The 109,198-nt window shown below is 40.2% G+C and overlaps 1 pseudogene; it reads right to left on the bottom strand.

Moving 5' to 3' along the window:
• Window positions 1-61,553: 61,553 nt before the first annotated feature.
• LOC119045955 (serine/threonine-protein phosphatase with EF-hands 1-like) lies at window positions 61,554-106,577 on the bottom strand (annotated as a pseudogene).
• Window positions 106,578-109,198: the final 2,621 nt, after the last annotated feature.

The following is a 109,198-nucleotide window of genomic DNA, read 5'->3' as shown; positions in this document are numbered from 1 at the left end:
TATGTTCTGCAAAGCCAAAAATACTTAGTATCTGGCCCTTTAAGACAAAATTTGGGACATCTGGTCTAGAGAGTTGTAAACTTTTCTGAAGCTTTACTATCTGGTTAACATTCAGCTGACTTCTCATGAAGAGTAGTGATTTGACCTTTCTGGGAAAAGACCTGTCTTTCCAAGAAGCAAAGAGAGGATGTGAGATGATACAAATATTTTGGAAATTGTGGCCACATAAGTCAGAATTATATTTATTAGTTCATTTCAGGAATTAGTTGTTTAAGTGTGTTATAGCTCTTCCTTTTTAAAGTGGAAAATATGGGCATGCGTGATGTAAATTACTTGTAGTTTCCTAGCATGCTTTCCCACAGCGGGACTATAATGTCATTGTTACACTAATTATTTCATTTGTCAAGATACCAACCAAAAGTTCAGTAGCCATTTACCTTTCATTCAAGAAAATTTTTTGGCAGGGTTGTTTTGGATTATTTATGAGTTGGTAAGTACTCGGACATTGCCAAGTCAGACTGATGTTAAATTAATTTTGTAAGTTTTAAGCCGTAAAATACATTTTCTTTTCTTTTTTTAAAATTTAAATTATTTTATTGTTGTTCAATTATGTAAAATACATTTTCTACAGATCACCTTCCTGAAAAAACATTTTGGGTAAAAAGCAGTGAATATTCCTTACAGTTGCTCAGTGTTCTTATAAAAACAGACAAATCAGAAGTGAGCCAATCACTTTAGAGATGAGAGATTGGCTGGCCCCTGCTGGATCCCGTTAGTGTGGTCAGTTGATTGCTGTGGCCAGTGGCCAGGTTCATTTTGGGGAAGGAGGGAAGAAAGGAGGAGCCTGAGGGGGAAATTCTTAGCTGGTCACTATTGGTGGAGAGCAAAGCAGATGGGCTGTCCACCCTCCTCTGAACTGTACCTTTTTTGCAGAAAGTTTTTCAGGCAGGTGGTTCCTTATGTTCCAAGGTAATTGTGGACAGGGATTTCGCCATCTCCCTAAGAAGGGACATGGGGGTGGGGTCTCTGAGGGTCATGCACATGCATCACATCTTTTTAGAATCCTTTCCAGGTTATTGTACGTAAACTTGTCTCTAAAATATTATTTCTTCTTTTCCAAACATTCTATTCCCCTATTTACAGCCTCTAGCTGTAATGATTCATATGACTTCTATTTAAAGAATTTCAGTGTTTAACTTTAGTTTTGTTATTCTAGAGTTTTTAGTGTTGCTTTATGCTTCAGTATATATATATTTATATTGCAAAATGAATTTTGGAGAAGTCGAGCCAAACTACTAAATAAACCACATACACACAAAACCCATTTGTTTATAGTATGAGAGCTACAACAAAAAGCCAGGATGTTGCCTTGTTCACTTGAGCTGAGACCATGAGGCAGCTCAGAATTTTCCCCGCTTTTCACATGTCAGCAGATGACTGTGAGAGAGTCTTGAGTATTAATCTTGAGGCTATGAATAAATTTTAGCAAATGGACAACTTTGCAGACATAGAATCTAAGATGAATGAAGATCAACTGCATGTGTATATGAAAACAAAAAATATGTAAATAAATTTTACATTATATATACTTATATGTACACATACATACAAATAATATATAAAATATATAATAACACACTGGTTACTAATTGTGCATAAGTAGTGTTGTACTACTTGGCAATATGTTTATGCATGTCAATCAACATACTTTCACAAAATATATTTCAAACAGTGTTTCCCGGACAAATGTTAAATGTATCCTGGGTATAAGGATTCTATGGGAAGTCAGTTTGGAAAGTGCTAATGTCGAGAAACCCTCTATGTCTATGACATGTGACAAAACCCAGAGCCTCAGATTGTCATAGTCATGCTCTGACAGGAGCAGGGTCACTTGTGACAAAATAGAAGCTAGAGTCAGCATTCCTATGAATCAGATCTTTTGCTCACCTTTTTTCACTTGGCTTTTCCAAGCTCTCATAGCTCATTTTACTGTATCTCGTTGGGTGGGGCACGATTTGATTTTTTTGATATGCTGTATATCTACTACTAATTATAAACACAGTTAAGCAAAATTTGGGTTGCTAATTTATCCCAAATACTGCACAAATTCTTTACATGTAGCTTAAATCTGAAAAGGTGCAATGTGAAAGTTTAACAAAGCCCTGGCCTGGTAGCTGAGTTGGTTGGAGGATTGTCCTGATACACCAAGGTTGTGGGTTTGATCCCCAGTCAGGGCACATACAAGAATCAACCAATGAATATGCATAAATAGTGGAACAACAAACTGATGTTTTTCTCTCTCTTTCCCTTCCTCTCTCCCTCTAAAATCAGCCAATAATTTTTTTTTAAGTTTAGTAAACATGGTGGTTCAATCAGTGCCTCAGCATCGGTTCATTATATCTTGTATCTCTATAGGTCTTGTTCTGGGCTCCCTCATGATCCATCTCTCTAGGCGCTTAATAGGAGCTTATTTTGACAGGAAGCCATGGGCTGCCCTCAATTCAAATAATTTCAAAATCTCTGATCAGATGGCTCTTTTGGAAATGTCAACAATTTCTAAACTGTCAACACTACAATATAAACAATGCTGCATACATGGTTAGTCGTGAAGTAATTTCTCGTCCCAGGGAAACGGACCCCAGGCGGTTTGTAGTGGTGACATGCTTTTCACATGAGCTCACTAAAGACTCAGCTACAGCTGGTGCCTGTCCACAGCCTGGCACTGGAATCCCCTCATTTTGTGAGACCTCAGCATCATAGGTTTCATCTGGTAAGTGAAAACATTATTCCACAACGGGTACAATATTGTCTCAACTGCATGTAACTTCCGACAGTGAGTGTGTGTCATTTTTGCCTTTTAGAATTGATATCCTCTCGCTAGTGCCATATTTTTTCTCTAACCTTCACATTGGGAAAAACCCTGACTGCTCTAGCTGAGAATATCGTCATGGTTTGGTTTTTATGTGCTTTGTTTCATGTTCTATAATTATTTAAGAATCTAAACCTAATGCGATGTGAGTTGGTAATTGTGCAGTCCTGATTTTTTATTTATTTTACAATTATGTACTAAATCCAGATACTATGAAAAACAAATTGCAGATAGAAAAATTAAAATAATGAGAAAACTCCCTGGAGGGACCCGTAGGCTATGACGAAAACTGCCACCAGAGGCAAACGCATTGACTTACTACTCTCAGTATTAAATGGTGGTGAATGTAAATACACCCAAGCAGCACGAAAAGGTAAAAAACTCTACAAATCAGAGGTCTTTTAAATCAATGTGAAAAAATACAAGTGTCCCAGGAGAAAAATGGATGAAGGAAAGCCCCAACAATGGATGTCCTGAAAGGGAAGACTCGCTACAACATTGTCACGTGGTACTGTTGGAGAAGGGAAGGGAGTGGCCGTGACCTCCCGTTGACCTGGGAGCCAAATCCAGGCTCTGGGAGGCTGCTCCCCTGTCTTTGGAATGACGCTTCCGCCCCTCGTTCCCCGGGGGAGCCGTTTTCAAGAACGCAGCCCGGAGAGGCGGGTGTTGCTCCCGAGGTGCCCAACTTACGGCCTGCGGACCTCACGCAGCCCAGGATGGCTATGAATGCGGCTCAACATGAAACTGTAAATTTACTTAAAGCATCATGAGATTGTTCTTGTGATTACATGTCACAGCGTATTTAATATGTGGCCCAAGAGCTCTTCATCTTCTGGTGTGGCTCAGAGACACCGAAAGTTTGGACACGCCTGGTAGACCGTCTGGACCGGATAGGTGACTGAACCCCGATGAGGCCTCTATATACGTTTTTAAGGTTCTGGTGAGCAGCTGCGGCTGCAGAAGACGAGCCTTGTGTGTAAGTTCCCTCGCTTTTTAAACCCGCCCCCGACCAGCCTGGAGAGGTCTGCCTCTTTCTCCGTCTCCCCTTGCCCTCTACGCCAGGGGGGCTTGACCAGCAGGACTTTGCGATCTGCATCAGTTTTCCCTCTCTCTTCTGCTCTGGCAAAAGATCTGAAAAGATATAAAAGGTACGAAAAGTTTATGAAAGGATGCCAAGAGATCTAATACATTTATCATTTAGCGTTTATTAATGTGAAATAATAAATAAAAAGCAAAATAAATGTAATAGTGATCTGCCAGTCTGTCCTACCAAATTAACAAAGAAGAAAGAAAGAAAGAAAGAATGAAAGAAAAAGGAAGGAAGGAAGGAAAGAAGGGGAAAAGATAATACCCAGGTGGACAGGGTTAGAAGAAAATGAGAACTTGAATGCTATTTGTGGAGGTGTAAGTGGATTCAGTTTTCCTGAAAGAAAACTGGGCCCTGTGCCTCATGAGTCTCCTTGATCCATCAATTTCACTTCCAGGATTTTATCCTGAGGAAATTAGAGATATGTGTAAAGGGAGATAAGCAAGGATTTTCTTTTTTATCTACCTTTCTAATTTCTTAAGATGGGTTCTAAGATAAGTAATAGTTTTTCTCATTTTTCCGATTTGCACATTTAAGGCCATAAATGTTCTTAAGTGCAGTTTAGATCTTCATTTAAAAAAATCGATATGTAGGGGTTTTTTTTTGGAAGGTCATTCGTTTCAAGTATTTCTCACTTTCATTATCTTCTTTCATCCATGAGCTATTTAGAAGGGTATGGATTGCTTTCCAAACAGAAGAGGGTTTGTACTTATCTTTTTGGTATTAATTACTAGCTTAATTCCATTGTAGTTAGTCAGGCCATAGCATGTATTATTTAAACTTCTGAAATTTCTCGGAACTTGACTTTTTCCTCAGATTTTGGATGATTTGATAGATATTTGGTGGTGTTTGAAAAGAATGTGTATTTGACGCTAGCTGGGCACACTGTCCGTTATATCTGCCCATTGAGTCCTTTGTTAATCTTGTTCAAATCTGTCCTTACCGATGGGCTATTCGCTTTTTCTATCAGTTACAGAGAAGGACATGTTAAAGTCTCTAACTAATTATGATGTGGACTTTTCTGTTTCTTATTTTATTTCTGCCACATTTTTGCTTTACATATTTTGAGATAATGTTCTTAGATTCATACAGGTTTAGACTTACTGCTATTTTCTTTTTAGGGCCACTCTTTTATTATAAAATGTCCCTCTTTATGTCTGTCTCATAGTGCTTCTTGCCTTAAGTCTGCTTTGTCTTATGGCAGTAAATATACACCAGCTTTTCTTCAGTTAGTGTTTGCATGGCATATACAATTTTACCATTCTTTATTCTCAATCTCATTTATTTATGATGTACTCTATTTTATGCGATTGAGTTTCTTATGTTTAATCTGGCAGTCTGATAACCTTTTCTTTTAATTATGTATTTGATCGATTCACACAGAATGTATTATTGATATATTTGGGTGTAAATTAATCATCTTACTACTCATTTGTCCTACTAATTTATGCTCTTTTTTCTCCCTTCTCGCCTTCTTTTGATTAACCAATACTTGTGACATATACATATATATGTATATAGTTTTACCAGTTCCAGATAATGCAAAAATGGTAGAGCAGCCCCCCTTTGCCTTATGTGCTACCAATGGCAGGCTATGCATGCTATATTTTAAGCTCCACACAACATTATTACTATGATTTTGTAGTCAACATTTACTGAGATGTGCTGACATACTTAACCATTTCCATTGTTCAGCATCGTGCCCTGCATCTGGGTGCTTTTCCTGGGATTCTTTTCATTTCTGTTGAAGAACTGTGTTTTGCATTTCTGTTAGTGTATTTGTGCTGACCACAAATCCTCTCAGTTTCTGTATTAGATGTATATTGCCTTAAATGTTGAAGAATACTTCTGGCGGATATGGAAGTCTTTGTTGGGAGGTATTTTCTCTGATCACTGTGACGATATTCCACTGTCTTCTTGCCTTTTTTCCCCTTTCCTCTCGGTTTTAGTGTTGTTCTTTTAAAGATGATGTATCTTTTCCTCTGGTTGATTTGAAGATTTTCTCTTGGTCATTGTTTTTCAGCAGTGTGATTATGAGGCACTTAGGGTATGGTTTTCTTTGTATTTGTTCTTCCTGGAGTTTCTAGCACCTTTTGATGTTTTTGTCATTTGTGGAACACTTCTGCCATTATTTTTGCAATTATTGTGACTGCTTTATTCTCTCTTATTTTGGACCCTTTCACCACATTCCATGTGTCTCTCATGTTCATATCTGTGTTTTTGTGTGTCCAGCTTGCATATTTCCTTTTGACGTCCTCGTTTACTGTCTTTTCAGTTGTGTGTAATCTCTTGTTGACAGTTTGCAATGTTTTATTTTTCAGCTCTAGCCTTTCTGTTTGATTTATGTCCTTCTTCCCAGTTCTCTATTGAAATTCTCCATCTTCTCATTTTGTGGATTTAACTTAATAATATCTGTGTTGATACTTCAATATTGGTATCACATGTCAGTTTACCTCCTTTCCTTTCTTGATTTTTCAAATAAATCTTACCTTCTCCTATGCCTGCATTTTCTTTTTGAATGAGAGCCAGGTGTTGATTGTTTTTGAAAAATTTGAGATAAGTTGAGGCTCTGGGTGATGTTTTTTCCTCCAGGGAAGATTTCCTTTGGCTCTTGGAGACAGTTCATCTGGTCAGAGCAACTTAATTCCATCAGAAACTGAGACCAGATTCAACTCTGAGCTTCAGCTCTGGAGAGGGCTAGTCTGTTTGTATTTCCTTCGCCCTCATACTCTTTCAGAATCTCACCAGAAGTGCAGAGCCCCTTCTCCTGGCACGCCTGGAACTCAAATTTTTATTCCCTTCAGCCGTGAGGCTGAAGAGAATTGTGCTCACCTCTCAGCTTCTCATTTGTTGTTTTTATTTTCGGGACTGGCACTTGGCCTTGAGGAGAAAGGTGGCCTAAATTCTGGAATTACCTCTCTTGGTTTTGCCCTCTTCTCTAAAGTCTTGGTTTCACAACTTCTCACTGCCCTGCTAGTTATTTGGGGGTGGTATATATTTCAAATATAGATTTAAAAACTGCGTGCCCGTCTTTTAGTTGTCCTCAGTAGGAGGACTATTCTGAAATTATGCATCATCCATTCCTGGAAGTGGGACTCCATTTTTATTTTATCCTTTTAAAAAAATCATTACTTTTTATTTTATAGTCATAGTGATGAAACTGCATTATTTTCCCTCTATTCATATAACTGTGTAAAGACAAAAGACTTACTTTAGAGTTTTTGTAGGATTGTGGATGCTTTCATTTTCCATTTTACTGTCTTGTGTGCTTTGTTTTTAAAGATTTTATTTATTTATTATTGAAGAGAGGGGAAGGGAAGGAGGAAGAGAGGGAGAAAAACATCACTGTGTGGTTGTCTCTCATACGCCCTGCACTGGAGACCTGGCCCACAACCCAGGCATGTGCCCTGACTGGGAATTGAACCTGGGACCTTTTGGACCTCAGGCTGGCACTTAATCCACTGAGCCACGCCAGCCAGAGCCCTCGTGCTCTTGATGTACATGTTTACTGAAAAAAGAGCATGATCACTTAGATTTATTAAAATTAAGGTGTATAAATGGAACATTAACAATATCTATATATTAGTAGCAACATTTATATGTAATTGTTTAAAGTTATTATTATAACAAATAAAAGATGTATCAACAAAAACAGCACCAAAAATCACCTGATCTAACTTACCGTTTATGTTTTTCAGTCAGTGCCTATATTTCATATGCAGATGTAACAGTACACATACTAAATGAGTGTTCCTGGCATTGAATTTTAATGATGTACATTGGAAAAAATAGCCTGCTTATATTTTTGCTAATATCCTGTTCCTCATTCTGTCCCAACATCCTTTTTTGCCCAGTATTAAAAAGATGGGCATGTTTATAGATATCTTGTTTTGCCCAATAGGCATAGAGTTAATGCTGAATAAAATGGTTAGAAATATTCACGTCACTCAGAGATGTTTATGGTCTCTTCCTACAGATGCGTCTCCTTCCACATCGGGAGGGGTGTAGGAGAATTCAGCTTCAGAATATTGTATTTGACTTTGCCGGCCTTTAAAAGAGCTTTCTTTCAGCCTGAATAGATTATTTCCAGTATTTGAAATCCATTTGTCAAATTCTAGATGTATTTTCCTTCTCAGAACAATGTCCAAGTATTATTAATGATGATGGTATTGATCTTTAATAATACTAGACTCTGATGACTTGAAATCTCTTAACAATATTTCTTATCAGTTATAAACTTTTGGAAAAGACAAATTAGTAGTTAGATTCACATTTATATCATTATACTTCTAGGCGTCTTAATGACATTCATGGGCATATAAGAGGAAGCTAAATTTTAATTAAAGATTGCCCTTAAAAATGGAAGAATTCCAAGATTTTTGGTAGTTAGATAACATGAAATGGGTGAAAATAGGAAATAAAGATGGGTTTGTTTTCTGAAATTAAAAAAATTCAAACATTAGTGAATTAGAAGAAAGTCCCCTTTGAAAATTGCACTAATAATTCTTGGTACATTTAAAACGCTAGCATATTATTTAGAAAACATGGGGATTAATCTAGGCCAGCTATCCACTCCCTTAAAAAAGCAGTCACTATAAATTATAGTCAGTATAAATTATAGTCACTATAAATTGTATTATGAATCTCTCTCTCTCTCTCTCTAATTTTTTCTCTTAATGTAAAAGGCTCCCATAAAGAACTCATGTGGAATGTGACTGTGAAAGCTTACAGATTATCGAACCCAAGCCCCTCATTTTGTAGATGAGATCAAGAGGTTATTTCAGACATCCAGTTGGTGGGCAATTTCATGAAAACTCCTAGAACAGGAGTTGGCCTTGAGCAAATTTTCTGTAAATGTTCATTTCTTTCCCCCTTTTCCTAGAACACAGATATCTTGTTTCCCCAATCTTGGGATGAGTGCACTGTAATTTGTTTGTTGGATTAGCAATCTAATTTGTGATAAAAAGCAACCCCCAACTATCAGTGGCAATTAACGGCAGAGATTGATTTCTCCATCTCCTTGCCTGCCCTCTGCGGATGGGCTGACGCTCGCCCCTGCTGGGGCAGGTGCCTGTGGTCGCAGCTGTGGCCAGGGCTCTGGCGCTTTTCCATGAGTCTTCCTTTTGGAATCCAGGTTAATGGAGCAGCCCATCTAGGGTGTGCTGCTTGTCGTTCAGGCAGAGGTTAAAAAGCAAGAGCAGGCCTCTTAAGCCTCTGATTGGAAGGAGCACACTGCCATTTCTGCTGACAGGCATTGGCCAGTCAAGTCCGTGGCCCGGCTTGACCACAGGCATGGAGATGTGCTCCAGTTTGCAGGAATTAGGGCAAACAAGGCAGATGCATGATTCTCTCTCAAGGTAGGGAGCAAATAGTGGTCAGCTATAATATCAGCAAAATGACAAATATTTCAGTGCGATGCCTTTATTTAATCTACTGTCTTTTCCTCAGTTCCAGCTCTGCAGAAATGAAAGCTATTGGCTCTTGCTACATTTTCTATGGCTGGGCTGAGTTCTCATTTTTTCACATTTGACTAGCAATTTCTGGTTGCTTGGGAAGAACGTTTCCAAATCTGCAACAGAAGTTGAGGGCCATCTGTAACAATCAATTCTCCTTTGAATCAAATTGTTTTTTTTCTAAACTTGAGGATGTTAATTTTCTTTAGAACAATGCTTGATGGAAGGGAACATTATGTGAAGGAGACTGTTGTCTTTTATCAAAAGACTTGCAAGGCCTTCAATTTAATTTTCAGAGAACATTTAAACTTTAGGTGGTTAGTTATTCCTGGTGGCACTCAAATAAAGATGGAGAGCGCCAGGAGCATGGGGCGTGTTTCCACAAAGTCTTTAAAAATGTTTGAAAGCTCAATTTAACAATCCACACGGTATTAAACGTCTCTCAAGAGCTTTCTTCAAAACTCACTTTTAAGAAGAGGAAGGCTCCGTGTAAAGTGAGGGCAGAGGGGAGGAGAGAGATGGGGAAGAGCAGGGAAGTAGGCATTTAGAGTCTACTGCATTTTTTCTTATACTTCAAGAAGGCATTTCAGCTTCACGGCAGCCCTTCAAAGGAGGGATGGGTGAAGACAGGCGTGACGGGGAGGAAGGGAGAGCATCATCTTTTTCATGCCAGAGAATTGCATGATCTCTTCAGATTCTTACCATTAAAACATGTCCATCATATATTTATTCACATCTATGGAGAGGTGAGTATGTTCACATGTGAAGAGGCCATGAGGGGAAAGAATATAACTGGAAAAGATATAAAAAGGATAGAGAGAAGTTTTCTTGCCAAGAGACCCCTCCAGCCATGCGGGTCCCTTCTCTTTGTAGTGTTTCACTCTAGGGGTAGCTTAGACATTTATAAATAAATACGTTTAACTGTATTTTCTCCTTAAAAAAAACACAAAATGCATCTGTTCTATACTTAGTTTTCACTTAGTAAATGTACAAGTCCTCTCTCCATTCCTTCATCTTCTTTTTTTAAGGCAGCTTGGTCTTCCTTTAAACAGTTATACCACAAGCTACTAATTGGTGGAGTATTCTTTCTGGAAACACATATTGAATCTTCTCTTATCTCCAGAACTGTGCTTCCCACAGGACAATTACTGGGGGACCTGAGTAGTCTTATCAGTTCATAACTTATGTGTATCTGTTATGGTGGTTAACACCTGTTTGTTTCCCCATTGTGATAAACAGCAATACCCTCAAGTTTGCTCTGGTGCTTACTTTGGGGGATTGTGCTTAGGGGAACCGAGTCTTGTACCTGCAGCAAAAAGGGGGAGAGTCACTGTGAAATGGCTCAGGTGGCAGTAGCTCTGAAGTGGAAAGGAAAGCAGGCAATGGCCCTGGGAAGGGGTGAAATGGGCTCATACAGGCGAAGAGGGCCGAGGGGGGTGGCGTGAAAATATGACGGGCAGTTAAGTACACAGGTCTGCATACGGTTTCCTGGTATACTCACCTCCACATTCCTCATCCTTTAGCTGAGCAATACTGCTGAAAGGAGAAATTGCTGTCATTTCGAATGTCAATGGGAAACGTGCATCTGTCTAGTGTGCTTTTAAAAGGAGAGTCACCTGAAATTACAGGGTATGAAATGGTAAGTCATTTGACTGAAGTACCTATTAAATGTAGGCTATGACCCAACCACACGGTTTCCTTTTCATGCGAGGGCAGCACCACTCCTGTGCTGTCAGGAGGGCTATTTCCTCCTCTGTCTGGCTTTGTCCTCCTTGCCACCAGCTGGGGTGGTGGAAATCACGAAGAACAGTGACGCTGAAGAGCCTTCCTAGGAACTGACCCCTGGCCACAGCTTCATTAACGAGAGCCCTGTCGGGTGTTCTCCAGAGATTAATCAGCCTCGGGCAAGAATCTGAACGTTTAATAATTACACAGTGTTTGTATCCATAATGTGGGAGAGTGTGGGTTATTTTGAAAAAAACGTATACAGTTTTTTCTTTTTATTGCTCCAGGTAGAATTTTTATAGACGGCAAACAGTGGTATAAAGTTAAAAGATTTTCAAGGCTGTATAATGTATTCCATTGAGATGTAAGAATTTTACCATATTTCATTTAGTCTGACTTTTTGCAAATACCTTTTCTTTAGAAGAGGTAGCATCTGCCAGTAAGTGGGCACAAGCATCCTTGATGTTCTCGGTACTGATCACCTCCCTATCTTATGACTTAAAGTACTGTTTAGAAGCTCATTCCCCACTTTACCCTGAGCTCCTCATGTTTTCAGCTCAACTAATCTCCTTTTGAACTTGTTTTCTGTTTAAAATTCAGAAAACATAAATGTTGCAGAACTGTGTCCTCCAGACCCTTTCAGCAGTGTTTTCAAATATGACAGCATGTTATGAAAATCCTGATTTCTTCATCTCAATAAAATGTGTGTGCTGGGTGGGGGGCTTCCACCTATCAGTCAGCTTTGGTATGACCACACTTCTTGGCTTTCACATCTGTCTCTCCTACAGAATCTCCACTTTATTTTCTCCCTCCAACTCCCTGCAGCTGGACTCCTGAAAACCCAGGACCCTTCTGATGCGGGTGTGGGAAGCAGCGGCCTCGGTCAGCCTGTTTTGTGAGACTTGAAATTAAACCTTGCTTCAGACCAGACCTGGGCTGTGGTGTCCCTGAGGCTGGCTTCTGCACAGGTTATTTACTCTCAGCCCATGTTTTACACCCAAATGAATGAGGACCCTCTGGGTCCCAGCCCAGTCCCTCTCCTGTTGGCCTTATGTCGTTGCCTTTGCTTCGCGCCTGAGGCTGAGTACTTTGAAATTTACATGTGATAAGATAGCCTCCAATATAGGATGACATGAGTTTAAATACTGGCTCTACAATTTACTAGGAGTGATGGTGGAAAAGTTCTCAAACTCTCTATAAGCCTCTGCTTTTCTCATCTGTAAAATGGGGATAATAACTGTACCTCGCTTAAAGTGTTGTTGAAGGATTACTATAATGCATATCAAATACTTGGCACCCAATGACTGCTTAGTAATGGTTGGCTGTTAATGTGGTGAGTAGGATGTTGACTACCTGACCCAAACAGTACAGGTAGGTCCAACTCTAAAGCTCCCAATGGGTAGAGACTATGAATAGGTCTACCTGGCCTATGAATATTCATTAAGGTATAAATGATGAGAACACCTTTGTTAGGCAGTTAGCTTTCAAATGACAGGCTCCAGTAAACATGACTCACAATCTAAAAGTACAAAACACACATGAAAACAGTTCATCTTGAGTGAGAGTCACCAGGAACAAGCAGCAGAATTAGAACTTCAAGAATTTTGAATGAAAGAGTATTGGGTACAACATTTAAAAAGTATGTAAAAATGCTTTTTTATTAAAAAGGGTGGAAAAGAGAACATGAGAAGGAAATAGGTACTATCCTACAATGGTAATTTTCTACAACCTTTTGTTTTTCCCCTAAAGACTTTTTGAGAACCATTATGTCATCCTCAGAGAGCACATGGCTGGACATGGGTCACCTTTTCACTTTAGCATCATGTAGCGAAGAGAAACAAGAGAGGAAGCATGCTCATATGCTGACCCTTTTTTTAAAAAAAACTTTTTTCTTTTTTTAATCTTTACCTGAGGATGTGTTTTTTTTTTTAGGAAATTGATTTTAGAGAGAGAGGAAGGGAGAGAGAGAAACATTGATTGGTTGCCTCCTGTACACACACAGACCCAGGATGGAACCACAACCTGAGGATGCGCCCTGACTGGGAATCGAACCTGCAACCTTTTGGTATATGGGATGGGGCTCCAACCAACCGAACCACCCGGCCAGATGTGTGCTGACCCTTTTATGCATGGTGACTCCACCCATTGGCAAATGGGGTGTGAACTGTGCGCTGGAATGTGACTTTAGAACTTCCCCTTTGGGCAGAGAATGGGGTGGGGGTAGGGTTCAGAGCAGGGGTGTGAGGAGAGCAGAGGCGATAAGAGAGAAAGCTGAGGAAGCATGTCTTCTCATGAAGGACTGCAACATCAGACAATCTGTTCAGGAAGAAAAAAGTGACTCCATTGAGTTAATTAATTTTAATGAATTTACTCTTGCTGTTTATATTGTAATTATGTTAATTAAAAACAATTTCAAAGTACATTTGAGTGATGAAAACCCTCACCTGTTTCAGTGATGATTAAGAATAATTATCTATAAGGTCCCATGTACAGAAGTCCATAGGATTGCTCAGTCTGAGAACCAGTAATGAGCACTGGCCATCTTGTGGCAACACAATAAAACCCCACGTGTGAACACTATACAGCATTGGCCGCCGTGTGTTCCTTTCAGGCCTAGGACTTCCGTTCCCCTGCCCCATGTTGGTCTTTGCTTCCTCAGAAGAGAGGAGGCACTGTTCTGCTGACAAGGTCCTTTCTATTCTGAAGTGAGGCTCAGGAAAGCTCCCTCACCCTCGGGAGCTCAGAAGTATCCTGCTTATTCCTGTCAAGGTCTTTCTGTGCCTCTGGGTGCCTTTCTTGGACTTGACCTAAGAAGACATGCTAGCTCTCTTGTGTGTGGTCCCCATTTGGTCCACAGGACACAGTCACATCTCCCCTTTGTGTCACACACTCTGGGAATGCACACTGCCCGAGGCAGCTGCCTCTCATTTGCTTTTCTATCAAAGCCTCTTGCTGGCTGGTTTCTTGCCCTTTAGGTTTTTCAGATGAGGGTGAGTTTATATGTTCCCATCTCTGGAGGCCAAGTATCAAACTCCCCAAGTGGTCTTCTTAAAGCCCCTCTGTTTTGATTTGTACGGATGGAGGAAACATTCCCTTAGTTTATTGCCTTGGGGGGTATATTGGGCCTCTTGGTACACTGATAACTAATAGCTTTCTCCAAAATTTTCTAACCTCTGCCTTCTGACCTTTTACGTCCTGATAGAACTGTTCCTGGTTTTTTTTTTTAAATTTTGATGTAGTTATACACTTACACAGTTGTGAGAAATAATTTAGAGGAGTCCTGTGTGCCCTTTACTTAGTTTCCTCCAATGATAACGTCACAGTTGGGACACTGGCATCGGCACAGTCACGAAACAGAACAGTCCCGTCCTCACCAGGTCATTTGGACGGAGAGTTTGGGCTCTGGGGGGCGGTTTATTTAAACAACACTCTCTGCTGTTTTGAGTTGCTGGCTTCTTCAGCTTCCACTCTACTCTGGGATTTACGAGGCAGAGTTAAAGTCATGGAAACTCACCAGTGTTATTCGCTAGCTGGCCTCTGTCTTCTCTCCACCTGTCTTCTGTTCGTTGTGTTTATAATGTCCAAGTTTTTAGATGTGCTTAGTGGGATGGGGGGGAAGGACACCATCCCCCCAGAAGTGGGAGTCTGTGCCCCATTTTTTCATCAGCTCTTCTGCAAGTTGTCAGCACAGCTGTGCACCTCACTCAGAATGTGCGGCGTTGCCTTGGTGCCTCGGCCAAAGTGTCCTGTTGGCCTCTAGTTACACACGCGTGAAGAGGAAGAAAGGGTTATAAGATACATTCTCAACATCGGTTTTCATTGTTTAAGTGACAGTGTATGAACATGTTCCTAGATTATACATTTTTCTGGCTTGAGGGAGATCATTGTAGAAAGGTAGGTCTTGGGAAGGTTAGTAAAGAAATGACCAGATCCTGTTGTTGAAAAACATGAATGTTGTTCTTATGCATTCCCTCTCACTTGTTATAACTAGAGGGCTACTTACCACTTCCAGTAATGGGGTAGCAAGAGCATAGTGGAGACAGTGGTGGGCTGGAGTCAGCTGTGGAGAGGGTTGTCTTCAGGAATTCTGCACGTCCTACTGTCTGTGTGGTGGAAATGCTGTTTAATGGCACCGTACTGTGCATCCTTCTCCAGCTCTGTGTTCCACGATGTCACATTGGTCGCCCGACATCAGCCGCGGTAGAGATATTCACACCACAGACATGGGAAAATGTTCCAAATAAGGGCTTTCTCCATGGAGACCGTGCTGTGAAACATTTTCCAAAATAACACTGAGTATAAGCTGTCTTCCCAGGTTCTCTCCCTCCCTAAGGCAATTTTTCTCATTCTTCAAAAACTTGCCCTATCTCAGGAGCGTTTGAATTTCCAGGCCTAAATTACTTGCGTTTTATATAATGCAATAGTAAGATAAGAGCAAGTATTTCTTCAGCCCTCACAATCCGCAGTGGGAAGCAGATATATGTTTCCTATTATTCTGCCGTTTGAAGAAGTGTTGACGATTGGAGCCGATGCTGTGTTCAGATTAACTACTTGAGCAGAAGAGGTGGGGGAAGGGGAAGACAAACGACTTGTTTTTTCAATACGGCTGCTCTGGCTATTGTCTTTAATTACACTCCTGCTGGACTGATAAGAACACTGGCTTCTGACAGCTGTGGGAAGCTGCCACACCACGAAGCCCTAATATTTCTTTCTGGGTATAAGCGATGCCTTGTGCCTAAGCAAGATAGACAAATTATTTTTGATAGTTGTGATCAGCGGTTTCTACTATGTTCAGGGCCTTAATATTCTTAAAGCTACATGGCCTCTGTTTGGAACGTACCTATTGCATTTAGTGAGGTAGGAGATTTTAGCAGTTAAAATGCAGATAGATTTTTTTTGAGTTTTTCAATGTACTCCTATTCATATGCCTTTTTATTCAGCATTTAAAAGCTATGCTGATGATAACTGTTTGGAAACATGACTGATGACTATCTTGGTGCCTTTTCCTTTTCCAATTTGGCTGGAATTCTCCCAGGCTCTTTGCATATCCCCGTAATGTGAACTCCAAGCAAAGACATATGATGTGGAAATCATGTGCCTTTTAAATTTGTTGGGGGGGGGATAGGAAAAAAGTAGTGGAACTACATATTTCCATCTTTTATCCCTGTTAGCCTCACATCCTTTGTGGTAAATGGCCAAATGCCAAAGCAAGATGCATTATAGAAAGACACGTGTACCGCTCGCTGTACGGCTCATGCCAAAGACCGACGCTCCTGCTGTGGGTGCTGCAGGGTGGGAATGCCGAACATATGAACGTACCTGGCGATGGCGCTTATTAAAGTGTTTTCAACTGGGAATCGACCCGTGTGATGAAAAAGCTCTGTTCCCTGCCAGTGTAGTCCAGAATAACCTACCCCAAACCGGGCATGAAGTAATTAAGCGTTTTTTTTACGTGGGGTTGTTCAGTGGTGTTTCACAGGGAATGTTACTGCTTCCATGTTGCTGCCCCGTGTTAAAGGGAGCCATTTTAACTTGCCACTTCCAGCAGATGTGTTGCTTTTATGTCAGAGGCACTGCAATATGCAAATCCCGCTGCCAGGGCTCCGCCACAGAGCAGGGAACATCAGGGCCAAGGGAGCCAGCTGCAGAGCACCCAGACGGGACAGATGGGGAGCTCCGGCACCAGGCCGCCATGCACATGGAGTATGTGGGAGGGGAGCCAAGCCAGATGTTTAGGGATTTAGGATATGATAAAATCAGTCTTTGAGTAAGCACTTAACCAGAGACCCAAGTCTTTGTAACAAGAGACCCGAAATAAACATAAGACATCCAGACAGCCCAGCAGAGGACAGGCTGGATGGGATGGGAGCCACATTTTGGAAGCCATTTGGAAGAGGGTCCAGTGAAAACCATCTGAGGAAGGCCAGCCAGTCCCGGGCTCTGCTCGTTAATTCAGGGCAGTGCGTGGGCGGGCTCCGGAGTCGGAGCACCCGGTTTATGTCCCGGATCTGCTATGTGTTCCCTACTTGACCTTGTGTTTCTCAAACTCAGTTACATTGTCTGTAAAATAAGAGTAATGATAGCAGGCTCCATGTGAAGCTCCGAACAAAATTTCTGGAGCCTACTAAATTTTCAGTAAGTGTTAGCTGTACAAATGATAATGTAACGATACTATTATTAGTTCCATGGTGAAATGAGACTGATAGAATCTACTCAACATTGTCAGGGCTTTTAGTATAGTGAGTGAGCTATATCTATTCTCATTACAAAAATGAGGGTTTAGGAACTCCCCACAAGTCCTTTTGTATTCTTCAGAGTGTGCCTACCAGAGAATCCTTAGGGTGTTAGTCTACACTGATACGTCATTCAGGTAGATCTTACCTGACTAGTGCACCCACCGAGTTGAAAACTAGAGCCATATCAGCAGCCCCCTTACAGAACGCAGGCTCAGTTTAGTTTACTTTTGTGTGAATTTTCTAACACACAAATTATTAATTTAGCTTGCATCTTTATGTGCCTCTCATATGTGGTGAGAAACATGAGGATACATGTGGCAGAGCAGGGAACTGTCCTCTTTTTCTCATTAGTTCATTCATTGATTCATTCACTAATTCATTCAAATACGGTGGTTGACTGCCTTGAATATATCAGTCACCACATCAGTTTCATGATTCTCATTTTCAAGTACTTCCCATCCAGTAGAGAAGACAGAGGAAGAAACAAGGAAATCACATAGAGTGCTACTTGGAAAGAATAATGGTGGTGAAGATATCTTGTAACAATGAGTAGATGAGGGCAGCTCATAATTGTCAAGACAGGTCTCAGGAAAAAGGTTTACTCATACAACAAATATTTGTTGATCACCTACTATGTGCCACATAATTTTCAAAGATCAGAGCACACACCAGTGAAAAAGAGAAGGCCATGGCTGTCATGACTTCTATACTCTCCTGGGTGGAGACAGAGTAAGCTAATAGGAAAAATATTAGATAGAGGTGTATGTTATGCAAAGAATTAAAATAGGTATTTTGGGAATAACAGGCTATTATATACAGGGTAGTCAGGAAAGACACACTGAGAAGGTGACCTAAAGGTTGAGAAAGAAAATTAGGGAAGAACATTTGGAGCAGAGAGAAAAGCTAGTGGAAGTGTCCTAATGCAACGTGGAGACTGGCATGTTCTAAAGGAGGCAGTGTGGCTGGCAGATGGCAGTTCAGGTCTGAAGAAAGGTGCAGAGTTGGGAACAGGCAGGGACGTCTCTGAAAGCCTGTGCAGAGGAGGTGGATTGTCACTGTAAGTGCATTGAGATGTCATAGGTGGTATTAAGAAGGGGAGTGATGTTGTCTAACTTCCATGAGAAAATGTACCACTTCTGGCTGCTGCGTGGGTGGGGACGAGGTCACTGAGGTGGTCGCAACATTCCATGGGATAGAGGTGGAGCCCTGGATGCAGAGGGAGCAATGTACATGGACTTGGGGTGTGTTTTGAAGACAGTGGGCAGGATTTGCCTATAGGCTGAAAGTGCGTGGTGAGGAAAAGAGGAATGAATGGGAGGTACGCGGTTAGGTTTTTGGAGTAAGCAACTGAGGGGATGATGGTGCAGTTGAATGAGATGTGGAAGCCTAGGAAGGGAGCAGACGCTGTGTCTTTTTTTTTTGAGGGAGTTCAGGGGGAGGGAAAGATGCTGGTGTAGGATGAGGTAGAAAAACCAGGGGTTCCAAAACGGCCGCATGGAGTTTGAAACACTTTAGGCACTTAAGACAGAACGTGCCCTATCCACTTTGGGGGGCTGCCATGGCAACGGACACATGTTAGATTGGCCCAGTAACCATGTCTGGGTGGAAGAATGAATGCGTGAGGGAGCTGGTGGCCTGCTCTGGCACTGCATCCTCACTCCCCTCAGATGCTGCCTTTGCACATGGGGAGCCCAGAAGGAGACAGACTGGTTCAACGGGTAACCACACATTCAGACAAAAATAAACCCAGGTACAGTCTGTATTTTGTAAAGCGGCTGCCACTTTTTTCCCCCATGAGGAGTAATTTGGATATGTGAATCTAGAATCCTGGGGAGAGGTCCGATTTGCCGGTCTTGGGATATAGATGGGTCTTAAAGCCACAGGATGCCTTGAGGTCCCCGAGGAAGAGCGCGTCGATAGATGAAGGCCTGGAGCCTGCAGTAATGTCCTATTGCAGCCGCAACAAGTTATTACAAATTTAGTAGCTTAAAACAACACAAATTATTCTTTTTATAGTTCTGGGGGTCAGGAGTCAAAAATGTATCTCTCACCGGGATGGAATCAAGGTGTTGGCATGACTGAGCTTTCTTCACAGAGTCCAGGGCAGAATCTCTTTACTCATCTTTTCTGGTTTCTGGAGGCTACCTGCTTTCATTAGCTTGTGGCTCCTTCCTCCATGTTTAAGGCACACGATTCCAACCTGTTTTCATTGTTACCACTTTTTCTGATTCTGACTCTCCTGCCTTTCCCTTTCCCTTATAAAAAATCCTTGGGATTCCACTGGGCCCATGTGGATAATCCAGAATAACTCCCCCATGTCAACATCCTTAACCTGCAAAGTCCCTTTGCTGTGTTAGCTAAAATATTCATACGTTCTGGGGATTAGGATGTGAACAACTTCAGGGTTTTGCCTATCAAAGGGCCTAGGAATAACCCCTGGAGTGCCCCTAGGGGGCTGAACAGAGAATACCCAGCTAAGGAGAAGAAGGGCAAAGGGACAATGAGAGAAGAGGAAAACCAGGAAAGTGTGTCACAGAAGCCAAAAGTAGTTTTAAGAAAGAGGGAATGTGATGGTCTCAGTTAGCTTTGGGTGTAGCTACAGACCACGGAGAACCCTGTTACAGTGGAAGAGGCCACCCCTGGCTGGAGTGCTAGTGCAAGAGGCCTCTGCTTTCCTCTCGTATGTTCAACGCACGGCTCCCTTTATCACGCTTCTGAGATGGTGGCTGCCTTTCTAGGCTCTAAGTTTGCCTTTCAGTGGGAAGCAAGGGACAAGGTAAACAGCAAAGGGCAAAGGACAAAGGAGCATGCCAGCTGACTCCGATTTCTGATTTCTTTTTGAAGCACTTCCTCAGAAGCCCCTCCCAATCACTTCTGCTTACATCTCATTGGCCACGTTATGTGCCCATCTCTAGTGGCCTGAGGATTTTCTCTTGGCCAGGAAGAGGAAAGAACGAATGTTTGAGTGGGCATTTAGCAGTGTCTGCTGCTCTAATCATAGGTGTGGGTTTTTAAAAAAATTTTTTTGTGAAGGACAAGGCATCAAGAAGTCTTTCATTCAAGATCACATCTTCCAAAGAGATTGGGGCTTTAAAAATGAACTTCTTTGTAAAAAACTTTGATGATTGCTGTTCTAAAACCGTCAGAGAAACTCTTGTAATATTTGATTTATATGCTCAAGAAGCTTTTCCCTTCTGCCTCAGGATTTCCCCTTAGCGGTGATTTAATTCCATTTCTTTGTGTTCGGTCTTCTGGAGAGATGGAGTAATAACAGTCAGCATCAATCAATTATCTGGACCCTGGAAGTAGTCTGAACTAGCAATCCTCCAGTGAGTTAGTGGGAAATGGCACTGGGAGATGAAATATCACTGTAATTCTGTTAGAGGCTATTGAGGGACTTCCGGACGTACACAGTGAGGGGCAGTGTATTCCGTTTGCGGGGGATGAACTGCTTGAGTGAATTTTTATACGAGTTGGAGGGGGGATGTCATAAATATGGTCTTTAATGATTAAGACAAAAATGTGAACATTTATAAAAGATGGAAATGTAATGAGTTCCTTAAAAGACTGCAGGAAGATGATTACAAGGCAATGGCTTGGCTCTGCGGAGGTGTCACCTGCAGGAGGAGGGGCGGAGAGAGCGTGGCGCTCCTGTGAAGGCATGTCTGTGCCGGAGTTAACTCGGGGTGCCATGTGTCAGTCTCTTCTGACAGTTGGTGTTTTTCTGGGTTGGTGGTTTTATCTCCCGTGTGTGCTCATTGGCAGGGTGAAGGCTAGTGTTGGGCAACTATTGTAAAAGAGAAACATTTTAAAATGTCATTTTTTTGATGAGTTTTTCCAAGTATGCCTTAAAAGGTAGAAACAAATGTCCTTTGAAATTTATTTATTTTTTTCCTTCACATGCTATTCTTGGCCCATCCGCCAGGCTAGAAAATGACTACTCTTTTTCTCTTTCCTCACCCTCCATGATGCACACTTCAGTTTTGGAACTTCTGAAAAAGTGATCTGCCCTGGCTGGCGTGGCTCAGCAAATTGAGTGCCGGCCTGCAAATGGAAAGGTCGCAGGTTTGATTCCCAGTTGGGGTGCGTGCCTGGGTTGTGGGCCAGGTCCCCAGCTGAGGGTGTGAGAGGCAGCCGAGCGATGTGTCTCTCGAATAGTGATGTTTATCTCCTCCTCTCTCCTTGCCTTCCCCTCTGTCTAAAAATAAATAAATGAAATTTTAAAAAAGGTATCCAGTGCTTCCATAATCCTGGAAATTTTTCCTATGTGCTATTCTCCATCACCCAAAGTGCATATTTAACACATGCTGCTGAGTGCTGGTTACATGAACCCTCAATTTAAACCTCTGTCACACACACACACACACACACACACAGTCCCGTCGGGATGGAGTTGAGTGAACCTCTGCCAGGTGAAGTGGCTGTTTATCATGAATAAAGCTCACTCACAGTAGATCCTAGTTAGAAGGACAATGAGAAATTGATGCTTTGATTTTTGATTGATTTGATGGCAAAAACTAAAATGCATGAGTATTTGGAAATGTAAAAGGGGTTTAATGTTAAGTAAGCATTCCACAGTGTATTTGAGTTGATGTTGAAAGATTTTGACAAGAGGGAAGGGAAAAGAGCAGTTCAAGTGAAGGGCACAGTGTGAGCCCTGAACAGGCAGGAAGGTGAGGCATTGTATTGTAGACACAGCAAATGGAAAATAATGTGGGCTGGTGTGTAGGGCTTGGGTGATGTGATGGAACCTGAAATTGGAGATGCACTTTTAAACCAGGTTTTGGAAGGCCTTGAATGCCAACTAATAAGCTGAATTTTATTCATTAGGCAAGAAAAACTTTGAAGATGTAAAATATCTGATCCATGAATTAGGAAGAGAAGTTATGAAATAATAAAAGTAATTTTAGTGGATAGAATTCTCATATGTGTACAGAGTTGTAGAGTTTACATAGCTTTTCCATCTACTCTAAAAATGCTTAATCCTGTGGAATGAAGTAGATAAAACCTCACGTGAGGTTGGGAATTGGTGTCATACAAAGTCTGTTTGAAATCCCTGCAGCTGATCTCCACTATTTGAATGGTTCTATATAAAAAAGGCATAGCTTTATTCAAGACTTCCGCCAAGATGGAGGCATAGGTGGAAACACTTTGCTTCCTCACACAACCAAATTTAAAAACAATAAAGTTTTAACAATAATAAATGCAACCAAACCACAGAAAATCAAACAATATGGAGTCCAAAAATAACAAAACGCTCTACTAAACCGATGAGAGGGGCAAAGCCATCAGTGGAGCGGGTTGGGCAAAAAAGATCCCCCAACCTGGGAGGTACTCAGGCAGCCGAGGGCGTGGATCCCAGGTGTGGGTAGCTACGGGCAGACCCAGGGAAGGTGTGGTGTGGCTGTCTGTCTGCAGTTGTGCATTTGCGTGCAGATAAACCAGTGAAGAGACAAGCATTGAGACAGACAGCACAGGCCCTGGTGCAGGGTGGTGGGCCCGCACATTTGCGCTCAGATAAACAGGCAGGGTGAACAGTGAGGACTGCCATTGCTCCCTCTCTGACCCCGCTCCCACATACAGCGTCACAAACCAGCAACCTGGGCATCCCCGCCCTGGTGGACACCTAAGGTGCCTCTCCTCATGCGTAACAGGCACAAACAGATAAAAACATGGCTCAAGAACAACTCAGAGCCCCAGAGCCAATAAATCTAAGCGATGAAGAAATAGCTAAACTTTCAGATGCATAGTTCAAAACACTGGTGATCAGGATGCTCACAGAACTGGTTGATTTTGTCACAAATTAGAGGAACATATGAAGGCTAAACTAATTAAAATGAATGTAAATGTACAGGAAACCAATAGTAATGGAAAGGAAACTGGGACTCAAATCAAGGGAGCAGACCAGAAGGAAGGAAAAAATGACCAAACAGAAAAATATGAAGAAACAAGAATTCAAAAAAAATGAGGAGAGGCTTAGGAACCTCCAGGACAGCTTTAAATGCTCCAACATCCGAATTATAGGGGTATCAGAAGGGGGAAAGGAACAGCCACCAGTGGAAAACTTATTTGAACAAATAATAAAGGAGAATTTCCCCAATCTGGCAAAGGAAATAGACTTCCAGGAAATCCAGGAAGCTCAGAGAGTCCCAAAGAAGTTGGACCCAAGAAGAAACACACCAAGGCACATCATAATTAAATTAGCCAAGATTAAAATGAAGAAGAGAATCCTAGAAGCAGCAAGAGAAGTAGTCACCTACAAAGGAGTTCCCATCAGACTGTCAGCAGATATCTCAAAAGAGACCTTACAGGCAAGAAGGAGCTGGAAAGAAGTATTCCAAGTCATGAAAACCAAAGACCTAAAACCAAGATTGCTCTATCCAGCTAAGTTTTCATTTAGAATGGAAGGGCAGATAAAGTGCTTCTCAGATAAGATCAAATTCAAGGAGTTCATCATCACCAAACCCTTATTATATGAAATGTTAAAGGGACTTACCTAAGAAAAAGAAGATAAAAAAGATGAACAGTGAAAGGACAGCAAACTCACAGTTATTAACAACTACACCTAAAACAAAAGCAAATTAAGAGGACAGCTAGATCAGGAGTGAACCATAGAAATGAAGATCACATGGAGGGTTAGCAACAGGGGAGTGGGAGAAGGAGAAGGGGGGAGAAGGTACAGAAAATAAGTAGCATAGACAGTAGGTAGAAAATAGATGGGGGGGGGAGGGTAAGAATAGTAGGGGAAATATAGAATCTAAAGAACCTGAGACACGTGTTCATGAACTAAAGGGGGGGAATGGTGGGGGAGGGGTGTTCAGGGTGGAGGGGAATGAAGGGGGGAATAGAACAAATGTAATGGCATAATCAATAAAATAAAAAATATATTAAAAAAAGGCATACCTTTATTCTGTATGGATTCCTAGGGAAGGTATGGATCTAAGAAGATAAATTCAACTCCTCCAAAACAGCCTTTAAAAGTTAATGAGGTAGAAAATACAATTAAGTAAAGAACAATTTACAAAACACTGAAGACAATCATTTTTAAAAATTTAGTGTATTACTTTAAATTTTTTTGGTACATATATTCATCTGTCCATTCATTCACTCACCTATACAACAGATATTTACAGATATTATATGCTATGTGGATACCGGATAGATAAGACAAACATGATTCCTCTTCTTATGAGGCTTGTGCTTTCGTTTATTCTTTTTACAAAGTTATCACATACTCCCATCCTGTTTTTTAAGGTAGTATTTTAAATTACTATTATCTCACTTGTACTTGCTGTACTATTATAGAGTATCATTTGCATAATATTTTATTTGGTATATTACCTATTTTTCTACTATTAGACATTTAGATGGCTCCCCCGATTTTTGTGATTATAAGCAACTTTGCAATAAATTATATACCCAGTTTTCTACCATTTAGATTATTTTCTTATAAAAGATTCCAGCAAGAATTTAGAGCCAAAGAGAGTAAACATTGACAAGACTTTATATAGTGGTTATTGCTTAACAAAGAGTGCACAGTGGATTCTTTATTCCGCAGTTTAAGTCCATCTTATAGCAACCCAGCCACATTGGTCGTTACTATGAAAAATTAATTTTACACGACAAGAGGAAGCTAATATTCTTAGTCTTTATTAGAAAGGACCAGTAGGTGATTCCAGGTGTCAGAAAATGCAAGGGGATGTCTTAGGCTGTTGTGAACTCCTTGTGACTGGAGTTGTGGAAGTCCAGAACATACAGTCCTGTGGTTATCCTTCCAGAATCACTCCGAAGTCTCAGTTACTCCGACAGCATTCTGAGTCTCTTCTAAGGCAGTGGTCCATTCATGAAAATGTGCTGTTTTGTTGATGATAGATAGAGGGTCATTTCATGGGGAAACATGAAATCTGTGTGAAATGCAGAACCTTTAAATAACCCAAATAGGATATAATTAGAAAGTCAATAACCCAAATAGGCTATGATTAGAACAGGATTGGAAGAGTCAGTGAAGAAATGGACCACAGAGAGGAACAGAAGCGCCTATAAAAGCAGAAAAGAAGGAAACCGAACACTCAGCACTTCTAAGAGACAGAACAGGCCACCAGGGCTTCTGATACAGATACACCACAAGTATGAACTGCTTTGTTAGAGAGAAACCGCCTAAAAATATGTATATGAAGCTAGGCCCCGAGAGGTACTAATGGCAGTGGAAACGGTTGCCATAGCAATGGCAAGGAAAAGTCAACCAAAGGAATTACTAATACATTTGAGTGTAAATGTGTCTGACATTGAATAATGTGAGCCAATTCCTTGGCAGATTCCAACACTATTTTTGAACCTGAAAAAAAAAGTTTCAGCATTTATTACATGCGGGTTTTATTCCAGCATTTATTACATGCTGGTTGTATTTTATGCATTTTATGGTAAGGAGTAACTAACTTTTTTGGTAAGAGGTGAGCTTTGGTTTTAAAATCACTTTCATAATAACAATATATAGGAAGATTAAAGGGGATTTTTAAAAAGGAAAAAATTTGCTTGTCTTCCTATCTGTGAATGCAACAGCTTGCCTTATCCTGATTTTCTACATCCGGTTGTGTTTTTATGGATCTGTAATCTTAGAATTTTGACAGTTTTGCATTCTGTTTTTATCATTTAACTGTGTCTGAACCATTTTCTGTATTTTAAAATCATCTTCGTAATTAACAATGAAAATTTCTTTGCAGTCGTGTATCAATTACATTGTATCATTTACTAAACTCTTCACCTGCTGGAAGGAATTTATGTATTACCCACAAGTTGTGATATAGCAACACAGAGGGAACAGGTAGAGCTCAGGCTAATATCACCGAGACACTGGCTGTCACATTGCGTGGGGTTGAGCCTGTGTTTGGGCCACAGCACATCACAGTGCACAAATGTCTGCTGGCTGGAGCGTGAGAGGGTCAGTAATTCTTGATTACCAGGTAGAGCCAACAATTAATAGGATAGGGAAGAATGCTTTTCTCATTATGCCACATATTGCTTTATAACGCACATCTGCTCCCACAGCCTGAGCTCTGCTGTAATCCCCCAGTGTTTTTCTGAAAGGCCATTTCTTACCCCAAATGAATCTGTCAATAGTCATTATTGTGGTAAAAGTAAAAACACCAGATAACATGATTGAAACATTTCCTCATAGTCTGCAGTAAAGGAAAGTGACTATATATCACAGGACAACGATTGTCTCTTGCATTTGCCGGATATCAGGTGTTTTATTTTTAAATCCTGTACTGGAAAGGGTTTCAGTTGGCCTCATAAACTGTGCCATTCATCTTGTTTTGTGTATGTAATGATACTACTGGCTTGGAATAACTGTACCAGGGTTGCAGGTTGTTAATAGAGTTGTTTGCTTCCTTGAGGAGGCCTTCTGAATGCAGGGCAGTCCTACTATAAGCCTGCATCATTAGCAGATCAAAGGGCAGCTTCGTAAGTCATTGTGTAGAGGTGCTGTTTGAATTTGGAAGTGAAGGCAAACTTAATGTACCCGATGATGCATTAATGGCAGGTTGAAAGTGGCAACAATTGTTATTGATACTACTATTCTGATCTGTTCTTTTTTCTTTTTTTTATTGTTGTTCAAGTGAAGTTGTCTCCATTTTCTCCCCACCACGACCCCCACCCTGCCTCCCACCCTCAGACTTACCCCCAGATCTATTCTGATGACCCACTTACTGAAGGGTTGTAGTAATTCAAATGGACTAAAGGATGTTGATTTCTGTGTACTTGTCATTAAGAATGTATGCTGAAAAGTTATAAATTAGCATTTTGCATTCAAGTAAGTTATTTGTCCAGAAGGAAGAATAGATAGAAGTATTTAAGGAGGTAAAAGAATAAGCAAGAGAGGTCGGGGGAACAGGATAAACACAGCAAAGCCAGAAGAATTGGGATGAGGTACTGGATCCCAATCACCACACACTCACCTGGGAAATTTTTTGGATACTTTGCATTTTTAGCAAGCCGCTTGGCGGGAGAACTGTGCTGGGCTTTCTTCTAAGCACAGAGATAATGTTGACAGCATTTGAGAATCAGACATATTTTCGCCACTTAGCCGAGGACACTGTGAAAACATTCTTGGTTTCTTTGCCCCAGATTAGAAAAGGCCTGTGAATAAGAGTTGCTTTTCTTGTGATGAATACCTGTATATTTCTAACACGGGATTCCAGGAAGCTCAGGAATCCCCCAAGGAAAAGGGGATTCCGCTTCTCAGGGCAAGAGAAACACAAAGAGGGTGGAAAGAGAACCCTGAGATCTCAGGGAAATAGGGTGGGAGGGAGGAGGGGTCAGAGCAGTGGCTTTGGAGCTTTGGCCCCACCTCGAACACCTTTTCCTTGGGGACACAGCAGCTGCGCTCCAGCACTCGCGCCAGACATTCTATGAAACGGTGCTAACACTTGCTCTATGAGGCCGACACCTGCGACCAAACGCATTGCCACCAGTTTCCTGACAGACAACATACATGCATTTTCCTGTTTCCTTCTAATAACCCTAGGCAGGCACTGTGTTGCTGTTTTCTAGATGAGGTACCGGAGCTCCACGGGGTGAGACCACTGGCCGGAGTTTGCAGGGCTGGAGGCGGAGCTCAGTTATGGGCCTGCATCTGATTGATCAGAGCCAAGCCACCCTCCACTGTGCTAACGGGCTGTTCCCCAGGAAGCGCTGAAAATTGGTCCTGACTTCCTTAGCGACTACAGAAAGGAGAGAGAGTTGGTGAGTGAAAAGACGGAAAAAGAACTGTGATAGGCCAGGAACGGCTCAGAAACGCAGGCTTCAGATTCAAGATGGTGGCGCAGAGCCCTGTGATTGAGAGCATGGGCACATCAGTCCTTCTGCCTGGTCTGCCCCACACCGACCAGCTCTCACAGCTTGGGGACGTTAGAACACTCTAAACATTACTTTCCTCATGTATTAAGTGCTGATGTGAATAGTAGCCTCCTTGTAGGTTTATTGTAGAGATTAAAAGAGAGGGTCCACAGAAGTATTTAACATGGTATTCAGGACAGATTTGGCATTCCAAAAATGTTAGTCGTTACCATGGACATAGAGAAAATGCATAAGCCTCTTAGAAACGCTTTATTTCGAAGCTAGGCTCCCTTAGCTATAACTCAGTAACTTTTTGTTTGTTTTGTTTATGGCAACCCAAATCCGGCTGAGAAGGTAAATGTGGTATCTGAGCCAATTAGGGCTAGAGGGAAATTCATGATAAACATTTGCTAATCATGCAAAGACCCGAAGCAGTTACTGAGGTGATGGGGACAAAATTGCCTCTAGGTCATTACTTTCATTCTAAGACCTAAAATACGACTAAAAACAATCGTGAGTTCCCTTGTTAATAGCTTCACTTATGTGAATTAGCGGCTTTGGTTCAGTTTAATTCATTTTCTATTACCTAGGTCTCCCAATCACAAGATTATAGATTCTAAAATTTGAAACTTGCATTCTAAAATGAATGGAGTAAACTTAGAAAGCTTGGGAGAAACACTGTGACTAATTGCTACTAGAACTTATTCCTAAGATGCACAGTTAGAATAGCAGAGGGGTGATGTTCTTTGATTTTGATTGTTTCGTTAACACCTAATCACACTAGGCACCTAGGCACCGAGGCCAAGCATTAGAGGAACTTGGACAGAATGTAGGAGGGAGAACAAAATCTTTCTTGTTGAAGTACCTCCCAGTTTTGCCTGCTTCCGATAGCTTAGCCTACAAAATGTGGGAGTTATGATAAAAGACTGATGAGTAGCCCTGGCTGGGTAGCTCAGTTGATTAGAGTGTCTTCCCAATATGCCAAGGCAGTGGGTTCGATCCCCCGTCAGGGCACATACAGGAAGGAACCAACGAATACGTACATGAGTGGAGCAACACATCAATGCCACTCTCTCTCTTTCTCCCCTTCCCCCATTTTCTCTGTCTTGAAAATCAATAAGTGAAAGTAAAAAACTGATGAGTAATACGGATTGATCAAAAGGAAATCAAGCTATTGAGATAATTCTATGTATGAAGTTTCATTTGTGAATTAGATATTGTTAGGTAATATTCCCACTTTTGTCTCCATCTCCACAGTTGGATTCTTGGATAAGTTGTATAAAGTTTGGAGGAAAGCTCTGCCCATGATCTTTTCAAATTCTTGGAACAAATTATTTGAGGCTTGGTTAACTTCACCAAGGAGGACCTCAAGTGGACCTTCTGTTTAGAATGAATTGAGGACAAGCGCAAAGACTTAATTGATTAAGCAGTTTGAAGCACTTACGTTTTCCTGATTTCCAGAACATGTTTTGTCCCATATATATACTTCCTTCCAAACAGTATTTTGTGGCATTGATTGGCTGTTAAAATATCAAGAATTGCAGTACTGGTGATAATAATGCTTACATTTTTTAAGTGCTTACTAGGTACCAAGCTATGCTAAGTAATCTACTTTAAAAAAATCTCATTTTCTACCCAAGGTAGGTAGAAAATGTAATTCTGTAAGGTAGGTACAATTACTATCTCCACTGTACAAATGAGAAAACTGAAGCACAGAGAGGTTACTCATTACCCAAGGTCTTACAACCAGCAGTATTGCGCTGATAAGCCATTAATCCTGCTTTACCTCCTGTTTCTCAGCCTCGGTTGCCTTTTAATAAATCTCCTGAAAAATAACCACTCAGTGCAGTGGTTCCTAAGTCACTCAAGAGCTCTTCCAAAATATATCTTACCTTTGCTTTCTTACTGTCACGTGAAGATCACTAACAGTTGCCTGTGGATGCCAGCCACAGCCTGAACAGAGCCATTGGTGCCAGGCCTCCTGTGGCACAAGCTGGAGTGTATTGTCCATGTGAGCTTATTGGTTAGGGAGGGTCTTGCATGCTGTTCTAGGAAGTCAGGATAGGACAAGAGGGCTTTAAGCAGGGGGATTTACATTAAGCATATTTGCATTTAGGCGGGTCATTATGGGAAGATACAGTAGTTCTGCCTTAACCGTGAGGGATATGTTCCAAGATCCTCAGTGGATGACTGAAGTCACAGATATTATGGAACCCTATATATACTATGTTTTTTTCCTATAAATGCATACCTATGAGAAAGTTTACTTTATGAGGCACAGTAAGAGATTAAGTAATGATAAACTAGAACAATTATAGCAACACACTGTAATAAATGTTATATGAGTGTGGCTCTCTCACTGTGTCTCTCTTTCTGATAACTGAGATGGCTACTAAGTGACCAACAGGCAGGAAGTGTACACAGTGTGGAGACACTGGACAAAGGGACAATTCCCTACCCAGGAGGGACGGAGCAGGAAGGTGCAAGAGGTCACCATACTACTGAATAAAATACCCCAGTTTATTAAGGGTAATGCAACCTGCAGGTAGGGGAGCACTGTGCTGTGATAGGAAAGGAGGCAAGACAAGAGGCAGGGAGGTAAGTTCAGATGCTATTGCAATTGAAGTGCAATAGTAGTTCTCAAACCAGTAGGGATCAGAACCTCCCAGAGAGGTCGTTAAAGCGCAGTCTGCTGGAGCCCACCCCAGAGTACCTGATGCAGTGAGTCCAAGGTGGGACTGAGAGTTCACATTTCCAAAAAGTTCTCAGGTGATGCTGATGTTGCTGGTATGAGAGCCCCACAAGACCTGTTGAACCACAAGACCTGTTGTAGAGAAATAAGGATTTGAATCAAGGCTGTGACAGTGAGGTTAGGGCTGAGGGGACACATTTAAGAAATATTTCAGAGGTGGAAGTTGACCGCGTTGGTGGTGAGGGGGAGGGAAGGGGCACTTTGAGCTGGATGGCTGCGTGGGAAAAGGTGGCCACCAGCGCGCTGGAGACCCAGGAGGAGCAGAGTCCTCAAAAGTACAATATTCTCAGAGTGAATGCCTTTGCTGTACCTCTCAGCGAGGGTTTCCTTGTAAAGATGACTCCATTTTTCTACTTTAGGGACTTCTACTTCTCCAGGTATTATGAAAGTATTTTATGAGGGCCTTTCAGTAAGTTAAGTGGATTCTGTGGGTGGTTTTGTGTAATAGGTAGGGATGTGTAAGGGAGAGGAATTCCAGGAGAGACGAACGTTGGCTACATTGTGTTTTTTTCTTCTTGCTTGTCCCCCACAGCACTGTGGTTACAGCTGCAAAGGCAAATACCCACAAACACATTCTCCTGGTGGGTGTCAGTTATGAGCATTATCGCTCAGCAAACATGGAAGTTGTTCCCCATTAAAAAAAGATCAGCAATAATTTATTGTTCGACTCTGACACAACAGATATAGTGCTTGAAAGGGGGATTGTAAAAGGGAGAAGTCAGCAGCAGCAGAATCTCTCTCTGCAACCAAGCAGCAGGGAAACAAAACCCCGTTCATCTTGGCTTTAAGGAAAAAACAACATAAATCAACTGCCTGGTAAACTCTCAGGCAGGGGATGGGTTAGCCGTTGCAGATGCTGCGAGTGTTTTCCGACGCTGAGCCCTTTTCACCCGGTCAATTCCACTGCAGGCAGTACCGCGACCACAAACGAGAAAGGATGTGCTCGCGGAAAGATGCTTGTCGGCTGAGGGCCGTAATTCATGCTCTAGCGGTGCTGTGCCTGGAGGAGGGAGAATGAAACATTTATGAAAATGCTCTTTCCCAGCTGCACATCATGTTTGTCAAAGAGAAGCAGGCAAAAAAACCAGGAATCGTCTCTCCAACAGACCATGCTGTTTTTGATTTTGCTTATGTGTTTAGGACCAGACTTCACGTGGGAGGATTTTGAATGTGAACCCACCAAGTGGTTCATATCCTTGACTTGGCTTGTTTCACTGCATCGCAAAACATCTTACTGAAGTATCCATGAGGAGAGCAGAGAGTGAACTTGATCTCTAGGGACTGGAGGTGTAGCCTGAAGCATCCCTCTCATACATGAAAAATTTCTTTGCCATGTCACTTTAACCCTTAAAATACAAGTGTGCACATTTTGCATTGTCTCACATGATCTCCCCACATTAGAAGGGTAACCGTCATCTGTGGGCCCTCCTACCAGAGGCACACAATGGCAGAGATTCTCCCCACATGACACCAAGGCAATTTAACATTCTGGGACTCCTTCTGCCGCTCATTAAGCAATTAGAGGCATTTTTCAAAACTGACAATAATTTTATCTAAGGAGAGGGGCACAATAGCTCACCAGAAGGGGTAGTATCCAACCATGGTCCAAAAATAGCAGTCTATTTTGAGTAAGGACAGTGATTTCATCAGCATTGGCCTTGTGCTCATACAAGTTTTGCTGAATTTCTTTTCTCTAAATCATTTTAATAACACCTAAGGTATTACCTGAGACCGTGTGGGAAGAGTGTTGGGTTGGCAAATGAAGTACTGTCCGGAATGCGCCTTGTGCCCTCCAAAAGCCACTTCACCTTGATTTCCTCACCCATAAGATGAGAAGCTCAAACTCAGTGATCTCTGAAGTCCGTTCCAAAGTCCTCTTTTCGGGACAGGAATGCTAGCTGTCCTTGTGCACCGACTGCAGAGATACTTGGTGAAAACCGTTGGGCGGTGGGGGCAGGGGCAGAAAGCAGACTAAAGAGTTCAGATCAGAGCTGTATTTTCTTCTCTTTTGAGTAATGCAGCACAGGACTAGGGTTTGAATAATATTAATTTTTTAAGAAATACTTGAAAACAAGCATTTATGTAGTGCCAGGGTACTTTTCTAAGCTCCAGGCAAAAACTGCCTTATGAATTCTCATGGTCTCACTCACTGTGAGTGGGTGCCAGTGTCATCCCCATTTTACAGATGAGAAAACTGAAGGGTGGGGAGGTTAATTAACTTGTCCAACATTATAGCTAGGAAGAGCCGAGCCAAGTTTTGAGCCCAGGCAGCTTGGCTCTGAGTTCGTGCTCCTAACTGCCACGTGATGCTGTCTTTCCATGTGATAACAGAGACTGTGTATTTCCCCTTATAGCCAGGTTGTGCTGCCATGGCATTTACGCTCAGAGTGGCATAAAAGTGAGTAAGACTTGGCTTCTCCTTCCTGGAGCTCACAGTTTAGTGGAGGACAGAGAGACATAAACAGCACATTACAGAGGTGCCTTTAGAGGCAAGAGGCATAAGTGTAGATCTACAGGAGGTGGAGGATGGGTGGTTCTGCCTGGTTAGGGGGAGATGGGGACCAGCGTGGAGAACGCAAGGAAGGCTTTGAGAGAGATTTGGACTAAGAATTGTAAAAGGCTCTAAATTTACCAGAGAGAGAAGGAAGCATGGATGAGTCTGAGTTGAGCATTGGCAGCAAGTGGGAGTGAACATCTGTTGGATTATTTGAACCTTTTACATTGAACATATATTTATTTAACAAAACCAAAAATAAAGCTATTTTATCTTAAGGCACAAATGTTCACTTTTTAAGACATCAACTTTTAGAGAAAGCAAAGTCATATTATATACGTGGCTCCCTTAAAAAATATGAGCTTTGAAATCAAGTGTGGGCCTTGCTACTCCTTGGCCAGATGTCCCTGGTTTTTCTGGGCTTCAGTTCACTTTTCCACACATTGGGGATGGTCCTAACTACCCTGCTGGCTTGATGGAAGAAATAAATGAGACAATGAATATAAAATAACTACCACAATTTGACACAGAGGAGGTTAATAAATATTATTTCCTATTCCCTCACCCTTATAAAATATTTTACCTATGCCTATTGAGTGAAATCATGGATAGTTAGCATGCATGGTTGAAGAATGCTAAGAGCAGGGCTTCATGGCCACAGCTGAACTTGTCCTTGTAGATGCTCAGCTCTTGTGATTTGAGGAAAGACAGTAAACAGGTGCTTGAGGTGAACATATCTTAGGTGGACTTTAATTAGCCTTCTCAGCCTGGTACAGCACAGGGAGAAATCTTGACACACCACCAGGAACACTTCTCAACTTCTCCAACACACAGAGCAACCTCCTGAACCCCATGCAAGGCAGTGACAGAAGGCAAGCATCAGGGCGCAGTCAGAAAATCTTACCTGCTCTGTTTGACGCATGTGCACATCTCAGCTTTCTCACAAGCAATCCAGGAATGCTCCAGGTTTTTTGTGCTTATTGACTCAACTTCTATTGTTTTTTTTCCTAAGGCTGCATTGCAAAAAGATACATTTGATTGCCTATTTGTAATGGTCCACCAATTTTTTTACAGCTATTTTCCAATCTGATCTTGGGTAAGATTGCTATGGTCCAAGCCAGCCTCATGGGGCCTGCTCTCTAGCCTCCTCCTGCAATTATCCTCTGTCCCCACAAACTATTCTCAACCTTGCATCCTGAGTGATCTTTTCTTTTTTTCACTGATCTTTAAGAAAGCCCCACCCACTCCAGTGGCTTCCCATGCACTAAAAGAAAAGTTGAATGCTCTAGCTTGCCTTACAAAGCTCCCACTGAATTCTTTTAGCATTATCATTGGAGAACTTGGAACAGGACAGGGGTCAGTTTTCTACTTTGCACAATAATAAACTACAAAGTTTTGTTTTGCTCCTAGAATAAGGATGGTTTTAAGCAGTGATGGCACCTTTTGAAGAGTCTGCTGTTACACTGAACAAGTGGAAGGAAGCTCTAGACATAGAAAGAGAAACACATGCACACATTTCTTTGATGTGCATTTTACTTGTCAGGTCTTGTTAGGAAGGTCTATATAGAAGATCAGTTAGAATATATCACCAAAATGTGACTGTGGTTGTAGGAAAGTGTGTGTGTATGAAGTGCCAGGGGCAAAGGCTCTGCCGGATCGGAGGGCTGAATAGATTGCCCAGAGAACCAAGAACGAAAAACTGCTTTGAGCTTTGGCTGATACCTCGTGGAGTATGATCTCTGAACAGTGAAGCATTCATTGAGTTCTTACTGTGTGCAGTGTAGGGAAATCAATCCTATGGGGCAGTGAAAGGGAGTGTGTGTCTAAAAGACAGAACAGGTACTTTCCTGAAGGGCATCCATAATTAAGGAGAGACAGAATAGCTGTGTACCATAAGTAGTTTGAAAGCAGCTATAAAGAAGCGAGACTAGAAGTACGAGGGTAATCAGCTGAGACATAGTGTGGATGTGCTGGGTTGTGAAGTTGGGGGGACGGCAGGCTTCCGGGGAAAGATTCTCACAAGAGGTGAATTTTGAGCTGGGACTTAAATGGTTCGGATTGTTGTAAATGATAAGGAGATCATTGGAGGAGGAGGTAGTAGCTTGATCAAAGATACTGAGAAGGGTCCGAGGGAGACACAAACAGAAGAAAGCTCAGATAGACAGAGCCAAGAGCTATGTTGGCAACGAAAGTAGTTTATTTCTATAAACTACTGTTGTATACCTAGATAAGGATGTTGTATACCTAGAAATAAATGGAAATGCATAAGAAATGCACTGGTACTTAAACATAAAAAAGCCAATTTCTTTGGGTTTTTAGTATTTTACAATATAATTTCTAGGAATGAGATTCTGAGTGGCTTTGCTGAATCATTCATTCTCCGGCATCTGCTGAGTACTAAGTTCCAGGCATCAGGTCAGGTGCTCCATCCTAAAATACGACATAAACACAATCTTTTTTTTTTGCAACAAGGAATGGTGTAAAAGATAAACAAATACATACCCATCCTATAGTTGGGAGTAGTGCAATTCATTCCTAGAATAATATGGTGCCTGTGTGAATAAGGAAGGAAGATATTTTTAGAGAGCTTCTGCCTCTACTCTGGAATATGAGGACAACACCTGCCAAATTTGGCACAAAATAATCACTGCTCTGCAGCAGACATGCATGTGAACAACTGACTCAGCGATGATGGGTGATTGCAAAACCAACAGCAGTTTCTGGGCGTAGGATTTCAGCCCTGAGTGTCCATTGTAACCCCGTGCTAATTCCTGCAGTATTTTTAGTAACTCGCAGTTGCAAGTACAAAATTGTTAATAGCAGGAGCTTAAAGGACAGATTTTTATGACCCCTGGAAGCTAAATAGTGTGATTCTGTTATTGAAGAATCAAGTCAAAATATTTTTAGAGCATGTTCTTTCTCAGGCTATGATTAATTAAGCTCTAATATTTCACCAAATGACTTGGAAGAAGGAAAAGGCATTTTTTTGGTCCATTGTATTTAGCTCATTAGTGAGTGATCCTCATCGTTGAATAATATGAACTGTTAATTTATAACCAAGTCGTATTCTGCTCTCTCAGCATTCTCTATTGAATTAATGTTTTCTCTAGGAAAAATATCTGGGGAACATAGTCACACATGAAAAGAATGCTGAGCATGAATGCTAGTTATTTTTTTTCTTCAAATTCCTTAATTCCTTGATTCAAGTAGAAAATTATAAAAAGGCCATATAAAGAATGTTCTGAAAAAAAACTGAGTGACCCAAGCGCTTCTCTGTCACCTTGAATGACATGCTCTGAATGATCATTCCCTCAGGTCAGAGGAGGTGTTTGGCCTTATGACAAAACTCATTCTCCTAATTAACCTCAAACTAATGCACGGTGTATTTTTAAACTTGGGGAAATGCAATAGCAGAATTGCAACAGCTAACAGTTTTTGAGAGTCAACTATGTGCTTCACATGTGTTAACTCATTGTATTCAGCTCTGCGACATAGTGCCTACTATAATCTATATTTAATAGATGAGAAAACTACGGTACAGAGGGGGGCAGAAATTCACCTAATGTCACTGAGTTGGTTAGGAGACGCACCCAGATTTTGAACCCAGGTGGTCCATAGGGGGTGCTCTGAAGTAGTGTGCCCTTTGGCCTTGGAGGCAGTATGAGCAGAAGTGACAGTACTGAAAACCAGAACAGTTATGATGAGACAAACCTAGGACTACTCAGGGAATATAGAGAAAAAGGGGAAGGAGTGAAAGAAACCATAGGTAAATGAAAGATGTGGAAAACAGAGGTAGATGAGCAAACCTAGGAATTAAAGGTATTCCTGATAGGAAATGTAAGCATATAGAACAGAAACAATTATCAAAGTTATAATTGATGAAAATATTCTTGGGTTAAAAACATGTCTTCTTTTTCCTCACCCGAGGACATGCTCATTGACCACAGAGAGAGGGAAGGGAGGGAGAAAGAGGGAGAGAAATATCCATGCAAGAGAGAAACAGCTACTGGTTGCTTGGTTGCCTGTCCCACACGCCCTGACCCTGACCCTGACCCGGGGACCAAATCTGCAACCCAGGGATGTGTCCGACCAGCAATCAAACCTGTGACCTTTTGGGTTATGGGACAACACTCCAGTCAACGGAGTCACAGTGGCCAGGGCAAAACATGTCTTTTTATACAGATAAAATGGGGGCTCTAGTATTTCAGACATGATCTAAGAAATAAAAAGAAAGCCACACAAATATAGATCAACAGATTGTTACATGAAAGAAAAATAAGTTGTATCAACTGGTATCAATTATTTTCAAAGTATTGAGAAACACTTGGTAGAAAAGGTATAATTTAGAAGGATGTTTTCCCATAAAATATTAAAGTGTGTAGTCGTGGCTAAGTGGCTCAGTTGCACAGAGCATTGGCCCATATACCAAAAGTTTGCAGATTTGATCCCCATCAGGGCATATATCTAGGTTGTGGGTTCAATCCCCAGTCAAGGTGTGTATGGGAGGTGGCTGATGGATGTTTCTCTCTCACATTGATGCTTCTCTCTCTCTAAAAACAAAATCAATAAACAAATCCTCAGGTGAGGATAAAAAATATATTAAAATGTGTTAAAAATCAAAATGCAGATAAAAAAGAGTGCTGAGAGATGTATTGATAGACTACAAGGAAAAGTCCTGAAACAGACTCAAGTGATCAAGGCTACATTTAAAATCAGTGTGAAAGGGTAAATGTGTCAGAAATCACGCTAGGCAGCAGATTAAGCAATTTGGAAAAAAGTTGCTTACACCACATTAAAGCAAATCCCACCCAAATTAGAGGTATCAATGTTTAAAAAGAACTGAAGTAAGTAGGATATGGAGTAAGTAAATAAATGTAGGAAAGCTGTAGTAAACATAGGTGACTATATATATCATATGAACGTGCCAGAAAGTATCACCAACGCAGACACCATAAAATATAGGGTGGAAAGATTTGATACATAAAAAGGAGAACGTTCTCTATGTCAGAAACACAATAAATAAAAATAAAGATAGATGCAAGAATATGTACTGCTTTGTAACAAGTATATGTACTGCTTTGTAACCTGTGTTTTCTGAATTATCTGCCCCAGGAATGGTACTGGTGTTCTGTAAGGGTGGCACTGGATTAGGGATGATGTCAGAGAGGCAAGGCATGAAGGTGAAGGGGACTTTGGTGCCAGACGAACTCCCTTCCAATGTTGGAATCCCTCTCATGTGGCATTAGGCAGTTTCGCCTCATGTCTTTGTGCCTCAGATCCCTGATCTTTGTCATGAGGATAGATGCTACCTCAGAACTGTAAGAATTAAATGTATTAATACAGTCGCATGGCTCTTAGAAAGGTGCCTATTCCAAGTGCACCCTCGTAAGTGATAGCTGCTATTATCTGAGGCTTTTTCTAGCTCCAGCATGCTCTGGTGCTGTGGAGGACTAAAGAGTAACTGGGAGCTAGGAGCAAATCACTCCTTTCCCTGTAGAGTAACTGACTTCAGAAGAGGGAAACGTCCTAACGAATTGTGCTCTCAGCTTGAGTTTTAAGGGAAGCCCGTGGTTCCAGGCACTGGTCAAGTGGGGCCAGTTGACAGGGCTAAAATTGTGTTGCTGACATGGAAGGAAACAGAACCCGAAACAGCACACCCCTTTTATTATCTGTCTGAGCAGCGGGGGTGCGAGATGGTAGTACAAACTGCATGGAGTGGGGAGGGAGTAGATAAGGAGGCAAGTTCTCTTTGCTCTAGCACATGGACAGTGAATGCAATTCCCGTTGTCCCTTCATTTTCTTCTCCACACAAAAGCTCAAATTCTCTATATACCTGCTACAAATGATCTTTTTTCTCCACTTAGTCTTTTATTCCCTGTTGGACTCTGTGGCAGTGTGGATGAGTGGTTCATTGTTCTTCCATGGCTTCCCGCACGACACACGCCTACCAGAGCTGTGATGAAAACCGTAGGTGTGCTGAGTGGAGGGGCATCATTGTAAGCCCACCGTGTATCTGCACCATGTCTGCACAGGGCGAGGGAAGCGAAGTAGTGACTCCCCGAAATACAGCTGTTTCAAAGTTGATTGGGAAAAAAATTATGAACAAAACACATACTGGATTTGGAGGCTCCACCTTTTTCTTTTTAAAGTTATTATGTTCAAAAGCAACATATTCTAATTGTAGAGGGAAAAAGGAAATGTAGAGAAAATAATAATATTATCTATAACCCCAAACCCAAATTTTGTAGAGGATTAAAGAATGAATGGGTGTAAAGAGTAAATTGCTCTTTTAAGAGTAGAAAGTTTGGGTGTGTATCTCTCTGATTTTTTATATCATCTTTTTACAAAAGTGTGTTCAGATGATATCCAGTGTTTTATACTTTTTTTCACTTACTATATTATAAGTATATAGCAATAGAACTGTAAAGCATTTATGAACCCAATTTTATAGTTGCATAAAATTCTATTGTAAAATTTATTATAAATATCATAATTTATTTTACCTACCTCCTGATTTTAGACATTTGGATTACTTCTATCCTGTGACTATTATTACACAAATCTTTGGGTGCATGAGTTATTCCCTTAACATAAATTTTTAGACATTAAATTGCCAGTTCAACTTTTTGAATCATTAATTTCTAGTTCAAAATTTACATATATTTTAAGGATTTCATACACTGCCAAACTGCTCTTAAGAAAGGTACCACCGATTTATGACTTACCAGCTTGTAAAAATGCCCAATTCTTATCTTTGACAGTTCCAGGCATTGCAATTATTTTTTATCTTTCCATTCTGAATGGACTAGTCTTGCCTTCATGAAGATTTCAGTCTGGTGGTGCTGGAACAACTGATTAAAGATTCAGAAATAAGTGAAGTTCAAAGCCTATTTCATACTTGTAAATGAAACTTTATTGAAATAAGTTAAGAACCTATATTGAAATGGTAAAATCATAGGGTTCCTAGAAGGAAATGTAGGAGAATATCTTTGTGAACCCACAGAGTGCAGATTTCTCATGAAAATAACTACAAAAAAAATTAATGAGTTAGACTTTATTTAAATATGCCAATGTTAGAAGACATTATTAGGAAAATGAAAGGCCACATGCATAGATCTGACACAAGGGCCAGAACGTATAAAGAACAAAAGGAAAACAACCCAATTTAAATGGCACTAAGGGGATGAAAGGGGCTTTGTGTCAGTTACCAGGGAATTGCAGATTTAAATCACAAGGAGAGGCCACTTCAAACCTGTTTACCTGGCTAAGACTAAGAAAGCTGCAGCGAATAGTGAGGATGTAAAGCATCAGGGCCTCTCATTTTTGCCGTAGGCATATCACGTGGTGCAGTCATTCTGGAAAAAGATTTGCAGTTTATTAAAAAGTTTAAATCTTCATCTACCCTAAGACATATCAATTTGACTCCTAGCTACTCCCCTGGGGAGAAATGGAAACATCTCTTCAGTCCCTCCATAAAAAGATGTGTGTCTGTGAATGTTCATGGAGGCCTTATTCAGAAGAGCCCACACTGGAAACAACCCAAACGTCCATCAGCAGAAGAACAGGTAGACAAGCTTCTGTGTATTCATTCACACAATGGAATACAGCTTAGCAGGCTTCGAATAACATGGAAAAATCTCAAAAACATTATACTAAGTGAAAGAAGACACAGAAGAGTTCCCACTGTATGATTCAATTGAGATGACGTTCAGTAATATGCAAAACTAATGTATGTGATAGAAATGAGAACAGTGGCTGTCAATGAGGCCTGCGAACCAATGGCAAAAAGCCACACGGAAACTCTTTGGAGTGATGGAAATGTTCCGGATCTCAATGGTTTTTTGTTTATTTGGGTGTACACATTTGCCAAAAATCATTGAATCATCCCCTTAAGATTTGTGCCTTTCTCTGTAAGCAAATTTTACCTCAACAAAAAAACACGTGATTGATATGTACCAGATTTCAATGTAGAAATGTAAAATAATGAAATTTAGGGCATATTTTCATAACCTTGGGTAGGAAGAACTTCCCAAGTGAGACTAGAAAACCTAGTTGCAATAAGAGGCTGAGATATTAAACTTCAAAAAGCTTAAAAATATGTACATTTAAACATAACAAGTGAAGGCAAAAGAAGACAAAAAGGAAAAAATATTTTGACATCTATGATGGATAAATTTAATAACCCTAATAAATAATAATAAGAACAAGGGAAATGATCTAATTTTAAAAAGTGGGCAAAATATACCCAGAAAATTCACAAAAGAATGCATATAGCCAGTCGATACATAATAAGGTGCTCTATTTCACTAGTACTTAGGAAAATAAAAATTAAATCATTAGTATGTGTTAAAAATGGGAAACTTTGAAAACACCATGTGTTGGTGAAATTAAAAATGAGTAGTCATACATTATTGGTTGGAATTCAAATAGGGAAAACTTTTTGGGAAAACATCTGGCAACATCTGCCAAGATGTGTTTAAAATACATCATACCATTTGATCTTGTAATCCCTTTTGGTAACCTACACTGTGGAACAAAAGTACAAATACTAACAGATATATGAATAAGGATGTTTATTTAATGTTGTTTGTGGTGGCAAAAAAAGCCAAGTTGGCAATAATCTGAATAAACATTAATGAAAGAATGGTAGGATAAATGATAATAATCTTTACTACAAGCTGTCATGCCACAAAAAGAGCGAATTAGATTTACATACATTAATTTAGAGGGATTCCAGTGGTACATTATTATGTGAGAAAAGCAAGTTGGAGACTAATGTATAATATATTATCCCATTTTAGATTAAAAAGAAGAAATGAAAGCACAAATATGCCCCTTATTGGAACATAAGTGTATAATTTACACATTTCTTCAACAAATAAGCCCCTTCTTCAACAATTGTCACTTTTATATCTTTCAAATTCCCCCACCCTCTCTGAGAAACAGGATGCTTAGCGATTCAGCCCAATTCCATAACTTTTCAGTGTTTAGACTCATTTTCATTCTTGAGACTCAGCCAAAGATATGCATGAGCTATGCGTTTTACCCCAATTTCAACAACCAGACAAGTTGCTACTCCTCTCTTGCAGAAGAGTAAGAGGGTAGGACTGTTGTTGAGAGGGTGAATGTGTTAGTAAAGTTGCTATTTGATGAATCTAGTCAGAACTTGAAGGGGAGAAGGAAATGAGCTCACTCTACACTGATTCACTTCCATTATTGCTAAAAGATGAATTGCTAGACTGTGGCTAGTGATCATTCCACTTGCTTTTTTCACTATATCAATTTAATTAATTCCTCATGAAACTGAGATTATTTAGAGTAGTAAAAAAATCTGCCTGAAAAACTAGTCCCCATGGGTGTATGACATGAAAAAGACTAGTCAGCAGAAAGAATATGTAGTGAAGTAAGTTAATAAACTGTTTTCCTTAAAAGTCCACGTAGAAATTATGGCTCCTCATGTCCAAAGTCTGTTGTCTAGCCACAAGGACACCTGTGTTTACAGTGTTCTCCCAAAGAATCAGACTGGATTTTATTACTTTACTGTAAACTTACTGGTTTTCCTAAGGGAATTTGGAATGTTTACAGATGAGTTAGGCTTGAAATATAGATGCAGAAAGCCAATTATATATGCCTGCTTCCCTTCCCCCTCATTTACGAGTATTTTTCTCTGGTTCACAGGAATGTCCCTGTTGCCTCCCCAACTGCACGCAGCAGCTGTCCTTTCCACTTGACCTAAATTCTCATATCCGTGCTGGGATATCTCTGTTGACTTCTCTTGGGCCCCTTCACTTCTTCCTTCATCTAAGGGTAAAACCTCCTCTCTCCTAGGACTAAGTGTTGGCTCTTTTTGGCCATGGTTAACATTGTTCACTCTCATCTTCCTTTCATGGCCAAATATCACTATCCGAAGTGGCTGAGAACTTGGCACAGTAGCAGAAGTCTCCTCCTGATGTTGGTCCTGGCCATGATTCTGATTTCTGAGGGTGGTCCACAAAGCTGGCAAACTACTTGGTGCTGAAGGATTTGCTACCGCATAAACAAAAATCATGTCCAGAACATCACTGGATAAACAGTTGGCCTGACTGTATTGACAAAAATACCCATGGCTGCTGCAGACAGAAAAATCTTGAAATGTTTCTAATAAGTCGTGATTTATAAAATGCAGATAAAAAAAGCAAAGACATTTGGAGCTGGAGGGGACAGAAGTGAAACCCTTTTGTTTTACAGTCAAGGAAGCACAAGCTCAGGTGACTTATCCAAGGTCACACAGCTGGTTAAACAGCAAGGTCAGAAGTAGGAGTCAGGTCTTGGTACCAGCTGTTGCTGAGTTGTTGGCTTGTGAAACCAAAAACAGAAACAGTATAGGAGAGCAAATCCTGATAGTCTGTCTTTCTTCCTGCTCACTTAAAACCCCTCCTCAAACAACCTGAAGGTTTTAAAGTTGTGCTTTGTTCTATCAAGTTGAGAGCCATAAGAAAAAATCCCTTGGAAAATACTTATCTTTGGTGTGTTAAGGTGATATAGGTCTCTCAGAAATCATTATAAATTGGTTTGTTAACATTCCTGTTTTTCTAACTCCTTGCCATTGTTATTTAGGGAATGTTGGTGATTTTGTTATGTGCAGATACCTGGTTGCATATTAGAAACACATGGGGAACTTTAAAAAAAATCGATGCCACCAGGGGCCACTCTTAGAGATTGTGATTTGATTGGTCTGGAGTGAGGCCTGGGCACGAGCCATTTTAAGAGGACTGCTAGATCACTGCAGCGTACAGTCAGAATTGAAAACCGTAACTCCAGAGTAGTGGCTCTCAAAGTGGCCTCTGCTCCCGCAGCACCGGTACCACTAGGCAACTTGTTGAAATGTAAATTCCCAGATGCTTTCCTAAACCTACTGAATCAGAAACTCTGAGGATGGTGCCCAGCAAGCTGTGTTTTATCTGGTTCTCCAAGGGATGCTAATGAATGCTAATGTTTGAGAAACCACTGGTCTAGCCAAGGATGGGTAAACTTTGTGGCCTGTTTTTATAAATGAAGTTTCACAGGAACACATCCACATGCACTCATTTTCATATAATATTGAATAAAATGACAGTTCAGTGGTAGTGATTGAGACTGTATGAACTACAAAGCCTGAAATATTTACTATTTGACCCTCTAAAGAAAAGGTTTGTGGGTCCCTGAACTGTGTGTTTCAAGTTTAATGTACAGATGAATCACCTGCGGATCTTGCTAAACTGCAAACTCTATGTAATTAAGTGGGCCTGCGATTCTGCTTTCTAACAGTTTCCAAGTGATGCTCGAGTTGCTGCTTGGTGGATGACACTCTGGATAGTAAGGGTCAGGGGTGTCTGACCTTTCAGCATCTCTGGGCCACACTGGAAGAAGAAGAGTTGTCTTGGGCCACACATTAAATACACAAACACTAACAAAAACTCATGAGCAAAAAAAAGGTTTTAAGTAAATTTACAGTTTTATGTGGGGCTGAATTCATAGTCATCTTGAGCCGCATGCGGACACCCCTGGGAGTTTTATTGCACCCCTGGGAGCAATGCTGCCCAATAGAAACACAGTGTAAGCCACAAATGTGAGCCAACTATACCATTTTAGATTTTCTAGTGACCACATTAAAAACTTTAAAAAGTGAAGTTAATTTTAATAATGTATTTTATTTAACCCAACGTACCCAAATATTGTCACTTAAACATCTACCTAACGTACAAAGTATTAATGATGTTTTACATTTTTTTTTTGTATTAAGTCTGTGAAATTCAAGTGCTTTGTTGCCACATGTGACTAGTGGCTACTAGATTAGATGGTGTAGTCTACAGTTCAGCTGGTCGTTGGGGGTGGTGGGAGATTTTAGATTGAATTAAGTATGAGGGAAATAGAAAGTAGACTGAGTAAAAAAAACCAAATAGGGCTGAGTTCACTCACTTTAGAATTTTACCCATGGCTGGCCTGGAGCTCAGCAAACCTCTTCCTCTTTACTCTGTGACCTAGGATGCAGAGGACTCTATAGCTTTGTTATATTGCAGTGTAGGTAAATCACGTGTTTAATGGACTGAGCTGTACACTGTATTTATAATGTTACCATTATAGGAAAATGTGATATGAATTTGAATTCTCAAATACTGCTGTTAACAGAGAGAATATATATCAACAGTGCAGTTTGTTTTCAGTGCACTTCGTTCTCATGATTTTTAAGTACTTGAATTCTTTTATAGCTGAGCTGAGAAGGGCTTCGAGCAGTGGAACAGGACCAGCTTCCGTGGAAAGTGGAGAGGTTTTGGGGCTGAGTTACCCATCCATGGATGCACTATGGCAGGAATGAGCATGGTAGACGGAGTTCAGAAAGCTAACTCAGAAGATCAGCAGCCAAGAGACCAGATTGGAGAATTAGTTGAGCTGAAAGGCAAAGTAGGAGGGGAGATGGAGAATAGAAATTGGGCTGGCAAAAGGAAAGAGATGGAAATGGGGTAGCCACAGGCCGAATAATGCTGACAGATTGAAGGGAAGCTCGGGTTTATTTTAATAATCTCTTCTGGGTAACCCGCCATTAGTCAGTCTGTCTGTTTCAGTTATTGGTCCTCTGCTCAGCATGATGGACTTGGGTCTGATTCTCCCGGAGAGGACCTGCCCACGGGAGTCAGGCAGGTATCCTCTGCTTCATGAGAAATGGAGTATGAAACAGGAGGAAGTGGGGAGGACTGTGCATGAACTGGAGACTGTGTGCTCCTCTAAGGGGTAGACGACACTGCCTCAACTCCAGCCAACTCCTGGTTACTAGGTGGGCATATAGGTGTAGTATTACCAGATTTGACTTTACAAGAGAAACCTGGAAATGAAGATATCAGACAATGGCATGCTGGTAACCACAGAAAGTATATATATATATATATATATATATATATATATATAAAATTATATATTATTATAAATTTTACTTATGCAAAGGATAAGTAGCACACAATTTGCAAATACTCATAAAATTTAACAAACTATGGATGACTATTATTTTTTTACCAAATCCACTCTCAGTTTTAATAATTCTGTCACTAACAATAAGGTCACAAAATCAGACTATGAATAAAAGTTTGATTACAAGTGTAATTCTGACATGTCTTTGTTTCACTTTCACAGGACTTGTTATGGTAAATGAAAATACCAACCATCACTCATAAGTTCACGTATTCGCCATGACATGAATGACTTCTGAACTGGCTGGTAGTTTTCAAATACTGAAAAAACAGTTCATTCTGGAGCTATTCACAATGTAAACACAACAGGCACAACACACTGTTAAGTTTAATTGGCATTATTACCATTTTCTCCATTACCTTAAGTCTAGACAATCAACAAATAATGATCCAAGCCTAGTTCCATGGTGTGAATAATCTCGTATCATGACTTATCTCAAGACTTGAAGAGATTTTACAGAATGTGCAGTTGGGAAGAGATGTGCAATAGTTTTCTAGTAGATGGAATTGCCACTGCACAGATGCAATAGACCCCAAATAACCCCAAGTATAATATCAATTTTAGTAAATAATAATAATTAATGAGTGATGACTATTGAGTATGTATTACTTTAAAATTTTTAACAGCTTTTTGAGATATAATTTACATACCATAAAACTTACTCTTCAGACATTTTAAGTGTACAGTTCAATAAATTTTAGTATGTTTTCTGAACTGTTCAACCATTACCACAGTGTAAGTATTCTATTTGTTTTAATAGAATTTATTTAGGTGTCTGTCTGTATAATTTAAATTTTAATAATAGCTCACAAAATTTTTGAAAATTTAACATTTGTTTGGCTTTCATGAGCGGTTCTTTAGCACATCACAGATTTTCTATGAAATCTGATTTTAAAATGTTGGCTCAACATGAAAAACAAAACACGTGGTGGATCTAAGGAAACTTGCCTATGACTTAGGTTGGTTGATAGCCCCTAATTTTGTGGTCTTTTTATAAAGAGCACTGTGCTGTGATAATAGATATAATGCAAGAAAGACCTCTGGGTGTCGTTAGCAGCCTGAGTTCACATTGCTTCCCAGGCCTTGTGCCGGAGTGTGGCACCGGCCGGTGTGTGGGGGTCGCCCCTTCATTCTGCTGAGCTGGGGCTAGTTGGGTTGCTGCTGGGCAGCCTCAGTGGTGAGGGGTCTTCACGTAGCTTCTCATTGGAGACCCTGGGGGAGGCAGAGCAGGTGAGGGGGAAATATGGATGCCTCAATGTGAAGGCTGAGACACTTAGGAGAGACATCCCAACTGAGAATCCCAAAATAGCTGGGTAGAGTTGTATAGGTAAATTTCTGGAAGTCCTGAATTTTTTGGTGAGGGTGTGTTAAAAGTCACATCGACTGTGTAGGGGATTTTATACAGGGCGTTTATATAATTTACATTCCCAAACTGGGACACTTTTGAGAATAAAAGGAGATATTATTAATAAAAATTGCCAGGTGTAAATTGTCCTGGACAAATTGGGTGTATGGTCATTCTGCTTCTAAAGGATCTAATCTAGTAGGGTTCCCCCCCCCCCCACCCCGAGAGTGGGGCCGGGGGGTGGGGTGGGGCGGAGAGAAAAAGAGGGAGACATTGATGTGTGAGAGAAACATCAATTGGTTGCCTCTCACACACCCTCAGCAGGGGACTGAACCTGCAACCCAGGCATGTGCCTTAACTGGGAATGGAGTCAGTAACTTTTTGCTTTGTCTGACGACACCTAACCCACTGAGCCACACCAGCCAGGGCTAATCTAGCAGTTCTTGAAGGGGATGGGCTATATACCTCTTGAAACTTTTCCCAATATAAATATGCAGTTGGGGATGGGAAGGTGAAGAGAGTTGGGCACAGAGGGCAGTTGTTGAGCAAACTTCAGTATCAGGAGGAGTCTGTATTTACAACAGCTTTCAGGGTGACTGCCTTGTTCCCCCCCATCTTAAAACCCAGACTTAAGGTCACAAAAGTATTGGGGCGAAAAGTTGGCAGAGATAGAACACAGCCTAGCACTGCGCCTGGCATACTGAAGGAATTGATATATTGCCCGATTGATTGCCTAACGGAACTCAGATGTTTTGACCAGCAGCCTGTTTTGCTTTCCACACAGTTCTGCCAGTTTCTGGGGCGGAGCTGTGTGAAGCTCCCCACGTGCGCCTGCAAGCCTGTGCGCATGCGCAAACTGCAGGGCCGGCGCTGTGCTCTCACCTACATCAAAGCTCGGCCAGGCGGTCCCCAGGCTGTGACCTGGCTTCCTGCGACTCGATTGTGTAAGTTTTAGAAAGGGGGACACAACCCACTGCCCACAGGACCAGGCAGCGTTTGATAGAAACTGCTTTGCTGGGGAGCTGCTGGGCAAAATCCTGTTCATAAACTTGCCCAGGGAGCCCGTGACTGGGAAGTGCTGGGGAGAAACTGGGTGGTTGGAGTGAAGGAGCGTGACCGGTGCCCTCCGGTGCCTTCCGGTCCCAGCTAACGGCCACGGCCACGTGACGCAGCGCGGCCTGCAGAGCCGGCGCCATGTTTTCTGGGTCTAGGCTCAGTAACTAATCGGGCGCAGATGTTGCTGAATATTTTATGATGAACGTGCCCCAGGGTGCCTAAATGTTTTATAATTTCTGGGTAAAGAAAGAACGCATCCGGGCTGTGTGCTTCTTGTAGTGAGTTCTGCATCATTAAGATGCCCGAGGTAGGAGATGTTCGTCCTTCTCGCAGCCATACTTTTAAGGGAAGTCGATAGCCGTACAGGTTAGTAATCTGGGTTCATGTGAACCCTACGAACACAGGAAAATAACATCTAACTGTGGGGTGGAGACTAATTTCAGGGCCAATATAATCTGTGGCTTGTGGCTTGAATTTGGAAAACATCTTGAAACCGAGATTCATGTCTTTTTTTTTTTTTTTTTGGCGGGGTGGTGGGGGTGGGTGAATCCTTGTTTGGTAGAACAGGAGTATTTTCTTTATAAGGTACAAATCCATCTCAAGATTAGGTCTCCTCACTAGAAGATGGCCCCCTCTGAATCTTTCAGGCCCTCAGTCCTTAACCCATATTTAATCTTAAACAGCAGAGGGCACCCTGCTGACAGCAATCAGAGGGGTCACCCCAGAGTGAGGACCGGGTGACCTGGGGCTGCGTGTGTGTTTGTGGGTGTGTCAGCTCTTAATTCAACTTTTCATCTGCCTTCTGTGAATTCCAAGTGGAATCCTGCTTCACAGGTCGGGATGAAGGTGCGGGTGTGGGCTTGTGGGTGGGAGACAAGATATACAATTAGAGTGGGGAGGAAGGGCAGTTCAGTGTTGGGTGATTGAGAAGCGCATGGATTTCGGAGACATGAACTTGGATTCTTATTGTGGCACTGCTGTTTACTAGGTCAGTGTCCTCCAGCGATTTATTTTTCCTCTCTGTAGATTCCTGTTGATAAATGGTGGTGAATACTAACTTATTTGTAAAGTCTTCAGCAGGATGCCTGGCTCACAGGAAGTGCTCAATAAATAATTCGTTTTGAAAACAACTGAACAGACAGGCTCCTCAGGTGCCGACCAGGGGAAGAGAGAGGCAGCAAATGAGTAGGGTGTCTGCTCACTTACCATGCCGGGATTTGGGGAAATATTTTTACAGACTAAGGTTTTTTTCTATATATGCTCCTTAACTGATTGATTAAAAACAATCACAGGGGTGTCCAACCTGCGGCCCAGGATGGTTGTGAATGCAGTCCAACACGAAATCATAAATTTACTTAAAATATCATATTTTTAATGATTATGTGGTGCACTGTATTTAATGTGTAGCCCAAAACAGCTCTTTTTCTCCCAGTGTGGCCCAGAGATGCTAAAAGGTTGGACACCACTGCAGGTTTATAAGATCATTTCTTATTGGTCTTCTATTTATTTGGGAGGTGCTGGTATTTCACATGTAAATGATTTGATAGCATGAAATTCTGAAGTAGAAGTTTGAACTTGTTTTCTGAAATAATCCTGTGTTTTTTAGGAAGATGCTGGGTACCCGAGAATAAAACCAATTTGAAGAATAGTGATAGATACTCTTCTATCACTTTGAAGAGAGTGAGTGTTTGAGGTGCTTTGCAAACCTTGTTCCAGGTTTGGGCTCTGGAGATGCAAAGAAAACGGCTTTTTACCATGCTTCACTTGGAATGGTAGGAACTTTCTTTGATATAGTTGATTAAAATTTCTTTTTTTTTTTTTTTTTTTATTTTTTTTTAATCGTTAATTAATCAGTCCTTAAGGTTTGCATGCTTAAAAAAAATTGCCAGTTCCTTTCTCCCCCCACCAAATTCAATAAAATTTTTTTGGATGATGCTAGGTTAGCAGCACTTTGATCAGCTTCTCAGGTGATTCTGACTTGCAGCCAGCATTGTGAACCCTTTGTCTACAATAACTCATTTTTACTGATGGAGGAACTACTTGTCCATCTTCCAGGCAGCCTCCAGAGTAGAGAGGCTTAAAATAGAAATCCAGCAAGTTAAAAACCTTCAATGATCCCTATCCCCTTTCTGCCTCTCCCTTCAATTTTCAGGGTAGAGTTCAAGGTCTTCAGTTTAGCTCACAGCTCCTTTCAAGATTTGCTTCTTGTTGTGCATTTCACTTCCATTTTTCTCTTCTCCTTACCTCTCCCCTTACACCTCCTGTCTGGTCATGCCCAACTGCTTGCATGTCTGGAACATGATGTGATGCTTGACAGTACCACACGTTAACGTGTGCTTTTCCTTCCTCCCACTTGGCTGCCTGTATCTCTCTTTCATTTTCGAAATGCAGCTCAAGTTGAGATATCCAAGTAGAGATGCAGTATGGAGACATTAGCTGTGGCTGACTGGGTCAAAACACTACTTTCTTTTGAAGACTGGGACTCTTTGAGATTCTTGAATTTCAAGCATTAGTATCATAAATGTGTAAGGAGTACCACATATAAGACAAAAACATATGATGCATGTACCTCATTTGAAGATGATTAAATTCAAATTTTTGAGAAGCATGGAGCAGTCATCCCAGGGGCTGGCAGCCCTGGCAGTCACCCTGTTTTACAGATGAGGAAACAAAGAGCCAGAGTGAGCCCTGGGAGCTTGGTACTGCAGGGCAGTGTTAGAGCCCAGGTCCTCTGAGAGTGGGTCCAGTCTTCTTCTCAGCACGCCATACAGCTTTGGCACATTTTCCTTCTAAGTGCAACTGCATTTATTCTAGAAAATGATAATTCTCATTAACATTTGTGTAATGTTATACCATTAGAAAATGAAGTACCAGCTCCTTTGTATAAACCACAGATCAGGAAGGTGCTATATAAAGAGATGTGTCTTGCTTTCTGAGTTAGATTTCTGTTTGTGGAAGCAGAAGGCAATTTTCTCAGGTCTGCCTGCAGTGCCCTGATATAGAACGCTGTCTCAGCTCCAGTGATACCCTATCTGAGACTGTGTAGGGGGCCCATGAATCTCTGCTGAACTTTTCTCCCACTCACAGACAGCGCACAATGAAACCTTAAGCTCTGGTGTGTGATTTATTGATTTCTTTCTCTAGGCTGCTTGGGTTGATTTTACCTTTTAAGGATTTCTGAAAATAAAAACACCACCCTTTCCTCCAGTCTGTTTTTCTAAAAGAAAGGAGTTTATTCACCCAGATGAAGTATATACTAATATGTCAGAGTTAGCCTCACACATGGCAAAGATTGAGGATGGACATTCTGTCTGGCTTGATAGACAGCTGCTGTATTGGCTAGGTTCTTAAAGCTTCCTTGCTGGGGGAAGATAAGGCTTTGTTCTCACACGTGGGCCCTCTGCGCCTGTTTGCCTGCTTCAGGTGTCATGTCCAACCCAAGGTGTGAAGAGCACGTGGATCTGCCTTGGCTCTTCTGGTGGCAGCTCTCCTAACTCCCCGTTTCTGTATGTCTTAAGAGGTAAATAAAGTAACACCTATGTTTGCCTCTTTGCCAAGAGACTCACTTTTGGAGGTAGAGGAGAGCCTTACACATATCATACCATCAACAGGAATAGGAAAGAGCATAAATAATGAGGTATGGTGTGTAGGATAAACTTAATGCTTCTTTAACTGTCACGGATTTGGAGAGGAGAGGCTGGAATTCGGTATGTCCACTGTTGTCAAGATGACTTCCCCTCACCCCTTTACATTAAAAACATCTTGTAATAGATGGGAAATTTCCTTCTTAGCTCCTGGACACTTGCCATTTTTCTGTGTTGTCCTTAGGTTGTGGTGGCTCATAGTGGTTATGGGATGAAGGCAGTTTCCTGGCCGAGTGTTGCCGAATGGCCAAGTGTGTTTTCATTCATGCTGGGGTCACAGACAGGGTAACTCTCCTTGAAAAGCAGGAAAGTCTGTGTTTGAGACAAACTTTCCTCAGTTAATGCACTTTCAGATCTTGAAAGTCTTGTTTGAAGAAAAATATAAATATTTTCATTAAAAGGAAAAATAGGAATTTAAAATAAAAATAAATCAGCAGGATCTGAGAAACAGTACATTATTTTTCACTTTATAAAGGGAAAGGGACAAGCTATAGGTTTACTTTAAATACCAATATCTGCAGTAATTAAAAAAGTTTGACTTTATGCACAACTTTTAGGAAACAATGTTATTTTATTTGTAGTTGTAGATTATTTATACTCTCTTCATTGTTCATTTTAAATACAAAGAAGATTTTTATATATAGAAACCTAAGCCATCTTTAGAGAAAGTTCATATTTATAAAGGCTTCCTTTCCATTCTGATTTTATGATAATCATAATTATGGCTAAACTGGGATTTGTTTTATGCCACGGTTACAAGCTTCAGCTTTGTATGCACAATTTGATAAATTTGTAATTAGACATCATGGTTATGTATTCTACTCCCTGTGTTGTAGTGTCCTTATGTGTCTGACACTATGACAATGACACTTTCTGAATTTACTGCAGGAGATAGCCCTCTTCACAGTCTGGTTCTTAGAAAATACAAAATATTCAAAAGGAGCTCATCAGTGGGAGGCATCACGTTTGTTCTGTAAAAGAGTTGAATAAGAAATGAATCCGAAGGAAAGCCGTCTCTCATACTGGTTTCCATGTTCATTGAGTTCCCCAAATGTGCAGTTTTTCTTTCATAATTTCATTTCTGCTGCAGATGTCCGGTCAATTTCTTTGTGATTTATCATACATTTTAATTTATAGTGAAAGTGCTGGGCCAGATTTGCAAAGAGATACTATTTTTTCTTTACTTCATTCCAGTTTCAGTGAGTGATGGTTTTTTCCCATTATTATTAATTTATCTTTGGACATTAATGCTTCTGGACAATGGCTGGTTTTTCAAAGTTCTTCTCCAGCTGTCACATTGTAAACCCAACACATGTAGGTGGAACCTTTTCATGCCATGGTTGTTTTATCCTGCTAAAAAATTATTCTAGTTTTAAGGCTGAGTCCTTCTACATTAAATATGGAGTTACAGAATTAAAGTTTTGAAAAGAATCTTAGAGGCAATTAAAATATGTAATTTACTTGATTCATAAGCGTTATCTGTATTTTACCTGGAGAGTGATTATCTTAATCTCAGTATGATCTTCAGAGACAAGGAACTTAATCCTGGTTGCGGGCACCCCTGCTCATCATTCAGGCCTGATTTTCCAGATAGAATTTTGAGTCCTTGAGCAAGTTTCTTACCCTTACATGGGTCAGAATGTGTAGTGGAAATGTAACACTTGCTCTGCCTGCTTCAGGAAAAGGCATTAGAGCCAGTGGTTGGAGAAGTGAGCTTTGTGGTCAGAGGGGCCTTAGCTCCGTTACTTAGTACAATGTGATTCTGGGAAAGTTACTTAAACTTTCTGAGCCTCACTTTCTTCATCTAGACAATAGGGAAAATAATAATACCTATATGTTGAAGATGAAATTCAGCTACGTATTTTATGTGTATAATGTAATGTTGGGCATATTGTGAGTTTCCTCAGTTATTTATGGCATATTTATGCATTTATCAATACCTATTGGTGAAGATCAAATAAAAAACACAGAAGTGGTTTGTAAGTGTTAAGGAGCTATTCACATGCATTGCATCATTATTTGAACATTCTAGCATTTTTTTTTTTTTGAACTGGAGACTTGAGTTACAAACTTCCTGGGTTCTTGAATGTTCAAGAAACTACCGAGCCACAGGAAAGCTGATCTTTGTCAGCCCTCTGTCTCTGGCCTCAGATAGCAACTGCCGCCTGTTGGGCAGCCCCTGTGTTCCAGGTCCTGTGCTTTGCCTGCTTTGTCATTTATCCTCACAGCAATCCTCCAAGGTAGGTATGGTGATTCACATTCTACAGGTGAAGAAACCGCGCTCAAAGAATTTAAATACATTTAGTAACTTGTTCATCTTAAATGGATTAAGTTGGAGAATTAAAATCAAAATTCAGATTTGTCTGGTTGTAAAGTTCATGTGCCTTTCACTACCCCATACCTCCCATTGGGTTAACAACAGGTGTAACGAGTTGTGAGTTGGATTTATGACTTGCCCTGGATCTGCCACTTGGAGCCCTGTGTCCTTAGGTAATATAGTTTACTACTCAAGCCTAGTTTTCTTTATCTGTACAGTGGCAGTAACAAGACCAACCCCATGGGAATGTTGTAAGTATTAACTCAGAAAGCACATAGTAAGTGATAGTACAGAACAGTTTATATTTTATCTTGTCTTTTGGTGTTTTCCATCTCCCAAGGGGTTGCTGGAGATCTGCATCTCCCTCTTTGGGCCAGCAGGGGGCAGAAGAGACCATAAAGGATGGGACCAAACCTGGGGGATATCCTTCAACACCCCCAGTTGGTATCCACCTCACAGTCTAGGAATCTCCTAATCAAATTAGGTCCTTGGCGGTCTCTTATTCTTGCCCTAACAAGAAAAAGACCCTGATGTTTTGCACAGTAATGAATACAAATACAAAACCACCACAACAATAGTAATCCCTAGTGTTTGCATAAGGCCGAACTTAGATGGTTTTATATTATACAGGAAACCATTTATAGTTGGCCCATGTTAATGGTTTTATTAACCTCATGAAGATGTTAACATCATTAGGAAAACATAAGGAAAATACTTCCGACTCCTCCATGAGACACAATTAGCAGAGCACTGCTGCACAAAGGAGGTCCACGCTGTGCCTGTCTGTGCTCACATGTGCGGCCCTAGTGATACCCATTGAGTTGTCACTGGCCAAAGATGTTACAGCAGCCTCGCTTGTGGTGTGGAGCCATCATCCCCCAAATAGGTTGCTTTCAAGAAATGAATGTTGGTAAGTGATAATGATGACAAGTTAACACAAGACAAAAAAGCACATGCAGATTGGACTAAATGTGAATAGATGGTGTAAGGGTGATTAATTTGCTTTGAAATACTGTTTATTCTTTAGCTTTTACAATATCTAGGTGACATCTTTATTTATTTTTTGAAGTTTTTATCCTGGTTTCTCTGGCTTGCTCCCACTTACTGTTGTGTACCCCTGCAAAGTCTTCCATGGTTTTCAGGTAGTTCTCAAAGGTGACAGTGGTGTGGAGAGTCTCACACGTACCACGAACAAATAGAACTGATTTCCACGTGGCACATGAAGTTTTAGTCATCTTCTGGTCTCATGTCCTCATAGACAGGGGGCAGTTACTCCCACTGGCATGGTTTCCTCTCCTGTGTAATGTGGCTGCTGCTTTTACTGGTTATTTCTGTAGGTTCTCTCCAGCTCTTTAGGTGCCAAACTTGTGTTGCTTTATGTTCAAGTGTGTGTGTGAAGGTTGTGTCTCCTTCCCTTTTTTTAAAAAATCACATCCTATTAGACAGTCTCAACATAGTACCAAAAGGCCTCTGGATTCTTCATGAAAATAGATATTTGCTCCACCCTACCAATTCTCATCCTTCTGGATTGAATTTAGGTATCCTATTTTCCAGGTAGTCTTCTCCAAATCCCTGGTTGTATGTAAGCCTCTTCTGCCCCTTCGACATCAAAGCATCCCGCTTACTGCTACCTCAGCACACCACATCACCGAAAGTCTGGTGGGAACTCCATAATCACTTTTTATGCCCAGCACTAGGACAGTGCTGGCCCTTAGTGGGTGTTAAATCCATGTTCATGAAGTGAACCTAAACGGCTGGTTTTTTTTTGAGATTCCCCATGGTCTTGTTCTCTCTACCCCTTTAACTTTCTCCAATTATCTCTGTCTGGTGCCTGCCTTTTTTGACATACCACCTTGAATGCCTCTTTTTATCTAGGTCTCTGGATTACTGGCATGGTTTTGAATGGTCCACCACTTTTTAAATCGGTACTTTCTTTTGGTGCTCTATTAGTTTCCTGGGGCTGCTGTAATGAAGTATAACCAGCTTGGTGGCTTATATACTAGAAACTTATTGTGTCACAGTTCTGGAGACCAGAAGTCAGAAATCAAGGTGCCGGCAGGGTTGCTTTCTTCGGAGGGCTGTGAGGGAGAATCTGTTCTATTCTGCTCTCCTGGCCTCAGGCAGTCCTTAACTTGTAGATGCTGTTCTCCCTGTGCCCTCGCATCTCTTCCTTCTGTAAATGCCTGTCTTTGTGTCCACATTTCCACTTTTTATAAGGGTACCAGTCATACTGGATTAGGGCTCACTCACATCTTAACTTGATTATCTGCAAAGACCTTATTTACCCAATGAGGTCACATCCACAGGTACTGGGGGTTAGGACTTCAGCATTATTTTGGGAGACATAATTTGATTCCTGGCAGGAGCCTCACCTGGTAATACTTCAAGGGTAGATAGTGCCATATAACTGGCTTAAGTTTGGCCAGATCTTCCCATAGCAGCTTCTCTTTTTTTAAGAAGCAGTTCACAGCGTATCTAATATTGCTAGGTTTCACCTTCTCAAGGAGAACATCGAACTCAGACGAGGACCAATTTCTTATGTTTTACATTTCAAGTGAATTAGGCTGTATACTTATTTTGAGATTGAAAACAAATTGCCCAGGCTGATCAGCATTGGCACCCAGCTGAAATCAAGTTCATTAATATCCTGGGCTATTCAGGACTTCCACCCTTCTAGCCTCTTTGTGGGAAGACAGTGTATTATTAATTGTAATGTTACAGCAGCCTTGTGATAATACATTCTAACATTGTATTGGTTTGCTACCTCTAAATGGATTGGAAATCTTCTCCACAATAGCACTGAGGCTGGGTAATCATGGGAGAAGTGTCTTAATAGTGACTCAATCAGAATAAGCTTGTTTGGCACAGTCTACAGAGATCACCTCTAGAGAGAAAATAAAGTCAAAAACAGCAGAAAAAGCTGAGTGGAAGAAAAGAAACCTCTAAAGGATTTATCCAATATCCATTTTAGATGTGAACCAGTGGTTTAATGTTGGCTAAAGTGGTGTTCTTGGGGTTGCCTGCATTGCTTTGCTTTTCATTTTGATGCTCAATTTATGAACCATCTGTATGTTCTTGTACTTTCTAGTCATTCCCTCTCTGACCTTTTACTCCTTGGAATGATGGTCACAAGAAAAGCTATAGCAGAGGTGGGAGCCCCTTCATATTTGATATAGACATGAGCAAGTTTGTGGTCCCTTATTGAAAGTTGTGGCTTTACATAATTGGCTCCTGGCTGCTTTCCCACAGACTCTGTTGCAGTTAGTCTGGATGGGCCCGGGTGTTAGTGCTTTTTAAGAACTGATCTGGTGATTCCAATGAATAGCCATTGTTGAGAACTACTGCCTTGCACCTTTCTGGTTTGCTTGATTTGCAAGACAAAAGGGCAAAGTTAGGGACTGTTTGGAGTGTAAGGACTGCCTGAATCCCTTGAGGCCACATCTTCCCCTCTACAATCCCTCTCCCAAACTAGGTACATTCAGGAGGCCAAATCCCACCCCAACTCATGATCATAGCTGTGGTCATGGGAAACCGCAAAGTCGAATGATAGCTCATAGCTTTCAGTCCTTCTGCTAATCACATTCCCTAGACACTGGATTTTCAGTTCCTGGTGAAATTGCCTTCTACTACTAGTCCTTTTGGCTGGGTTGGTAAGTCAGGTGACCACTTTAAGCCTTTTTCCTTAGGTAAAAAGCAGAAACAATTGTCCTTTTCCCTTGTATTGTTATGGAATGAATATGAATATGCTGAGCTTGAAGAGGTTTCTGGAAACTCTCCTCTTTCATTCCCATCAACATGTCTCTGTGAACCTGGTTTCTCTCCTATGAGAGCATACAAACAATTCAGACATAGATACCCCTTTGATTGTTGTCAATCTAACCTAGACTAGATAACAAACCAGTTCATTTGTATGTCAAACAATTAATCTTACACCTAAAGGAACTAGAAAAAGAACAAGCCCAAAGGGAATAGGAGGATGGAAATAATAATAATAAGAAATAATAATAAGAAGAAGATCGGAGTAAAAATGAACAAAGTAGAGACTAACAAAAATCAGCAACCCAAACCCCAGTGAAACCAAGGGTTGGTTCTTTGAAAAGATAAACCTTTAACCAGGCTTATCAAGAAAAAAAGAATCAGAAACAAAAGAGTAGAAGTAAGAACTGACACTACAGAAATACAAAGGAATAAAAAATTTAGTGAACAACTATATGCCAACAAACTGGACAACCTGGGAGAAATGGATAAATTCTTAGAAACATAGTTTTCCAAAACTGTATCAGGAAGAATCAGAAAATCAGAACAGACTGATTACAACTTAATGAAATCGAAGCAGTTGAATTTTAGCAAACATTCAAAGAAGAACTAAAACTTACCCTTCTCAAACTATTTTAGAAACTTCAATAGGAGGGAGGATTGCCAGGTTTATTTTACGAGGCCAGCATTATGCTAATTCCAAATCCAAACAAGACACTATAAAGAAATTTACAGGCCTATGTCCCTGAAGAACATGGTCCAAAAATCCTTAATAAAATTTTACCAAACCGAATCTAGCAGTACATTGAAAAGAGCAGATACCATGATCAAGTAGGCTTTATTCCTCGGGTGCAGGGTTGTTATAATATCTGCAAATCAATTAATGTGATGTAGCACATAAACAAAATGAACAATGAAAACCACATAATCATATCAATAGATGAAGGAAAAGCATTTGACAAAGTCCAGCACACATTTGTGATAAAAAATTTTCAATGAAGTGAGAATATAGGAAACATATCTCAACATAATAATGGCCACAATATGATAGACCCATAACCAACATCTTACTGAATGGGGAAAAACTAAAAGCATTTCCTTTAAGATCAGGAATAAGATAGGGATATCTGTTTTCACCACTCTTACTCAACATAGTACTGGAAGTACTAGTCATAACAGTCAGACCAGGAGGAGAAAGAAAAGGTATCCAGATTGGAAAGGACGAAGTCAAAGTGTCATTATTTGCAGATGACATGATACTGTCTGTAGAAAACCCTAAAGATTCCACCCAAAGCTAGAACTGATACATGAATTCAGTAGAGTAGCAGGATACAAAATTAATATTCAGAAATCAGTTTTTTTATACTCCAATAAAGAAAGGGAAACTAAGAAAACAATCCATTTACAATTACATAAAAATACCTGTGAATAAATTTAACCAAGGAGGTAAAAGACCTGTACTTGGAAATTATAAGATCCTGAAGAAAGAAATTAGAGGAAATACAAATAAATTGAAGCAGGAAATACAAATAAATTGAAGCATATATGGGTTAATTGATAGGAAGAATTATCATCATTAAAATGTTTATACTATCTAAAACAATTATAGATTCAATGCAATTCATATGAAAATACTAATTTTGTATTGCATAGAACTAGAACAAATAACCTGAAAATTTATGTGGAACCATAAACAACCCTGAATAGCCTAAGCAATATTGAGAAAAGAACAAAGTTGGAGGCATCACACTACTTGATACCAAACTATAAGGCTATAGTAAACAGAATAGCATGGTACTAGCATAAAAGCAGATGCGTAGCTCAGTGGAACAGAATAGAGAGCCCAGGAATAAACCCACACTTACATGGTTAGTTAATATTTGACGAAGGAGGGAAGAGCATACAATAGGGAAAAGTAGTCAATTCCATAAATGCTGCCAGACAATTGGACAGATACATGCAAAAAAAAACCCCACAAAACCCAGATCACCTTCTCACACCATGTACAAGAATAAACTCACAGTGGATTAAAGACTTAAATGTAAGACTGGAAGCCATAAAAATCTTAGAAGAAAACATAGGCAGTAAAATCTCTGATATTTTGTTAGCAATATTTTTTCTGACATATCTCCTTGGACAAGGGAAATTAAAAAAAACAGATGGGATTGTATTAAACTAAAAAGTTTTTGCACAGCAAAGGAAACTATTAACAAAGCAAAAAGACAGCCTGTTAAATGGGTGAATATATTTGCTAATGATATATCAGTTGCGGGGTTAATATCCAAAAACCTCACACCTGTCAGAATGGTTATTTTCAACAGGTCCACAAATGACGAGTGTTGGCAAATATGGTGAGAGAAGGGAACCTCATGCCTTGGTGGGAGTGCATTTTGGTGCAGCCACTATGGAAAACCGTTCGGAGCTTCTTTAAAAAATTAAAAATGGAACTGCCTTTTACCTAGTAATTTCACACCTGGAAATTTATTTAAAGAAACCCAAAACACCAATTTGAAAGAATATATGTGTCATTATATATGTTGCTTATGTTCATTGCAGCATTATTTACAATAGCCAAGATATGAAAGCAACCTAAGTAGCCCTCAGTAGGCAAGTGGATAAAGAAGTAGTGGTACATATTTACAATGGGATATCACTCAGCCATAAAAAAGAGTGAAATATTACCCTTTGCAACAGCACGGATAGATTTAGACAGTATTATGCCCAGTGAAATAAGTTGGTCAGACAAAGACAAATACCATATGATTTCACTTAAATGTGGAGTCTAAAGAACAACATAAATGTACAAACAAAATTGAAACAGGCTCATAGGCACAGAGAGTAGACTGGTGTTTGCCAAAGGTGAAGAGGGTTGGGAAACTGGGAGAAAGAGGTGTAGGGATTAAGAAGTACAAATTTGTTAAGAGATAGTCACAGCATAGGGATGTAAAGTACAGCATAGGGAATATAGTCAGTAATACTGCAGTGACTATGGATGGTGGTGGTTAGGCACTGGAAATATTGGGGGGGACATTATGTAAAGTACGTGACCATCTAACCACTATGCCGTACACCTGAAACCAATATAAAATAATATTAAAAGCAAATGCTTGTTAAAAAATAGAGACAAAAAAATAAAAATAGTACAGACTTTTAAAATTAAAAACCTCATGAAAGCTGATGCTTCCATCTTTGTTTAAGTTTACTCTTTCAGTGAACTCATCAACTTGGGAGTCATCAGTGTGAACATGGTAGTAACTACTGAAAAGTTTCCACAAGGAATGAAATTCTTCCCTGGAGATCAGATCTGAGTGATCAGAGCCAATGACATTAAAGATGATTTGCAGGTAAGATCAGTATCTGTACAGAGTTTCAATTAGAGCTGACTGAACCTCTTTCACAGGCTTTTGAAGGTGGACATGATAGAAGCAGGACACATAGCCACTATTACCATCTTTGTCTGTGGAGACCAGGTGCGAACTCAGGGCTCTCCAGGGTTAAGTTCAGCCCTAAAACTTTCCCCATGGAAAAAGCCCATTTGCCCATAGAAAGTTTTCCTGATTTATTGTGGTCTTGAAGTTGGAAAGCACGAATGAGGTTAGTTTTTCATGATATCATTCTCTTTTAATATCCTGATGGCACTACTTTGAATAGTATTCACCCATTGATAAGAGGCCTTAAGAACATTGCCTCAGTTATATAGCACCGGAAAAATTGAAGAGTCATACCCAAACTCAGCCTGATGTGAACTCCTCGATTGCTGCCTTCTTCATAATAATTAGAAGCAGAAAATGTAGTAGTCTTCCCATAACGGCAGATTTCAGTATGCTTCAGGCTTTCTTTCATTCATGAGACTTAATGAGTATCTTAAACTGGTATTTATTAACAATCTTGGGGGTAATACCTGGTCCAAAATAGCAGCTTCCTCCTTGACACATGTGTTTCTATAACAGCCTCTTTTTCCTCTGGGATCACTGCACGGAATATTGGTAATCTCTTCCCACTCATGTTTTGTTAAGTGTTCAGAAAGGGGTCCAGTTAAATTGTTCTGAGTCCCCGAGGAGTACCTGCTTTGTTTCTCTTCGGGTCAGTGACATAGTCTCCATCTGTTGGAATTGGTGGCATTAGCACAGACTTCATTTTGCTTCTTTACAGTTGAGTAAATTAAAATCTCTGGACTCTGATATCCCACCGCATATGACCAGGGCTTCATTGTCAACGTTTGTGCCATTTGGGAGCCAGGCATAGATGACGTCCGAGATTTGTAAGATGTTTTTTTCCACGTACCTTATATTTATGCAAGACTTCTTTTGTGAAGTCATACCTCGTATTTATAAAAAAAATCTTCACGGGCCCTGGTTGGTGTGACCGAATTGGTTGGGGTGTCATCCTGTAACTGGAAGTTTGTGGGTTTGATTCTCAGTCAGGACACATATCTCAGTTGTGGGTTTGATCCCTGGTCCAGGTGCGTATGGGGGGCAACCAATCGATGCTTCTTTCTCACATTGATGTTTCTCTCTCCTTTTCTCTCTCTCTCAAAGAGCAGCGAAAAAATGTCCTTAAGTGAGGATAAAAGAAATCTTCATGGTGCTTTTTTTTTTTTTCAAAAAATTAAAAAAAATTTTTTATTTACTTTTCAAGTACAGTTTTCTGTCTATTTCTCCCATCCCAGCCCACCCCACCCCATGCTCCCCACCTCCCTCCCATTTCCACCCCCGTTAGTTCTTGTCCCTGTGTCCTTCATACTTCTTCCTCCAAATCCTTCCCCTTTTTTCCCCTTAAATTCCCTTCCCTCTCCCCTCTGGTCACTGTCCCCTTGTTCTCTATTTCAGTGTCTTTGTTTTTATATCCAGAAATCGAAGGCATTTTTATATACTAACAATGAATCAGGAGAAGCAGAAATCAAGGAAAAAATCCCATTCGATATAGCAAAAACAAAAATAAAATATCTGGGAATAAACCTAACTAAGGAGGTAAAAGACCTGTATGCAGAAAACTACACAGCACTGAAGAAAGAAATCAGGGAAAACACAAACAAATGGAAACATATACCTTGTTCATGGATTGGAAGAATTAACATCATCAAAATGTCCATACTACCCAAAGCAATTTACAGATTCAATGCAATACCTATTAAAGTACCAATGGCGTATTTCACAGACATAGAACAAACACTTCAAAAATTTATATGGAACCATGGTTCTTTCTGTTAAGTGCAGGTCACCAGCATAGACAAGAAAACTCACAAACAGGATTGTTAGGATTTCTGAAATTTTTTCTTTGATCTACAAAATCACCATAAAAAAACGGATTTTTCCTGAGGGGAGAACATTCTTGTAAAAGGTAAAAAAAAAAAGAGATCATCTAGTTTCCCATGCAAATTACCATATGTTGTATCTCTTTGGAGGGACAATTATTTTAAGTTAATTTTTTTCAGTTACAGTTTACATTCAATATTATTCTGTATTAACTTTCAGATACACAATCAAGTGGTTAGAAAAATCATATACTTTACAGAGTTATCCCCCCCACCTCTGCTGCTTCAAGTACCCACCTTGCCCCATATATATTTATCAAGATATTATTGACTATATTTCTGATGCTGTAATCTACATCTCAGTGGCTGTTCTGTAACTTTTAATTTTTACTGCTTTTTGTACCTTCATCTTTTTCACCCCGCTCCCAACCCCTCTCCCACCTGATAGCTGTTAGTCTGCTCACTGTGAGTCTGTTTCTGTTTTTTTTAATTTCATTCATTAGGTTCCACATATAAGTGAAATCATGTGGTATTTGTCTTTCTTTGTCTGACTTATTTTCTTAGCATGATACCTTCTAGGTTCATTCATGCTATTGCAAAAGGTAAGATCTCATTCCTTCTTTTTGGTCAAGTAGGATTTCACTGTGTATATGTGCTTTTTATATCCACTTATTTTTTTTAATACACTTAGTACTTGGGTTGCTTCCATATCTTTGCTTTTGTAAATAATGCTACAATGAACATTGGGGTGCATATATTCTTTTGAATTAATGTTTCACATTTCTTCAGATATAGTCCCAGAAGTGAAATCACTGGGTTATAAGGCAGTTCCATCTTTAATTTTTTGAGGAATCTCCATGCCGTTTTCCATTGCGGTTGTACCAGTCTGCATTCTGGAGTGAGAAGTTTTTATGTGAGTGAAGTTTGGCATTTGCTTCGGGCCTTTCTTGATTTCGGTAGCATTTCTAAGACATAATAAGCATGAAGTATCTGTTTCTTGAATGTCTCAGTACTGAAATCACTATCAGTAAGTGTGAGCAGAAATTGCAGCCAAAGGCTACCGTAGAAGCATGGGACTTCTGTCAGCCCCACATAGTCCTGTCTGTCCTTGTCCTGGATGGTGTAACCGAACAGTCTTTTTGCTAATTCTGAGTCATGTATACGTATGTAGTGTTCCAGCATGATGGGCGAGAACTTGGATGGCTGCAGTTCATCAGCCTTATTTATTGGTGCTTTCAGTGGACTGGAAGGTGGTGAGTGCACAGTGTTGTCTCGTCTTCAGCTGAGTACCGTAGCTTTGGTCCCAGGTCTGGATGATCAATGCCAACCTTAGTGCATTCTCAGATTTCTTGTTTTTTGTTGAAGGTGAAATACCGTGGCTCATGTCCTCTAGATTGTGTATGTTAAAAAAGTTTTGACTTCTCATTCCAAGATGGTGTGGAGAGTGCGTCCCTTAGGCTGTTCCAACTTTTTTTGTGTGTGCCAAGAACATTTAACAAGTTATGTGTTCTGTTAAAAATTTTGTAAGTGTATGGCACTGTATTTTTAACTCTAGGCACTTTGTTGTGCAGGAGCGATCTAGAACTTACCTTGCATCACTGAACCTTTATACCCATTGAAAATCTCCATTTTCCCTTCCCTCAGCCCCTGACAACCACCGTTCTCCCCTCCGCTTCTGTGAATTTGATTGTGTGAGAGGTCTCCTATCAGGGTAGTGTATCTTCACAAGGGCATATTTATGTTTGATGAGAATCAATTGATTAAATTACTTGCTATTTGAACTTATGTGACAAATTAATTTATATGTAACTAAAACCCATTAATTCTGAACCCATCTTTGTTTATTTTCATTTCCGTCATTTTAGTCCCATAAGGTCAAAGTTATAGTTATTTTAACATAGTTTTGAGCAGTGTTTGTTAATGAACCAATGTTGGTTGAGTACATGCTGAATATTCTTATATCAATATTCTCAGGAGGTGTTATCTTTGTTTATACATAAATTGAGGTTCAGAGAGATTGAATAATGTGTTGAAGGTAACACAGCTACCAAGTGTATCATCTGGAAAACAAACCCAAGCCTGGCTCACTCCAAGGCAATAACCAAAGACAGCTCTTACTACCAAAATCAGGTTTGAGTTGTTGGCACAGAACACTGTTAATTACATGTGCATAAAATAGACTGGGGGACACTAGGCAAGTGTGGTCTTAAAAGCTGCTCTGTTTTAGTTGATTTAATTGTCTCCTGCTATTGTGCCTGCTATTGGCTTGATTGGCTGTGAATACACTGATAGGATGTAATCAAAGAGCTGAATGAACCTGGCAGTTGTAAACAGAGTCCCAGGGTCTTCACCAGGCCAGCACAGAAGTGAATGTGTCCATTGTTTTTAATAGGCCCAAAATTTTTCTCTTGTTCCCTGGAAGGCAGTTGGGAGAGACATGCTGGTATCTCCCTTTGAGGCATTAACTGGAGTCAAATTAGTGAAGTGAAGCTTAAGTTGGTCATTACAAAACAGGAAGTGAATGATAGTGGAGTAGACATATTTTTTTAGTTCACAAAAGATTATAAATTGTATTATTGCGATATTTTCATTATGGTGATTACTTCTTGGGCAAAGTAATATAAAAGTATCACTTCAGACAAATTCCCATTTTCTGCTGTGGTTCTTGTAAGGCAGGTCTTTTCTCTTGTAATGAATATTTTAGTAACCAACAGGGACATTTCCCTGTGCCTAGGTTACTGGTTTCTCAGTGACATAGTCCCGTGGTCTACGTTTAGTTTGTGCCTGTAGGTGATAAGCACAGCTTCCCTATCTGCGGGATGCGGATAACATCTGTGAAAGTGAAGTATGTATGCCCTCAAAGAACTTGTGGCCTATATGTTTTGAGTGCCTTATGATCATGACATAATTTTCAAGACATCACTTGAAGAGTTAAAGAAAGAAAAAAGAACTACCCCATGTGGTCCTTTAATATTGTTTTCCTGATACAAAGTAAAAGAAGTTGAAAATACCCTAAATCACAAAAGAAATTTGTGGGCAATAGGAACCAGTTTGGGGATACTTCCATTCTGGGGGTTTAGAGATATTTAATGTGCAAATTTCATGGAGGATCAAGTAGCAGTTCTAAGTAAAACTCCAAGGTTCTCTGTAAACAGAGGCCTGAGAAGGGAAACAAGACAGGCTCTTAGTGCCTCAGTGCACTGTTTTTCTCATCATCCACTAAATTATGAATTGAATGAAGTTACCCAGACACCTACAAAATCAAACGAGACTTCAGTGGATTTTCAGTTGAGATAAACAACTTGACTGTTGACTTGTACAATGTTTAATTTATTGATGCTTATATAGTTATGGACACTCAGTCTAAATGAACAATGAATTTGCATTTTCAAAGCAATAACTTCATTTGGGAATCTGAACAATAAATGGATATGGCAGCTCTTCCAAGGGAAGAAACTTTTTTCATGGGTATCCCATTGATATCATAACTCTATATGTTTGTAACCAGTAAGTTGAACAACAGTACTTACTGTCAGCATGTTTCTGGCCTTGTGCTAGAGTGTGAGGTTTCTGAAATGAATAAAATAGTCCCTTGCTTTCAAAAAAGCTCATTGTGCTTCATTTTATGGAACCTGAGAATGAAGTTACCTACTAAGAAATGCTTGTGGCTAACTGGGCTCAAATTTATAAAACGGAGCCCAACAGCCAGTTTTACACAGGGGCTTCTCACATAAACTGTGCATCATGAAGAAGTCTACACTGAACTACCTGCCTCTGCACTGCACTGCCTGCCTGCATGGTGTTCCTGCCTTTTGAGCCAGCCCTTATAAAGCAGTTTCTGGGATCCTATTTCAACCAATAGGACTGGGACTTTCCCCATCCAATTGGAGCCACACAGTGATAGACTGATCAGCTTCTTTACCAACCAGTCGGAGCAGTTCTATTATTTTTTATTTTAAACATTTTAAAATTAACGTTTGAATACAGATGTCTTCATTTTCCCACCACTACTTTCCCTTGCCCTACTCACCTCCACCTCCCACCCTCAATACTACCCTCCTTTGGCTTTGTCCATGGGTCCTTTATGCATGTTCCTTGACTGCCTTTTCCCCTGTTTCCCCCGTTATTTACCTCCCCCATCCCCTCTGTTTACTGTCAGTTTGTTCTTAATTTCAATGTTCCTGGCTATATTTTGCTTATTGGTTTGTTTTGTTAATTAGCTTCTACTTATAGGTGAGATCATACGGTATTTGTCTTTAACCACCTGACTTATGTCACTTAGCATAAGGTTCTTCAGTTCCATCCATGCTCTCCCAAAGGGTAGGAGTTCCTTTCTTCTTTGTGCTGCATAGTATTCCATTGTGTAAATGTACCACAGTTTTTTGACCCCCTCATTTACTGATGGGCACTCAGGCTGCTTCCAGCACTTGGCTATTGTAAATTGTGCTGCTATGAACATTGGGGTGCATAGGTTCTTCTGAATTAGTGTTTTAGGATTCTTAGGGTGTAATCCTAACAGTGGAATTGCTGGGTCAAAAGGCAGTTTCATTTTTAGTCTTCTGAGGAAATTCCATACTGTTTTCCATAGTGGCTGCACCAGTCTGCATTCCCACCACCAACAAACTAGGGTTCCATTTTCTTCACAACCTGGACAGCATTTATTATTTGTTGATATGTTTATGATGGCCATTCTGACCTGTGTGAAGTGGTATCTCATTGTGGTTTTAATTTGCATCTCTCTGATGGCTAATGATGCCGCATATCCTTTCATATGTCTCTAGGCCCTTTGTATGTCTTTCTTGGAGAAGTGTCTGTTCAGGTCTTTTGTCTATTTTTGAATTGGATTGTTTGTCTACCTGGTTGGAGTTGGGTGAGTTCTTTATATATTTTGGAGATCAAACCCTTGTCTGAGACATCTTTGGCAAATATGTTTTTCTTTTTTTTTTTCTTTTTATTTATTTTTATTTTTTATTTATTTTTATTTTTTTTAATTTGGTTACTTTTCAAGTACATTTTTTTCCCTCCCCCCCCCCCCCCCCCCGCCTGGTCTCCCCCCTCCCTCCCATTCCCATCCCTCCCCCCAGTCCTCATCTCTGTGTCATTCATACTTGTTCCTCAAAATCCCTCCCCCCTTTTTCCCCTTAAGTTCCCTTCCCTCTCCCCTCTGGTCGCTGCCCACTTGTTCTCTATTTCAGCGTCTTTGTTTTTATTCTGTTTGCTTGTTTGTTTTATTCTTTAGCTTCCTGTCAAAGGTGAGATCATATGGTATTTGTCCTTCAATGCCTGGCCTATTTCACTCAGCATAATGCTTTCCAGTTCCATCCATGTTGTTGCAAAAGGTAGTAGCTCCTTCTTTCTCTCTGCTGCATAAAATTCCATGGTGTATATGTACCACAATTTTTTGATCCATTCATTTACTGATGGGCACCTAGGTTGCTTCCAACTCTTGGCTATTGTAAATTGTGCTGCTATGAACATTGTGGTGCATAGGTTCTTTGAAATTGATGTTTTAGGATTCTTGGGGTATAATCCTAGCAGTGGAATTGCTGGGTCAAAAGGCAGATCCATTTTTATTTTTCTGAGAAAATTCCATACTGTTTTCCATAATGGTTGTACCAGTCTACAATCCCACCAACAGTGAACTAAGGTCCCCTTTTCCCCACACCCTCTCCAACATTTGTTGTTTGTTGCTTTGTCTATTATAGCCATCCTGACTGGTGTAAAGTGGTATCTCACTGTGGTTTTAATTTGCATCTCTCTGATAGCTAACGATATTGAGCATCTCTTCATGTGTCTCTGGATGTTCTGTATGGCAAATATGTTTTTCTGTACAGTTGGTTCCCTTTTCATTTTGCTAATGTTTTCTTTAGCCATGCAGAAGCTTTTTATTTTGATGAAGTCCCAATCGTTTATTCTTTCTTTTCTGTCCCTTGCTCTAGGGGGCAGATCGGTGAAAATATTGCTGTGTAGAGTATCTGAGATTTTCCTGCCTATATTCTTCTCTAGGACTTTTATGGTATCATGACTTATATTTAAGTCTTTTATCCATCTTGAGTTTATTTTTTGTGTATGGTATAAGTTGGTGGTCAAGTTTCTTTTTTTTTTTTTTTTTTTGCATGTAGCCATCCAGATGTCCCAACAGCATTTGTTGAAGAGGTTCTTTTACTCCATTTTATGCTTCTGCTCCCTTGTTGAATATTAATTGACCACAGAGACTTGGGTTTATTTCTGGGCTCTCTGTTCTGTTCCACTGACCTGTGTGTCTGCCAGTACCAGACTGTTTTGATTACTGTGGCCTCGTAATTATAGTTTGATGCCAGGTATCGTGATCCCTCTTACTTTGTTCTTCTTTCTCAAAATTGCCAGAGCAGCTCTATTCTGGCCAGTCAGGACTATGCCTTTTTGAGCTAATCAAACTGCAAGTATTTGGAGTCCTCATTTGCATGAGGACAGACCAATCAGGGGCCAGAGGTGGGGACTTTTGTCTGTATGTAACCAAACTAGTGGGGTCCCACTGCCTGCTGCCCATAGGCAATAACTGGAGACGCAGTCAGGTGGAAGGGAAAATGGAATTTTTATTTACTTGTAGATATAGACAGTAGATTTCTTGATGCCCATCTTTGCCCCTGCAGCTGGAAGAGTGAGCAGACTGCTGGTGGGTGACCACCATAGCTGTTTCCCACAGCTTTGTGTGCAGGGGAGGGGCATGGGATGTGTCACCCAGCCAGGCTACCTCCGAGGACCTGCCCGCTCAAATGTCCTCTCCCCATCCCATACAGCCCCCTTCTTAGCAGCCTTGCTCCCAGCACCAGTAGTGCTCCTGGTCAGGCCTGAAGTGCTCAGGGAGGGGTGCAGGGCCTGACCCTCCCCAGCTACACTGGAGTCAAACTGACCAGCCTGCTTTGGCATGGGCCATGGGCAGGTGGGCAGCCACCACGCGTGGGTTACCAGCCTAGCCGGAGGCATGGGCAGTGGGTGGTGGGCAGCCACTGTGGCTTTCCGCCTGGGGAAGGGGCACAGGGCTTGCTGGCAAGCGCCTCTCTGAATCTGGTGGCCCAAGCATCCCCAAGTCTTTGGGCCTCAGCCTCTTCCCCTCTTACCAGAGCTTGCAGTGCTTCAGGGCCACCCTACAGTGCTCAGGGAGGGACCCTGGGAATGTTCCTAGGCCACCCAGTCCCCAAGGTCTGTGGTTTAGGAACTTCATTACCTATCAGTCAGTTAGGTAGGGAGAATCCAAGAGCTCAGTGTTTCTAGCACTCTCCTTTTAAAGGCCTCCCCAGAATCTTTTGCATATTGGAAGTTGATGGGAGGGTATGTCCCTCCCATTCAGTCACCTTACTAGTTTTCTGGACTAGCCTTGCGGCCTCTTTTTTTCTCTGTCATGTGTGTGTTGTCCCAGTTGCTGGGGTTACACACCCATGCATCATCTTTGGCACTTCACTCCTCCCAGTTTCTGGGGGGTGTCCTTCCCTTATGTATATAAACCAACTGCCCTCTGGCTAGGGGAACACACTTTCTCATTCTACTTAAGGCAGAAGATGGCAGTTCCCTGGTTGAGCTGAAACACTGAAGCTGTCTTGCTGAAGCAGAGCAGACCAGTGTAGTGCAAAGGAGATGGCGTGGAGCAGAGAAGAGCTGTCTAGACGGAGAGGGGCCTAGCCCCTGGGGCACCTCCACAGCTGTGCTATTCACAGTATTACTGTGTCACAGTTGGGCTGTTTTGCATTGAATAGTTTCCTTCTTCACTGCATTCTAAATTGGGGATTCTTATTGGTATTGAATTGCTGCCAGTGATCACTGGTTGACATTCCATGGTGCCCATTGTAGGGCTCTGAAATGACATCTCAGTCTCCTGATACTGTGTCCAAACGGGTTCTTCTGGTGTTTGCACAAGCCTCTTGTGCTTGAGTTGTACTCCTTGAGGTGCCTGAGCCTCTTCTCTCAGATCATGTCAGATCCAAGACTTCCCATGGTTGCGAGATAGATCTTGGATGCTTTAGCTTTATTTGGTTTAGGTAGGAGACCCTCATCTAGTGACTGTAATTCATACATTCAGACCAAGAGGGCCACGTTATACCATTCATAGTCGGTGCCCATAAAAGGGGTTCCCTCAGTTGTGGTTGGTACCTAGGGAGGATATATTCCAGGTTGGGGCTGGGCCTTGTGGATGAAGTTTGTGAGGATGTTCACACTAACGGGCCCTTGTTGGGGTCACCACCAATATGGAGGAGTGCAAAATGAGTAAACTGTGCTCTAATTTTTACGTGCTCATCGGCCACTGTGGTGAAGAGAATTGCAATTGGCTAGGGCTATGAACAAAAATCACAAAGTTTATCTTAAGCTTTGTTAACTAAGAGGGGATGCCTTTGCACCTTCAAAGCTTGTTTATATGCATGCTCAATTATAACAAAGAAAATGCCTCCCAGAAACAACAGAAAGCTTATTTTTAATTAAAAAAATTTTAAATTTATTATTATTTTAAAGATTTTATTTATCTTTAGAGAGAGGAAGGGAGGGAGAAAGAGAGGAAGAGAAATAGCAGTGTGTGGTTGCCTCTCCAGCGCCCCCTACTGGGGACCTGGCCTGCCACACAGGTATTTGTCCTGACTGGGAATCAAACAGGTCAACCCTTTGGTTCTCAGTCGGTGCTCAATCCACTGAGCCACACCAGCCAGGGTGGAATTTTTTTTTTTAACTGGTGTCTTGAGATTCCTAAGTGAAATCAAGAGGCTACTATTGCCTCCTGTAGGAAAAAAATAATTCTAAATTAGGTAAATACCTTGATAAATTAAAAGGAAATAGTGCTTGTGAACCTGGAACAAAAGGGGAGTCATTGGAGAACTTTCTCTCTGACCCTTATGCTTGTGACTCAAATATCAGGTTCACTGAAGCAGCTCCAGAAGATCCCTCACTTTGCAGTCTCCCACCATTGCCTACCATGCTACCTACCTGCTACCATTTTTTCCTATTCCCCCATCTTTGTCTTCAGATGGCACCTGCTATCTGATGCTCAGGCTTCACCTCTATTGCCATTTTCACTCTTCTCCCAGGAAAACCTACCCCTTTAAAAACCTTCCTTTTTACTTTTGGATCCATAATTTTTCTTTTGGGTTTTGTACTGTGCTGTCTGTGTTTATGTGTGTCTATGTATGTCTCTTATAGATATGATATCATTAGATATTACTGCCAAATTGATTTATAAATGCAAATTTAGATTGCAAAAGGGTTTTATTCATTTGGCTTAAAACAAATGAGCACTCATACAAATTGGGGAAATAACAGAAATTTAACAAAATTGTTTTTAAAGTGCATGTGATCTAGAATTAATGTATAGTAAATAAAAACTAGCTCAATTAAGCTAGTGAGTTTAATTAAGGACATGTAGTTGTCTCCTGCTGTCTAGTTTTGGAGCTAACAGACCAAATGGAAAACCAGGGTATGAGGTGGAAAACTTAATGTGTCATTTTACAATTGCAGAAGAGCACAAGATGCCTCAGATTGAAATCCAGACACTTGTGATAAAGATTGATTAGGATGTTATGGTAAAAATGATTACATATAGAAAATAAAACATGCATTTGGTAACAGTAGGTATGAGGAATAGAAATACATTTTTATTGAAGGAAACGGAAGTTATTTTTTCTAAAGCAAATGATTGTTCTGGAATAAGCAATAAGGAAAAAAGATGAAAGATTTGTGAATATTGCAGAAAGTTTGTGTTGTAGAAGGTCCATGAAAAAAGAATCTTGAGAAAGAAATGTATGTATGGTCAAACTAAAATTGGAATGGATTTGTTTAAAGTATGCTGATGCAGAATAGGAATTTGGGCTTTTTCTCTCTTTGTTAAATGGACAAAAGTTCTATTCTGTACTTTTGGTGTGCTCAGTAGGAAATTGTAAAGGGAAAGTGAAGATGTGCTCCGCATCACCAGGGCTCTGATTGTTTAGGTAAACCAAACCTTAATATTTAAGAAGCTAAATTTTACTCCTAACCATTTACCTTTCTGTAGTAACTTGTGAACTTTTTTAAGTGAATGATTAAATGCATAACTAAAATAAAGGAATCTCTCTTTAGAAAAGGGGGAAATGAAAGTAATTAGGCCTATTTTATGTTTGGAAGTGGTTTTCAATTCAGTTGCCCTCAAGAATAAAAATGTATTATATTAATAATGATCCATATGTATTCTCATTGGGTAGAAGCAGTCCCATGTTGAAAGGCTACAGACACAGCAGGTACTAAAATACTTTTAGAAAGGATTTTTCTTGCTTGGAAAATTTCCACAGAGTCCCATAGGGACAGGGGAACCTATTTTACTAGACAAATTCTATACCAGGTGTGCAAAACTTGGCTGATATTGTAGCATTTCCATTGAGCTTATCAACCCCAGTCCTCTGGTTCTATAGAACAAACTAACAAGATAGGTAAAACTCAATTGGTAACACTTACTGAATTTTTTAATCTGCCTTGGCCTAAATCCTTTTCCTTGGTACTGCTTATCTTGAGATCTATTTCTTTTGGTAAACATTGATTGTTTGTTTCTAAAATTCTTACCAGAAGACCTATCCTGTGAAGCTAGATCAAGGAATATGTGAATCTGCCTTATTAAGAAGACCTTCAAACTTATTTCAAGAGACTAATGAAAGCTGTTAAAATTAATGCAAGCTCGTAGGGCAGTCTTCCCAGAGCGCATTCCCAGAAGACCAAGATACTTGAACATCATGGTGTATAACCTGGATACATGGTCCATTGGAAAAGACATCTCCACAAGGACTCCCTCTGGCCTCACTGGAATGGACCATACAGGGTATTGTTCACTCATGCCTGAGTTGCAAAGTTTTAAAGAGATATGTTTTTATTTTAAATGGTTCCCAAACTTGTACTTCATTTACCTGATTGAATATCCCAGCCTATAGGAGACCTCAAAATTAAAGTTATTCAGAACAGAAAACCACTCGAAAAGCCAATGGCATTCAAAACAGATGCTTTTTCTAGGATCCAAGGGCTGGGTCAGTAAGATCAACTCCTGCTGTGTGTAACTTAGGTTTTATTTCATAGTTGCTAATTATATATTCTAGTTATTCCCTGTTATAAACCCTTAGCTATACAGTACTTCTGATTTTTGCTGTTTTAACCTCTGTAAATGGGAAACCCTAGGCATAGCTGTATTATTATATAGTGCTTTCAAACCTCAGCCTCCTCACGAAGTCTGTCTGAATGCCGGATTGCCTTCCAATGCCTGTTTCTACCTCTGGTAAAGTAGATGGTCCCCGCTGTTGTTTCTGCCAGCAGTTTCTCCACTGTCCCTAACTTTGCTCTTGATTCCAGCATACCTTTCTCTTCTGAACGAATGAGGTTAAATTGCAGGAAGGAGTTCTACCTTTCCCCTGTATCTGCCTAAATTCATCTTATGCATTGGCCACACTTCGTCCAGGTGGGACCCAACCACTAATTCCCACAGTTGAATTAGTTGCTAGCCACCCCTTATCACACTGATACCTATATCTTCAATGCCCTAAATGTAAGATATGCCTTAAATTGCACCTGTTTCAATCCTGACTTCTGTGTGACTCCCCTTTGTAAGGCTGTCGTGAATGGAAATAGCTCACACTGTCAAGAACCTAAATGTTCACCCTGCAGTGTTCAAACATTCCAGGAAGAACTTCTAGAGGGCTGGTCCAGCCAGACTGAGCTCTGGTTGGAAAGTGTTCACCCTTTCTGTTAATGAATGTATAAATGAACAAACTGTAGCAGGCACCCTTTGTGTCTCCACAGGTTTTATTTTATTTTATTTTCTGTACATACATAAATCAGCTTTGGGTATTTGATTGTCTAGAATTGGAGGCTGACTGGACAGTGCCTTTTGGGTCACTTGACATCATCTTTTACTATCAAAATGATTAGCAGGTATCCCTCCAACTTCTCATCAGAAAAAAAAGAGGGCCTTATCAGTAATAGATTGTTACCCTGATGAGGTTCCCTCTGTTTATGAAGATAACCCCTGTGGCCTTTCTGTGGGATATGACTTGCCAGCAGGTGTTTTAGGAAGATGAGGGTGATTGCTTTCTCAGCACTGCTTTTTCATGGGGTGGCTTTGGTATTGCTCAATTAGATATAATGATGTGAAGTAACTAGAACCATCAACTGAGTTGCTTGCTCAACTGCCAGAGCCATTTGAGCCCAGCCAACATCGTTAGACTCCCAAGCATGAGTAGTCCTCAGCAGCAGAGTCGCCCTTGATAACAGGCTTGCAGCCCAAGGAGGAGGTGGTGCCATAGCCACCATCCCCTCCTGTGCCTAAACAAGCACTTCCAGGCAGAGTGAGAAACAACCAAACTTGTCAACCTCACCAGGTTTGTTAAGGGACATGTCAGTTTCATTTCTGGTGTCAGTGGCTGGTTAGGATTTACATTTTCTGACATTTTCTTTTGGCTCCCAATTGGGCTTAAGCTGTTTTAAGGTTGGGGTTGCAAATTGCCATTCTAATTTGTTCAATATGTTTCAGTGTCAAGATATTGATGTTCTGTATAACCAAATGTTTAAAACCTCCTACAAAAAATTGAGTAATGGTTGCATGGAGGATAGAAATGATCTATCAAGCCACTGTATCACCTCCATGTTTGTAATTCATAATGGTTACGATGCCAAATACCTTATGTCAATCACCCCTGATTCCTCCTATGAACTGAGTGTCTTTGTTGTTCTTTAACTTTTCCAAATTGTTATGGCTGCTTTTATAAGAGAGTATGAATTTTTTGAGCTTGACAGCTACCTAAGAGACCTCATAAACAAATGGCCATAGTTGCTCTGTTGGCTACTGCCTCTGCCACAGGGCCTAAAGGAAACCAGAGCAGGTAGCCAAGGCTACTCTGGCATCGACACGTGACAAACTGACTTGATTAATCATCATCACTGTCTATGGACAGGTTCTGATCTAAAGGAGAGAGATGTGGACCCTGAGAATGAAGTTACCTACTAAGAAGTGCTCCTGGTGGCTAACAGGGCTCAAATATAAAAAAAACAGAGCCTAGTAGCCATTTCTACACAGGGACTTCTCATGCAAACTACACTTCAGGGAAAACTCTGCCTTGAGCTACCTCTCTTTCACTGAACTGCCTGCCCACACTGTGTTCCTGCCATCTGAGCCAGTCTTTTTAAAGGAGTCCCCTGGAATCCTATTTTAAATAACAGGACTGAGGCTTTCTCTGCCCAATCCAAGTTGCGCAGCTATTGCCCCATCAGCTCCTTTACCAACTTATCAGAGCAGCTCTTCTGAACAATCAGGACAGTGCCTTTGGGCCAGTCAAACTGCGGTATTTGGAGTTCTCATTTGCATGAGGATAGACTAATCAGGGGCCAGAGACCGGGGACTCGGGTCTGTATAAACCAGCTCTCTCCTAGAGGAGCACACTTCCTCTTTCCACTGAGGACTGAAGATTACGTTTCTCTGGCTGAGCTGAAACACCAAAGATGCCTTGCAGGTACAGAGCACTAGCAGACCAGCGCAGTGTGACGCAGACCAGCAAGGAGCAGAGCTTATCAGTCTAGTTGGAGAGGGGCCTGGTCCCAGGGCCATCCATGGCCACCTCCACAGCCATGCTGTTTTCACTGTTGCGCTGTGTCACAGTTGAGCTGTTTTGCACTGAATAAAGTTTCCTCTTTATAGCATTCCAAATTGGGGATTCTGTTGTTGAATTGTTGCCAATGGCCATTGGGTGATGATTGCAAGGTTGAATATTTTACCTTTAGTAAATTGAAATGCCTTATACCTGTTGTTGCAGTCAGTGAATTGAGGTTCTCTGTGATAAATTCTTTTGCAAATAAAGGATTGTTTTTATAAAAACAGGTTACTATAAATTGATCTTTTGTTTCTTATATGGGGGTCTATCTCAGAACCACTCAGGACCACTGTAAGCTGCCTCTTAAAATAAGTGTTTCAAATAATAAGATGGGAGAACTTCGGGCTTTCTGAGCCTTCAGTTTTTTGGCTACTTAGTTCCCACTTCTCCCCATCCCAGCTCTCCACTTCAGGGGCTGCTTCCCTTGCTGGTTCTTGCACAGCTCCTTCTTACCTACCTTGGTAATTTGCTCAGTATGTCTCTTAAACACGGAATTTATTTACTCTGATAATAGAATCTTTTATTGATTTTAGGGTTCAGTCCAATTTCTGCTTCCTTAAAGCTTTCCCCACACATATCCAGAATTCTCCTTTTATTCATTGAACTCTGGGAACAATGCCAGATCAATTAGCACTTGGTCAGTTTCTAGTGTTACAAGAAAATGATAACACAAAGAGGAACAACTTTTATTAAATGCTTAGTGGGTTCCAATGTTATAACCACTTAACGCTCAGGCAGTATTATTATCTTCCTTTTATAGATGAGAACGTAAAAACTCAGAGGAATTTAGTAACATGACCAAGGCCACGCAGCTGGGTAGTGGTGGGGCTGGGAGACAAACCCAGACTGTTTGACTCCTGTGCCTGAGCTTCCACCCATTGTTGTGTCTCAATCTATGGTCTGAACGTGTGCATTAGTTAGAATCACTTACGTGGGTGCTGTTTAAAAGGCGAATTACTGAACCCACCCAGATCTACTGTCTTAGAATCCATGGGTCTCGGTATGGAGCCTGGAAATCTGCATCTTAACAAGCTTTTCAAGTGATTCTTACAAACTGTATTCTGACAGCTATTGCACATACTTTTCTGACTTTTCATATTCATATTAACCTCTCTAATCAGACCGTAAACATTTTTAGCCCGGGGATTATGTTATCTACCAACTCCTGAATTCTAAAAATTTCAAAGTCTGTAATAGACATTTAGACATTTACTACATGTTTACTCAATACTTGGATTTTTGATGTAGGCAGAAGGATTAAATGTATTCATTAATAGTGAGAAATGTTCAATATGGTGGGACTTCCAATTAAAGCATTTAGTAGTAATAAAAGGCCGCACAGAGTTAGAATCCAGAGTTAGGGCCTAGTCTCATGAATACTCAGTTCTGACTGACAATGACTCACTGAATCTTCATTTCCTGCTTCAGTTTGCTTGCTTTTAAAATTGAGATTTTAGTAATAAAGGAACAGAGATATTGGTGAGAATTACAATTAGAATACAGAATAATAATAATACTGCTAACATACTATTTAGAAATGGAAGATCATCAACGAGCTTATTCTCTGAGTGAGATCACATAGGGGCCAGAAAAGCATTCTTAACCATCCATGCTGATAAAACTGCATCAGTTCAATTAGATATTAAGGGGCCCCACAGGGCTTTCCTCTACCCACCGACTGTGCTTGACAGTTGTTGGGCAAGCCACTGGAAGCCTGCCACTGCTGTGGGGTGACAGGGTGTTGTCCTTGTCCACATCATCTGGTCCATTATTTTAGACATCTTCCAATCCAGTCTCCTAGTTTTGGAGATGAGCCATGCAATTTCCTAAGGTAAAGCCAGAATTGTAATCCACAACTTAGTCCAGATTCAATGTTCTCCCACTACAACAGGCTACCTCCTTCATAACACATGTCATTGAACATATGAGCAAAAAAAAAAATCTAGTTAATATGCAAATAAGGCCAATAACACAGAAAAGATACTTATTTTCCATTTGTTTTTGCTCCTTATGGCTTAGTGTACTAGCATTTAATTTTTTTCCACTTTTACTTGAAATTTGACAAACTAAATCTTTATTTTTAATCTGAATGCTAACTATATCACTAGGCACTTGTTACCATTAAATTTTAACAATTGGATAATGTCCAATTAATAGTTTAAACCTTGTGGGTTATTATCCTGCTTAAGTGTGTTGCTAATTCTAATCAAAACTTTGTTTAAGGAATAGTATTGGAAACAACAAATGGAAAATGTGAACATCACCTACAGACTCTGTGGAGGATGGGAAATGTCTCATATTTATTCAGAGACCCAGTGGACTGAGGACAGTCAGCAGAGTCAGCACCTGCATTGGCACCTTTGTCTTTCTGGGAGTCCTTTGTTAAGGTTTCGCCATGACATATCTGCCCATTATCTGCCTGTAAATGTTTTAGATATTTACATAGAGATTTATTTATTTTATTTAGATATTTACATAGGTATCCCTAAAAGGGGCAGTTTAAACATTATAAAAGTATGTAATTCAGTTGTTTCTGAAGGATATACATACTCCAAAAAGCTTCACCTTGGAGAAATCTCAGGTGTTGTTAACTGGTGTATGTGCATTGTTGAAGCCCATCCAAATAAGAGATGAATTCAGCAGGCTTGTTCCTTTAAATGGACTCCTTGCCCAAAATAAAACTGGCCAGCCAATGATACTTATCTTAGTGGTGTTAGATTTTATATCACAAAGTGATGGTGTAGTGTCATAAACAAAGCTCAAAAGTGCTGACTTTTAAAGGCAGTTGGGTTGTTTTTTTTACTGGCTACTGTTTTATAGCTTTGTGTAAAATGCTAATGCCGTGACATTTGTAGAACTGTTATATCATTTTAATGAAAGAGTAACAGTTACTCATCTGAGTGTATTTCCCTTGCAAAATTCTTTAGTAGTTGATTATAATGGCAAGGAGTGTTGTTTTTTTTTTAAGCTCCACAATTTGATCCCACATGGAACCAGATCCCATTTGTTTTAGTATAGTTTGTCCCCAAGTAGAATGGAGCCAAATCCATCGACAGCATTTGTTGTCCCAAATCTAGGCTCATTTTCCTCATGACCCCACTTAATTTGATGTATAGTCCAGGCAAGCTAAGCCTGCTCTTCTTGAGAAATAGGGCTTTCTGCTTCCCTTTTAAGTGTTTAGGGGTATATAGTCATGCATTTTCATCTACTGAAGAATGATCTTAATTGCCATTACAACCAATCAAGGAAAAATTTGGGGCTTTAAAACTTTATCTTGTGATTATGTAAAAGGACCGCTGGGATTGATTCCTATTGTGGGACCCTGTTCAGCATATGCTGTCATACCAGGGCCTCTGTGAGAGGAAATGGCCATTTAGCACTGTGGACAGTGGAATTAGATCTGCTCTCCCAGCTGATCGCCACTCTACCAACCTGCAGCTTTTTTCTGCAGTGGAAATGACTCCTGTCTCTCCCTGTCTTCTCTTCTCTGTCTTTTCAGACAGAAGCCCCAGATAAATCTTATTTCATGAACAGAAATTTTATTTCAGAAAATTACATCCCTGGTGCCCTCAAATAAATGCTTGGGATACACAGATTCGGCTTCATTGTTGAATGTTTTTACCCATTACAAACTCGTATGTGCTTGTGAGATGTGGGAGCCTGAATTTACTTTGCTTACCATATATAACTTTTTCTTTACTTTCCATAGTTTTTCTTTTGAACCAACTAATTTCATCATCATTCTGCTATAAGATAAAGGGTTTTACTGCTGAAATGATTGATTGTTGAGACATGGCTTTTCTTTTCCCCAGGGTTTTCTTGAGCATAGATATAAAATATTGCAGAGAGATGTGGAAACTAGAATGTATTCCCTCAGCCTGAGCTGATTGTTTATTAAACCTACTATCGGGAACAACAGTGCTTTTTCTGCATTGTGTCTAGCTTTGATTAATAATTTTGGAAATAATTTTCTTCTAAAATGGTGCCTGTACAATATCATTTCAAGGATGTAACAATGAAATTAATGTCCTTTTAATTGCCTGATGTTCCATAGAGTGACCGTTCACACAATGTTATTAATTAAATGAAACACATCTGTTTAGATTCTCATTGGTAGCCTAGTTTACTATAGTCCATCATTCACAATGAAAGGGCTAGAGTTTTTGTTTGTATTTGTGTAGGTGCTGAATTGAATGTGTACAATTATGAATATTTATCAGCTCATCAAAATACAATTTTTTTTTCTGTTAAAATGTCACATTTTGGGGGGTTGATGTCTTAATTTATTACATTTTAAGAACTGTAATAAAAGTGAATTGAAAATCACTTTGTCATTTAATCGTATATATCATTAGCTATACATTAAACTTCAGGGGTCTGATACTACTAAGAAAAACTACAATTATGTAGTAACGAAAGTTTATAAAACACTTTCACAAATACTTGCCCCTCACAACAACTCTGTAAGGCACATTTGTAATTCCAGTTTGACTATTGAGAATACTGAGGTTTTTAGTAATAAAACAGATGTTTGATTCTTTTCCTTTTCCCAGTTTTATTGAGTTACAACTGACAAATAAATATATTTAAAGTGTACAATGTGATGATCTGGTGTTTGCGTGCTTTGTGAAATGATTACCACCATCGGGTTAATTATTATGGATGTTGGCTTCGGACCAGTGTAAAAGATGTCATTTACTATATGTTGCTGAATAACATGAGAATTTAAATCTAAATTGTTTGTTACTGGGAAACAAGGATGAATATAAAGACAATTTGCATGTGGTATTTTGGTCATGGCAGTACTAGGGTGTTTCCAGAAAGTTGTCGACCAAGTGTGCTATGTTATATCATGGGTAGATAGACCTGGTTGTCCTGAACTTAGATGCATTTTATCTTTATGTATTTACTTAAATGTATCTTTAATGTAAGTATAGTTGGTATACAACTTATATTGGTTATGTTAGTTTCAGGTGTACAATACAGCAATTTGACTTTTCTATACCTTACAGTGTAATGACCCCACTAATTAGATGCATTTTAGATGGTACCTGTGCCATTGCCAGTCCAGCTTCTGGCCATGAAAAGGCCAGGGTTCTGTCAATGAGGTGTAAGGCAAACAAGGACTTTTGATAGGAGAGTGTTGTAGGACCACAGAGTCAAAGACCAGAAAGGACCCCACAGACCATGGTCATTTCCTCATTTGAGAAGCCTCAAACAGTGAGAGCAGCTGGCTGTTATGGTGGGTGACTTTGAGCACAGAAAAACTCCTAATTCTCAGTACTTCTCCCTTCAGCAGGATTGGTCTTCTTGTCCCTCACCTATTTCAAATAGAAGAATCTTTCTATTGGGTAATAGCCATTCGGCAGAAATATCTGCATAGTTTGTAGTCATGACATATTTTTTTCACGTGTAAACAATTAGTGTTCTCTGGATTGTCTCTTCCTCCCTTCCTTCTTGTAGACATTTTTCCTGGGTAATTTTGTGCATTCCCAAGTGTTCAAATATTGTAATATACTGGATTCTTGCTTCTGTAGCACAACATCACCCTGATATTCCAGGCTTACTGTTTTTTACAAATTGAAATCCGATTCATAATCCCGTCCCTCAGATTTTCTCTTATTTCTTTATCTTCAGGAATGGCACCTGTATCTTATCAATGGCATAAATTAGGAGCCTCAGTAAAGTTTCCCTTCCCATGTGTAAAATAGGCTATTAAGTTGTGTTGACTGTACCTGTCAAAGATTACTGGAGCTGCCTTTTTCTTCCTCTCCACGGCTGCTGCCCTCCTTGAGCCCTTCATCCTCTCTCACATGCATCGTCGTAACTGACCTTGGGCGGCTCTGGTCTCTGTGCTGTGTTTCTCTCCTCTCAGTTTATCCTTTGGATTCTTATCACTGATTTTACAGAACTAATTAAAAATTTTGAATGAATTCCCTTAGGTTCAGTTTCCTAAGATTATAGTCAAAGACCTTCACAATCTGATTCCATTTTAACAACAAAATATATATGTATGTATATAGGTGTATGTTTTAATATACATATATGAGTACACACATCATGTGTGTATATATGTACATATGTGCATACATGAATATATAGTTTAGCTTATTTTTGCTATTTTCTGCCATGTTACATGTGTGCTAATCACACTAGACAACCTACAATTCCTCGAGTGCAAAGTAAATATTCAAGCCTTCTTGCCTTCCTTCTTCCTATATGATAATACTCTATTTATGCTCTATAATCAACCTCAAATTTATCATCTCCTTGTGAAACCTCTCTTGACCATTCCTTCTCAATTCCTTGTTTGACCTTGTGTTCCCAGGGGGATTGAATTTCTGAAAAATTTTCCCTTGCTATAGAATGGACTTAAGCATTACATTCAGAGTGGTTTCAATCATTGCAGTTCTGCCCACTCTTGAAGGAGGGAAGTAATCAAGATTTGTTCATGAGGCTCTGTCAATAGTCTTATTAACCTTAGCTGGGATGGTCTGATTTCTCCTCATCTGAACACATCACATCCCTTTTATTTTCAGACTTTTATGGTTAACCTGACCTGGACAAAACTATTGCCAAAGCTGGGGAACAAACTAGTTGTGTAATCCAGGCTCTTCAGATAGAATTATTCAGTTTCTGTGAATTTCTTATTTCTCAGACTTCATATTATGGGGTTTTCTGATTCCGCGCCTGACCTAACTTGAGATGGCTGAATCTGTGCTGTTAGCCACCTGCCTGATTATTTTCTTCTGTCAATTACCTGCCATCTGAATCCCTGGGTACTGGACTGCTGCCATCTGTACCTGTATCTTTTGGTTATCTGCCAAGCTGTCCAGTATTGTGTGCTTCTGTGGTCATCTGAAATCCTTTACCTTGATTCTCCTTGTACTGACCAGTGACCTGTAGCTTAGAATCTTGGGAGCCAAACCAATAATTTGTTACCTTTGAGGGGAAATATACTGTAATTAGAATATAGGTACTTGTAATTGGAATATATCATGGATTTATTCCTTTTGTTGAAAATGGAGAACATGACTGAGAAAACGAGGCCTCGGGTAATTTTGATGGAGACAAAAAAGTAGGGACTGGGAAACGTCTGGCATTCAGGGGAGTGACACGGGACAGCAGCTTGGTATCTAGGGAAAGGGACCCCAGAAAGGGTGAGGAGACATCAAAGACAGCTTCAGCTCTTTCAGTATTTGTCCTGGGGCCGGAATGAGTTCCAGCTGCATATGCCCTTACTATCCAACATAAAATAGGACTCTTACAGTAGATATAAATTTACTAGCTAATTTATTTAAACTTTTGGAGTTGGGACTAGGTCTAATCATTTAAATACATAAAAAAAGCTCCATGTATCTCTTTGGGCATGTTATTACACTTTCCAGGACCTAGCACCTGAAAATGGTTATTGAGAACAATAAAAACTTAATTAGAATATTTCATTTCATAGAAAAATTCAAATTTAACAGCACAAATTTATAGTATACAGTTTATTTTTGAAGTATTATTTAAGGTGGGAAAATGTCCTTCCTATTTCTTGGTAGGATTAAGTATTCAAAGATTTGCAGTGAAATAACGTGACTTGAGTAGACATGGTTTGGGTCTACTAGGTGTCTGGAGACACTGGCTGTCGGGGAGAGAGTGGGATCTTTTCACCAGGCCCAGGTCACGGGTTGGAGAAAACTTGTCTAGTGATAGAGGCTTGGCCTGGAGCAGGAACACAACAGTCTCAGATTTATTGTGATAGGAAAAGGTGGGGACAGTTCTAGGTGATCCAGAATCAGTGTAGGGTGACTGACCATTGTTTTGGGACATCTCCCCATACCTATATTGAGAAAATGGAGAGAAATGCAGATCCTAGGGGAAGAGGCTGGAAAGAACTGTAATCCAGGAGGCAGTATGATGCAGTGGAACAAATACCATCTCTTCCCTTATGTATAAGGTGCTGGTCATAGCATCTCATTGCTGAGAGGTGAAAGGAATAATCCGAGGTAACGTGTTAAATATATGAAGAGCTTAGAATAGTGCCTTACCATTAGTGTGTGCTCTCATTCACTGTCCATACTGCCTAGCCATCTTCAAGTGCTTTTATTGGGCCTGGAAATGAAAGTCACCTTCATTTAGTAGGACTCCAGCCAAAAATAATGGAAATGTGGGCAGAGCTCCAGTCCTGGCAGAGGAAGTGCAGCCACAGAAAGGGTAATAAGTCAAATGAATGGGACAGAGGTGGGTGGGCTGCAGCTGCCTGATGCTTTCACAATGCACTGGTTTCTGTTCTTGGCTAGCAAAACGAGGGAATTAGAAAATATTTGATCATAAAAAGACAGTTTATATTGATTTATCGATGCCAAATATGCATAGGAGATGATCTTAAAAGCAATAGTAAAAAATGCCCAAGTCATTCTTTGGGGTTATGTTTATGAGTCCTAGAATGACAAGAACCATTGTTTTTTATTGCCCTTTTCACCAAGAATGCTAGAGCAATGTTTTTCTGTTTAATGCTATAATAATAATTATTATCATTGCCCCATTAACTTCTGTATGAAACAGGACACTATGCAAATCTCTAGTGGCCAGACTAAACTCAAGGAAGAGACTGAAAAGCCAACCAAAGAAAGCCTTCCTTTCTTCCCCCCCCACCCCCGCCACGGTGCTGTGTGACAGGAGAGGAACAGCCGTGATGGGCTGGGCCCTGGGGAAGATCATGGAGATAAGCTCAGAGGTGAATGAGGCAGAGATCCTCTGTGCTGGGCACGTAGCTTCCATGGGGATTATCAGTTGTCAGTGGGAATGTGATTTCAGACCATAATTCATTCACAGTAATGCTGTCTTTGTTATGCAAGGCTGATTCCCCCCAAATAAATGGAAGCAGGAATTAAGAAATCTAGAATCACCTATTTGTAAATCACACATCAGAGATTCTGTTGAAAACTTTATTAGAATTACACATGAAACATTGGTGAGGTTTTGAAAGTTCCCATTCGTTTGTTCTGCAAGACACAATTAGGTGACTGAAGCCCCCAGGGCAAAACAACAGGTTTCATTTAGTAATGGTTTGTGCTGGCTTGCTGTGTTTTTGTTTGGCCCAAGAGCTAAGAATGATGTTTACATTTTTATATGGTTGAAAAAAAATGGAAAGAAGAAAATTTTGTGTCATCTAATAGTTATGTGAACTGCACATGTCAGTGTCTGTATTTATTGCGACACAGTCACATTAATTCATTTTCATGTTGTCTGTGGCTGTTTTTGTGCTTCAGTGACAGAGCTGAGTAGTTCCAACAGGAACTGGCCTATGGCCCGGAACACCTAAAATATTTACTCTCTGGCCCTTTATAGAATCATTTGCTGATGCCTGATCTTGGCTTTCGGCATAGCTATCCATAACAAATCACATAACAAATCATAACTATTTTACTGTTGCCCACGTATAGAAAATGTAGATCTTCAGGGTTTGAAGCACATTGGATGACAAGGATTGACAAGATCGCACTTATCAGTTGAGAAAATGCAAAATGCCAGTATATGGTACATAGTGGGTCTTTTAACTGTTCATTAGATGAATGAATGAAATGACTATGACTTTTGAGGCAGAAAACGTACTTATGCTAAAAACATGATTATGGTTTTTGGTAATAAGAAAAAGGCTATGGCCATGATAGAAACTGGTTCATGGTATATATACAAGTAATATATGCTGTTTATCTGAGATGATGGTTATATATTAATATTTCCTCCTTGGAATGTTGATGGGAATGAAGACTATATGTAATAGCCCTGTTAAATAATGGTGGTCTTCTGAATGTTAAAAAACAATTAAGAACCCACTTCATTTGTTTTGGCAAGTCACATGTATATTTTAAAACTAAAAGACAATCCTTTTCCCCAAATCTATTGTATCAGTAAGGAGTATGTTCTGCTGCAACTACTAGGCAGCCTGGATAACAGAAGCCTAAAAAATAGGTGTTTATTTGTTTATTTACCTTTCTGACTCAACTATGTCTTTAGGGACCTAAGCCTTTTCTGTTTTCCCACTACTGCCCTTGGCATGCTGGCTTAGAATTGCGTGCTGGCATTGTAGCTGCTGCAGGTCCAGGCATAAGACCTGTGTTTAGAGAAGAACTAAGGTGATGTGGGGTGGGGTGGATGGGTCGTGGGGGACATATAATCCTTATCAGAATAAGAAGAAGTTCACAGTGGCTGCTGAATGACTTCTGTTTATGACCCAGTGGCTAGAATTGCCATATGTTCACTCCTAGCTTCAAGAACAGGCTGCAAATGTATTCAGACTTTAATGAAAGCAGGCAGGTGGAAGAAGTATAACAGGCAGGAATGGGTATGAGAAGTATCTGCTACATCCACCAATAATGTAAGTAACCAGTATAGAAATAAGCACTCCATCATTTTTCTTTGTGTGAGTACACTTTAAGAAGATACAAATATTCTTAAGAGCCAAAGCCAAAATGGGTAATGAACATAGCAAAATTCAGCAAGCACCTGCTGACTTAGATAACAGTGATAGCTGTTTTAGAGAATATTGTTCGTGTTCATTTCCAAATTATCCGAAAACATCATGTTTTCTATATTGTACAAGCATAGTTAATAGTTATACACATTTGGAGAGGAAAGAGGCATTGAATCATCTTTGTGACTTGTGCAAAGTAATTAAACATTTTTGTGTGGAAACATTTCACATGAAAACTGGGACTGGGTGTGAAAATGTTGATCTGTTTCCATTTTAATTCTCATTGTACAATATAAATGCAAATCACAGAATGTTGGAGCAAGTAGGAGGGCCTTCACAGACCGTTTAGTCCAAAGTTCCAATTTATGATTCCAAGTGGGCCTCACTGTGCCTTCCCTATGGGAAGGTATCTGAGTCCTATCCAGGATGACAGGACGGAGCTGCCTGCTTTGTTATCGTGGTCTCACCGACTTCCCTGAGTTGGTGTACAATGTACAGGTCAATGCTTTCCCTTCCCTGGTAATCTTTGTACAGCAGATGGGAATTTATGGAGTGCCAGATAGCTTTTCTGCTTTCATTGCTTCAGTCTATTTGAATGGTGAGTGATTTCATTGTGCCCAGATGCAAGTCCTACTTCTACTCTGAAATCAGTTTTGAGGAGAGGAGTCATTCTGTCTTACTTCTAATCTGATTCAGAGGAAATGATTGATGCTGAAGAAGTTGAAGGGATTATTCAGTTCAACCTCCTCATTTTTTTTTGAATGAATAAACAGAGTCCAAGGTTCGAGCAATATGCTAAGGTCACACAGATATTTAGTGTCAAAATAAAAATTTGGTTCCATGCTAACAGAGAAGAGTTGGATGTAGAAGTAAAGGTGCAACAAAACAAAACAAAAAACATAATCTTGAGATCTGAGACCAAGATGAAAACATATGCCTTTGTCTTTGACCTGCTCTTTTAAAAACAGCTTTAATCAGGTATCCTTGACATACGACAAACTGTACATATTTCAAGTGTACAGTTTGATTGCATTTGATATACATACAAAAACACTTATACTCAGATATATGTGTATATAAATACAGTGTGAAGCAGTAGCCAGAATCAAGGTAATTAACATACCCATCACCATCAAGAGTTTCTGAGGGTACCTTTGAAAATGTGCCTCTTTTAAAAATGTGCTTTTTTTTTTACTGGCTATTCTTAAAATTTATCTTTCTCACTAATTATTATTTCATTTTTGCAATTCAATTATGAGATGCTTTGGTGCAATTTTGTTTTCATTTCTTTTATTTGGACTTCATTGAGTTTCTTGGGTCTGCAGGTTGATAGTTTCTACCAAACTTGGAAAAAATTCAGCTATAACTTTTCAAATACTTTTTGTCTTCTTTTTATTTTCCCTCTTTTCCAGGGCCTTTGAAAGCACATACAATATATTAAGCCATTTGAATTTGTCCCACAGCTGACCGATGCTGTGTTATTAAAAATTTTCTTGTTTTTTTTTGATATTGCTATATTTTCAAGTTCAGTAATCTTTTATTCTGCAATTTCTTTTCTCCTGTTAATACCATCAGTGTATATTCATTTATGCATTATGGTTATAATCTTTAGGAATTCAGTTTGGGTCTTTTAATTGTCTTCTGTGTCTCACCTACAATTTTGAATTTATGGATCACAGTTATAACCCTTTTAATGTCTTGTGTATTAAAGCTGACATGTGTGTCAGGTGTCAGTTCTAATAGAATTGTCTCCTCACTATAAATATGGTTTTCTGTTTTTTTGTAGGTATGGTAGTCTTTGATTGGATTCCAAACGTTATGAATTTTATTTTGCAGGTTCTTTACATGGCTCTTACATGTATAATTGGTGAAGGTGTACTGGCTAAATAAGCAGTGCAGCCAATCAAAATACCTGAATATCATTTACATGCAGAACTTAGAAACATGTACATTCATTCAAGTATATGCTGTAATTTTCCAAACACACTATAATGATTTTAAGGAAGAATTGCCATATTTTTTTACTGAGTTGCCATCAAACATAATGAATTCTAAAATGTATAAAACCGTGGATAATTACACTGTCAAAATGTGGTTTAAAGTTTTGTACAGGAGTATCTTCTGATGGTGCAGCAACAAAGACAAAAATATTCTTCAGTGGTTACTAGATTATATGAATTTATATGTTATGTATATTTACTATTCCAGTAAATACATTGAAATCATACTATACCTGTAGTTTTTAAGCCTGCTTTATTCATTACCAAGATGAGAGTCATTTACCAAAACAGTAAGTCCCCATTTAACATTGTTGATATGTTCTTGGAAACTCTTAAGTTTAAACAAAACAACAATTTATAATAAAACAACTTTACCATAGGCTAACTGATATAGTTAAGTTTCTACAGCATACTTGTGGTCATAAAACATCACCAACCTTCTAAATAAAGACCCAAACAATTCTAATATTAAACATTGAAATAAATGTGAACAATACATAGGTTTAAGAATGATTACTAAAAACAAGTAACAATTTCTAACCCACTTACTCTAGTTCAGGGTTGTGGGTAGCTGGAGCCCATCCCAGCGGCTCAGGATTTCAAGGTGGAAACCAACTCTGGATAGGACACCCTTCCATTGTAGGGCTACTCACTCTCCCACCCATACCCACACTGATGCTCACTCAGACTGGGCCAATTTAGACATACCAGTTCACCTAACATACACATCTTTGGGATATGGAGGAAACTGGAGAGTACATGGAGAGAACCCATGCAGACATGGGGAGACCATGCAAACTCTACATAGACAGCCTCCCCAGCTTGGAATCAGTTTTTTTCCTCATCAGTATTATAACAAAATGATGTTGAATGACACAACCTTATTTGAGTACCTTTGGTAGTATATAGGCATCTTTCTCTGTTATCAAAATTTATTGCTGGAGGAGGTCATTGAGAGGACATGATTTTGTATGCTGCAAATTTACTGATTAGTTTATTAGTTCTAATAGGTTTTGCGGTCTTTAGTGTTTTCTAGATGTAAGATCATATCGTCTGTAAACAGAAACAGTTTTACTTCTTCCTTTTGAATTTGGGTGCCTTTTTTTCCTTGCCTTAATGCTTTGGCTAGGCCTTCCAGTATTATCCTGAGTAGGAGTTGGAAGAGTGGACACCTTTGTGTTATTACTAGTCTTAGAGGAAAAGGTTTCAAACTTTCACTGTTGAGTATGATGTTAGCTTTGGGCTTGTCATATATTACCTTTATTATGTTGAAGTACATCCTTCTATACCCAATTTGTTGTGAGTTTAATCATGAGAGGATGTTGAATGTGTCAAATGCTCTTTCTGCATCTATTGAAGTCACCCTTTGATTTTTATCTTTTATTCCATTAATATGAGGTAGCACATTTGTTGATTTGTGTGTCGAATTATCCTTTCATCCTAGGAATGAGTCCGACTTGATCATATTGTATGATCTTTCTAATGTGCTTTTGAATTCAGTTTGCTAGTATTTTGTTGAGAATTTTTTGCATCTGTATTCATTGGGGTATTGGACTGTAGTTTTTTCTTATCATATACTTACCTGTCTTTGCTCTCAGGGTAATGCTGACCTCATAAAATGGTTTCAAGAGTACCCCCTCTTCTTATTTTCGGAAGTGTTTGAAAGGATTGGCATTTATTTTTTAAATGTTCAATGGAATTCACCAGTGAAATGTTCTGGTCCTAGGATTTTCTTTGTTGGAAGGTTTTTGATTATTGATAACAGCTCCTTACTCATTATTGACCTGTTCAGATTTTCTATTTCCTCATTATTTAGTCTTGGTAGATTGTATGTTTCTAGGATGTAAAAAAATTTCTTCCGGGTTGTCCAGTTTGTTCACATTTGATTGTTCATAGTAGTGTCTTATGATCCTATGTATTTCTCTGGTATCAGCTCCGAGCACTTGTTGCTGTAAGTGTCCCCTTCTCCATTTCTGTTCCATCTCCAGTGGTGGGGCCAGGCAGATTCCTTTAGGGATCCCCATGGGGTGAAACCTGAGTGGGCTTCTTGGAAAGTGTCCCACAAAGCTTGGGAAGCTGAATGTCTGCCTTGGGAACTTTTTTTCTTGCTGTATCATTATATGTTTTTTATTTTTTTAATTATATTTTATTGATTATGCTATTACAGTTGTCTTAATTTTCTCCCCTTTGTCCCCCTACACCAAGGACCCCCCCACTCCCTCAGGGACTCCCCACACCATTGCTCATATCCATTTGTCATGTGTGTAAGTTCTTTGGCTACTACATTTCCTATAGTGTACTTTATATTCCCATGGCTATTCTGTCACTACCTATTTGTACTTCTTAATCCCCTTACCTCTTCACCCATTCCCCCACCCCCTCCCACCTGGCAACCATCAAAATACTCTCCATATTCATGATTCTGTCTCTATTCTTATTGTTTGCTTGGTTTGTTTTTTAGATTCAGTTATTTATAGGTACTTAGTGCCATTTTATTGTTCATAGTTTTGATCTTCTTTTTCATAAATAAGCCCCTTTAACATTTCATATAATAGTGGTTTGCTGATTATGAACTCCTTTAATTCTTTTTGTTGTTGTTGTTCTGGGAAGCTCCTTATCTTCCCTTCGATTCTAAATTATATCTTTGCTGGATAAAGCGAGCAATCTTGGCTGTAGGTCCCTGCTTCTCATGTCTTTGAATATTTCTTGCCAGCCCCTTCTAGCTTACAAAGTTTCTTTTAAGAAATCAGCTGACAGTATTATAGGAACTCCCCTGTAGATGACTAACTGCCTTTCTTTTGCTGTTTTTCAGATTCTCTCTTTAACCTTTGGCATTTTAATTATGATGTGTCTTGGAATGGGCCTCTTTGCATCCATCTTGTTTGGAATCTCTGTGCTTCTTGGACTGGCATGTCTATTTCCTTCACCAAATTAAGGAAGTTTTCTTTCATTATTTTTTCAAGTAGATTTCCACTTTCTTACTCTTTCTTCCCCTTCTGATACCCCTATGATATGAATGTTGGATGTCTTGAAGTTGTCCCTGGGGCTGCTTACTGTAGCCTCATTTAAAAAAATTTTTTTACCTCTTGTTCTGATTGGTTCTTTTTTGTTTCCTTATGTCCTAAATCATTGACTTGATTCTCGGATTCATCTACTCTACTGTTGTTTTTGTGTGAATTGTTCTTTATTTCAATTAGTATAGCCTTTGTTTCTATCTTTTTTTTATGCTGTTGAGGTCCTCATTAAGTCCCTTAATCTTCCTTATAAACAGTATTTTGAACTCTGTATCTGATAGATTGCTTATCTCCATTTTACTTAGTTTTTTTTCCTGAGAGTTTTGATCTGTTCTTTCATTTGGGCCATCTTTCTTCGTCTTCTCATTTTGGCAGCCCCCCTGTGATTATTTCTATGTATTAGGTAGAGCTACTATGGCTCCCTGTCTTGTTAGCATGGCCTAATGTAGTAGCTGTCCTATAGGGTCCAGTGGCACAGCCTCCCCCATCACCACAGCTTGGTACTCAAGGTGCACCCTTTGTGTGGGCTGAGTAGACCTTTGTCTTGTAGTTGAGCCTTGATTGCTGTTGGCAGGTCAATGCGAGGGATTTACCCAGGCCAGTCAGCTGCTAGTACTGGGTCTGACCACTGACCACCAACCTCACCTCTCCATGGAGGATCAGCTGGGCCTGTAATTTGGGTGGGATGAAGCCTCGGGGGATCTCCAGGGCAGGGAAAACAGTGTTAGTTAGGATGATGGAGTCTCAGATATGGCACTGCCCGCCACTCTATGACTCTGTGGGGAGAGGGCTAAGAAAAGGGACAATGGCTTCTGCCTGCCTTTGTGTCTGGGAGAGATCTGACCCCCAGCTCATGCCTTGATACACTTCAGTTCCTGACTGTGTGCCACTGGTGCCTTCAAGCTGCTTCCTACCCTGGTGCTAGAGCTCAGAGGGAATGAGCCTGAGCAGTCCATCTGTGAGTTCCTTAAGAGGAAATGCTTGGGACTCCAGAATTTTCTTTCACTGACTCAGCCCCTGCTGGTTTTTACAGCCAGAAGTTATAGGGACTTGGCTTCCTGGCACTGGAACCCTGGGCTGAGAGGCCTGGTGTGGGGCTGGGACTCCTTGCTCCAGAGATATCCCCCCAAATTTTTATCTACTACACGTGGATGTGGAGACTAGCCCATCCCACATCTCTGCCCCTTCTACCAATCTGGATGGATGGGGTTTCTTTAATTCTGTAGTTGTCAGACTTCCATTCAGCTTGATTTCTGATGGTTCTGAGTGATGCTTCTATATTTTAGTTGTAGTTTTCATGTGGTTGTACAAGGAAAGGGAAGTGAGCCATGTTTCCCTGTGCTGCCATCTTGACTGGAAGTCGTTGTGTTCTTTGGGGACTTAAAAAAATATTTTATTTATTTATTTTTAAAGAGAGGGTTTGGGAAAGAGAAAGTGTGGGAGAGAAACATCAATATGTGGTTGCCTCTTATGTGTCCCCTACTGGGAACCTGGCCTGCAACCCAGGCATGTGCCCCAGACTGGGAATCGAACCGGGTACCCTTTGCTTCACAGGCCCGTGCTCAATCTACTGAGCTATACCAACCAGGCCTTTGGGAACTTTTTTAACTGCTGGAGAAACCATGGGCCTAGGGAACCTTTCTCAGTGTGGTGCTGTGCTGGTCTGGGGAGGGGCAGTGCGTTCAAAGGGAAAGCCTTCCTCTTACCCTTCTACTGTGGTTCTCGGTCTCTGTGGTCCAGCAGAGGTGTCAGCCTTACCCTCAGGGTTCTGAGATTTTTCACTGTGGTATCTTATCTATGGAGGGCTGCTTATCTATGGTGGCTTTCTTGTGAGGGCAACTGAGGTAAAAAGCAATCTATGTCACCATCTTGCTGATACCATGAATCTGTATATTTATTGTTTTCCTCTCTTTATGTCTTTGGATTTCATTTTCAAATTTTTAAATATCCACCAATTTTTTTTAGCTGTGTCTTGTCTATTTTACTCCTCCATTGAGATTTTAACTTCATTTATTTTAATATCTGTGTCTAGAATTCTACTTGCTTCCAATTCTGTATACTTAACTATTTTCTATGGACTCTTGTTTGTTTTTTATATTTTCAAGCTCTCCTATTTCTTCAAATCATATTTAATATGTTATTTTCAGTGCCAAAGAATTCCATATTCAGATCTTTTGGGGGATCTATTATATTGCCTTATTTTCTTTGTGTGTTTAGTAACTTTTTTCTTGCTATGGACTCTTCATATTCTTTGGAATTCTCTCTCTGAGCTCTGAGTTGGAGCTGAATTATTGTGGGTAGTGTCATCATTGGCTTCTGCCTGTTGCTTAGTGGAACTACTAACTTTGGTCACTTTGAATTAAATTCTGTGCTTGAGGATTTGTCTTCACAGGTGGTATGAATTTGGATTACAAGCTCATGTGCAAACTAGTTGTTACTAATGATCAGGGAATCCTCCTTGCCCCACATGTAGTGTCCTAGTGAAAATGGGCAGGATTTTGTCGTCTTCTTTTTATGCACTGGGGTTCATTTTGCACCTGAGACTAGTGTTCCAGCTCTCTGTGTAGTTTTTTCATTAGTTTACTCATTTGCATAGATATTAGGGATGATCTCCCAGACACTGGACTCCAAGCAGCCACCAAAGTGGAAGCTAAGATTCCGTAGGGTACAGCAGAAACCTTAGGGTAGAAGCCAGCTTTGGTGCTTGCTTGCCTGCGTGAGTGCATGTTTTCACTTCATTTTTGGCCTCTGTGTGTATATTACTTTCATATTTTCTCAGTTTTGCATCAAAAACATTTTTAAAATATTTTATAATTTTATCCAACATGTTATTGTTTTAATTTTGAGGACTTTTTTACTCTCATCTACTATGCTGCCATTTTCATAAATGAAAATTCTGATAATTGTTATTTCTGCTTTAATATTTTTTCTGTATTTTTGGCATTCACTTTAGATATAAGAAAGTGCAACTATGAACTAAGACTTTGTAGTGTTTAAATGTTAAATGGGAATATTTAAATCTTACAGAAATAACTTCATGTATTAACAATGATATTTTTCTAAATATAGATGAGTTTCTAACTCCCCTAGCATTCTTGGTGAACTTGGCACATCATTGACTTCCAAATATTTATTTACATATTGCTATGTTAACTTTACATTTTTTCTTTTCTAACATCAACAAATGATTTTTTTGTTCATTTCCCCACTTTATTACTTTTTGTATTTTTAAAAAATATTTTATTGATTATGCTACTACAGTTGTCCCCTTTTCCCCTCTTCACTCCTCTCCACCCTGCATACCCCCTCCTACCCACATTCCCCCTCTTTATTTTTTAAATATATTTTATTAATTATGCCATTACAGTTGTTCTCTTCCCCCTTCATTCCCCCCACCCTGCACACCCCCTCCCCCACCATTCCCCCCCTTTAGTTTATGACCACGTGTCTCAAGTTCTTTAGATTCTATATTTCTCATACTATTCTTGCTCTCCCCCCATCTATTTTCTACCTACCATCTGTGCTACTTATTTTCTGTACCTTCTCCCCCTTTCTCCTCCTCCCACTCCCCTGTTGCTAACCCTCCATGTGATCTTCATTTCTATGGTTCTGCTCCTGATCTAGCTGCCCTCTTAGTTTGCTTTTGTTTTAGGTGTGGTTCTTAATAACTGTGAGTTTGCTGTCCTTTCACTGTTCATCTTTTTTATCTTCTTTTTCTTAGGTAAGTCCCTTTAACATTTTATACAATAAGGGCTTGGTGATGATGAACTCCTTGAATTTGATCTTATCTGAGAAGCACTTTATCTGCCCTTCCATTCTAAATGAAAGCTTAGCTGGATAGAGCAATCTTGGATGTAGGTCTTTGGATTTCATGGTCTATCTGCACATGAATGTGTGACTGTGATTACTTGGAATACTTCTTTCCAGCCCCTTCTTGCCTGTAAGGTCTCTTTTGAGAAATCAGCTGACAGTCTGATGGGAACTCCTTTGTAGGTGACTATCCCCTTATCTCTTGCTGCTTCTAGGATTCTCTCCTTCATTTTAATCTTGGCTAAAGTCATGATGATGTGCCTTGGTATGTTTCTTCTTGGGTCCAACTTCTTTGGGACTCTCTGAGCTTCCTGGATTTCCTGGAAGTCTATTGCCTTTGCCAGAATGGGGAAGTTCTCTTTTATTATTTGTTCAAATAAGGTTTCCACTCGTGACTGTTTCTCTTCCCCTCCTGGTACCCCTATAATTTGGATGTTGGAACGTTTAAAGATGTCCTGAAGGTTCCTAAGCCTCTCCTCATTTTTTTGAAATCTTGTTTCTTCATCCTTTTCTGTTTGGTCATTTTTTTCCTCTTTCTGGTCCACTCCTTTGATTTGAGTCCCAGTTTCCTTTCCATTACTATTGGTTTCCTGTGCATTTCCATTCATTTCAATTAGTTTACCCTTCATTTGTTCCTCTAATTTGTGACTAAAATCAACCAGTTCTGTGAGCATGCTGATAACCAGTGTTTTGAACTGTGCATCTGAAAGTTTGGCTATTTCTTTATCACTTAGATTTATCGGCTCAGGGACTCTGAGTTGTTCTTGAGCCATGATTTGATCTGTTCGTGCCTGTTATGTATGAGGAGCAGAGCCTTAGATGTTCACCAGGGCGGGGCCACCCAGGTTGCTGGTTTGTGATGCTGTATGTGGGGGCGGGGTCAGAGAGGGACAATGGCAGTTCCCTCCTCCGCCTCTGGGCCTGTATGGTCTGCCTCACTGCCAGCTCCTTCACTGGTCTATCTGCACATGAATGTGTGACTGTGATTAGCCCTCAGTGGGTCTGCCTGCCTCTCCATACCTGGGATCTGCCCACGGCTGCTGGCGCACCTGGGTTGCGAGCCCAGGTTGGTCAGTCAGGTGGATCTTTCCTGCCCGACCCCACTCTGCTGCTGGCTCTGCCCCTCTCACCCGTTTGGCTGAAGGGTTCGTTGTTGTCAGACCTCTGTGCAGTTCAACTTTCTGTGGTTTGGCTGCATTCCCGCCGCAAAACCCTGCTGTTCCTAAACTTGGCTGTGCGAGAAGGTACAGTGCCTCCACCCAGCCTCCATCTTGGCGGAAGTCCAACAAATGATTTGTAATTAAAGATAGAGAGCTATCCATTGTCCATCAGCTCGATCCTTGATGAACTTTTGTTTTCCCTGCTACACAGCCATACTTATGGCTTTAATGCTAGTGGTATTTATTATTTCACCAGAAATATTAAAATCACCAGTCCTTTTAAAGAAACTTCATTTAATCAACTGCATTAGCAATCTGCTTAATGTAATCATAGGGTAATTGAATAAAAAAAAGAAAACCAGTACATATGCCATGTTAAACTATTAGAATCTACAGAGTTTGATGGGAAAACACAATTAATTATAAAATTTTTGTTATATACTCTACTTCAGTCCTTCCTCCTCATTGGGAGAGAACTGGTATTACAGCATCATTATGTAAAAATACTTGATGGTTCCCATAATGTGCAAAACTGCATTTATAGTATTTTTATTCATGCCATACTCCGACATGAATAACTGTGCATTTAAAAACATATTAAAGATAGTTTAAGGTAGAGAATTAGAAAGAAAATAACCTGATGAGATTCTTTTTCTCAAGACATGTTTTTCAAGTTTTGCTGAGGTATATTTGACCTTTACTCCAAAAACATCAGGTTATTTCAAGCTTAGGTTAGCTAAGTTTTCATATCAGTATATCTTTATTAGGTGGCCAAAAGCATCATTATATTACTATGCACATTACTATAAAGTGAAAAGCATTTTAAACTTTGGACTGACATATGGAATTAGTTTAGCACCAACTTCTGGGTAAGCATGAGGGGCTGGAGGAGGGTTTCCTCCACCTGCCTCTGTGTTCAACCCAAAGCTTCTCGATGTGGGCTTTCTATCACCCGAGAAGATACTTGAAATGCTACCCTCACCTTGGGAGGCCAGATGAAATACTTATTTTCAGAGTGATCCTTTCGTTCTGCATAGAAGCAACTCCAGATGCAGTGCCTAGCTAGGTCAGGTGGTCCTCCTGTGCTCCCTGAAGAAGCACGAGTCCCCCAGTCCTGCCTTCTCTCTGTCTCTCCCATGAGATGGAAAGATCCTTTTGTGCTCTGGAACGTGTCATACACGTAACAGGTGTGCAGTGAGTGCTTATTAAATAAATATGTGAATGTTTAGACTTTTTTGGAATGGGGTCTCTGTAGTCATCTTTTTGGTTCTTTCTTGCCCTTATCTCAGAATGACTTCTAAAGATAGCTAAATTTAGAGAAATTCTTTATCAATTCAGCATAGATTTGCTGGCCAAAAGAGAGTTTCAAATTCAGATTAGTGCCTATTTCTTGGAAACTGGCATTTGAATCTATACTCTCAAATATACTCATATATTTGGCTTTTGAAACATGTAAAACTAAAACCACATGCCAACTCTCCACCTGGTGAAAAAGGAGCGGTGCTGTCGTGATATATTCAAGGCCCTTTACCATCAGGGTTCCTGTGTTTCTTTTAATGATGAGTCGTGATTCTTGCTTTGACTTTTGTTAACTGTCTCTTCAGTTCTACACATATTTGTAGAACTGAATTCCATGCATGCGTGGAATACTGAATGTTTTACACGGATACATAAAGAGGATAAGAATTAGACTCTTCTAACATAGTTTAGAATTCATGGGCAAGAAAGGGGTTGAAGATAAAGAAATCCAAGGTGGAGATGCTGACAAAAAATATGCCTGTGTTTGTCATCAATTAAAGCACTAGGGAGGGTCAGGCTGCCCAACCCCACTATGAATACCTTTCCCCTAGGAAGTACAGGGCTAGGAATTCTCTGGGTTTGTTGTGTTCATTTGCTCACCTATCCAACAAATATTTATTGAGCCTCCACCATGTTCAGGGACTTGGAATCAATACCTCTGCAATTGTTTTCTCACTGCTGGGGATGGGCAGCCATCTGCAGAGTGTCTGGCACATGATAGAAATTCCATAAATATTAGTTGTTACTGTTGTTATCGCAGTAATGCCACAGTATGGGGTCCGTTGACCAACAACGTCAGTTATACTGTGATGACCTCTCAGAGCTTTGGACACAGGATAACCATATTTCAAGAGGAAAATGTAGAAACTACATTTATTTATTTCAAATTATAGTCATACCTTGGTACTCGTCAGCTTCAGAACCTGGCAAACAAGTTCTGAGCTCATCGCATTTTGATGAGAAAAAAGTCTTTCAGCACTTGGGACTTGTTGCACTTGCTAGAATTTGTGTGAGTCTCAACACAGCCCTGCAAGAGAAAATGCTTCATTACTCATCATGTTCAGTACTCATCAGTTTCAGCACTTGTCACAATTTCTGAAAAAAGTAATGACAGGTACTGGGGTACCACTGTATTTATTTCAAAGAGAGCCCCTCCACCAGGAAGACCGACAACTCTCCTTTGCTGAGTCAATGCCTTATGTTCAGGGAAAGCCCAATAAAATCAGAGGTTCCCTGGGGGCCAGTCCACAGCAGGAAGTGCAGTAAGGATGGTGATGGACAGCGTCCTCCAGCCCTCATTATTGCTGCTCAGCTGTCCAGGGCCCCTCATCCATTCAACACAAGTGGCAGGCACCAGGATATGTCTTGGCTCTCTGCCCTTTTCCTTGCTCCAGGCTGCCTACCCTTACAGCACTTCATCCATGGAGCACAATATTTTTTAGTATTATATTTATGTTCTTACTAGTTTCTTGCTCAGAAGGTGCCCGTACGTACTTTTTCTGGGACATCTTTTACATCTGGACTACAAATTGGAATTCCAAGTATCATGTTGATATGGGTGATGCTAATTTATGAGCCTCCCACTTTATTTTTTTATTTTATTTTATTTATTTATCTTTAGAGGGGAAGGGAAGGAGAGAGGGAGAGAAACCAATGTATGGTTGCCTTCCATGCGTCCCCTGCTGGGAACTGGCCTGCAAGGAACTGGCCTGCAACCCTGGTATGTGCCCTGACTGGGAATCGAACCACGATTGTCTGGTTCGCAGGCCCGGGCTCAATCCACTGAGCTATACCAGCCAGGGCCCTCCCACTTTAATAGAAGTATTTTGATTCAATTTATGTCTTTGCCATTTTAATTTGAATATCTTAGTTCTGAGATTCTAACGTGAAAATCACACCAGTGCGCTCATCTGTGATGTTTTGGGCACACTCATGTTGATTTATGAATCAAAGTCACAGGAAAGGTACGAGACGGATTCCTGCCACCACTTCATGTCTCCAGTACTTCCTGTGCAGTGTTCCCCCCAAACATGACTTTTCAAATTGTCATTGTGATCTTTCAGAATAATGTCACCTTCTGCTTTTCTTTTTCTGTTGGAAATAAATATGAAAACCAATTTTGCACTGGAGAAGAAATGTTATTAAGCAAATGACAACATATATTTCAGAAGGCTCAAATCAAGCAAAATTCTATAGGATACATACCAACTATAGTGATGTTCTATCCAAAAGAGAATGTATTAAAATTATGATCATATTTTTAGCACAGTATCAGATATGTCACCTGTAAGGATTCCCTTTCAATGTGCAGTGGTGACATTGAAAAGTAAAATATGTCACTTTAATATATTTTTATATTAAATAAAAAACCCATTTAAAAGAAAACATGCATATAATATCTCAGCATTTTTCTGCATGTTTCCAGATTATCAAATTTTCATGTCATCCCCTGTCTTTACTTTCAGTATCAAATGCCCTGGTTCAGTTTAATTCAATCAGACATTGATTGCACATTTACTGTGTGTCAGTTATATCTTTTGCTGTCTTCTAAGCACCTATAAAATGTGCTGTCTGAATCACTTATATGGCACTGATTGATGCATTACTGGTTTGTGTTTGTGTGTGTGTTCAGGTCTTATCTACTCAACTGTATTTCAAGGTCTTGAAGTTTAGGAAATTATGCTACGCTGTTCCTTTTGCAGTGTCTAATATTTAGGTACACAATAGTCAGTAAGTATTAGCTGATTGGGTTAAATGAGTTAATCTGTGTAACAGCACTGAACTGGAACAAGGTAAGTAATGTGGCAGGTAAATACACAAAAATTTGTACATTAACAGTAAATCTTAAAAAATCCTAAAGTTGGTTTATTTTGGGAAGTAGTGTTGGACACCCAGAAGGAAACAGTACATTTTTGGTAAATTATTCAATTGATGATTCATATAAATGTATATAGTGGTAATTTTACCGAGGTTAGATCTCTTTGGAGTCCACTACACAGGGATTCAGTAAGTTGGTAGAAATTTATGGGCCAAAGAAAAGGTATACTGGGGATTAATTTGAATGTGATAGGATAAGGCTAATTTATCCTTGGCTGAGCATGTGTTGCTAAGAATCGGTGATGCTGGAGTGAACTAGATAGGGACTGGGTTTCCCTCCTGGTTAAGGGCAGGTGGGAGGGTGGGTGTAAAATCAAGTGCTGGGAGGAAGTTTAGTTCTAGTTACCCCATTCAATCTTAGATCCTATCAAGTAAGTGACTCTCAGCTGATGTCATGGAGATGGGGGTAAGGAATCTAATGCAGAGAAGACCAGGACCAGATGCCTGAAAAGACCATAAAATACAGTCTCAGTAATGAAGGCAGAGCCATACTGGGCTGGGATGATTTCAGTTGGCATCTGCTGGGGAAGCTTGCCACTTCTGCTCACACCAGCATCTACTGTGGGAGATCTCTATTCTTGTTATTTACCATGTGTTAATGCGTCCTGAAACCTGAAGGCATTGATCAGTGGACATCATAGTTCTCCAAACTGAATCAAGCTGTCATATTCTGAGGAGCTGGGCACCAGCAGAAACAGAATCTGACACAAAGTTTAATGTCTAACAAAATCCTTTTCCACTTCCTTGGTGTCAGGAGATGTGGATATATTGAAGGCTGATATGATTCTCTTTCTTTCTCTTTCACACACACACGTAGACATGAATCCAATGAATTTAACTATTTTGAGCTTCTTTTTTTTGTCAGAGCTTTAGCTGCAGTATGTTTTCCTTTGCAGTCGAATCCACTGCTATTTTGTTTTGTTTTTTAAATCCAAACCAAAATTAAATGTCCCTTTTATAATTTTGACTGGTTATGTGCCTCATCAGTTTGTGAGAACACGTGCAGTAACACGCGGTTTTATAAAGCCTTTCTGCTTCCGCTCAGACTTCACTGTTTCTTTGGAAATCCAGATGTCTGTGCTAAAAATTCTGTCTTGGTGTAAGCCCCCTGGCTTTGCGGTTTTGATTTCTGTGCTGCTTTGTATGCAGGAACCTTTGCTCAGTCTGCTTCAGGTGACCACAGGATTCCTGACCAGCAACTTTTCTTTTACTTCTTTGCATGGATATGGGCAAAACCTATGTCAGAGTGTGTCCCCATGACTGAGACAACAAAATTGACAAAACTAATGAAGAAGATTCAAGAATAGTGGAAGGGAAGTATACTACACAGAGTATAACCAAAAACCACTTCTAGGTGAGAATACACTGAACTCTCTCTTGTAGGCCTGGACCCATGATGGTGGGTCCCTGATGGTCTTCTCAAGGCTGGTGACACTTTGGAGGCCAGATCCAATTTCCAGACAAAGGAATTTATTTCATCCTCTAGTCTAGTGTCCCCAGCCTTTTTGGCACCAGGGACTGGTTTTGTGGGAGACAATTTTTCCACAGATTGGGGTGGGGGGTGGTGGTTTTGAGATGATTCAAGTGCATTACATTCAAGCTCTCCTCCTGCTGTGCAGCCCGGTTCTTAACAGGCCCGGCCTGTCACTGGTCCATGGCCCAGAAGTTGGGGACCCTTGCTCTCATCAATACCTGCCTTCTCAATTTTAATTTTGTGGCTCAGGATATTCTCTTTCTTAGAAATTGGCAGCAGGAATATTTATTCCTTTTAAAGGAATTGCATAGCCAAGTGATCTTGACCAATGGCTCCCACAGAGGCCATTATACAAAATTACGGTAGTTCAACATCTGCACGTTTAGGAGTTTTCAAGTTTAAGCAACATGGCATATCAGAGGAAGGTGGCTGAACTCCTGTCCAGTTTGAGCCATGCTGAGCCCAGTTTAATCTGCTTTTAAAGCAGTTGAAGGTCTTCCCTGTTTGTCTTTCTGCCATTTGGGGGCCTCAGGTCCTTTTCTATCTCAGCAAATCTCAATACACCTGCTTTTTCCTACAACCACCCATTTGCAATTGTGTTATTTAAATCCATGCATAGAAAAGAAATACTGTGCTACAGATAGAGAAGAAAGCCTTAGAGACAGAATCCTGGCAAAGACAGTCTTCCAATAATCTGTGGTGCAGTGGAAATTGTATCTTCTCAAACTAAACATATGTGTTCATATTGTATCACCATTTCCTGAAGAACGATGAGAACATGTGATTAGTGACAGGATTCACCTGAGATTATTTTTGCTTAAAAAAAGGTACAATCAATCGCAGAGGTGAATTCAAGTCTTCTCCATTAGAGAGACCAAGATGACCCGCGGCTACTTGACTAAGCCACTGTGTATTTTATCCCTCCTTCTTGCTTCTTTCTCCTCCTTTTTGTCCACTTTCCCCACTGAGAACTTTGTCTATGGATTTGTCAATGGAGACTGAACTATGGGAATTATTTGCCACAGCAATTCTCTCTCTCCTCATAACCCTCTTATTATGGAATATTTTAGACATACACAATAGTAGAATAGTAAAATGCATCTTCTGTACTCATTAACCAGCTTCAACAGTCATCGAATTTTGCTAATTTTATTTGATCTATTACTTCCCCGCATCTTTAGCTTTGGTGGCATAGTTAAAGCAAACCCATGCTATCCATAAATATGTTAGTTTGTTTATAATATATAAGGACTTAAAAACACCACTCTCCATTCACAAAGACTTCATACCATTTGACTAAACAGTCCTTTTGAAATGTTCACATTTGTCCCCCAAAATACCTTTTTACAAGTTGTTTTGTTTGCGTCCACACACTGCTTTGGTTTGCCTCTCTTTCTGAAGTCTCTTCATCTCCAACATCCCTTCTCCCCACTTTTTTATGCTGTTTGTTTCTTAAAGAAACTGGGACAATGGGTTTTTCTTATTTTGAAGTTAGCCGATTGCATTCTCATGGTGCCATTTAACATCATCCTCAGTTTTCTATATTTCTTGTGGACTGTTAACTTGATCTAAAGGCTCGACTAGATTTAGATTTACTTATTTAAAATAATTCAAAGAACAATTGAATATTATTCAATTACTATATTATAATAGGATAGAATATTATATACATTCTGTATAATATTCTTATATAATATCATACAAAAATATTGTAGTTCTTTTGAATTATTCAGCCCCTGTAGTGGGGCTGCATCACCTGGGTGATTTGAATTCAAAGAATAATTCAAAGGTGGTGAAGCACAGAATGACTGTTCCACTTCTCATGGTATTTTAACGTTGGTCAGTATGTTCAGGTGCTTTAGTCAGATTAACATTCACCGGTAGCTTGTCACTTAATGGTTCCATTGGTAATTAAGGTCCAGATCCTTTATTCATTAGGCCATATGTAAAGTGTGAATTTTCTAATTCTCTTATTTATTTTGCATTATTAGCAGACATTCTTTTATGCAGAACTTTCCTTCATCATTTGGTTTATAAAGTCATTTAATAATCTAGGTGGGACATGCTATTCTTGTGCTCTCGGCAGGCTGCCTCTCCCAGAGCCAGCTCGGTGGGCCCTGCTCAGCCTGAGAGCCCAGTGGCACCCGGCAGCTGCTTCAGCACATCTCACTGCTGGTCAGCAGAGACTTCCCACTTAGCACCCTGCCCATGTTCTGTCTGCTTTTACAGTCTGTTTTTACAGTCAACTGGTGCTCAAAGGGAATCAAAGAGGCTTTCCTAGCCAAAGCTATGGGGCAGGTCTTATCAAAATACCCTCTCACCTGTGAAGACTGCTGGCATTCCTTCAGTTGTACCAAATTCTTGACCCGTGTGTTGCACACTTGGTGTTTTTGTGAGTCTTCGGGGCATTGCTGGATTAGACAGGCAGGAAGGGAACTTTGCACAGTTGTGTAACGCTGTCTGAAAAGCCCCCACTCGGGAGCACTGGAGCCGCGCCTGTCAACCCTCTGCTTTGCGGTTTCCCTGTGCGGAAGGCCGCCCTTTGCTGCAGACTTACGGAAACACCTTGATCTGTAGTTAAACAGAAAATTCACTGCTCTATGGATGAGTGAGTGTGAGTCATAAACTCATATCCCATGTTGGTGCAAGTGTAAAAGAGAACAAAGAGTCTTTAGCCTCAAATTCAGCTGCTAATCTCATAAATTCCTTGAAAAAATGTGTATTATTTTCCCCTTTAGAATGGAACAATTAACAAGAAGCACTCTCAAAAAGTAGTTCTCATCCCAATTCTTCCCCTGCTTAGTAGAAACCCCCAGCCTATTTCAATTACAATTTTAGATGTATTTTTCTTTCTATGTTTTATTACTTCAAGCCAGGTGAACAAGTCCATAACACTTGAAAAAAGCAAGGAAGTGTTCGACCCTGAAGGACCTGCCCTGGGAGGAAGTCAGGAGGGGCATGGCCCCTCAGCAGGCACGGGTGGTTCCGGGTTAACGCTGAGAAACTGCAGGCAGGTTACTGGAGCCAGCGCCTGGGCTGCTGGAGCGTGCTCTCCATGGCTTCGGCAGTTGTTTGGAACAGCCCTTGGAGCCGGACTGTGAGGAGGGCAGGGCGGGGGTGGCGCCCACACAGGGGCAGCCAGCAGAGGGATGGGCGTAAACACGCACACTCACTCAAGCGCCTTTCTTAGAATTCTCCCTTTAACTGGAAATAAGTTGAGAGAGTGGTTGAAAGATCTGCTACAGACGAATTTTGCTCTCCTACTCCTGAATCCGTTTAATAGGACCTGCTACAGGGTCACATTCAGTCCCCCCTCTGCCTGCTCTAGGGCAGTTTTAAATGGAAGCCCTAAGGTTTTCAGTGCCTATAAATACATTACTACCCATACTTTGCCATGTATAATGCACACTTTTTGTCCAAATTGTTGAGGGAACAGTAAGGATGCACATTATACACGGATAGTGCCTTAAATACCTTGTATCTGTTATTGTGCTTGTAATTATGTTACATAACATTTTTTATACCATAATATATTCAAAACTAAATGATAAAATTCCTTTATAATACAAAAACAAGTATCTAAATATAAATAAATAAAACATTGAATTAAAAGATTAAAATGAAAGATTTTTTCTCCTGTAAGTTTGGGACAAAAATGTTGTTGTACATTATACACAGCAAAATATGGTATATTTGAGTCAGACTGAAAAAATTTCTGTGCATTTTAATTTCTATAGCTGGTTTTATATTTTTCCATAGATTTCTTTATCTTAACACTTACTATGAGATTGGGATGTTTTGATGGCTCTGCCATTGAATGACCAATAATTTAGTAATTATATACAGGTCTTTCCAGGAAGTATTCAGCCATGTAATATGAGAAATAGAGACATTTACTGAAGAAGATACAAGATACCAGAAACATCGTGCATAAGACAATGATGCCTCAGTCCCCTTCAAAGTAGTTACCCTGAGACCTCACACAGTTCTTCCAGAGTCTCTTCCACTGTTTAAAACACAGCAGAATCCTTTGTTGGAATTGTCATTAATTGTTCAGTCCTATTTTTCTGAATCTCATAGATGGTCTGAAATCTCTTCCCTTTCAAAGGTAATTTTAGTTGTGGGAAAAGCAAGAATTTAAAGGGTGCCAAATCTGGGCTGTAGTGGGCCTGAATCACCTGGGTGATTTGATGTTTTCCTGAAATCTCTGCATGAGACATGATGCATGAGTGGGAGCATTGTTGTGATGAAGCTGTCAATCACCAGTTCCCCGTAGCTGCAGCTGTTTTTGTCATGTTCTCAACCAACGGAGAACATGGAGGTAGTTGCTCCTTATTAATTAGCCTGGACAGTGTACTCATGATGGATAACAACTTCCCAATAAAAGCACAGTTAACATGGTCTTGATCTTGCTGCAACTATGCTGCTCCTTCTTAGAAAGCGAAGAACCAGGCAGCTTCTGGTGGGACAACTGGGCCTTCATTTCTGGATCACAGCTCTGTACCCACGATTCATCTCCAGTTATGAACTTCTTGAGGAAATTTGGTTCATTTGGCTCATCGAATGAAGTCATTAGCAACTACAGCATGATGTTCTTCTGCCCTGGTAGCAGAAGCTGCAGAATGAATTTTGCCATGGCACATTTCATGCCAAGATCTTGCATCAAAATCTTGGACACAGTAGTTTTTGGAATCCCCAAATTAGCTTCTAGTTCTTGCACTATCAGTTGCTGATCTTTGTTGATTGCGTCCTGTACATGTTCAACATTCTCAGGGGTTCTGCTTGTTGCAGGCCTTCCAGAATGTGTATCACTCTCAACAGATTCTCAACCATCTTTGAAGCATCTGTGCCACTTATATTCACACTGCACTCACTGCATTGTCCCTGAAAGCCTTCTGAATCATCCGAATAGCCTCCACAGAGGAATGTTCAAGCTTAACACAAAATTTGATGCAGATTCGTTGCTCTCCTGGCTCAATTAGTTTGAATGCATGGGCCAGCACACATGCTAACTCAACAGCTTCTAACACCCCCACTGACTAGTACAGTGAAGTCATCATTGTTCATACGTGTGCATTCCAGTCCACTCTCCTTGGTTGCCTGGTTACATCGATATCATGCAAACTGTTCTCATTATATTAACCATTGTGGGATTTTTCCAGACAGACCTTGACCACCTTTGAGCAAAGCAAACATCTCTTTCCTAGTTGCATTCTTTTCAGAGTCTCCTCATCTGTGACAGTAGAAATATGTATGAAAAATGAATGTGATAGGAAGTGGCTTTAGCTCTTTGATATGCTAACATTCTAGACTGGTTGGGATTTATTGACGCAGAATCAATGTCGAAAAGTGCCCAGTGATGCCAATATGCATATATCCAAGGGGCTAATGCCCTGTAAATCTATAATATAAATAGCTGCTTGGTGGTATATTTTCAACTATTTATTAACTGGTCGATAAATCTCTGCTGCTATTGTAATATGAGGGTGGGAAAATGAGAGGTAGCAGCAGAGAGTTATAAAGTGTAAAAGTTTTTTACTCCTTCCTACATTAAAAATGTTTTGCGGGTTTGTGGCTTTATTGGCATTAGGGTATTTTTGAAAAGGTATTCTTTAAGAATTCTTGATGTTTTCTATGGCATCTAAGTAGCCCTACAGAATTCCCCTAAAGACCACAAG

This window comes from Artibeus jamaicensis, unplaced genomic scaffold (genome assembly GCF_021234435.1).
Source record: "Artibeus jamaicensis isolate MK-2021 breed Jamaican fruit bat unplaced genomic scaffold, CSHL_Jam_final scaffold_1964, whole genome shotgun sequence".
Lineage (NCBI taxonomy): Eukaryota > Metazoa > Chordata > Mammalia > Chiroptera > Phyllostomidae > Artibeus > Artibeus jamaicensis.
Note: the sequence above shows the minus strand (reverse complement) of the source record. Positions and strands in the feature narration are given on the sequence as shown.